The sequence below is a fragment of the Ambystoma mexicanum genome, chromosome 2p, assembly GCF_040938575.1.
Source record: "Ambystoma mexicanum isolate Mex_15411 chromosome 2p, UKY_AmexF1_1, whole genome shotgun sequence".
NCBI classification, from domain to species: Eukaryota; Metazoa; Chordata; class Amphibia; order Caudata; family Ambystomatidae; genus Ambystoma; species Ambystoma mexicanum.
Window position 1 is genome coordinate 1,409,481,212 of NC_090923.1, and position 144,179 is coordinate 1,409,625,390.

A 144,179-nucleotide genomic window follows, 5' to 3' on the forward strand; every position below is an offset into this window, starting at 1 on the left:
GGGTAGGGATGCACACATTGTGACACTTCCAGGTGAACAATCTCAGGCTGACATGGAATTCCCGGTTCATTCTCCACACATTCAGGATCAGTGTCAGGTTGAGTCATCATTGATTGTCAGATGGAATGTGCCAGGGCAGTGTGCACTCCACAGGGGTGTGATTTCTATGTGAAGTAATTAGCCACTAGCTGTGTACGGGCTGCCTCCCCCCGTGCCCTTTCCCCTCCCATGCGCAGCGGCTGTGCATGTGGTTGGGGATGTGGGGCCACCACCATGTCCACGGCCAGGCCCCGGTGTGTTGCAACGTTGTGCAGGACACATGCTGCCACTATGATCCTGCACACTACTGGGGGAGCGTATAACAGCTGCCCGCCAGAACGGTCAAGGGAGCGAAAGCGTGACTTCAGCACTCCGAATGTGCGCTCCACTATGCCCCTGGTTGTAATGTGGGCTGTGTTAAATCTTACCTGGGGTGGCGTGGTGGGGTTCCGAATTGGCGTCATCATGTGGGGGCTGAGAGGGTAGGCACTGTCCCCTGTGGAGGTGGGGATTGGTATCATTGGTGAGGTTGTGACCTTGCTCAGTATCCAACATGCATGCATGTGCAGTGGCATACATACTCACCAAGCAGCCATGTATCGCCATGCCGCCCAGCTTCTAGGTCCCGGCTTAGGGTGGACATTCGGTAAATGAAGCTGTCGTGGGTGGAGCCGGGATAGTTGGCATATACTGAGGTGATGATTCCCTTGGCATTACATGCTACCTGCACGTTGATGGAATGCCAGTGCTTGCGGTTCCTATAGATGTGCTCAGATGCCCTGGGGGGACGTAGAGCCACATGGGTGCAGTCGATGGCACCTAGCACTTTGGGGAATCGTGCCACTGCGTAAAAATCCAGGGCGGCAGCATGCCTTTCTGCAGGTGTTCTGGGCAGGTATATGTGCCTGCGGACTGATGGGCGTGCAGTCATGATGTTCAAGACCTGGTGTAGGCAGCGTGACTGGGTGGCCTGTGACACCCCACCCACTATGGCACTTGTCCGCTGAAATGATCCAGTGGCTAAGAAGTGCAGTACATTGAGGACCTTCTCCAGGGGGCTGAGTGCTTGGGAGCACAGGGTGGGTGATGTGAGGTCATCCTCCCACTCACTCACCAGGTCCAGTATGATGTGTGGTGGAAACCTGTACCTCCCATACACCTGGTCATCAGGCATCCCGAAAAGGCTGGTTCTGGGTGTGAATATTCTGGCCCTGACTATCCTCCTCCTCCTCCTTTGGTAGCCCACTGCCACTGCTGCTAGGAACGGTATGTTCATCCTGGCGTCTGAGCTTGTTATTGTTAAAGTCCGCAATTTATGCTTAGCGCGTGTTCTAGGCGAGCGTGTGACCCGCGCACCCCTGGAATCCTGTTCCCAGTCCAATAGCGTGTGGAAATTCACACGCACCACGGGATACAGCGTGTGACCCGCGCAGCCCTGGAATCCAGTTCCCAGTCCAATAGCGTGTGGAAATTCACACGCACCACGGGATACAGCGTGTGACCCGCGCAGCCCTGGAATCCAGTTCCCAGTCCAATAGCGTGTGGAAATTCACACGCACCACGGGATACAGCGTGTGACCCGCGCAGCCCTGGAATCCAGTTCCCAGTCCAATAGCGTGTGGAAATTCACACGCACCACGGGATACAGCGTGTGACCCGCGCAGCCCTGGAATCCAGTTCCCAGTCCAATAGCGTGTGGAAATTCACACGCACCACGGGATACAGCGTGTGACCCGCGCAGCCCTGGAATCCAGTTCCCAGTCCAATCGCGTGCGGAAATTCACACGCACCACGTGATACAGGTTCGCTGACGTACTTGCGTGTGTAAGTGGCCGCGCACCCATTAAATACACGTACATAGGCCAATCGCGTGTACGCGCACTTTTGTCCAATTACACGCGATGACACTCTGACGTGCAGTATCTCCACGTGTGCCCCGTCATCACGTGCTGAGTGGGGAACACCCATGCGGGTCACGTCACAGACGCGCTTACGCGCTGAGGGACTCTGGTCCAATAGAATCGCGTATGCGTGCTGACGCGCTTACGCGCTAAGGGCCTTTCCTCGGATTTCACGCTGACGTGCAGGATTTTCACGTGCCAAATCACTCCGTATCAAGCTGGCCACGCGAAAACACACGGAAGCCCACGCTCCTGCCCAGAAGGCCGAGTTACTGCCCCCCAGTGCCCCGAGCAGCCTCCCACGTGCCATCTGCTGCTGCCTGCCTGCCTGCCTGCCTGCTGCCACCGTGCCCTGCCATTTGGTGCCTGCACATCAGCCATCTGCAGGGGTCCAGTTGCTGTGTCCACCCCTGCTGGAACTGAAGACTCCCGACTGGTATTACATCGCTCCACAGCCCAGCCCCAGGACCCAGTTGCCCACCCACACCTGCCTCTGGGGTTGCCATGTCGGGCACTTCCACATCTGGCACCAGTGGCAACCCCAGGCCAGAGGGGCAGAGGGGCACCAGCTTCACTGTCACCGAAGTTGGTGTCCTGGTGGAGCATGTCCTGGGGCAGTATGATGCCCTCTTTGGATCGTCCCGCGCCAGCAAGGAAGGACGGCAGAGGATCTGGGCCGACTGTGTGGTTGCCATCAACGCGGAGGGGGTGGCAACCCGCGACGTCCTGAAGATCAAGAAGCGCTGGGAGGACTTGAGGTCCAGGACCCTTGTGAAGGCCCGGCGCCTCGTGGAGGGGGGCCGGGGCCGCATGAGTACCATCCAGATGAGGGTCCTGGAACGCGTACGCCCAGCGCTCCACGCCCAGATCCTTGAGAGGGAGGCCCGTCTGGAGTTGAGCGGTAAGTGTCCATGCATTACTGTGTGAGACAGGGCATGTTGCGGTGTGCTGGTTCTATGATACTTGCCTGTATGTGTGCCATAGGCCATGTATGCATGTATGTGTGCAGGGACATCATGGTAATGCATGTGCGACCAGTGATGTGTGATGCACATGGTTGTTGCATGTGTTGAAATGCCGCCGGGGGATCCCTAATCAGATTATGAACATGAGAGCATGCCAGTCTCTGTACCTGAACATGGGTGGGGGTGAGGGATGGGTGCTGATGCCAGGTACATATATGGTAGCCATGTCTGTGTGCCTGACCTGCGTGTCTGTGACTTGTGCATGCCATGGATGCATGACACATGTGTGTGACAATGCAGAGATTCAGTAAAGCAGCAAAATTACCCTTGTATCCGCTGTGTTTGGTGTGTTTGGGGCCAGATGGATGTGACTGAGGTGAAGTGTGTGCATGTGATGGGCATGAGGCATGATGCATGTGAGTTACATATCATTGAATGTTTCAAGAGTCCATTGGACATGCATGGAAATGTCCATGGCATGCACCATGCCTGTTGCTGTGTGTGTTTTGCCTGGACTGACCCATGTGTTGTGGAGGGACATGATGGAAGTGTACTTTGACAGTGGTGCTCATCTGCTATTGCTTCCTGTCTAGGGGACCATTGTACAGTGCCCTGATGCTTGTGTTCTTTGTCTCCCTCTACGCAGCGGCTAGTGAAGAAGAGGGCGGAGACGGCGCTGTGGAGCAAGGCGGCGGGGATGCCCCCACGGCTGCAGCGGAAGGGGTGGGTGAGCCCCCACAGGGGCCTGCTACGGTGGGAGACGGTGAGGAGCCATCCAGGTTGGTGGTTTGCACAGAGGAGGAGGAGGCCGCCACTGGGGCACACATGGGGCCTGGTGGGGGCATCCCTGCTGGTGCAAGTGGTGCAGTCCAGGGCCAGGGGCAGGAGGCAGCACAGGTCACCGTGGAGGGGCCTGTGCATGTCGCTGTCCCTGACCCTGTGAGTGCACCACCATGCACCAGCAGGGATGCCCCGTCCCAGGCCTGTCCGCAGGTAGAGGGGATGTCCATGTCACCTGACTCCCCTCCACCTGCGGACGTGGGAACCCCTGGCCGTGCGGAGAAGGTCCTGATTGGGGTCGCGTTGCGCACGGCTGTGATTCGTGATGCCGTGCGTGCTTCCCGGGAGGAGCACGCACGTCATCACGAAGTGCACCGTGCCGACGTGGCCCAATTGGGATCGGCCATGTTCGGGGGTTTCCTGCATGTGTTGGCCAATGTGGCGGCCCTCTCCTCCTCTGTGCAGGCTATCCACCAGTCGTTCTCCTTGCCGTCTTCCAGCCCAGATGCCACCAGGGCCCCCTGTGGACCTGCCCCGACCAATGCAGCCAGCTCGGTGGGGATCCCATCCCTGCCACAGTCGGGAGTCAGAGATCCAGCAGGGGTGGACACCAGAGCAACTGGACCCCAGCAGATGGAGGATGTGACGGCATCATCGGGCAGGGCACGTGCACGACGGCGTCGGTGGTTTCCATCAGCCTGGATGCCGTCGTGCTGGCACAGGCAGTTGCGTCGGAGGCAGCAGCAGGCTCAACGTGGGAGGCATCATGGCTCGGGGCCATCAACATCAGGGGTGCAGGCATCGGCCGGAGGGCAGGAGAACCCTGGAATGGGAGTGGCTTCCGTGTGGGAGAGGTTGTGCCAGCGGATAGGTGCGGAGCGGCAGCGGGCAGAGGAGGAACGGCTCACGATGGTCAGGGCGGAGGACTCCATGCGGAGGGCGCTGAGGCGGGCTGAGTGCCTCGAGGGTCTTCGCAGGGAGTTTGAGCTTGACACTGCGTTATCCCTGCGGGACCTCGGGGCCAGGGAACATGCCCGCCTCCAAGCCATTGACCAGGAGTTCGATGATGCCCTGGCCCATGACAACAACCAGTGAGCCGTCCGAATAGCCCGCTGCCTTTGTATATAGTTGTATAGTTAGGGTTAGGTTTCCTTTGTTTTTTAGATTTTTTTTTGGTTGCGATTGGACAATGCACCACTTTTTTGTGTATAGTTCCCTTTTTAGTTAGTAGTCAGTTAGGTTTAATTTGGTAGGGCTCATGGACCCAGGATGATCTTCTTAATTGGCTTATTTTAATTTTTCATAATTTTTTCTTGGACATTCATCTTGTTTTGTTTGATTTGCTTTGTGTTTTTTCTTATTTGCTGTTCAATACATATTATTTTTTTAATCTTCAATGTGTCGTATCATCTCATTGCTTTCAGGCATGTCATGTTGGGTGTTTTGTCATTCACTTGCAGCCATTGTGTGTGACAGACATGTGTTAAATTGCATTATTTACATTGGGGGTGTAACATGTAATTGCCTTTGATATGTGGGTGGGTGTGATAGTTGGTTGGGCCTTTTGGCAGGGGAGGATGGGCATTACGGACATGATTGGGGAATGTTGGGACCCAGGTGCAGGGGGGCATGGATTGGACATGGGTGGGGGCCTGCTGGCAGGTGCCCCACAGTGCTGGGGGGTGGGGGTGGTGGGAGACATGAGTTGGACATGGGTGGGGGCCTGCTGGCAGGTGCCCCACAGTGCTGGGGTGTGGGGGTGGTGGGAGACATGAGTGGGGCCCTGGTGGAGGGTGACCCTGGTGGCTGGGGGGTGGGGGTGGTGGTAGACATGAGTGGGGGCCTGGTGGAGGGTGACCCTGCACTTCTGGGGTGTGGGGGTGGTGGGAGACATGAGTGGGCCCTGGTGGAGGGTGACCCTGCACTGCTGGGGTGTGGGGGTGGTGGGTGACATGAGTGGGGGCCTGGTGGAGGGTGACCCTGGTGGCTGGGGGGTGGGGGTGGTGGGAGACATGAGTTGGACATGGGTGGGGGCCTACTGGCAGGTGCCCCACAGTGCTGGGGGGTGGGGGTGGTGGGGGACATGAGTTAGACATGGGTGGGGGACTGCTGGCAGGTGCCCCACAGTGCTGGGGGGTGGGGGTGGTGGGAGACATGAGTTGGACATGGGTGGGGGCCTGCTGGCAGGTGCCCCACAGTGCTGGGGGGTGGGGGTGGTGGGGGACATGAGTTGGGCATGGGTGGGGGACTGCTGGCAGGTGCCCCACAGTGCTGGGGGGTGGGGGTGGTGGGAGACATGAGTTGGACATGGGTGGGGGCCTGCTGGCAGGTGCCCCACAGTGCTGGGGGGTGGGGGTGGTGGGAGACATGAGTGGGGCCCTGGTGGAGGGTGACCCTGGTGGCTGGGGGGTGGGGGTGGTGGGAGACATGAGTTGGACATGGGTGGGGGCCTACTGGCAGGTGCCCCACAGTGCTGGGGGGTGGGGGTGGTGGGGGACATGAGTTGGACATGGGTGGGGGCCTGCTGGCAGGTGCCCCACAGTGCTGGGGGGTGGGGGTGGTGGGAGACATGAGTGGGGCCCTGGTGGAGGGTGACCCTGGTGGCTGGGGGGTGGGGGTGGTGGGAGACATGAGTTGGACATGGGTGGGGGCCTACTGGCAGGTGCCCCACAGTGCTGGGGGGTGGGGGTGGTGGGGGACATGAGTTGGACATGGGTGGGGGACTGCTGGCAGGTGCCCCACAGTGCTGGGGGGTGGGGGTGGTGGGAGACATGAGTTGGACATGGGTGGGGGCCTGCTGGCAGGTGCCCCACAGTGCTGGGGGGTGGGGGTGGTGGGGGACATGAGTTGGACATGGGTGGGGGACTGCTGGCAGGTGCCCCACAGTGCTGGGGGGTGGGGGTGGTGGGAGACATGAGTTGGACATGGGTGGGGGCCTGCTGGCAGGTGCCCCACAGTGCTGGGGGGTGGGGGTGGTGGGAGACATGAGTGGGGCCCTGGTGGAGGGTGACCCTGGTGGCTGGGGGGTGGGGGTGGTGGGAGACATGAGTTGGACATGGGTGGGGGCCTACTGGCAGGTGCCCCACAGTGCTGGGGGGTGGGGGTGGTGGGGGACATGAGTTGGACATGGGTGGGGGACTGCTGGCATGTGCCCCACAGTGCTGGGGGGTGGGGGTGCAAGGGGACATGTGTTGGTGTTCATTAGTTCAAGGAGACATGTGCCTTTGCTGGGGGGCATGCCCATGTTGGGTGGGCTGCCTGCGGGACATGACCAGGGATGCAGGGTAGTCCCCTGTGGTGTGGGCTGCCTGCAGGGGCCGTGGAGGGTGTACAGGGTACACCTGGGAGGACCCACACTGTCAAATCACATGTGGGACTCCCCGGCACCCCTGAAATACACGTACCGTGCAGAAATCGCGTGTAAAACTTCCCGCGCACCCCTGAAATACACGCGCCCAGGCTATTCGCGTGTGGAACTTCCCGTGCACCCCTGAAATACACGCGCCCAGGCTATTCGCGTGTGGAACTTCCCGCGCACCCCTGAAATACACGCGCCCAGGCTATTCGCGTGTGGAACTTCCCGCGCACCCCTGGAATACACGCGCCCAGGCTATTCGCGTGTGGAACTTCCCGCGAACCCCTGAAATACACGCGCCCAGGCTATTCGCGTGTGGAACTTCCCGCGCACCCCTCAAATTCACGCGCCCAGGCTATTCGCGTGTGGAACTTCCCGCGAACCCCTGAAATACACGCGCCCAGGCTATTCGCGTGTGGAACTTCCCGCGCACCCCTGAAATACACGCGCCCAGGCTATTCGCGTGTGGAACTTCCCGCGCACCCCTCAAATTCACGCGCCCAGGCTATTCGCGTGTGGAACTTCCCGCGAACCCCTGTAATACACGTAGCCCGCTCCCCCAGGCCCGATCGCGTGAGGAACTTCCCGCGCACCCCTCAAATTCACGCGCCCAGGCTATTCGCGTGTGAAACTTCACGCGAACCCCTGAAATACACGTAGCACGCTCCCCCAGGCCCGATCGCGTGAGGAACTTCACGCGAACCCCTGTAATACACGTAGCCCGCTCCCCCAGGCCCGATCGCGTGTGGAACTTCACGCGAACCCCTGAAATACACGTAGCCCGCTCCCCCAGGCCCGATCGCGTGAGGAACTTCACGCGAACCCCTGTAATACACGTAGCCCGCTCCCCCAGGCCCGATCGCGTGTGGAACTTCACGCGAACCCCTGTAATACACGTAGCCCGCTCCCCCAGGCCCGATCGCGTGAGGAACTTCACGCGAACCCCTGTAATACACGTAGCCCGCTCCCCCAGGCCCGATCGCGTGAGGAACTTCACGCGAACCCCTGTAATACACGTAGCCCGCTCCCCCAGGCCCGATCGCGTGAGGAACTTCACGCGAACCCCTGTAATACACGTAGCCCGCTCCCCCAGGCCCGATCGCGTGAGGAACTTCACGCGAACCCCTGTAATACACGTAGCCCGCTCCCCCAGGCCCGATCGCGTGAGGAACTTCACGCGAACCCCTGTAATACACGTAGCCCGCTCCCCCAGGCCCGATCGCGTGAATAACTTCACGCGAACCCCTGTGATGCACGTACCCTGCAAATCGCGTGTGACACTTCTCGCGCACCCCGGTATACATGCACACGTATTTTTTGTCAGCGGGTGTCCGTGTTTGTGGGTACCCCTTTGCACGTCTTTTTTCCTGGAGGGCCACAGTATGGGACATTCATCATGGCAGTATATAGGTGCTATTTGTTGGCGCACCTTTTGGCGCACATTTCTTACAGCCGCAGAGACGCTACCGCCTCCTTTCTTGTGGCGGTCGTGTTTGTGCCTGTGCGCTGGTTTGAGCGTGCGCTTTTTTCCCCTATTCTATTCCATGAATACGTGTTGTAGGCGAGCGTGTGGGCGTTCCGCGCACTTGTGCCCTGTACTTCCCCCGTGACGCCCACGTTTTGGCAAGTTGTTCCCCATTCCGAGTGTTACGCCCGTGTTCCGCCTACTTTTATTGCGTGCGCCGCGCTATGTGCGAATTTCGCTGTGGCCTGTGCGATTTTCGCTGTGACCTGGCGCACGCTGTTAGATGGCCTGTGCGCCAACGTGCGCCAACGTGCGCCGCGCACTTTTTTATCGCACATCCGCTGGTTTTCTCGCGCACGGCCTTCCATGAATCGACGTGCGCTGCTTTTCGTGCGATTTTCGCACTTGCACTGCGATTTTCGCTATTCCACTGCGAAGGAGAGTTTGTGGAAAACACACTATGAGTCACATGGAGCGAGGTGTTAAAATCGCCTCCAAGAATGATTTCAAGCTTGGGATTAAATAATAAAGCATCAATTAAAAGTGCATTAAGTTTGAAAATTATGTTTTGAATGGGGATCGAATATAATGAGATAATTAGAAAAGATCGACACAGAGTCGTAGATAGAGTTAGGTGAATGACCAAGAATTGAGGGGAAGCTGCAAAAACATAAGAAGAACAATCAATGTCATTTTTTATCAAGACTGCCAGACCCCCATAGGGTCTGCCTACAGGTCCTTTTTCAGCCTTGTGAGAATATGCCGTATATCCATCTGATACTATGTCCTTAATGGACATTGTTTCTTGTAGCATAATGATGGATGGCAGATCAGAGGATTTAAGAGAGTGGAACCAAGTGTGATAGCTCTTAAAACCACAACAATTCCATGAGCTGATAGAAAGAATGGAATTTTATGATGTATTGGATGACATGTTAGAGTTTGTGATCGTTTTTAACAACGATTCAAGCCATGCCAAACCTTTTACTATATTGGCAACAGAATCAAGTTGCTCTTTTAGAGCAATAGTAGTAGCCTGTGTGGTGTGCTCCAGGCTGGTTAGGTGTGCAGGCGAGGGAGCCAACTGTGGCTGATGTTCAATAAAGGCGATAGATACATCAATTGTAGTAAACATAAACAATTGGTATCCAAGAGCGAACAAATCAGAGTCATGATCCCAAATAAGCTTTGCTATAATATATGATTGCACTTTGCAAAGCATACGATTATTCTTTACAAAAGGAAGTTTTATCCATTCCACGTCCTCTGAAATCAAACTACTAAGGGCAGGAATTAGATGGAACAGTTTCACTAGTGATGACCTATTAAGACTAGGAGGCCCGTTATTCTTAGTAGTTGAAAACCAGCCCATCAGCAATTTCATTTCTGATGGTAAATGATCAAGCATAGAGATTGAAGACCTGATTTCATTCGGACATTGGGTACCAGTTTACCCATCAGCAACAATATTTGACACAGTTAGAGTAGAGGAAGTAATCACAGCATGTGAGTGTTTGTTCAGTTGGGGTGCAGAGCTGGTCTCTTCAATATCCAAACCACATTCCCTAGACTGATCTGAATTAACATTTGCCTTATTTAAGGATATGGCCTGAACCTTAGTAGGTTGAATAGAAGAACTCTCTTCAACTAAAGCTCTGGTAGCAGTCGCATTCACAGATGGAACCTGACTGGAGGCAGAGCTTTTTTTGTTATCAGTCAACGGAAAGTAGTTAAGCATCTGTGTTTGTGTTGCTGCGGTAATAGCGCTACTAGTTTTCGAAGAGTCTTTGACGCCTCCTGGTTCCATAACTGTAGGAACAGTAATAGACTCTTCAGTTGAGGGAACTGAATCTGCAATTTTTAGATCAAGATGCATCTTACTTTCAATGTCTAATTGATTCCGATCTATAATGACATCTTCATGTGGAAGATTAGCAATTTTTTTGATAGTCGAGTTATGCCCTTTGATTTTTTTTGTTGGTAAGTTTTTTGATTTGGACTCGACAGGACATACAGTTTGTATATTCATTTCGGACCTAGCTTGCGCAGTCCTTCTCCTTTTAATTGCTCTCAGGTACGATTTTTTCACTTTACGTGACATAAACTGAGTGTTTTGTTGATTTGTATGCTGATTAGCAGACTCATCATTTGATTCAGTAGATTCCGTACACTTCAGCTGTCCAGCTTCAATAATTTCAATTAAGGATGAAGGACTATTGGGAGTAATCAAATTGAGAGCTGGATCTATGCTACTAGGCGTAATGAAAACAGGGTGGGATGGATCATTAGGAACAAGGTTAGCCTCCATGAGAATATTTTCAATCACAAGAATTCTTTCATGCTGTAATTTCGTAACCATCATATGATCAATGGAGGGGCATATTTCATCTTTATTCAATGGCGACATTGGTGTTTTTAAGGCATCAGAAAATAACTTTGCATTAGCAACTGGTTCTTCCAGAAGGCCACATGTTTGTGTTTCTAGCGAGTTAAAGTTGGTGACTGGAAGAACCTGAAAGTTCAATTTGCAGAGAGTAGATGTACAAGACTGGTGTATAGAAGGTGTTTGAAAGTGTTCCCATGCTAGCGTAAAACCTTCAATTCTACTCAATTTGATGAGGATATCAGAGGTAGAAGCATTCAATGTGAGAATAGCTGCATGAGTATGTTCATGTCCCTTGTCGCGAAGATTCAATATACGGGTGAGAACAGGACAGTTTTGCAATTCCTGTTCATTAAGATCAATTAAAGATTCTTCCAAGGGAAAGAATGGGAGATTAGCCTGACTGGGCTGAAAGGCTACCCCTTCTGTGTGGTGAGCAGAATAATTGGATAAATCCGCCAGAGAATGTAATGGTTCCAGTAATAGTGCCGCAGCTTCAAGCGTCGGCGAGCTGGCAGTAATTTGTTCTGGCAGATTTTCATTGCTAAACTGCCCTCCTTTGTTGAACTTTGTGCCTGCTGATACTCCTACAGGAGTTTGGTGAAAATGTACCTCTTCCCTCACTCCTTTTGTTTTTGAAACAGGAGTTGAAGGACCATTTGACAGGCATACGCGCTTATGCAGCTCCGCCATAACTACGGCAGCTACAAGAGAGGTGTCAAGATTTGTCGTAGCATATGAAGCAGTTGTAATGCCCAATAGAGAATTACCCATTATAGGAATATTATGCATAATGATTTCCGGGGGACTCGCCACCGTTTGCGGCTGAGAACCACTCATGGCATCGTTCAACAGATCCAACTTAATGTTGAGGATGTCATAAATCCTGTCAGACCCCAAATTGCTATCAATAGAGTCAGCATTATTTAAGTCATGGTGGGCCAGTGGCTTTGCAGTCTCCATTGACAAGTGAAGAGGCACTGATTCAACCAACCCCGACCTATCGGACACGCTCATTCAAGATTTCGTTGGAACAGTAGTTAGACATTTACCGTTTTTCAATGCCATGATCAAGGAAAAGTCAGGAAGAGCGTATGTGTAGTTAACTTAGCGTATTGAGCATGCACGAGAAAATAATAACACTCGTAACTATGGAGCGTGTTGAATGTACTATGCAAGTCAGTGTATAGCTATCACCAGAAACAATTGACTGTTCCAAAATATAACTAAAAACAAGCTGTAACACTGATCTTACCCGCCCACACGCCCGCGCCGCACACCCGAACAGCCAAACAGCCAGACACTTACGGGGCACTTACGAGTGCGCGTGAGCGGGGAAGAAATAGGCTGAACAGGCAACCGTGGGTGGAGCCAAGGGTAGCAACTGAAAAAACAGAAACAAAAAAGGGAGTAAGCAACTTAATTAAAGAAACAAGAGTCTTATCAGGCAGTGGGTGGACACAAGCAGGACACAAGCAGCTATCACATAGACAACCCGGAATGAGAATAACTACTTAAGCAGTCAGCAGTCCAAATGTCACAATGACAATGTTACGGCACAGAGCAGCCGAATGAAACTTCTTGCAGACGGCCGCTTTTCAGGTCAGAAAGCATGAAGCAAAGAGCATCAGCCAAACAGCCAGACAAGATAGGCCTATTCATCAAGCCCTTAAGTCTCACCCAGAACGCCTGAGGAGGCCAAATCGGGACAGTATTAAATATGTACAGAAATGTTGGTAAAATCAGTATCTTAGCCAGCGAGATCCTGGCAGCCTGAGATATGGGAAGGTGAATCCATACATGAACACTGTGCTCCAGGCGTTCCAGGACGCCTATGTAATTATCTTTGTACAGTGAGACTGGGGATGTGGAGGCTTTTACACCCAGGTAGCGAATACCCTGCAGGCACCAGTCAAAGGCCTCCCCGAAGTCTTCCCTGGCGACACAGGGCGTTAGAGGAGGGACCTCCGATTTTGTCCAGTTGATCTGTAGGCCTGCGAGTTCGCCAAAGCTGACTATCTCCTCCACCATAAGTTGTAGGTTTTCTTTAGGATATTTAACGTACAACAGCATGTCGTCAGCGTAGAGGGAGATGACAGAGCTGTATGAGCGGATTTTCACCCCTCTGTGTGTGTGGAACTCCATCAGCATGCATGCAAGGGGTTCTATTGCTAAGGCAAATAGTATGGGGGAGAAGGGACAACCCTGGCGGGTGCCACATGATGGGTAGATTGCCTCTGATTGCATACTATTGGTACACAACAGCCTTGGGGGCTTTATACAGTATACAAGTCCACTGTATGTAGGAGTTGCCCAGGCTGGAGCGTTGCAGGACGTCAAACAGGAACAACCACTCTAGTGAGTCAAATGCCTTCTCGAGTATCGCCGGTGTAAGCAATACTCGCAGGCAAAAGATTAACACTACGCGTGCCGCATAATATAAAAAGGGAATACCTTTACCTGATGTGGTGCAACTGGATGGACAATCTGCTACCTGAGAGACGTGTTTGGTGTATTGAATCCAAAATTCCACGTTTGGCACCGTCCAAGGAACCAGGCAGGTTTCGCTTTGAGCTTCTCTCATATAGCATCTCTCTGGTTATTCAGTGTAATAAACCACTAGAATTTTGTGAAGACTGTCCTGAAGAAAGTGGTTTCACTCACATTACTATTTAATCAAAAAAGAAGGGACATGTCCATATTACTTTAACACAACATGTTACCCACAACAATCTGAAACCTGCTTACATAGCCCATTCACCAAATAAAGGCTATGTTAAGTTTAATGAATGACATGTGTTCAATATTTAAAATATCATATTTAATTCATTTGCTAAACAGCACAAGTATCAAAAAACATTTTCATAAAAAATGCATTATATCACATAAAAAATACACAATGTTATAAAAGTGGTGATAACACAACACATATTCAAGTTATACAACTACTTGAACATTCTCCACAGTAGCTAATTCAACTGTTCTTATTTCCTACTGTGTGCAACAACTTAGCCCGACTTATATAAGTTTCTGTCCTGGATGTTACTATTAACTGGACATTCTTCAGGGGTGGAAAATTGTCTTGTGCTTCTTGTAGACTTCTCTCTATGGTTCCGGTTTCTAAAATTGGGGGTACATACAATACAAAAACATATTACTACATTGACATAATAGGTTATTTTACTTAACCTAGCTCGTCCTAATCACCATTAGGATGCATCAAGTATATATTTTATCAAATACTGGTGCTTAAAACTTGTAGCCATTTAATGTTGTACAGGTTTGATAGACAATCACAATTTTGTCCTTCACTGTTCACAGTGTTAGAGAGAGATATATAGCACCTATCCCACCCTGTTCTCATCCAATCATGCTCACCGATGAATGGTATAGTCATAGAGTACACACATCTATTCCGAACCCTAACTATGGTCCTTACACAGTCTAATAGAGAATAACCTCACCTCCATTCCAATACTGATTTTTCTCTCTGTTGGGCAAAGTACAAGGGTTTTTCTCAAACCCAATTCAGATAAACAGTTCAAGTTCTGTTTAGAAAAATAAGATAAGACACTTATCTTTGAAACACTTTGAAACACTTTGAAGAGAAGGGCCATTCTTTCATGGATTTCAAATGGTGCATCTTGAAGAAAGTAAAAGGGAAGACACAGGAAGATATCAATAGAAAACTGTTAAATTTAGAACAAAAACTGATTTTTTTAACTAACAGGACTTAATGAAAATATTGAGTGGCACAATATTAAATAGACCAATTATTTTCCTGTTTATTCAATCTACATTATAGGACGTGTCATGCATTGACTTTTGGTATTTCCCATCAAGATGCATCTACTGTTAAATAGGAATTTACGTCTAAGAGCTCACGACAGGATATGATGTGGGAGGGTATTCTGTATTACCTATTGGAAATAACTAAATGTTTCTCTAGTATGGTGCGGGTGGCCCGTATAGTGTTTTCATATGATAACACTATATGAACCCGTGAACATTGTATGATTAAACCATAGTGTTGGATCTTCTGTGTATCATGGTAATGTGCCTCTTAAGAACTCTGGCATATTCAACCAGTAGAGACATCTATAAACTTGAGATAGTCCCTGTCTCTGGATATAGGGGCAGGTAGAAACCATCTGTGCACCCCTGGGCCCTAACATTTATGGAGAGAAAATATTTTTGTAAATATTTTCATTTTTCCTCCTTTTTTTAAAAATATATGGTTGCGCCCATTTGAGTTGTGTGAAGCTATTTTCATTGTCATTTTCGTGGATTGCTTTGGCAACCACGTTTGTATGGGCGACGGCATAGCGTTGCACGGAACGTATGACGTCATCGCGTCACGTTTTGACGTGATGACGTCATCAATGTGCGTACAAACGGAGCGCGCAATATAAATGGAAAGGCTCGCTTTGCAAGCAGGTTAGCGGCAAAATAACTACACTCTGCTGATATAATTCGGCTTGAGCAACTTTAAAGGTAAGCTGGGGTACCTATGCTTAGGGAATATATTGGTAATTCTTTATTGAAAAGCACATCCCTGTTTAATTGGCTTACTAAGGTGAGGCTTTGTGTTTGTTACACTCTAGGGAAGACGTTTTCCTCCGATGGAACGCTACTAAGCAAAATAGAATTTTGGCTCTGGAAGTTTTGGATATGACTCCAGACCTCAGAAATTAGTAACACCTTATAACTGAGGGTTTCAAAGGTATGAACCTTCCTTTCTGTTTATTGCTGTGTGGTCTACCTTTTGTACATTCAGGAACTCACAGAGTGTCTTATCTTATTTTTCTAAACAGAACTTGAACTGTTTATCTGAATTGGGTTTGAGAAAAACCCTTGTACTTTGCCCAACAGAGAGAAAAATCAGTATTGGAATGGAGGTGAGGTTATTCTCTATTAGACTGTGTAAGGACCATAGTTAGGGTTCGGAATAGATGTGTGTACTCTATGACTATACCATTCATCGGTGAGCATGATTGGATGAGAACAGGGTGGGATAGGTGCTATATATCTCTCTCTAACACTGTGAACAGTGAAGGACAAAATTGTGATTGTCTATCAAACCTGTACAACATTAAATGGCTACAAGTTTTAAGCACCAGTATTTGATAAAATATATACTTGATGCATCCTAATGGTGATTAGGACGAGCTAGGTTAAGTAAAATAACCTATTATGTCAATGTAGTAATATGTTTTTGTATTGTATGTACCCCCAATTTTAGAAACCGGAACCATAGAGAGAAGTCTACAAGAAGCACAAGACAATTTTCCGCCCCTGAAGAATGTCCAGTTAATAGTAACATCCAGGACAGAAACTTATATAAGTCGGGCTAAGTTGTTGCACACAGTAGGAAATAAGAACAGTTGAATTAGCTACTGTGGAGAATGTTCAAGTAGTTGTATAACTTGAATATGTGTTGTGTTATCACCAATTTTATAACATTGTGTATTTTTTATGTGATATAATGCATTTTTTATGAAAATGTTTTTTGATACTTGTGCTGTTTAGCAAATGAATTAAATATGATATTTTAAATATTGAACACATGTCATTCATTAAACTTAACATAGCCTTTATTTGGTGAATGGGCTATGTAAGCAGGGTTAAGATTGTTGTGGGTAACATGTGTTAAAGTAATATGGACATGTCACTTCTTTTTTGATTAAATAGATATTATATCCCCACTGTGTAGGAGGGATTATCACTTTAGTGTGGGGCAACCCGCGAATGAATTTATGTTCACTCACATTACACCACTGAAAACTGTAGACAGTAGTTGATGCATCTAGGAAGCTAAAAATCCCTTACTAAGTCTGAGCAGCCGTCACTCCCAACTTCCTGTTGATTAACATTCACCATCTACAGCAGGTTGAGAGTTGTTTGTCTTCATTTTCTAATAATTGGTGTCTATTGTTGTACTGTAACCACTCATTATTTAACTAGAGAGATCGTAGGGAAATTCAGTAAGTCTATAGGTTAATAAAATGTTTTTTATCCTAAAATAGACTACGGACCATTTGCCATAGGTATTGCTCATTTAGCTTCTTCGTTTAAATCAATGTGAATGAAAGAAGGTGGTCCAGGAGGGAACAGTTGAAAACCTGTTCACCAGACTAAGCGAAGCTACAGCTACCTAGTTGATAAGCAATACAGATCTTTTTCTTTTTATAATGTCTACTTTTAGATAAGCGGCACATCAGCACTTCCTAGTATTAGCCCACTACTAGGCAGTTTTAGATACAAAATCGCTCTATCCTTGTGTCTTTCTGAATAGCTATTAGTCCCTCCCATGACCACAGTGTGACTGAGAAGTATGTCACAGAGTACCTTTACACAGATGTGTTCTGCTCCTTTGTGTTAGTACACCGATGGGGAGGTATATAATGCTGGGGTTAGTAACATTGCTCCTTTTGCTATTCGAGAGGAGGTTGTAGATACCGATGGGGTGACGTACAATGCCAATGTTTCTAATACTGTTTTAGATGATGTTCAATAGGGGAATGGGTATAACGAAGGGGTGACATACAACGCCGGTGTTTCTAATACTGTTTTAGATGATGTTCCGAGGGGACTGGGTCCAACGATGGGGAGACATACAATGCTGATGTTATTAATATTACAAATGACCAAGCGGTAAGTATTCAACAACAAATACATGTTCCCCCTGAGTTTGATCAACATCGCACAGTAACAGTGGTAGAGCTGTAGAAACACTTCTAATTCTGGATAGTGATAGTGATGCAGACACTCAAAATGGAGCTGGTCGTATTGTGGGCCAGGGCACAGTGTTGACATCATTAACACTTCAAATGACCTCAGCGCTAGTGTTATGATCGTAGATGATGCTGAGGCTGCATGCGGATATACATGTGTTATTCAAAAGAACAAAAAGAGAAAAGACCTCAATAGACTGGGAAAAAGTCATAAAAATTAGACAGGTAAGCCCAAAGACCAGATTTATCAGGCACCCACAAAAAGTTATGACTATAAACTAATGACTCAGTGCAAACCACCCCTATTAGAAAACAAAAAAACACTCAATAACAAGCCCACGCTGCCCGCTGTTCCGGGAGACTGAGTAAAATTAAAAACAGAGCTGCTGGCAAACCCATTGTTACAGACGGGCTTATTGTTCAAAGCAGAGGTGGATATTCGTTTTGCCAGAGCTCTAAAAACAGGAGACAAAACTGAAAATGGCCCAGATCTCGAGCTCAGAGATGTAACCTATTTAAAATCTTAAAAAAGGCCTGATTGGTTATATCTAAATGCGATCAGTCTAGCATGCGGCAGGCACCAACCCCCCAGACACTGGATTCACCCGTTTACTTGGAAAGGGTGAGAACTTATCAAAGAAGTTATAAAACATTCTCGGCCATGAAGCATTATGAGGAGTTAGTATTGTGAACTTAAATCACTTGCGCTCGCTTGGGCTTGGGCCAACAGTCATAACAGATGCTGTGGAAACAATGGCCCGTCAGATATTGGAAACTGTTGGGTCCAATGATTTTGTTCAAATAAGAATGGAGGCTGATGGTTTAAACAGACCACTGTTTACAAGGCGATCACCTTGTGATGTTTTCTGCGTTTTGCAGTTTTTGGAGAATTTCCAGAGGCTTCTGCAAAGTAAGAATGAGCTTTTGTGTTTTGCGCCGCTAAAATGTGTGGCGCTAATTGTCAGGCCACTCTCTGGCGTTGCCTATTAGAAAACCAAAAAACACTCAAGAACAAGCCCACAGAGCCTGCTGTTACGGGAGACCAAGTAAAATTAAAAACGCAGCCGCTGGCAAACCCATTGTTACAGACGGGCTAAATGTTCGAAGCAGAGGTGGATATTCATTTTGACAGAGCTCTAAAAACAGGAGACAAAACTTAAAATGGGCCAGATCTCGAGCTCAGAAGCGTCGCCAATTTAAAATCTTAAAAAAGGCCTGATTGGTTATATCTAAACGCGATTGGCATAGTACACCGCAAGCACAAAGCCCCCAGACACCAGATTCACTGGTTTATTTGAAAAGGGTGGGAACTTTTCAAAGAAGTTATAAAACATTCTCTACCGTGTAGCGTTATGAGGAGTTTAGATTTGTGAACTTGAACCACTTGTGCTCCCTTGGGCATGGGCTAACAGTCATTACGGATGCTGTGGATACAGTGGTCCGTCAGATATTGGAAACTGTTGGGCTCAATGATTTTGTACAAATAAGAATGGAGGCTGACAGTTTAAACAGACCATTGTTTACAAGGCAATCACCTCGTGATACTTTCTGCATTTTGTAGTTTTTGTAGAATTTTCAGAGGCTTCTGCAGAGTAAGAATGACATTTTGTGTTTTGCGCCGCTTATAATTGTGGCGCTAGTTGTCAGGCCATGCTCTGGCGGTGCTTATAAACCTTTAACTAACATTCTGCACAGACACATCATAAAATTCAAAGGCAGATTGTTGTTACATTTTGATCACAGGCCCTTAAATCTCTGCCTGGTGTCTAGTCTCATAGGTTTAATCGAACTGCAGAGTATAACAGACACCGATATACGTGTGAAAGCTCTGCAAGTACACACTGAGTTAGGGCTCCTGACGAACACACCGGTAGGGTTTGGCCAGCTGAATCTCTTTGAAAAGTATTTTGATAGGCCATTCAAGATACTCTATTTTAACAATGGGATGTGGCAGTATTTTTCGCTAACAACTAAAACAGCCAGAAACACTTTGTATGTTTTACGCCTGAAATGAACAAAAATGCATAGAACGGACCTGTCCGCACGGAATTGCGTGACGTACATAATATACTTTGGAATGCAGGGAATACATCATACCACACCCCACGCTTACTCTCTCCCTTACACCACCACTCAACTAGTACACAGAGATACTATGACACCATTCGGTATAACTGTTCTCATATCAACATCTCCCGCTCACTCCCCATCACTCTAATTAAACATTGCTGGTTTCGCACCCCCCAGCCAGGCGTTCTCCTCAGGCCTAACGCAGCCACACTCGATCTGGATAAAGCCGGCCAGAGAGAACACATACTCCTGATCTCTTAACCACCACACCTACCGCTAAGAACCAGCTACCACTTGAATTCCACACCAGCTGCACACATACCTAGTGCGCACACTCACTATTTGGACTCTCTCTACTCTCTCTACTGACCCGAACTTCGGTTCCCAAGGGCGTTCAACCTACCAGCGCCTTCAGACCATACCAATGGTATAAAAGGTGCTATATAAGTGCAAAATAACATAACATAACACCACGATGACCATTTCTATGGTATAATCAATCTAAATGGTTTTCTTGAGGCTAAACATCTATGTCGGCATCTGCCATCACATTTCCAAAAACAAACAGACACAGTTGTCAATACCACTGTCGGCTGTGTTTAAGAGAGGAGTGTCAAACGCTTAAGGAAAAACCTGAAATATGTCCTAAGTGTCACGGATTTGCAAGGTCACAGAGCTGTCTAGTGTGAGAAACCTAAGGGTGATCTCCTGAGTAGGGCCCTGGAATCCCTTATTCAGGTGGCCACAACACGGCGATCACTGTTGCATCCAGTTCCTGAGGGTAGACGGGTGGGGGAGGATCACCTGGGGTAGGGAACCCGGGATCGTGCTTGGGAAAACACCCCAGGTGAGATGCGGTATGACACCAGTGAAGACGAGGAGAAGGACCAAATCTCTGGGATTATTATAGGTAACTCCAGATCAACCTCCCTTACACCCCATGAATCTCCCTTCCCCAAATCCAACAACCCCTCCACATCTGGTAAACCTATTAGGTGGCCAAACACTGCGGCCGTGGGAAACTAGATCTCCCAGAATCACTGTCGTCCTGTTGTATACTCAAGCACTCCCAGTTATTCTTCTCACCGTTCATCTGATTATTTCCGGACTCTCAGTCTGATTTAACCAAACATTACCGTTCCCACAATCCCCCTTGTTCATGTCAAAATAATAATCCTGGTCATTCCCGCTTGTTCCATAAATCCTACCCCGTAGGATGTCTGGAAAGTTTACCACCCCCCTCTTTTGATGCAAACACTTTCTCCCACCATGACAGACAGCGGACTAAAACCAAAAACGTTTACCTTGCATGTCCCGACACAAGGATCAGGCAACGTCAGACAATTGACAATAACCACGCATACCTGACAGCCCTTTACCTTCCCCACAGGGATAAAAGGCAGAACACGAAAGCACAGTCCGAGCAAGGCCAAACGCACAAGGAGACAGCTACACCAAACCCGCAATACAAAGGGAGAAGAAAAGCAGTGAGACCTGGAAGGACGACGAACAGGGAATTGCCCTTGCCCTTTTCAACTCAGCCCTGCAAAGCCTCCAGAAGGGAAATCGTAAGACCGGGAGTTACAGCTGGCGTGCGGAGCAACAGATGTCAAAGGTACACAGGGGCCTCCCGCATTGATAACGCAGGCGGAAAGGCAACCTGGCTACCGTGGTACTATCCTTGACTCCAGAGAACAAAGAAGCCAAAGGGATCAGCACAGCCGGTGAGTCGGAGGAAGCTGCTATCAAACTGAACTGTGTTAAGCCTAAGGTTGCAAGTAGCAACATTTGGAACGCAAGAAGAAAGGACTTGTGTGTATGTTTAAAATTTAAAGAAAGCCCAGTTGAGGTCCGGGTGCAGAGGGGTCAGGTGCCACGTGGGCGCTCATTCGAAAGGAACTGTGATAATTGGCAAATGTGAACCCGACAGAGGGATGCCGAAAGAAAGCTAAAGAGAAAGAAACCATGCTGTTTTCTTATGAAAACAGAGCAATACATGAACGGTACTAGGAATACATGAACTGTGTTGAAGAAAGGCCGTAGTGAACCCGATGGAGGGAGGCCCATTTTTGCAAGGAGGATCCGAGCCCGGCAGAGGGAGATCCTAGGGGTGAAGAGCAATTGCCCAAGATGCAAAATCACAGAGAGAACTTGTGTTTGTTACTTCTAATCAGCAAACCTTCTATGGCAAGAGACTTTTGCAGGAAAGAGACTTAGCCTCTGAAGGGGTTTTGATATTGTTGAACTGAATTGTGAACCTTGTGCTGTCGAGGCCCAGGAGTGTGCTGTGCTCGAGTGTCCCACCTTTTCCCATCCTTCAAATGTGGGGAAGGGAGACCCAGCCATACCTGTTATGTCTCAGCGAGGGTGGCGGATTTGGAACCGCTGGCGCTATGGTCCGTCATAGCTTGTTCCATTACGTTCTCCCTCTTGCGGGTGTTACCGGTCTAGTTTTTGCACGCGCATGTAACCAGAGGTATTTATTCAGCCACTTCAGGGTTACGGGTGCGTTGCAACGTTGCCTGGTTACCCACCCGTGTTGCCGTCGCTCTCGCTGTGTTTTGTTTCTCGTTTCGGACCTCACGTCTGTTATTTACCCGCTCCTCTCCCGTTTTCCTCCGGGAGCCCTCTTACCTTCTCTTCCACCCACTTGCTCCTCCTACCCTTGCTCCTTCTCTCTCTCTCTCTCTCTCTCTCTCTCTCTCTCTCTCTTTCCGCTTCTTTCCTCTTCTCCCTATCAGCCTCCTTGTCCTTGCCCCCTCTCTTGTCTCGTCCTATTTTTCTGCTTTCTTCTTCCTTCTTTCCTTTACCCTTGTCTACCACCTTGTACTCTTCTGCCAGCCCGTGTATCAGACCTCTGCCTGCCTTTTCGGATTGCCTCTGCCACGTACCTTGTACTCATCAGCCAGCCCATGTACCAGACCTCTGCCTGCCCTTTTGGATAGCCTCTGCCACGTACCTTGTACTCACCAGCCAGTCCGTGTACCAGACATCTGCCTGCCTTTTCGCATTGCCTCTGCCGCCTTCATCCTACCGTCGGTTCCACATTCTCCACTTCATCTGCTGGTCCACTCAAGCCTGCTCCACGACCACTGCGTGAAAATCTCTCGAGGGTTTTTTTATGCCGTTGGCTTTTTCCCCTATCTGGACGTTCACAGAGGTTTAACCCCCTTCACACCTGTTACAGTGGCACAGTGGCATCCTTCCGTGGACATCCCCATCTCCTTAAAAAAAAGGAGAGACCCAAAAGCGACGAGAAGAGGAAAACCAAGAAGAAGGACAAAGGTGAGGAGCTTGGGGAGGGTGGTGAGACGGAGTCTTCTTGTGAAGAAGAGGATATTACAGACCCCTGTGACAATACCATCCTGACTTATCATTTTGGGAACACTTCTTTCTTTTCTGGTGAACATTATCCCACACTCTTTTTGTAACTAGTACTAAGGATTGGCAATAGTTTTTTTTTTAGTATAGGCCCTTTTTATTTGACAAGACGCCAGTAGGACTGCCTTATTATTATTTGATGGTTGTAGCATGCTCCCATCTTAGATTTAGGTTTAGATTAGGCATTTATCACACCCATTATATAAAGTTTAATAAACACCCTTGAACTGTGATCCCTTGTGTCTGTCTTTACTGTTGCCACCATGAGTTCCTTACACTAAACACACACATTCAAAAAGTGGCATTGGGGGCGGTCATGTGCGAACTGCGGGTTGACTGACCCACCTGCAAAAAATTTCTTCCCGAGAGTCACAGCTGTACCGTAATAAACTGTAGGGTCTGCAAGGTTTTCATTGTTAACATGGCTGAACATATGTGTTACATGACGGCCGGTAGACCTCAAAATAAAACAGAGAACTACATAGTATATGACATGGAGGCCTGTCAAGAGAATAAAGCCCACCAACCAAACTATATCTATGCCAGACATTGAACAGGAGACGTCTGTTGTGAATTTACAGAAGACTCCTGTGTGGCTGCTTTTGTTAGCACTTTTGTAACAAGCAAATTTACGAGCGACACCTTTCTAGCGCATAATTCCAAATCCTGTGATGGATACTTTGTGCTGTGCGAATTGGTTCGGGAAAAAATGTAAGTGAAAATGATCAGCAGGGTGCCAAGCTTATGGCGATCTTTGGGATAGCTGTACAGATATGCTTTATTGACTCCTTGAACTTTTTGCCCATGAAACTCAGCAAGTTTCCAAAAGCTTTTCATTTCCCGGTTCAAAGGGCTTCTTTCCCCATCTTTTCAACACAGCTGCTAACCAAAACTACATAGGGCCGATTCCAACCTCGGATCAATACGGTGTTGCATACATGATGTCTAGCAAGAAAGACCAGTTTATGGCATGGTATAAGGCGAATAAACACGGTTTGACTTTCGCCAAGGGTTAAGGGCCTACTGTCAAGAAGATGTCAACATTTTAAGACAAGCTTGTAATTTGTTCAGGGATGGAATCATTCAAATGACTCATTGTGAAACACCTATACAGGGTGTGATACACATGTCATACATCGATCCTTTTCAAAATATCACGCTGGCTAGTTATTGTATGCAGATCCACAGACAGCTATATCTAAAACCTGAAACAATCGTGCTGCTGCCCCATGATTCATATCACAGACGGCAAAACGTTATTCTACGCATCTATTCAGTGGCTCCTATGCATCTTACAGACAGACAACATCTCTATACATCACGCCCAAACTTGCGCGGGTGAGAAACGCTACGGACAATATTGGATGGACGGCTACGCAGTGGTTCAAGGAGTGGAAACAGACTATGAATTTAACGGCTGCTTTTATCAGGGATGGCCCGATTGTTATCTCGCCAGGTGTTTCAACACTTTGACGGGCACTACTTATGACCAGTTATATAGACGCACTGTGTTAAAACAGACTTTTCTAGCCAGTCGTGGGGGGGGGTTCACATCGTCACTATCTGGGAACACGAGTGGCGCTCGATGGTGCAGAATAATCCTGATGTGTGCAGTTTTCTTAAAAAGATGAATTTGCCAACCTCTTAAGCCCCCGAGACACGCTATACGGTGCTTTAAAGTTACACCACCGCTTCTCAGAGGTTGAGCAAATACATGATCTAGATTTTACCATTCTATACCCCTCTATAAATAATGACAAACCCTACCCTGTGGGACATCCCAAGATCATCTGTAACAATTTTGGCGCTATAGACCAATATTTAAGTCTAATCAGATATGCAGTCTATCCACCCTGAGGTCTTTACATACCCATGTTTCCCTATAGATGCAACAGCAAACTAATGTTTCCACTTTGCCACACATGCGTTGAGACAAAACAGGCCTGTTGCAAGCACACGGATGGGGAGTGACGCCTGACTGGGACTTGGTGTACAATCGAGCTACAGGCGGCTCTGAAACAGGGCTATCGTTGGGCGCATACACAAAATATGGCATTTTAAAACCCCAACCTTCAAACCCTTCTGTGATTATGTTTGCATGTTCCTACAACAAAAACAGGAAGCATATGGCTTTCCTGTTGGCTGTGTGGACAATGCCGCTAAACAGGCTTATATTGTTGATTATTATAAAGACTAGGGCATACGCTTGCGTATGCAACACATTGACGACAACCCAGCTCGGCAGCTATTGGCAAAATCATGCCTTAATTAGTTATGGGGTAAGTTTGTGCAAGAGTTAATTTGCCCAACACATCCATCATCACAAACCCTGATGTGCTTCACGTCTATCTATTTGATAATTCTTCTGACGTGAGCAGCTGCATGTTCATAGATGATGAAATGGCTTGTCTGTGCTCACACTACACCATGGAATATCCAACAATTTCAGAGAACACAAACATATTCATAGCAGCGCTCATAACCGTTCACACCCGCTTAAAACTGTTTGCTTGATGGATTAATTACAAGAATGAGTTTTATATCACAATACCGATAGCATTATTTTTGTCAGCCGCACTGGGGATGTCAACCCGCCCACAGGGAGGGTCCATAGGGGATCTAACTTCTTAGCTCACTCCTGAAGAATACATTGTGGAGTTTGCATCCACTGGCCCCAAAACATACGCCTATCGTACATCTCTGGGAGCCGTCAGCATGAAAGTAAAAGGTATAACGTTAAATGTTAACAACATGGCTGCAGTACATTTTAACAGTTTAAAAGAGCTGGTACAATCCTTTGTACAAATATATGCGTGTAACACCCCAGAGTCTATCATCGTTACACATCCGGGTATAGTGCGCAATAAAAAACAGTGGGATATTAGCAGTGTCACTCTACAACAGACGCTCACTGTTGTGTTTGATAAAAGAACATTTGTACCAGGCGGGGTGTGCCACCCCTATGGCTATTAAATATTTTAATGTTAATCTTTACCAGCCCCTTCATTATTCCACAGCGCACCTGCCATTTCTTGACCTCTAAAGCAACTACGGCACATAAGTGACATGTCCTTCTACCTGTTTGTCTGTATATAAACAAATATTTTTACTATTAAAATGGTCTGACTCTTTATTATGCGGTCCTCTTTATTAAGTATAATAACACACATCACTTGTTGATTTTTAAAGTTTATTTTGTTCATATGTATAATGCTGGGCTGTGACTGGGGCAACAATATTTAAAGAAACTGTTTTTAATCCCATGGTGTAAGTTGAGAACTCTCTCCTTGTTTCAAATGTTGGATATTTTATGTTCACAGATGATGCTACAAGCTCTTAACACCCATTTGTCGTAATATATTTATGCCAGATTTATGAAGGGCATGTTCACCCCAGAACAACATAAAGACAAAACCAGGTTTTATAAAACATATATATTCATCGTTTGTATAGCCCACAATGGTTTGGGCATGCATTGTTCTGTCCCTAGACCGACCCTTTGCTGTCTCAGCGCCTGTATCGAACGCATCATTTCTACAATGCATTTTGGGGTCAGCATGTGGCATATTTAACGTAGCGAATTATCAGTGTAAGCTTTTTCCAAACATTTCTGACTATCCTGTTGGGGGTCATCAATTTTGTGCTTTGAGCACCACCTGTGAAAGTGTTGTTTTAAACACCTTTTCAGAACAATGGCCATAAAATCCTTGCTGGCCAGAGCATCGACCCAGGTCACAGCCGGTATGCCTGTATCATTTTTAAGGCTATAGGTTTCCATTAGCAAAACACAAGCCTTACACATGATATTTTCAGAATCCCCTGAGTTTTCAAGTTGATTCGAACAGCAAACACAGTAAATATTGACAGTATCTTCTAAAGCCTGGTTCTCCTCAGCGCCATCCACTTTATTGGTTAGATGCTGTAGACAAATGAAATATGCATATGAAATACACATGCTCGCATTAAAATATACTCACCGGATAACAGGCCGTCCGATAGCCGGGGCACAACCCCCCCTGTTTTTGCTGCTGGCGCAATGGAGCATAACCAGTCTCTGGTGTCATGCCCACATCTGTCTGCAAAACCATAGATTGATATCCTCTGTCCTCAGAACCCCTATAGGTTGCAGATGGTTTCTCCAAACCACGTCATCGCCATTCCAGGTCGCCATTTTCAGATTAGCAAGTGTTATGGGCACGTGCTCCTTAATGTTTTGAACGCAATCTCCAACAGACTCTCCCATAACCGTACAAGTAAGCACCGGTTTGCTGCCGATAGAGATTGTGGACATGTTCTTGCAGAGCTCACCGTTCTCGCAATCCGCCAACAAGTCCTGGGCAAACTCCAGTTCATCATTCTCCATAAAACAATAAGGGGTATAACTATCAATGGAACCCCCTGGGCTTCCTCTGGGTGTTTTCCCCTTGTTGTAACTGTAGCTGTTCATAATTGCTGTTTCCTGAATAGCCCCTGTAAAGCTCAAAAAGCGCAGTTTTTTCCAACCCACCGCAAAAGCTCTATATCCAGGTTGTAAAGCCCACCCCTGATGCCATCACAGCCTTAAATATATCAAACCTTCTTGAAATTCTTAAACTATATCCAATTTATATCAAATTTATTAAAGGTTGTATCAAATGCATCCCCACTTTATATAAAAGTAATATAAAGTTCATATAAACATTATTCAAAGTCTTATCAAATGTACGCGACTTTATATAAAAATATGAAACATATATAACGTTTGTATACAATTAAAGTTCTTATCAAATGTACTCCAACTTTTTATAAAATCAGCTATTGCACCTAGAATTATATTACATCTAAATAAAAACTCTCATAAAATCATGACATCGGCTACTGTGCCTAAACTTATATTAAATCTATATGAAAAGTATTATAAAATCATGGCATCAGCTATATATTTAAAAACCAAACACACTCCTGCGTCACCAACACGTCACCACGACAAAACCCTAACATTCACAGTCTCTCTCTTCACAACTCACTTCGCCCTCCACAGGCAACAGCGCCCACGCGATCTCCCAGAAACATTTTTATATTAACTTTATATTCACTCTATATCATACTGATATAAATGATATCCTTTTTAATATCAAACTACTAAAACACTTTATGTCAAGAAATATACATATGATATAAAAGAAATATCATCTTTGACATCAATTTTATATTAAATTGATATCAAGTTTATATCAAACCCATATCATGGGAGGGCGGGACTAAGGACACCAATGGGGCATTTCCACCTATCAAAAATTTAACATTGCAAAAAAGGGGTCCCGTATACTACTTGGCTGCAGAGGCGTGGATCAAGCCAGCAGCAACAATATGAGCAGCCGATGCGTTTAAGGTGAAAATGGAGCTTGGTTTGAGGTGAGGTTACCTCTCACTGTTAGAATCCCTTTATGACTGTCCGTCACCATTATAAATGTTTCTTTTCAATAGATGTGGGAAAATAATAGTTGCAGCTTCCACTTTTGCAGATCAAAATATAAATGTTAATAAATGCAGCAAAAATGACAAAAACATAAATATGTATAGGTACAGGGGAAAATGTCTTCAAAACAAAAACCATAAAACTAGGAGCACTAGCTATAATTACATGCTGGCAGACTCTGATCTTGCTTGGTGGGATCTCCTCCCTAACCCAATGCTCTACTCTCAGCTTCTACCCTAGGTCACCTCTACTCCCTCCAATGCAGAGAAGAACTTACAAGCCCTCATGGACTTCGATTGGCCAATGCTTCTTCAAACTAACTCTTTTGTTTAAAATCCTGAGATGCATCTTCACTCAGAGAGTGGCCACAGTGATGGCCATAATCCTGCCTCACTTGGATTACAGGATGAAACTCTGCCTCTGCTCGCCGATTTACATTCTGGCCAAACTGCAAAGGGAACAGGACACAACCACAAGGCTCATACTCCACGTTGGCCCTTGGGATCCCATCACCTGGTCTTTACATGTTCTGCATTGGTTTCCAGTGAGCCTCCCTGCCACCTCCAAAGATCACTGCTTCACCTGGTGGATGATCCACTGGAAGGATCTACACTCTAAGAGAGCAGACTGCTGCCATACATCCCATACATAGTGGTTGTACTACACTCTACACAAAGCACATACAAAAAACACACCTCACCCCTTTCACTCAGCCAACCACCCTCTCCTGTCCTATTTGCAAACATCCACCCACACCTCATCCCAAGCCAGCACTCTCTCAGACTCCGCAGAGCTCTGCCTCCCAGGGTTCCCCCGAGCAGCCCAGCTCTATCAACAGAGAAACTCAGTTGTGTGGTCCCAACACAACTTTCCCGCCATTCCACTTAGATGCCTGGCCTAGATGAGCTGACTGCTGATGTCCAAGCACAGCAGCTGTGAACAGACCACAATCGCTTATTGGGCCCATTGCCTGGGTGCAGGTACTATCGACCATGCCTGCCTGTTTCATGATTGTGTAGGGTCAGATAGACCCAGGCCTAGCCACACATTAACAAAGCCGGGTGGACGACCCACAGTGAAGCTTAAAGACTCTCCACTATTGTGAGAGGGTTGTAACAAATCAGTACAAGATCACAGTTTATTAATCAGCCCTTTAATCCCACTCAAGATCTTGCTTGGCTTTAAAAGCCTTGCATGTCCTTAAAGCCGCCGATGCCTAAATTCCTCCTTATGCATTAGATGCCCCAGCATACCTGCTCTGCCGTGAGGCCACTCAAGCCTCATCTTAATTCCTACAAGAAGCTATTGCAGTCCAGGGAATGAAAGGCTTAAATCATTAACTGTCCTTTAACTTTTCGCTGCCTTCCAGACCGGTTAATGCCTCCCTATTCCGTTCATTTCTAATGTTGAGAATGCCTTTCGGGTCTTTTCAGTGCCTTACTCGGCTTTTGCCATCTCCTATGCCTTTAAAGCCGTCCATGACTTCTGATATGTGTATGTCCCTTACTGCCATCTGTGCCTCCCCTGCCGGTCAATGATCTTTGCCTTGAGTATCTTTAAACATTTTTGTATTAAGATGGGGCCAGAAGGAATACGTTCAATTTTCATTTAATTTACTTAACATTTTTTTCTTTTTTTTAAATGTGCATTTATCTGGAATCATGATGCCAGTAGTACTTCAGTGCAGAAGTTATAGGCAGTGGTGGGCTATACAGAAATGCTCATCAGAATTTTCTGACCTTTACCGGTTTGGGTGTTTGGATCCGTTTATTCAAATAAAAAACAGTGAATAGAAACTAGAATGCATTCATCAATTGCATACTGTGGTTTCCATGGAAACAAGTGGGTTCCAATTAGCCACAACATAGTATTAAAAGGGATACGAGCTGATTTAGATTTTGTTTGTTTTGTGTTTGTCTTCACAAATGAATTGTTGGAGCAAATTGATTATTAGATTGCTGGTAAATGTTATTTTGGATATAAAATGGATTAACAATCGTTTATGTTAACCCTGATGAAGATAGAAGAGGAGTGAGAAGCTACCTCCATTTTCTGAAACATTTATTCAACACTGTCCTTATATCCCAGGCTGGCGAAAGACTTTAGAAGAATTTGTGAACTTGTGTTGTATACAATCATTATATTATCATCCGGGTTACATGTCTTTATACCGAAAACGTATATATTGAATGAACATATATCGATGATTTTATAACGAAAACCTTTATATTAAATGCAATTTCATTTTTTGGGGGGGGTCCCACCAAGCCCCCGTTTTCCACTCCTAAAAACCCCCCACCAAATGTTTTAAAAAAATGTAACCATTTACCTCACACCTAAATGCATTCACAATAAAGTTTTTCGTTATAAAATATACGATATATGGGCATTCTATTTACAAGATTCGATATAAACACTGTATACCGGTTATCCGGCTTCCAGGGGGTTATCATCTTTGAAATAATTTTTTATGTTCTTGCCATGATGTCTACTTATGTATTATCAATTTGGATATTTGTCGACACACGTTTGGTTTGAAATCATTAGCTATTTTGAACAAACTATAATATATTTTTCCCGGAATGTGCTCTCGTATTGGTGGGAGTTTCAGTAATGTTTCCCCTTCTCTGAATCCCCAATGTATTAATGTTAGATATCACAAGTCGCGGCTATGCAGGCATTTCTGAACTATTGAATGCATGCTCCCTTAATCTTTCCTGTTAATGCTTTCCATGCCCTTAATGCCTTTCAGTACTTTGCAGGCCCTCTTTGCTTTTTTATGCTTTCTAGGTCTTTTTACGCCTTTGGTGCCTTTTGTACGTGCCTCATAAAACATGGAATTCCTTGCATATCACCCAGTACCTTTCATGTCTTCCAATTCTCCCCTATGCCTGTACAGGCATGCCAGTCTTCTTTAGTCCCTGTTCTTGTCCTGTATGCCTTCTACCCCTTTAATGCATCTTTTATGCCTCTCATTTTCTTTAATGCACCTTGATGTCTTAATACACCCTCTAGCCCAGTGATTCCCAATGTGTAGCTCGCAAGCAACATGCTGCTCAACGTACCCTAACATTTTGCTTGCCAGTTGCTCTGAGACATGGTGTGGAAGCCAAGACGAAAGAGGCACTGCATGCATGAAAGCAATGGGAGTGGCGCATGAGCCAGGACTGTGCGAAAGAGCTATCCAATCAGCCTGCTTCGGCAGACAGGCATGCTATGCTGTTATTTGTAAAGGCATCAGTAAAGTGGGATAAAGCATGGAGAGGGTTCGGACAGGTTTGAAGAGAACAAAGAGCTTGGAGGAGGCTGACAAGAGATTATTAAGGCTGCAAATTAGATGAGTGCCATGGTTACCACACTAATGCTGTTGAAATCAGAAGTAACATTCTACTTGTACCCAGATATTGCTTGGCCCATGTGGGCAAATAATACAAAAAGTCTGAGCAAGGCAGCGAGTGATGAGTACCTGATGTCCAGAAATTGGAGCTTTCTGACTATCCCAAAGAAATAAATGTGATTGCTGCTTTAATTAGCATTGAGAACTACCCACCAATGGATCCAAACATAGCAGGTCAGACTCACTCTATAGTTGCAGCACCACTAGGAGCTCAATCTCACCAGGGGGTGAGCTGCTTCATGCAACAGGTACGCAATCTGTAGCAACTGTTGCAATCAACCACGCATTACCCGATTGCTCTCAAATTAGTTTCAACTGACTTTTCACAAAGGGTTAGTAAGCAAGTGCAAAAGGGGAAAATAGTTACAAGAATGCCCAATTATCCACAATTACAAAGTTCCAATTTTTGTACATGCAAAACTTGCATGAACGTTATTTGTTAGAAATGTTTCATGCTCATTGCATCGCCCTTGCGAATAAACTCCCATTTTCTGATACTTTGACAAGTACACGCTAATTGAACCAGATGCCTGTGTTTGTGGCCTGGTAAAAATTGGCATTTTTTTTGTACGTTGCACACTCGGCTAGTGCATATTGGGCAAAAAGGGTCATGAATGCTCAACTTTTCTTTATTAGTAATTTGCATATGCACATTTTTTAACCATTTTTGTTTTAAGGCCGCCCTGCATAATTGTCATAAATGTTACATACTCATTACAATGTGGAGAAATGTAACTGCCGGATACTTTGTCACCTGGCACACGGATAATGGACACATGCATGCTCAATAGTCAATCATAAAGTAATTTGCAGGAGTTCTGATTCAATCCAGTGAATTAGTAAATAATATGTCATTAACAGGACCATACGTTCTGCCAAACATCAGAGCAAAACCCCAACCATTTCTCTAAAGTGATCTTCAAATGCTCTAAGTTGTGACCAATGATAATCACCTCGTGTGCTTAAAAATGCACAATTTCCCCACTACATTTACCAGAGGATAGCTCAGAAGATGAGCCTCCGAATCCTTTATTAAAACTTGTTTTTATGCCCAACCCCATTTTGACCAGTGTAACAGTCCCTGTGTGCTTTAAAAAGCATGATTTGCCATTAAATTGCATAGAAATTCATAGGAGGATAACACCCAAAATGCTACTTAATTTCATCATTATTCTTTATGAACACCAATTTAGGGTCAATGCAGTTAACGGGCGTTAAAAATTGCCTAGACTAGAATTTCACTTGGTCTTTATTACTGTCATTAATGCACATTCTTAAGATGTATTTCCAAGAGGCCAAACTATTGTGGCGAACAGGGAGATCCTGAGATCTAGCCAAACCCATTCAAGGTAAGGTAGCAGAGTGGCACGGCTGAGCCCCAGGAAGGCTATGAGAGTGGTATAGGGCTACAATTAGTCCACACAGAACATCTAAAATAATTCCAGTTAAACAGGTAAGTACAAACATATATTATTTGGTCTTTAAAATACAAACCAAGCAAGTAAAACCTCTAAGCAAATATAGTCACATACTTACTATAAAACAGATTTGGTGTCAAAAATCTTTCTGATGCAAAAAGCACTTTCGTTTCCACTCACTTGGGGAGCTGAGCTCAGGCAATCTCTGATCCTCCACCATCTCTGAAGGCCGATATTGGTCAGCAAACAAGGCCAAAACCAGTAACCTTTGGGGATGCCGTTACCTCAAAGGGAGGAATGTTCCAACCTGTTAGTAGTCTTCCCCCAGTCACAAATCTAACATTCCCTCCTCCGAAAGCCCCTCACTGTTCCTCTGGCGTGTTGAAGAATCACTAAGTGTGATAAAAGAGATATGCACACTGCACCAAGTATGCCTAAACATTGTGAAGCAATGGTGCAAACAGATAGGGTGCGGGCTTCTGAGAGTGCAGTCAGTGGACCAGGCAGACTTCATTATCTGCCCATGCACACACATTTGAGCTGCATTCCTAATCCTATTGTTATGAAACCCACATCTCTCGATCAGAATGCTTCCCTGGTACCCACTATACCCACGTCGTTTCAATGTAATAGCGACAAGGGGCAAATGAATGCTGCACTAAACGGGTCTTCAAAATGCGAGGGGGGGCTGTACAACCTGAATGGGCGAGGGATTACGAGTATGATGCTGGTGTGGCCAGTTATTCTGGTCAGCTATCCATAACCAATCCGGCTCCAAATCCCCCACCAGGTGCTCAATGAGGAAATCAAAATCTGAATCTGTGGGGATTTTTAAATAATCTGTATGTTCCGAGAGGTGGGGGCCTCGACCCTTTGACTGACATACCCACTCATTCAGACCTTTGTCCCCCCTCTTCTGACATGGCTTATCATACTAGAGCTTCTGGGCAAGAGTGCACTGCTACGCCCATTCTGCAAATTATCAAGAGAGATAGATATGTTTGGTATAATGCTCTTGCTCAAGGAAAAAAGCTCTCTAGTACCTCCAATTGGAGCAACCCTAAAACGCTGATGTTGTCTTCAAATCTGTTTAAACCTCCACTGAAGGCGAATCCCCAATTCTATGAGCATACATCACATGCGGGGAACATATTGGTGATCTCTAGTTTATTGGGGGATAATTTCCCCATTTTCCTAAATCGCACCAATGTGCTGGTGATATTTTCAGAAATCCCTTCTTTGAGTTCTCTTTCCTCTGCTAACATTCAAAGAGTGCTTTTTCCAATTAGACAAAATACAATGCCGTCTCCCCTTTACTTCCAATCGAGATTGGCATTAAATCTGATTCTTTCAGCAGGTGCACATTTAAATAGCATGGGCGTTTCAATTGCTTGTTTGTCTGAATGCCAGCCAACTACTCACACCCCAGGGTTGCGAGGCAGCTCGTTTACACCTAAACTTAGAAAAGCCCAGTATAACACTGACGTGGCTCGTAACCAAAGCAGAACACCTAATTTTAGAGTTCAAGGTCCTGATTGGCACAACCATTTCAGATTTAATCCTAAACGGTAATGTACCTAGTTCACCCATAATCCTAACTCGTAAAGAGGTGCTGAAGCTACTTTCCTGGAACTCTAGAGGCAATATACATCTGTTGACAAATCTTGACATCTTGACATAATTGCCCTCTTACGAAGCAATAATTGCCTAATGCTCCAGGAAACTTGGATAACTTCAACTCCTTCCTTAGAAGGTTTTGAAGTATTTCATCAGCTTGCAAAACCGAGTTGTGGAGGCAGACCCTCAGGTAGCTTTATCATTGCTCTTCGCAATGATCTTTGCATGTCTGGTAAACAGATCCAAAACCTCCCATATGGTATGGTAGCTATAGAAGTGTCAGTACAGACCCACCATTTTTATGCCTGGCTAATCAATGTATATTGGCATAAGGTTGTTGGGGTCCTAGAAGAATTCCTATCTATTATCACTGACCTAGTCTCCACCTGGAGATCTAGGACTGGTTATGGACATGTTCCCATGGCAGGTGATCTTAAGTGAAGATCTGATTGTTAATCCATTAAAGGTCAAACGCTCTTTATATGATAAAGACTTGATCGATACAGTAGAGAAATTTCATAGCTACCCATCAATGAGTCATCTCTGCAATGAGCATAAGAAAATAGGCACATTGCTGTTGTATTTGATAAGACTCCCTAATATTGCGTATAGAAGAATTTTTCTCACATTCCGTTGGAACATTCTATCTACCAACGAAATCTCTTTGAGGAGAGGTCTCGTCATGGCAGCTCAATCTAGTTGTAGGTTCTGCAAGAACACAGACATAAAAGAAACCACCCGACATTTGATTTTAAACTGTCCAGCATTGAAAGAGATGAGGAAGTGTTATTTGGGAGACTGGTTTTTATCTACTCATTGGTGTACAGAAGAATATCTCTGGGAGAGAAGTTTGTATGGGGATAATGTTCATGACATGATAGCAGTAGCAGCCTTTTTTAAATCCATTGAATTGCAATCAATTGTCAACTCTTTTTAATCTTTCGTCCATTTGGGATGTATGAACTCGGAATATTTTATTGATGATATTTAGAAACCATTTTGTGACAATTTAATTGTTTTCATATTTCTTTTTGGTTTTCTTGTACCACATGCCATTTTCAGTTCTGAATTTATTTTAATGTTTTAAAAATGAACAAATAAAAAAAACAGATATATACATTCACCTTTAGGAGGATAAGAGAGCATACAATTTAACAACCAGTGTAACACAGCTAAGTACTCCGATGCATGACATTCCGTAAAATACACTTTAGAGTAACCATAGAACAGTTTAGCTAACACTTAGTAAGTCCAGCCCTACTATGGTTCGGGGCTTTGTGCCTTAAAGGCATCCGTTCCATAGTTATACATTTCAGGTAGGGTTACTAAGAGATTGGATGATGCAAGTAGTTATGATACAAAAGTCAAAAAGGTAAGTAAAGTTTAGGTAAGTAAATTCACTCAATTCCACACACTAAATTAGGCCTAGGAATGGATCCTTCACCAGGCCTCCACCGACCAAAGTCAGGAAAGAGCGATTTTGGGACAGGACTTTACATCCATGCAACCATATGAGGAACGTGGGGGAGGGAGGTTGGGAGGGGGGTGAACAGGTATTTTAACTTACTCCTCTTACACTGAATTTGCCATAGACCACTGTTGAGGCTCCGGAAACTCTTGGGGATACAGTCTTTTGTGCTCTGTCCAGGACCAGGAACTGCGGGTGCAGAGGTCACTTTTAGCGTCAGGAATTAGTTTCAGTCAGTTGGGGTCCTTTAATTTCAGTATCAGACACATTCTAGCTGAACTCCCAAATGAAGATAAAATGAAGACTTTTGTGGTGCAGGCAACCTCTGTGATTCCCAAAAAGATGGAATGCAAAGGGAATACCATGGTCAGGCGACGACAGGCATTCTTCCTGGGATGAACAAAGGAGCAACTCATGCACAGCTTCCATTGATTCAAGAGGGCTAAAAATGCAGGAGCAGCCGTCTTGTTGTACAAGTTGAAATTCCTCCCAGTTCCAATGATGCACTTGCAACGGTGACGGCAGCAGTGAGGTAGCCCCGGAGAGAGCTGGCCAGTCCACTGGTTGGTCCAGGGTTACTGCTGAAGGCTTAGAAGCACGAATCCTCAAGCAGGTGTTGGAACTGGTTGTTCCCACTGGTCCAGGGGTTGAAGTAGCAACAAGAGTCTTCTTGAGTTCAGGCAGAAGAGCAGGGGTTCAATGGGACTCCACTGGAGTCAGTGCTGGTCAGCTGCAGGAGTCTGGCTCACGTCGTAAATGGGCTGCTCTTCTTCATAGAGGTCTTTGCTCCAACGATGATCTGTTGAATGATTGCAGGAGTCATCCTTTTTTCCAAGATCTGGAATGGAAACATGTCCATGTCCACCAATGGTAATGATCTGCACCATTCAAATTGGCTGTGGTTATCTAATCATGGATAAATAGCACCTCGCTACAACATCTTCTCAGCAACAGACATTGAGGTGCCGGGATGTCTACTAGGAGCAGTCAGTCCCAGCCCCCACATTCAGGCTCACCCACAAACCACCTCTTTGCACACAAAAGCAGCAGTTTTCTCTGGGAAAGGAGATTACATATATGGCCTTTCATGGCCTGAAAAGGCATAAAGAATGCCAAAGACAATATGGACAAAGGAAGAGCAAAACACTTGTGGTACAGCCATCTTAGAATGCTAGCCACCTTTAGTAGCCATTTCAGGTAAAAGCAAACGTTCATGAGTAAAACACAGTAGAAATAGATCACCTGCCATCAGCCCATCCTGGTTACATTGTAAATGTAACCAAAAACCATTGGAGAAAAAGTTATAAAGATACACAGTATCCTAACTGCACTTCAATTTAAGGTGATGCGTGCAATTGTGACAATACAGGAGGCTTACTAAGAGAGACATGGGACCATGGGGGCTCATTATGTGTTTGCCGGTCAGGAAATAAGGTGTTGGTTACAACGTGTACCAGTGCCTTTCTGGACCCGCTAACTTCAAGTATGCCAGGCGGGGCTGTGATCGGTAGCTCAGGCCCCTACTGGCAGACAATTGCTGCAATCACTGGCAATGGTATTACCGGTGGCAGTGATTGCGGCATCTCTATCCCATGGAGTCCTATGGAACTCCATGGGAATGGGGATTTATTGGCATCTCTGCCACCCATAATATCCAAGTAATTTCTTTATTTTGGTAATACAGGGATATGGACTGATCAGTTCCCCATCAGAATGAGCAAAAATAGAAGGGAAGTGAAGCAGAATGTGTTACTTACCTCCAAAAAGTCAGGTCATGAGTCAAAACAAAGCAAAAAGAAAGGGTGTCCATAGAAATCTATGGGAGGAAAGCAGCAAAAAAGAAAATGCTTCCTAACATCAACATATCCTTTAAGCAATATTAAGTTTCTTTTATGTTGACATTTTTTTTTTCACCAACCAAACGCCAATATGTTACATCGAAGTATGGATGTTGCTCACCGTTATATTTGATGCACATATTTTCCTCATTGCCCTCAAAAGGTTGGGACCCCAGAGTCTAGCCTTTCTGTACCTGCCATGCCTTTAACGTACCTATACCTGTGTATTTGTATTTTTTGTATTTTATTTATTTCTATAGCGCACCAGGCCCAGGGGCAACCGTTGTGCCATCTAATTCACATGAATGCCTTTATGTCTTCCGTGCCTTTCAATGAACTTGGATGCACCTGCATGTCACCCATGCTGTTGCACGCAGTCAATGCATTAATCCATTTGATGTGCTTTCGCCTTCCTTTCTTTGTTTTAAATGCTTAAATTAATATGTTTCTTATCTCTGTATTTTTTATATATTTGTTTTAAGTTTTTGAAAGGTTTCTACATGGTTTGTGTGTGGAAATTATGACTGTGAACGTACCCCCTGCCTTCATTGCCCTATATCATTTTACGTCAAGACTCCATAAATCCATAACCATGCAAACTGGCATTCACCCAGATTGGCAGAGGCACTGAACGGAAAAGGTGTATTTTATTGTATTGCACGCATTTCATTTATTGTGTGCACCGTTCATTCTTCTCCCCACCTTGCCCTCCTTCCTCTCGGAGCATACTTCTGTAGTGTGTGTGCGTCACCGAATGTCTTCCCCCCTGTTCACCAACCTGAACAGCCAAGATCCCTGGGAACCGAAGACAACGGTCCTCTCAATGGAATTAAGAGCAAATCTGCGCTGTAGAGCCATGACAGTCGGGGGAATCCTGACAAGTAATCGCCCCCGCCCTATTTCATCTACAAAGAAAGCTTGGTGACCCTATATGAGCTTCGCGAAATGGTATGTTGTTGGCAGAGTGATTTTTAGTTCTGAGACCCGCGGAATACCCTGTGTCATGCTCTCTGTGAAACCCGCGGGCAACCGTGTGAAGAACTAGAACACCCTTTCCTGGAGAGACTGCAAACAGCTGGAAACCGGTAAACAAATGGCAAATACTGTTGACCTGGTGATTTGAGGAGAGCGGTCCCAGTTCTGCACCAAGTAGACAGTGGCAATGGCTGGACAGACCATTGCACAGGTGAGATTCGGGGGCATTTATCTTGGAGTCGACTCTTTCCTTACCCGCGTTTGTTTCGAAAATAATGACCCGATTTGTGAAGTGGTTTGGGTGGGTGGGGCTTGGCCAAGCATTTCTTTGCGTTCCGTTCAAGGGTAAACTCAAGGCTGGCATTTTAGGAAGAGGGTGGTGCTGGAAGCGCGCAAGTCGCGAGGAGGGTGGCACGAAAATGGCAACAGGTGTGTTAGGAGTTTATTGAGGGGGACAGGTAGGCGGGCGAGGGGTTGAGGACAAAAAAACAGTCGCCCCTCTTTTCATCTTATACGTACTAGAACGGATTTGCGGCATTCTTCTCTTAAAATTCCAGAAATATGTCACAAATGAGGGTCAATCTGAATTTAATTTCTTTGTCAACACTAATAACACTTTATATTGTTTCACAACAGCACCACACTCTTTATTGTAATAATAGTTTACGCATGAAGAAAACTAGTGGTACAGTGACCAGTATGGTTTCCAAAAACCTAAATGGAGTCTGGGAAGGGTAGGCAAGTGCTGACCTTTTTGCAGCACAGTCTTTTTCTTAATTTGACCCCTCTTATTCTGTACAGGATCATAAAAATAATCTCAGAGGTGGTCATAATGCCCTTAAAAAAAGTTTGGGAGTAGTTGTACTTTTGTGATGAATAAGTTAACTGTGCACGCCTTCCAATAACAAAATATGAAAAAGGAAGGGACCAAAGGTATGCATAGATTTACTAACTAAAATATGGCTTTTAAGATGCATATTATGATCAATATGTTTCCCAACTTGTACATCACACTTCCCAACGTGTGTCTTTAAACAGAGCAAAGGATCCTTCCAGAACCGACATTTCCTTCCTATGACAGGGCACAGGTATCCATCAGACTCTTGTACATCTTTTCAATCCACTATTACATGCTTAATGATAGGAGTCAGGGTGATCTACTGAATCTCTTCAATTCACCACCTATAATACATTCCTTCCTGTACCAGGGCACCTGATATGGCGATCTGCCGTACCCATCCCAATATTCTATCCTACAATCTCCCTTTGCTCCTTGGCATGACACAGTGCATACTCCCAACTCTATCTTATGATCCCACCATAGTGTGGGTATTCACCGCTTGCTCTCAGACTCTGTAATATAAACGCTATGGCACTAAGATACGTGACATGGGTAGCTACTGGTGGCCTTCTGATTTCTTTTGTTCTTGTACCAAGACACATGTCATGGCGCTCCACTGAGTCTCTTCTGGCTATCCAAATATCATTCCCTCCTGCATTGTGATGTATGGCATGTCAATTGATATGATATGATGGGCTATTTATAACGTGCTTAATACCCACAGGTTTCTAAGCACTGACCCGGGGATCGAACCTGTGTTGCTCTGCGTCGTCTTGCTTCCAAGACAAGCACGTTGCCCCTGAGCTATCCTCCTGAGACAATTCATGGGTCCTAGACAGTTCTATGTCCTACAAACCTCTTTCCTGCCCGGATCATCGGACAGGGGCCTGCAACCTGTGGCTCTCTAGATGTTTGGACTATGACTCCTCAGCATCAACCATGCTGGCTAATGCTGACTGGATTCACAAGCCAAAACATCTGGCGAGCCAAAGGTTGTCAGAGGATATGGTGAGCCGCTGTAGTCCTTTGGACACAATCTCATAATATACCTGTAGAAGGGCATTTGGATGGATAATTCACTGATGTCTTCTCACTCATATTCAGTAGATTCTGCATCTGATATTGTAATGCTGTGGAATCTTGATCACTCTATATCCTATAATCCGTTTCATCTTGTGTAACATCCAATTATTTCTATGTCACTGTCTTATTTCCTGAGTTTGCTCTGGTAAATGTAGTGTAGTAGCCTAGGGGATGGCAGCGTCTGTCCTATACATGATTTCTTCCCGTACCACAGGACAGTACAATGTATATACCTCCTTGCGCAAGTAATCCATTTGTTTCAGGACAAATGGCATCGTGATCCAATAGCTGCCTCCCGATTCTCATTTTAAAGTCTATTCCTTTTTAAACCAAGGTGTGCGGCATGATGATTTATTGCATCCTGATAATGTGTTTGCTGTGCTATGGAAGTAACATTGTATTGTGTATCCTGTAACCGATTCCTCAATTTGAATGGACATGTGGTTGTGTGATCCCCTTCCCCTTCCTTTTATTTCTGTATCCTGTAATCAGCTTCTTCCTGTGCCATGACATATGCCATGTTGAGTAACAAACTAATTTCTTTCTCTTTCTACTAGGGATCAAAATTGATGAGTAGGTTTCAGGCATCACTCTTTGAGCAGAGCTACCCCAGGGAACGTGAAGTTAGTACATAACGTGCAACACATTTAATTCCACATTAGATACAAATAATACCTATTTTTCAACCTCTGCTTGGCCCCTTTGGCCCACCTGATCTCTACCTTCTCCTCTAACTTTCAGTTTAATGCGGATGACACTCCGCTCTCCTTCAGGCTTTGCTCAGCATCCTCTCCTCTCTCGCTCATTCCTGACTGTCTATCCACAATTCAGGATTGGTGCGCCTCCAACTATCTCTGCCTTAATGCCAGTAAGACGCAGAGGAGATCCTTCTCATTGGGACCACTGCTCCCGCTTTCCCTCTCTCACTCTGGCCGCCCTCCTTGGGCCCTCTTCCTTCACCTTCCTGTGAGGCAAAAAACCTTTGTGTCATCTTCGACTCCACTCACTCTTTCACTCATCACATCTCGGACGTCGCCAAGAGGTCTCACTACCAGCTGCACCTCTTCAAAGGTACTCTTCCTTTTCTCACCTTTCCCCAGAAGCTCACTGTCTCCAGAGCCCTCGTTTTTTCTAGGCTGGACTACTGAAACTGCCTCTTTCTCAATCTGCCTTACGCTACTCTCCTCCCTTTTCAACTGATTCAGAACAAGACTTGCAAGACTTATCCTTGGCCTCAAGCCGAGGGACCGTATCTCTCCAGCCCTGAAATCTCACCACTGGCTCCCAGTGGCTACAAGGATCAAGTTCAAGACAGACCCTTTACATTGTCCACAAGGCTTTCTGGGGCCGGGGCGCGCACTACATCCAACGTTCTCTTCCAAAATACCTTCTTTCCCGAGCCCTTCGCTCAGCCATCTCAACTCTCTAAGGGTCAGATGCTTCTACAGGCAGAGAGTAGGGGGTAGATCTCTCTTCTCTGCAGGTGCCTCTCTCTGGAATGGCCTCCCTGCCCCTCTCAAACTTGAGCCGGACCACCTGAAGTTCCGGAAGCAGCTCAAAACGTTAATCTTCTCTGCTTTCTCCCTCTCCCTCCCCTGCTGACCTACCTGACCTACCCGTCTGCTGCACCAACTGGTTGCTTGGCTACCCTCAGAAGTCTCACTTGGTACCAGGTTCTTCTTGATCAGTCACCCCTGCACTGCCTCTGGGCATACCATGCACATAGGGGCTGTAACACTGATCTCTACAGTCCCTTGTCTACTTGCACTTACCCAGAGCCTGCGCTGCCCTGGCTGCACTTACTCAGAGCAATGCTGCTCCGTTCCCATTCCCTCTCCCTGGCACTTTCCCTCCCCCCTTCCCCTTGCACCTCTCATTCTCGCACTATCTGAATGATACAAGGCCTAGTAAGGTCGTTTGTCTTGTCCTCCCTCTGTCTTCCTTCCCTTGTCTTGTCGCACCTGGAAACACTTGTGCACAGGCGCGTTATAAATGACATATCATACCTTTTTGTCCATTACATATGACCCCTTATGCTTTGAATGTCTTGCATATGCTTCCTAATGCACCTTTATACTAATTCTCAAACACATAGAGGTAATGTGACATAGGTATATTTGTATGCAGTGCTCCAGATAAGATCTGTGAAGAATTATTTTTTGTACTGGAAAAAAGAAATATTTTTGTTATGATTATTTCATTGCACCAAAACAATACATGTTTACCTCTTCTGAATAGGTAGTAACAATACCAGTTTCTTCCGGTGTCACTACGTGTACCACTGGTCCAAACAAATCCATGGAGCTGTGTGGGTGAAAGCAGGGGCACAGTATTCTACGTGTCTGTTTCCTATTTTTTGCCGGGAGTATTTTTACTCCTCGTTTTTATATTTTGGGAGTATTTGCCTATTTCTGGGGAGTAAAAGTGGCTGATACACCACTTATCTGAAGGGCTGCTTGTATGGACTCACTGGCCTTAAAAGTGAAAAGTATCTTCTGCTAGTAGATGGTGTCATGCTAAACAGGCTTTTCTAGGCTAAGCACAAGAGCCAAATAGCTGCCAGCAATTCTGGTACCTGATCTTGGAGCAATTCTTTTCCTGCCTCAGTTATGTGAAATGGTGATCGTTCTGATCCCATAGGACTTTTCCTGACATCCATTTCTTCTTGCACAGAAACATAGTTGAGGGTGATCACTGAATTGCTTCCAACTCTGTATCCTGTAATCCATTGAATCCAATTCTGTACCATTGCACAAAGTGGAGATCTGACTCCCTTCTGACCTCCGCGCAGTCATCCCTTGTGTATACTAGGGCATGTATCCTGTGGAAACCCTTTGATACACTTTACTATTCCCTTTATACTGAAATGACCCAGCCTGGTGGAGGATGAGTGCCCGCTCATCATGCCTATCATTGCAGGTGACGTTCACGTTTGACGACGTCGCTGTGTACTTCTCTCGGGAAGAGTGGAGCGGTCTCGACCATTGGCAGAAGGAGCTGTACAAGAACGTGATGCTGGACAACTACGAAGCCCTGATCTCCATGGGTAAATGGTTCTCTCACACCACATGTTAGTTCTCATGTTCACGATCTGATGTCATAATCTCATGGTAATTCTTCTGTGACACACAAGACCCTTCTTGCCCCTTGCTCTGTTTTTTTTGTTATCATGCTTTGATACTCGCCTGTGTGTGTGCCAGGATATGTTGATTCCCGTTGTTGATGTTATCCCCACCACACCTGCTTTAATGCAGCTCATGTACGTACTCCTCTTCCTCAAGGTCATGCTCGAAGTCCCCCTCCCACCGCTCACTCTTGAGCAGTCTCATCTCATGACCTCTTGATGCAGAAACGTAATTGTGCTGCAGTTTGTTCATCTATCTATTAACCCACCGACCTACGTATCCATCTTGAACCCTTGTATCTCCTTTTGTAACACAAATCAGAGCCATCCCCAAATTATACAGTTCTGCTTACCGAATATAATTTATAATTATAGCAATTATTTTCAAATTGACAAAATACGCTTCAAATAGCATGTCTACTTATATATGTATAAAATGCTTAGAATTTCCCCAGGACGTGTGTTGATCCACTCCTAGTTAAATGACAATAAATATTTTCACTATTCTTAATTCCATTGTAAACCAAAAAAAAGCATAGCAGTACTTCGGTAGTTGAGTCTCAAGTACAGACCACGGGCACCAAGAACATAAGCCTACTGCAAATAGCAATGCCTCGGCGCTTTGTGCTATCTTCTAGCTAAAATAGCAAATAAAAGAGCCTAAACATAAGCAATTAAGAGGAATGAGCCAGGCTTACTCAAGAAATCCTAATGTTGCATGATGTCCAGACACATACACGTTACAGTTGCTCATTGTAATGCTGCCCCACAACAGTGACAATTGCTAGGGCTCTCCAACATCTATTAAACAAATATACATCCTTTTCTCTGTTGGGCCTTCCCGGGTTCAGTTCCTTTCAGTTAATGTGAATGGTTGGTCTGTCTAAGGTTGCTCTCATTCTGGCTTGGGGTTGGGGGTAACTTGGGTTATGAAAGTTCTTCAGTCCTGGTCGTTCCACTGGCCTCCCGCTGGTTTTCCCATGTGTCCAGGTAAGAAGAGCCAACAGGGTATCTTCTTTGTTTTAGTTACAGGGCTTTTGCCGTTTCCCATCGTGTCACATGTTCGAGGCTATGAGTCTCGCTCTTGGTTACTGAACGCAGATCTGCCCCAGCCCTGGGACTCGCAGGACTTCTTGAATGCCCAGGCATTCTATAGTTGCGACGTGGGTTGGCGCAATTCATGCTGGAGGCTTTCAGTAAGCGTTAGTCTGGAGTTTGGGTATCCCACAAATTGTTACAATGTTTTTTTGGATCTGGGTACTAGGCTCCCTTTTCTGGCAGTGCTTGGAGGACCGGGGTTCCCTCCATTCATAGGCTTCCATGGTGTTCCTTCCCTCTGTCACTTTGGCTCTAGTCAGAATGTCAATTTTTAAACACGGTTGCTTTCAGCCCAGACAAACTTCCCAATGACAGCTTTGCATTTGTTGAGAATAACGTTGGGCAACACCAAGTTAAACAAACATGTACAGCAGCCTGGGTAAGATGATCCTTTTGGAGATCATTCGGCCAGCTATGGAGATTGGTAATTTCACCCATTTATCAATTGTAACATTCAATTTTATCAGGCACTCTGTTATGCAGAATGTTTTTTTACGGCGTCTTTTATACCTTAATCCCCAGATATTTAATACAGCCAGATTGCATTGTCCGTTCTGTGATATCCACTCCTTCCGGATCCCCCAGCTGGAGTACCATCTATTTGTTGCAGTTGATTTGCAGTCCTGATACCTCCTCACTCTGATAGGTTATGTCAGGGGTTTCCTGTAGCCCATCTGTTCACTTTAGGCACAAAAGAATGTAGTTAACTACATAAATTGCTCTACCTTTGACAAACGCATCTCCCCTCAAAGTCTGTGCATAGGGACCAAGCAAGGAGCCCCATTAATAAAGTGAACACCATGGGGGAGGAGGGAAGTGTATACACCTAGCAAGTACCTCTCTTTAAATGGATATTAGCCAAGAGATCCCCATTCTCTATGATCATTGCATGTGGTTTGTCTTAACAATTTAATCAGGGCAGTTAGGCGGAGGCCAAATCCCAGCTTGTGCAGCAGTATATATATCACAGAATCAAAGGCTTTTTCTGCATCTAACATAGCAACCACTGCCCGCGACTCTGTGCTTTCTCCACACATTCGGTGCAGGGACCCGCTCTAGGGTCGACCCAGAATTAACCCTGCCATGGCTTGTATCAAGAAGGATAGCAACGACCAGCTCACAAACTGAGAAGATATAACAGGGCTGCTCGGCATTGTGTGAATTGTCTGTCTGCAAAGACTTGATACCATTTACCACTACGCTTGTGTCTATCGCAACAGTTTCTAACTCGAGGCGTGCAGGGGAGAGGCCCTGAGAGTATGGGCTCGTCTGACTCCACCCAATGGCGCCACTCCTCGGTCCCCTTTTCCGCACCGATGGGAACAGCCCAAATTCACCAGTGCTCCTGGGTTTGGCTTTGGCCATGTAATACCACGCACTCTTCCCCCGGATATTCTTCCATCTTTTTCTTTTCAATTAGGTATTTGGTCCTGCGATGCCACGATCCTCCCCGGTGCATGTCGACTTCAGCGGGCTTCAGCAAGTGTCAAGCCTGCAAGGGGCTCTTCCCTACTTCCGACCCCCATGCCCTTTGCCTCTGCTGCCTTGGCTCCGACCACAGCTGGCAAGTTTGTTCCGCATGTGACGCACTGACTCCATGTGCACTGAAGAACAGGCTATCTAGGTGGAGGAAGCTCTTCCAGAAGTCACCCCTGGAGGACCTAAAGGACTTTGTCAAACATTGCTCGAGGCCAAAGGTAAGGCCTCTATTCAACATCGCACCCTGCAAGGGTGACTCCTTCCCAAAGAAGCGCCTGACCGGCAGGAACCCTTTGGGTTCTAGCACCAGCACACCACGTACCGAGGCCAGTCCGGCTACCGGCCTCACAGCCGAGGGGTCTCCGGATCCTTCCAGTGTCAGTGCTTAGGGACAGCATGCTTCTTTTACTGGGATTACTCCTGAGGGGCAGTGCCCTAGTACAGGCATCATGTCCGAGGGGGCGCCTTCACGCAGCACTACCGGCAGCTCCCTGAACTTGAATCAGGCCCTTCAGGCCTCTCCCTCAGTAGAAAAGCTGTGAGCGGTGGTACGTGGTGATACTGCTCCTGTGAATTATGGAAGATAAGCTCTCCGTCCTGCTACTTCTGGTAGGGGCGCGTCGAATGGGATCTAGTTCCTTCACTGATTCCTGATAAGGATTAGTCCAGTCCAGCTGCGACTATGCTTCTCCTTATGATTGATAAGTCTTTCTTGAGCTCTTGTGATGCTGTTTGTTCTGTTTAATGTCTCCTATTTATGCCTGCAATAATGTCTCTCTTCTGTTTTCTTCCCTTAGATGGAAATGCGGCCTCAATGCAGCTGTGAGACTAGGCCGGATGGAAGATGGATGCTACCACAATGTTCGACAGCAGGTAAGTGATGGTTTAAGGAAAAGCGCGAAGTATGGCGAAGCGCACCCTTAAAGTGACTGTTTTTTCGATGTCTAACCTTGTCTTTTATTTTTCCTTGCAGGCGCTGCTGTCGAAGATGGAGCATGTCGTGCTGCGGTGCCAAGATGAAGATTTCGACGTTCCGGAAATTGTAAAGATGAATACTTGATTCGCCGAAGAGATGTACAGGTAAGAACAGCTTCCCTCAGTTAGTAAGTATGCTGTCAGGAAGCAGGATGTCCAGGAAGCAGGATCTTCAAAGGTAAGTCTGACCTCAGGCGAAGGTGAGCGTTACGCTGCTTGCAAGTGCAGAATAACGCGAAGCGTCTGTCCTGAGGATCGGGGCAGCTTATATAGCCGAGATCGTGGGCACGCCCATTAGGCCCGGCTTACCAGCCACACCCTGTCACTCCTAGAGAGCGCGCACGTGCCAAAGCAATCCATTAGCAGCCACACCCAAGAATACACTTGGGCTGCATAATGGATGGAATGTCCAAGGTTAATGCATCCTGCTTAATTCATGGAATGTTCAAGGTTAATGCTTCTGAAGTGCTATGTCCATAATGAAAGCTTTTTGGTGTTAAATGGATGTTCTTGTTTACTTTTGTTCATGAGCCTGGCACCAGGGCAGTGTCCACCCAGGTCTCCTGTGCATGCGATCCCCGCATGCCTGTGCCCCTGACTTCATGACCATGACAGCACTCCCCCTCAAGGCCTCTCTCAAGGGTGGTTCTCCTCCCGGTCCTGGTTTGGTGGGATTATTGTGATGGAACTGTCTGATTAAACGCGGAGCATGGACGTGTTCACTGGGTTCCCAAGTTCGGTCTTGAGGTCCATAACCTTTCCAGCCAATTAGGTAATACAATTTTGATCGAACCACCTTGGAGTCCAGGATGGATTTGACTTCATATTCTGGTTCTCCATTTATTACTTCGGGCTCTGGCGGAGAAATAAGCTGTGTATTGGATTTCATTGGTTAGAAGCGAGAGACATGAAATACGGGGTGAATTTTCATGTTAGATGGTAACTCCAATTTCATGGCGACGGGATTGATTATGAACTTTATAGTATAGGGGCCCAGGTATCTTGGGCGGAAAGCTCTTGGCCCCTTCAAGGAATATACTTGGATGCTAACCACACCTTTTCTCCTATTTGGTAGGCGGGAGCTTCCTTCCAATGTCGATCAGCAAACAGTGTTCGTCTTTCCTTAGCCTTGGTCAGATGCTCTGTCGCCTCCTTAAGAACGTGCGTGATGGTTTTATGCTCGTTTTTTATGGATGGCATTTGCAGGGTAATGTCTGTGCCCCTGACTTCATGACCATGACATGCGAACTCCACAGATGGGGTAGGCCATCCTCCGTGATGCTATCAGGGATATGCTCCCCCAGGTCACACCACCGGCACCCATAGTCATTCCTCCTATGGCTCTGGTGCCTCAGGCCCCATCACAATCCGCGCTGCCCCTGCTGGTTGCTCCGATTCCAGCTCCCCTGCCTCCCACAGTACAGGTGGTCCCACACCAGCCTCCGCAGCAGCCTCCGGGTCCGGTCTCCACACCACAGCCCACGGCGCCCAGTACTCCTCCACCAGTTCCAGATCCTCCGGGCAACCAGGTGGACACAGACGAGGACCAGGACCCCGACACGCAGTCTTCAGTCAAGGCCTTCCACAAACGTCTTGCAGCTCTGGCAGAATATTTGGGCCTTCCCCAGCCTGAGGTCGAGTAGCCCGAGGAGCGGGTCCTGGCGTAAGTCCTCACCATAAGACCCTCTACCAGGACAGGGATTCCGATGCAGAAGGACATCGTTGCCCTGGCCAAAAAGGGGTGGCTCAAGCTGCACTCAGCCCAACCTGTCAATCGGCGCCTCGATGCCAAGTACAGGCAGATTGAGGGGGATACACTCTTGCTTTCGGCGCATCCTCAGCCGCACTCTTCAGTGCTCACTGTGGCGTCACTCTACTCTAAGCCTCAGTCGTCCTCGGCTACCTCGTCCTCGATGTTGCTAGGCGAGGAGAAGATCTTGGAGGCATACGGGAAAAAGCTGTACTCCAACGCCTCCTTGCACCTGCGTCAAGCCAACGCTGATGCCATGCTGGCAGCTGTTAACCAAAGTCTCTGGCGAGAGATTGCGGACCGGAACTTCGGCACAGAGCCAGGCTCGCTTCAAGGCGGGACTAGGAGAAGCCAGTATGGTAGCGTAGGACATCATGGAGTCCTCAGTGGCCCACATCAATACCTCTGGCCGGACCATCAGCATTGCCACGGACATGAGAAAGACTGCCTGGCTCCGGGCTACCAAGTTTAACCCGGACGTCCAGGAACGCATATTAGACCTTCCATTCGAGGGTAGTGACCTATTCCACTCCACCACGGATGAAGAATTAAATAAAAGAACAGCATGCAAACCGCAAAATCTTTATCTATTCTTACGAAGGCCACGCAAGGGGCGGGAGTCTGGCAGGTTGCAGGGCTTCCAAGAACGGAGGTCCAGACAACCTGACCGTTCTCAGTCTCAGCACCAGAGGAAACAACAAAAGGGGGGGGAAAGGGCTTTTTCCAATCCCCCTCTTCCCCAACAACCTCAGAGGGTAAGAAGACATGACACGCCTCTTTGGGTCCACGTGTCTCCGGTGGGGGGGAAGGCTTGCCTTCCATGTGCAATATTGATGCTAGATCTTTTCGGGCCCCTGGATGCTCTCCGTAGTCTCCACGGGGTACCGCCTACCGGTCCCTTACTCTCCACCCTCCTCCCCTCCTCTCCCATAGATTGGGACAGCAACTCTGTTGGCGGAGATCTGGTCGCTCGTCCAGAGCCAGGCAGTGGAAGAAGTCCCAGCCTCCCCGCGAGGTTTGGGCTTCTATTCCAGGATTTTCGCCATACAGAAGAAGAACCAGGCTGGCCTGAGAGGTGTGTTGGATATTTCCACCCTCAACCTCCCCCTCCCTCTGCAAAAATTCAAGGTGGTTACGCCAGCACTCATTGCATAGACACTGGACATGGGAGACTGGACGTGTACCTACACATCCCGATTTGGCAGCCACATCATTCCTTGCCGAGGTTCAGGATCATGGGCTGCCATTTCCAATACAAGGTTCTACCCTTTGGCCTGAACTCAGCCCCAGGGTATTTACCAGGTTAATGAACTCAGTGGCAGCCCTCTTCAGGGCCACCACGTCTACCCATACCTGGATGACTGGCTCATCCGGTCCGCATCTCTGGAGGTGGTTCACCACACCTCCTCTGCGCTTATGAACACACTCCACGACCTGGGGTTTACTATCAATCGCAAGAAGTCTCCGCTGCAACCCACGCAGAGCCTTACCTTCCTGGGCCTCATCTGGGACATCACCGCCGAGAGAGTCTTTCCCTCGGAGGACTAGATCATGGCCATCAAGAGAGCCACTGCTCACTTCCTCTCAAGGACAGTGACATCAGCCTGGTGGTACCAACACCTGCTGGGTATTATGGCAGCGGTCCTGTTGGCAGTACCCCACCCAAGACGAGGAGACTGCAGCTGCAGTTCGCAGCCTCATGGAATCAGGAGAAGGGCTCCCAAGCAGAGCCAGTCCACATTCCTACATTTCTCCACCCCGGACCTCAAGTGGTGGTCTACGGATGGCAAACTGCATCAGGGCAAGTCCTTCCGGCAGGCAATCCCTCAGATCACTGTTACCATGGACTCCTTCCTAGAGGGTTGGGGAGCCACACTGGACATTCACAGCGTCCATGGAGCCTGGACTTGGCAAAAGCAGGAGTCCCACATCACCCGGCTGGAATTGAAGGCCATGTGGCTGGCCCTACAGGCCTGCCTCCCTCTTATAAAGGGCAAGACAGTTCTTATCCAGACAGACAAACTCCACCAGCATGTACTATGTCAACAAGCAGGGGGTTACCAGATCCCCTTCACTGTGCAACCTAGTGGTCAGCATGTGGGAATGGGCTCTGGAGACCAACATCTACCTCACGGCCGTCCATCTCCTGGGGGAGTCCAACCTGGAGGCGGACAGGCTCAGCACAGCAGGCTAGGGGCAGACAATTACGAGTGGCAATTTGACAACCTGGTACTGAAGGAGATCTTCCTCAGGTGGGGACACACCCAAGCGGATCTGTTTGCCTCTCGGACAATAGGAAATGCCAGCAGTTCGCCTCCTGGCAGGGCTCCTGCTCCCTGGGCGACGCATTCCAGATACAGTGGAACGACATGACGGCCTAAGCCTTCCCGCCCACACCTATAGTTCACAGCATGATCTGCAGGATAAATTAATCATCCCACCTCAGCATCATTCTGATAGCTCCCTGGTGGCCGGCGAGACTGTAGTTCTCCGAGCTGCTCAGCCTAGCAGACAGGCGTCCCATTCACCTAGCTCTGGGCACAGCTCCCCTCCGGACCCAGCAGGGGGGCAGGGTACTCCACCCCGTTCCTCAATAACTAGCCCTTGCAGTGTGTTCCTGAGCAGGTCGTGCTGAAGCATCTGAGCCTATCTCAGGCTAACCTAGAAATAATCCAGGGCGCGAGAAGCAAGGCTAATAGTAGCCAATATAAGAGTAAATGTCTAGATTCTGTCATTGAGCCGACTCTGGGCAGATCAACCCTCTTAAGTGCACATTGGATGACGTGTTCTCCTTCTCGGCACACTTCGCCCACTCCGGAGTACAGGTGGACACATGCCGCACCTATCTGGCAGCCATAGGGGCTTACAGGAATTCAGAGGAGGGCCTTTTCTCCTCCTCCAACCCGGTGGTCAAGCGACATCTGGCGGGCCTCCACAGGCTCTACCCGCCTATAAAGAAACCACACCCTGTGTGGGACCTCAATGTAGTGTTGGGCGACTTGGCGCACAGACCGTTCGAATCAATGGCATCCGCGGACATCTGGTTGGTCACCATAATGACAGCTCTGCTCGTGGGCCTCACCTCAGCGCGCAGAGTCAGCGAGTTCCAGGCCCTGGTGGCATCAGAGCCCCACAGAAGCTTTCACAAGGATAAGGTGGTCCTGCGAAAGTACCCTGCATTCCTACCCAAGGTGACCTCCTCCTTCCATCTCAACGAGGAGATAGTCTTACCCACCTTCTTCGCCAACCCCAAGGATGAGCCTCAGAGGGTTTTGCACTGTCTGGACATCAGATGCGCTCTGAAATACTACCTGGGACTTCCGCAGGTCGGACGATCTGTTTGTCACTTTCGGGGGTCAAGGCCTGGTTATCAGGCTTCCAAGGCCTCCATGGCAAGGTGGATGGTCGTGGCCATCAAGGAGGCCTATTGTCAGGTAATTGCAGGAATGTACTACCCTCCTCCTCACCTGGACCTTTAGACGAACTGTCCTTGGACTCGGTTAGTCTTCTTCCTTGATTTCTTGAGTTCAGTGGGCACACCTTCCTTGGACTTCTTCTTCTTCTTGTCGTGTAAGTAGGGTCTAGCTTCCCCAGAGGCCACCTTGACAGGGATAGGAACCTGTCTAAGGGGAACCCCGGGGAGCTAGACCCCAAGAATAGGGAAAAAGCCTCTGGGCAATAAAAAACCGTGGAAGAAGTGGCAGAGGTGGGTTCCTCGATTTGGTGCTCATGTGGTTTGATAAGATGAGTTGCAGTTCCCAATAAAGTCTATAGGAGTCCTGAACTGGAGGATGAGCTGGACTAAGAACCGATGATGAGGAAATGGATTCTCTGGTTGAAACGGTCCTAATGATGAAAATATCTGAATGGAGTTAGAGGACAGAAGAGTACTTCTCCGTATCGATAACAGAGATCTAGGAAGATGAGGAGTACTGGGTTGAGATCTCTGAAACTACACACCCCAGAATGCAGTTGGAAGAGTAAAGAATTATAGCCAGGGGAGGTGCGGAAAGCCGCCGCAAGAGGAGTCCACTTACCGGAGATGAAGGAGTAACACTGCAAGTGAAATATACTCAGCGAAGATGCGGGAAGCCGCCACAAGAGGAGTTCACTTACCGGCGATGAAGGAGCAACACCGCGAGTGACTGGTAAGTAAAGGATGTGTGAAAGAAAAGGAAAGTAGGAATGCTACGTACCGAAAGAACGGTGCGGGCGGAGGTTGAGAGCAAGAGAAAGATCAGAGTAGCAGGAGACCGCACCGAGAAGGGAAGATTAGGCGGGAAGGATAGTAGGACAGAAGTGAGTCGTGCAAAGAAAAGAACGGGAAACCATAGGTATGAAGAACGGGAAAGCAAGCTATAGAAAGTCGTGAGAAGGAACAACCGGGAAGGCCGGAATTAGAAGGATCAGGGAAATCAAAAGGGCTGCAGAACGTGAGGCAAAGTATCGAAGCGCTGAAGTAGATAACCACGAACAACAGATACAACGCCATGAAACGTGGGCGTGATTATCCTTTATAGTCTCAGCCGCCATGTTGGATGAGGACTAGGCCGGGGAGTCTATCGCTTGGAGTTCTGTATGCGCCAGGCATTCCACAGCTTCCACGGACGATGAATCCTGACAGTGTACCCCCTTCCCCTTGGGGGTGCCCCAGGTTTCCCCGGGTGTAGAAGATGGAATCTTCTAATCAGTCGGGGGGGCGTGTATATGACACTTGGGTTCCCATGTCCTTTCTTCAGCAGAATACCCCTTGCAATTTACCAAATATTGCACCCTTCCTCTTCTGTAACAAGAGTCCACGAGATAAACGACTTCGTACTCTTCTTGCAAGGGAGGATCAAGGGACCTTAGGCTTTAGGACTTTCGTTGATATTGTTTGATATTGGTCTTCCTTGTGTTCTTTCAATAAGGATGCATGGAAGACTGGATGGATCTGTCTCAGACTTTGCGGGAGGGTGAGTTTAAACGCTACAGGATTCATTTTGGAGTCTATTGGGAAAGGTCCCATAAAGCGAGGGGCAAACTTGCCTGCATGAACCCATTTAGGTAGAAATTTTGTGGATAGCCACACCAATTGCCTAGACTTCCAGGCTCGATCCGCTCTTCTGGAATGATCTGCCCACTTCTTGTGGGTTTGTCTACTGGAGACCAATGCCTTTTGGGCAGTTTTATGTATGTCAATAAGGTCAGTTAAGAGACTGTCTATAGCGGGTGAGCTTGTGGCAGACACACCTTTCCAAGGTAAAGTTTGGGGATGGTATCCATACGTACAATAAAACGGACTCATCTGAATTGAGGTATGGAGAGAGTTATTGTACGCAAATTCTGCCTGCTGGAGATAGGAGGCCCATTCTTCCTGCTTGTTGCTACAAAAACATCGAAGGTACTCTTCAAGACTGGTATTGAGTGTTTTGGTCTGGCCATTACTCTGTGGATGGTGTCCCAAGGACAGGGCCTGGTTGATCCCTAACTGTTGACATAAAGTTGACCAGAATTTAGAGGTAAACTGCGATCCTCTGTCTGATATGATTGTCCTGGGTAGCCCAGTTAAACGGATGATATCCCGTAAAAAGACAGCCGCTGTCTCCGGGGCAGAAGGAAGATACGACAGAGCAGAGAAGTGCGTCATCTTACTGAATGAATCCACTGTTACCATTACAGTGTTCATTCCATGCGAAAGTGGCAAGTCTACGATGAAGTCTGTAGAAATCTGCTCCCAAGGGTGCCCAGGGAGCAACGGTTGATGAAGACGACCAAGGGGCTTACCTGTGGCATATTTATTACAGGCACAGATCAGACAAGTGGAGACATAGTTCTTGACATCCTGCGATATGGTGGGCCACCAGAATCTGCAGCAGATCAATTCCTGGGTCTTTCTTCTACCAGGATGTTCCGCCAAGGGTGTATCGTGACACCAATTGAGGATCTGATCTTGCAGTATCTTAGAGGGAATGTATAGGGCGGTCTTATGATAATAAAGTCTGTCTTTACCCAATGAGACTGAGTCAGGAATCATAGTTTTCTGCTTATACTGCTCCAGTAAATCCCGTAAAAATGGTGCTACTGCGGCAATGGTTCGCAGCCCTGGTAACACAAGGTCATGACCTTGATATGTGCCGGCCTCTTCACCGTGACATCTGGATAAGGCATCTGCTACCTGGTTTTCTGTACCAGGAATGTAGGTTATGCAGAAATCAAATTGCAAAAGAAAATATGCCCATCTGGCATGACGAGCATTGGTGCACTCCATTTGTTGCAGTTCTCAGAGGTTTCTGTGGTCTGTACATATAAGGAAGCTATGTTTGGCTCCTTGTAGGAGGTGTTGCCATTCCTGACAAGCCAGTTTAATGGCCAACAGTTCCTTTTCAAGGACGGAGTAGTTTTGTTCACTGCTCGTCAGGGTCTTGCAGTAATAGGCTACCGGATGTTCTAAACTGTCTTCAGCCTTCTGCAGGAGAACAGCCCCAACCGCTCCTGCCGAGGCATCAGTTTTGAGGATGAATGCTTTGTCCTGATTTGGTTGCACAAGAACTGGGGCAGATGTAAACCTTTCCTTCAATTGGCGAAAGGCTTCCTTCTTTTCTTGATTAAAGGCAAATACTACCCCCTTCTTTAGAAGAGCTGTGATGGGTTGGACCAGCATGGAGAAATTTGGGAGGAATTGTCTGTAAAAATGTGCTAATCCAAGGAATTTCTGTATGTCTTTAATGTTTTGTGGTTCCTTCCAGTTGAGTACTGCCTGGATCTTGCTGGGGTCCATCTGTAGACCCTCTTTGGAGAGGATGAAATCCAGGTACGACACGGACTCGGCTTCAAAAGTACACTTTTCGCGTTTCACTAGGAGTTGGTTTATCTGGAGCCTGTGTAATACCTTTCTAACTTCTCTACGGTGTTCCTGAGTGTGCGAGAGAAGACCAGGATGTCATCCGAATATACCACTACAGAAATAAATAGTAGTTCTGAAAATATCTTTTCCATAAACCTTTGAAAAACAGCCAGGGCTTTGACCAGCCCAAATGGCATCACCCTAAATTCAAAAAGTCCTAAGGGTGTTCTAAAAGCCGTCTTCCACTCATCGCCCTTGCAAATCCCCCATAGATGGTAGGCTCCTCGGAGGTCTAGTTTGGTGAAAATTCTTGATCCTTGTAATGCCTCTAATATGTCTCTGATCAAGGGCATGTGATACCTTTCTTTAATGGTGATCTGATTGAGACCTCGGTAGTCGATACAGGGTCTCAATTCAGAGGAATCCTTCTTGGGGATGAAAAATAAGGATGCACCACATAAGGATCTAGATTCTTAGATAAGCCCGTTCCGTAAGTTGGCATCTAGGTACTCTCTCAATGCTTTCCTTTCGGGCAAAGATAAAGGGTACATGCGACCATAAGGCACTGGGGCTTCTGGGATCAAGTCGATGGCACAATCCTCTGCCCGGTGCGGTGGTAAGTATCTTGGTAATATGTCTTCGAACACCTCTATGTAGTCCTGATACTGAATGGCAACTGAGGAGACAGTCTTCTTCTTGCTGGGTATCAATGATTCCTCCCACTGATTCCTACAACAGGATTCTTCCATACAGTAGGTTTGGCAGCAGGAAGAGTTGAAGCTTACTCTGTTGGATACCCAGTCAATGAGAGGGTTGCGTTTCCTCAACCATGGAATGCCAATAACCACTGGGAAGTGTGCAGCTCTAATGAAGTCAAAAACTATTTGTTCCTGATGTCTTCCCAATTGCATCCTTAAGGGAATGGATTCCTTAGTAATGGGACCAGAAGAAAGAGGATGGCCATCCACTCCTTCGACAGGAATTGGCCTTGGTTTGAGTCGTTCTGGGATTTGTTGTTCTCAAGCCCATTAAACATCAAGGAAGTTGCCTGCAGCTCCGCAATCTAACATCGCCAATACCTCAATTGGTTCAGATTCCGACAGCCACAATTTGATCTTCAACACCATGAGACGATTGTCTTCCTCCTCATCTATTGATCTTGTAACGTAGCAAGGGCTACTGGGAGTTCCCCTGACACTTCCCTTGCATAAGTTCGGGGGCAAGAGTTTTCCTTCCGTCGAGGCGAGACTTCTGGGCAATTTTGAAGGAGATGATGAGCCACAATACATGCACAGTCCGAATTCTCTGTGTCTCTTTCGTTCCTGTGGTGTCAGTGGACCACGGGTAATACCTATCTGCATAGGTTCTTAATTAACAGGTACTTCTTTGGGAGGAGGGTGAGTGAAACCTGAAGGAAGGATTGGTCTGGGTCTTCTCTTGACGTCTCTCCAATAATCGAAACTCGATCTGTAGTGCCAAAGCCATGAAATCTTGGAACGAAGCTGGTCTAGCCACCTTAGCCAACTCGTCCTTTAAATCTTTGTGTAATCCCCTCCTAAAGATAGTCTGTTTGGCTGAGTCTGGCCAGTCCACCTTTGTAGCCAGTCAAAAATCGAGAAATTGAGAAATGTAGGTTTGGACATCTGTAGTACCCTGTCTGACATCCATTATGGCTTCAAATGAGGTGTACAACACCTCTGGGCGATCAAACCGCTCTTTTAATAGTCCTGTAAAGCGGTCAAAATCATTCAAAGCTGGATCATTGCTGGTCACCAGTGGAGTGGCCCAAGCTAGCGCATTTCCCATTAAATTCGCAAAGATGAAACCCACTCTGGATCCGGACGTGTCATAAGTGTGTGGTCGGAAGGCAAAATGAACTTGACAGGCGTCTAGGAAGTCTTTCAATCCTCCTGGATGGCCATCATATTTTCCGTAGGACAGGGCCATAGGTGGGAGATCTCCTCTGTAATCTCTGTGCAATACCACCTGTTGGCGCAGTGCCACATTTTCAGTCTTGAGCGCTTGTACCTCGACAGTAAGATTCTGCATTGCTGCTACCAGCTCCTGGTACTGTTCCAAGGACGCCATTGGATTTGTAGGGCGTTGTATTCTGTCAGGCAATTGCAGGAATTTACTACCCTCCTCCTCACCTGGACCTTCAGACGAACTGTCCTTGGACTCAGTTGGAGTCTTCTTCCTTGATTTCTTGAGTTCAGTGGGCACACCTTCCTTGGATGACTTCTTCTTCTTGTGGTGTAAGTAGGGTCTAGCTTCCCCAGAGGCCACCTTGACAGGGATAGGAACCTGTTTTAGGGGAACCCTGGGGAGCTAGACCCCAAGAACAGGGAAAAAGCCTCTGGGCAATAAAAAACCCTGGAAGAAGTGGCAGGGGTGGGTTCCTCGATTTGGTGCTCCTGTGGTTTTATAAGATGAGTTGCAGTTCCCAATAAAGTCTATAGGACTCCTGAACTGGAGGATGAGCTGGACCAAGAATTGATGATGAGGAAATGGATTCTCTGGTTGAAACGGTCTCAATGATGAGAATATCTGAATGGAGTTAGAGGACAGAAGAGTACTTCCCTGTACCGATAACAGAGATCCAGGGAGAGGAGTACTGGGTTGAGATCTCTGAAACTACAGAACCCAGAATGCAGTTGGAAGAGGAAAGAATTAATGCCAGCAGACGTGAGGAAAGCCCGCCGCAAGAGGAGTCCACTTACCGGAGATGAAGGAGTAACACTGCGGGTGAAATATAGTCAGCGAAGATGCGGGAAGCCGCCACAAGAGGAGTTCACTTACCGGAGATGAAGGAACAACACCGCCAGTGACTGGTAAGTAAAGGATGTGTGAAAGAAAAGGAAAGTAGGAATGCTACGTACCGAAAAAACGGTGCGGGCAGAGGTTGAGAGCAAGAGAAAGATCAGAGTAGCAGGAGAACCGCACTGAGAAGGGAAGATTAGGCAGAAAGGATAGTAGGACAAAAGTGAGTCGCGCAAAGAAAAGAACGGGAAACCATAGGTATGAAGAACGGGAAAGCAAGCTATAGAAAATCGTGAGAAGGAACAACCGGGAAGGCCGGAATTAGAAGGATCAGGGAAATCAAAAGGGCTGCAGAACGTGAGGCAAAGTATTGAAGCGCTGAAGTAGATTACCACGAACAACAAATACAACGCCATGAAACGTGGGCATGGTTATCCTTTATAGTCTCAGCCGCCATGTTGGATGAGGACTAGACCGGGGAGTCTATTCCTTGGAGTTCTGTATGCAACAGGCATTCCACAGCTTCCACGGACGATGAATCCTGACACATATGAAGGGCAGCACAAGCCAGTACCAGCTAACTTGCATGCCCATGCCATCAGAGCCAAGGCCACGGCCATCGCGTTCCAACGGCATGTGCCGTGGCAGGTCATCAGCAGGGTGGCTACCTGGGCCACCCCTTCGGCTTTCTGTAAGCACTACTTTTTGGACACTGCCTCTAGGTCAGACGCAGCCTCCTCTCCACCCTGGGGCTACATTCAGTTGTAATCGCCCATAAAGTATGGAGGAAAGGGGACGGGACATAAGAGTAATTAATAGTTACTCACCGTAGTGACTAACATACTCTTAGTCCATAGTCCGCTTTCCTCCATACGTCCCACTATCCTCCCCCAATAATACTGGTGTCATTAGGCAATGCTGAATATTGTGGACGCATCATTGGGGACTGAGGAGTGGCGCCTGTGGGCGGAGTCAGGCTAGCGCCTCTAAATTTAAAGGGGAAGAAGATTTTTCTGGTGAAAAAGGTTCTTTCTCCCATCCCTTGCAAGGGCCGTCCATAAGGTATGGAGGAAAGGGGACTACGGACTAAGAGTATGTTAGTCACTACGGTAAGTAACTATTAATATATACAATATAGTCTGTGTATAAAAGGTGCAAAAGCTTCCCAGACAGTACCATTCAAACATCAAATGTCAAAGTATTGCTTAATTTCACTCTTTAGAGATGTTGTGCAAGCCATGTCATCTACTTTAAACATCTAGTGTCTTACATGTGAGGCATTGTTCCTGTTCAGTGTTACTAATACTGGACCGGGGGGTAATGATGATGGAGGTAGTATTTTACACAACACCATTCTACGTGCTATGCCCTCGGAAACAAGATTCCCGTCTATCCGAGACGAGTCATGCACTCCTTAGTAGAGCAATGTATTGTCTTACGTCAGGGTGGAATGTCCCCTAAATATCTCTTAATGGAGTGAAGCCCCATCGCTGCTTTTATGTTGTCCGCAACCTTCGATAGTGAGCATCACCTAGTTGACGACAATCCTTACTTATGGCAATACTTGTGGTGTTGTCACCACCTATCACCCATTACACTTCCAGATCTTTGTAGCCTAATGAAAAATTTAAAAAATCTGTCCAGTCTTAATTTGGGCCATAGTTGTTAATTACTATGATGTTGCGTAAGTCTAGCAGCCCTTTGACCAAGGACCACCAGCACTTTCAGCTTTGGGGTTTAGTAGCTTGAATTTGACTGATTCATAAATAAGAGTAATAACTTCACTAGAATTTGTAGTAGGGACAAACAATGTATGTCGGCACCAGTTGGTCGCAAATTTGAAAAATATCTTAATAGATGGGATACTTCTTGCCTATTGGCATACGTCATTACCTTACACTGCATACTTCATCGCTGGAGGCCTGTACTATTTCTAATCATACAGGTCACAGTCAAGCCCCTGCCACAATACACAAAGTATACCCCTTTTAAACAAGACTCAATCTAATGCACCAGAATGAGGTGGTTTACCCAAATAAAAAATTGAAAATCCTTATACTTACCTGCACGCATTCTCCTGATAGGTGTTTACCGTGCCCAGAAACCTCGCAGCAAACCATCTCTTGTTTTTTCTCATAATCTGCAGACTTTCCATTGAGCAGGTTTTGAGTTTGTACATTTTAAAATCTTGATGTGACAATCTCTGCTTCATCTCCCATTGAACAGGTTGCCCAGTTCGCAAACCAGACATTTTATGCAAGATTGAACAAGGGGCAGAGCCTTATGTCCGAGAGGTTCACCAAAGAGCTCATACTTGCACCGAACTGATAAATGCAGGTGAGTAATGCTGACTGCACCAAGCTGTGCGAACGTAGTAGGCTAGGCAAGAAATACAGGAATGTAGAGGGCTCCCGTATTTAAAGGGGAACCCCAGTCTACATATTTACATTACTCTTGCGGGGTTGTAGAATAACGGTGGGCAGTGGGCCCACTTGTTTAAAGGGCAACATCATTTAATGATATTCCTATTGATGCAAAATAACTGATGGGTCATTTGGGTGAGTTAGGGTGGGGGCAGGCAAGCACCTTTTTGAAAGCCCTCTGTTTCTTTTCGATTGCTGTCGTACGTGTCAAGGTGGGCTTTGGCTAAGACATAAAAGTGGTGTTCCGCCCCTCCTCTCCGTCATACAAATGAATGCAAATGGGAGGGTAACGTGAATGGAAGGCATACAAGTCTTACATTTTGCTTTTATGACATAGAACATGAGCTCCAGGATGTTTTGCAGATGTCCGGTCTTTTGGAACTCCTCTAACCGAGTCGGAAAGCTGATTCTTTACAAACCTGCTCGTCCATGTCTAGCCCATGACCCACCTTACAAGAAAAGGTGATCTGAAGGTTTTTTTTAAATTGAGTATTGTTTTCCGGGAGCCTAAAATTCATAAACTTAGTCAAGGAAAATCAAAACAAAGCACATGCTGACAGAAGCGAGGTATCACTTGATGTACATGGATCCAAGCAGTATGTTTTCTACAATACGATGGAATCCATATTATTAAATGGAAATGCCCACAAACCCACATTGTTTGGGGCTGGCATTGTTCCCTCTCTCTCCCCACCTCCATTTTGAGGGGCCTTAGATGTAGAAGGTATCTGTTGGGGTGATGCAGCCTCATTCAGAATATATCGGCAGTTATGTAGCTTGTCCCACTTTTGAAAAGACAGGGCTGAATAGCTTTATGAGCTGAGCGTTAGGCACTGTCTTCTACCAACAGCTGTCCACTCCAAGTAAGAATAGAATACAGTGTTGGACCGATAAACAAAAACTAGCAGCAATCTCATCTGAAACTACGTAGATGCACTACTACAGGATCCTAGGCATGAACCCAAAAATTACTTCTACATACAAAACTTTGTTTAAAAAATAAGCTCAGTAAAAGCTTTCAGAAAAGCAAATGGTCCATGATGACTTGATGCGATGAATCTGGTGTATATTCTATGAAGTAAAGAAAGTTAGTTCTAGCGATCTTATCATAGGGAGTTTTGAAGTGTTCATTTTCTTTAAAAAAAAAAAAAAGAAATAATAGTTTTATGATTGAAATGTTCTAATTGAAAGTCCTGATGTCTTAAATTAGTACTTTTGTAAAGGTTTGTCTAAACCATATACAAACAAAAAAAAATAAAGAAAAATCTCAGTAATTCAATCCTTGTTGTCGGTGGGCTATTATATTCATAATAAGTTAAGAAGAGGAATTATATTTGATCTGTTAATTGCAGAATACAAAAGAAAACTGAGGCAGGAGATGAGGAAAGTATGGAATACCTGGGCTTTCACAATCACAGTATAGCTAAGCAATATCCCAAAACCTGGATAGAACCACCGACTAATTTCTTACAAAACACACGGGCGAACAAAGCAATGTCTAGAAACAAAAGAACGACTCGGAAATGTTTTGGAAATAAATAGACTGAGACAATGTAATTAGGGAAACCTCTCGGTGATTGGGATAAATACATCACCGAAAATGTACATCTGCAATCATAAAGTACAGATATTGACTCTGGTCTGAAATCATTGTGGATGTATTATTTTACCATGAGAGAAATCCAGACTGTCATAGAAGATATTAAACCCTCTCCTGCTCCGTGCCAGGAAGGCTTATGTAATGCACTCTTAAAAGCAGCCCGTAGCAATTAGTTGTTTTAATGTTTGATTTAACAATATTTATGGCACAAATAGCGTTAATACTGACCTCCTGGCAGGGCAATACATCAATGCCAATCTATAAGAAAGGCACATGAGATGGTCCCAAAAATTATCGATTGATTGTGCTGCTGGATGCCTTAGTGAAGGACTTAGTGAAAATATTGTTGCAACACTTAACTCCCCTCGCCCCCCACCGACCTCTTAAGGAGCCCTACATTTGAAGAGAACCTCCTGGTCAGCAGTGTTGGGCAGAATCCTGCGCAGTTCCCTTAGGGAACACTGCAAGAAGATTAAGACTACAGGAGCAGCAGTAAACCCAATTGGTAGCAGTCTGCACAACCCAGATTTATCTGGTAGCTGTGGCTGAGCAGTCAGACTTCTCTCAAGATGAGTAGGGCAGTATACAGAGGATACACAATAGGGCTAACAACACAGTAGAGCAAGCAAACACTGACCAGAGCTTGGTACAAAAATATATAATTATTTATTTAAAACACACTTTAGGAAATACACCAATCACTCTAAATCAAAGCAAGTTGAAACACAGTCAGATAAAGTATACACACCTCCCTTAATAATTATTAGACAAGTCTAGGTCAAAACACCACTATTTGTAAAAACAGATGTGAGCGCGTAACTTAGATGGCACTCCAATAATTAGGTTAAAGGGAGAGAAAAAGGCAGATCATGAAAATAAAACAGTTCCCAACACTTTTCTAAGACCACAGCAAGTTAGTGAAGGTGGAGTCTACTGTAGAGCCAAAGTTCATAGGCCAGGCCCACTTTAAATGGAGCAAGGCGAAATGTGCCCAAGATCACACAGTTTAAAAAGCACTCAAGTCTTTGCAGAAATGTTCAAAGGAGGTTTGATGTGAAAGATAAAGTTGGAAGGTCTGGGACAAACCCAGTTGGACAGCCAAGGATTTAAGGGTCACCTTTAGCAATCCGCAGAAAGGGAGGCCAGGCGGAACACAGTACCTTAAAGAGTGAGGAAGCTCCAGCGGTGGCGCTTGTTCCTGGCAGCGGGTGCAGTTTGTGGTTTCGACCAGGGGAAGAGAAGATCTCGTTGGAGGAAACTTGGAGTCGCTGCACTGCCCAGGGAAGAGACCAGCCGCGGAGTTCGTCGGTTAAAAGGTGCGTTCCTTTTATTATTCGCGGTCACAGTGGTGAAACTTGGCTATCCGGCAGCCGGGGTGCTTCGCACGGGCGATTCGACCAAGGGACGTCCTGGAAGGCGAATGGCAAACTGGTTGTCCCCACCAGCTCAAAGGGAGAAGACTCTTACAGCAGAAGATCTTCTCTTGTTGTCAGGAAAGTGGTGAGGTTGTTGCAGCAGGGCTCCATCGGTGGTGTCGTCGTTGCAGATGGCTCAGCTTCTCCCCTCTTCGGATTTCTTAGGTCCTGTGGCGACTTCTCAAGTTCCAGTCCCAAAAGCCCTGCTTCTATGCAGAAAACCCCCATTCAACAGCCTAGCTGCCACTGGGCCAATCGGAACAGAGTGCGACTTGAGTTGCTAAGGCAACGCAGTCCAGGGTGCCAATTCCCCCACCCACACATACTGTGGAACCCAGACAGAGTGGCACCAGTAGGAGGGTTTCTGTGGAGAAGCCCGCCAAAAAGTGGAACAAAGGGCCCGACCTTGGTTGGAGTTACAGAGACGGACACAAACGCCATTTTGGAAAAGAGTTCTGGCGAAGACCCAACCAATGATTTTATATTAAATAAATAAACCAGCGGTATCTTTAACATTGCACCAAAAAAGTGGTGCATTTAAAAGCAATGAGAAAATCCCATAGGAAATATTCCGGTGGAATATTTCGCGTGGTAACCACTGCCACCAGCCACAAACTCGACAAGGGGGGACTGGACAGTGCCCCCTTGGAAACAGACCCAGGGGGAATCTCATTAACCCCTTCCAGTACTTCCACATTATGGTGGTTTGTACTGGTTCTGTTCACAATTTTGGACTAGTAAAGTCAATGGTGACTTTACATGCCCTGGGAGACAGTGTTCAGTCCCAGAGTATGGGGTCTATGTTTGGGGGTCACTATGACACCCCTGTGTTACTGCACTGATGGTGCTGTGTAACACATACACTAAAACAGACGATACCCAATGGAGTAAAAGACCCCATAGCCCATAAGCACACAATAAGTCAAAGACATATCTCAAATCATGCCTAAGAGTGGGAGGAAAAGAGTCTCACTCTTAGCAGGAGAAAAAACAAACCCCAAAAATCCAGCAAAGCTGCTGGGGGACTCACTAGGTTTGGGAAATTAGTCTTATAAGCGAATTCTCCCTAACAAGCAGCATCCTCTTTCAGAACATTTCTGCAGTCATATATTAAGTGTACCTTTTATAGTAATTATATCGGACACATATGGCTTTTGACACAATAAAACCTCTCGGCTTGGCAGCATGTTTTGAGTAGGTATCTACTCACATAGTTCTTGCAATGATTTTCTTAACTTTAAGAAAAAGGATAATCTTGGTGATTTGAAGGGTGGAAAAGAAATGCCTGAGTACCCAGCAGAAAACTATTTTAAAAGCGTGCTGCCCACATGCATGCATCCCCTTCTGACAGCACAACACCAAAAATTGTCCACCACGTCAATTTAAATCAATTACAAACTTTTACTACAAACACAAACACAATATTCTACTGTACCAGTAAAGCACATTAATGCATGTTCTTCATAAATTGAGAACGCATTCATATATACTGTAAGGGATCAAGAGTAAGACTTGGGCACAGTGGCATGATAAGTGTAGGTTATAACTTTTATTGTCAAAATCAAAAAAGGGGTTGGGGAAATCCTACCTGTCCCAAGGTCTATGCAGGGTTTCCCTGCCTCAACCAAACTATTGAACATCTGTCAATGTGTGGGCAAGGCCTAGACTGTTGGATGCATGCGCGTAGGCCGTAGGCCATGCACCAACAGCCTAGGCCTTCATCACAGCCACCACAACATAATGCAGCCATGCAGTTGTCACTCTGCATGCATTTGAAGTTGGTGACTTTTACACAATGGTTATGGAGGATATTGTAGACTTGGTAAAACAGCAGACGTGAGCTGCTATGCGTACATTAGCATATGGTGTACATCATTGCCACTGTTGCATAATAGGGAGCTACATGTCACCATTGTCACCATTTGCGTTTGCTATGGTTGGGCCCTTATAAGACCCTTGCTTTAGGAAGTGCTTTAAGATATTGCAGCATGAAAGGACATGCTCAGTAGCACACATGTAAAATATGGCCAATGTACACAGCCTCCTACATACCATTCAGCACACCCAACGCAACGTTATGCAGGCATGCATGCAGATTTGTGGCCAGGTTGAAAGCTGGCAGGCTCAATTGCAGATGGGGAGTGCAGTGCACATCACATGAGCATTTAAACATAGTATGTACTATGGTGTGCTCTCTGTGGTGAGGGCCTAGCGCCTTGCATGCATGGCTGGAGTGGAAAGGGAAAAAAGGACTGTCCCTGCTTCAATGGGGTGCAGCCCTCACTGTAGCTGGAAGCGTGCACGTGCCACAGCCTGCCCTTTTAAGGATGGTGGAAATGGAACTGTGGGAATTACCCAATCAGGTGCTCAAGGTGTGCGTCACAGGAAAGGGTGGCAACAGGAAGAAGGACTCCTCCTGCTTTACTGGGGCATGGCCCTCGCGGTATTTGGGGAAGCACACGTGCCACATTCTGCGCTTCTCACCATGCTGGCCAATGGAAATGGGACTGTGGGGATTGTCCAATCAGATGTTCAATGTGTGCGTCACAAGAAAGGGCGGCAATAGTTTTTTTCATTACTTTGTGTAGTGCAGCTGGCAGACATGGAAAGACGCACAGTTTTCGTAGTGGGTGATGCCTTTGTGGAAGATCTGTTCCTGTATGCCCCCAAAAAGGCATTTGTGTCAATTTCAATTTGGAGGGAGTGGAGGCTTTGTGGTGCAGTGTCGATGCATGCTGTTTCGGCGGTGTGCTTTCAGAATGTCGACGCATGGCCACTTCCGCAACTGTACATGTTGTGGTCGTGCACTACATAGCCTTGTTTTTGGGTTCCATGCCTTGTTCACGTGTGTACCGTCAGCTGAAGAAGTTGATTAAAGCAGTGAAGCGCATTTTTCCCACCGCCAAGGTGCTTTTCTCATGTATACCACCAAGAATAGTATGGGACTATTCTAATGAATGTTGTTGCCAGCCAGAGGTCGGAAGGGGTCTTATCAACAGAAGCATGTGTGACTTCTTGAGTGCTGCTGCTGGGATGCTCAACATTGGTTCTCAATATATACACCTTTTCAAGGCAAATGGCATGTTTTTGTCGACCAGTGGCAATGATATTTTGTTTATCCAATCTACAGGCTGCACTGAAGACCCTATTCTAAGAATATGAGCTGAACTACAAAATACAAAAATACTTCTAAAAAAACCAAAAATAAGTTGTTTCTATGGAAGTACCTTTATTTACAAAAAAAAAATTATATTTTCAGAGCCACCTCTACTAACGAAGTCCCCCTACCCCGATTGCAATTTATTCCCCCACTCCCGCACACGCACAGCATGAAAAGTCTGCGGACATCACGAGACTTGCAGGGTTGCATGTGTCACATACACCCCTTTTGCAGATGGTGGCCATAGAAATGGGGCTGTGGACGCTACAGGATTGCTCAATAAGGTTTCTGGGTTGGGTTTGTACACACAGACTGTGGTACACACTGTTTTTTTCGACAAAAATGCAGAAGGTGCGGTTATGCCTATGTGCTTCAGGAGCCACAGCATATGCTTTTTGGGGGAGTTCTGAATACATTGATTGAAAGTGAACGGAAAACACTGTGCAGTGGTTGCTCATTTTGCATTGTATCATGTGGATTTGTACTGCTATGGAGTACCTACAATGAAGTGACTGATTTTGGTTTATCATTGTGAGACTTTGGTGACGCGCAATCATGTCGACTTTACTGTTCTTCATTGCGGAGGGAAAATTACACAACATGTTACAAGACTTTCAGTGCCGTTTGCGATGAAGGCGGCACTTGCCCAGGTCATGCGTCTGTTTCCGATCTCCTGCATAATTGTCTATCGCATTACGCAGAGACAGATGTGGCTGCGTTATTTTTCATTTGCTCCGGAACTGCAGAAAGACCAGTACATAGTGAAGAAGTCTATTTCTGCCTTTTTACGCCATGTGCCAATGTCGTACTTCACAAATTGGGAATATGGCGTTTCACAGCACGAGGAGATTTTCCCACATGTAGCGTTTCTCCTACTATTCCCGCCTTTCCGGTTTCTGCACGCAGTATCCAAAATGCCTTGCTGCCCTTCTTGGAAGTACATAAAGAATGTTTGTACTAGGTCTTGCGCACTTAAACTCTTCAAAACGCACTGCAACATGTAAAAATCTCTTTTTACAGCGAGCCCTTTCTACCCCATTTCACTACAGTGTTTTGCACAGTGCACATTCTGTGGAGAGTATACGGTGCGCGGTGCCCTGCATCCATCCATTGGCAATTCCATTGGTGAACTCTGAAAGGAGCTTTCTTTCCTTAACGATTCTCATTTTCCAGTTGATTTCAATTTATTTTGGTCTTGTAACACACAACAGAGAAGGAATGGAAGGTAAGGGCCGGTACGGAAGGGGCAGCACCTACAGGGATAACATAGGGGCCGTGCAGAGAGAAGGAAATATTGGGTGGCCCTTACTTAAATAGGCGCCAGTCATCATCATGCTCCCGGATGGACCCTCTCAAGCACTTCCAAGTAGCTTCCCTCTGTAGAGTAGCGCATCACAGTACATGCACAATACGTTGCCCTTTGTCTGGTAAGAGGCTGTAGCACAGCATATGGTGTGCAAGGATGTTTTAAAGCTCTGCTGCCCTACAGGAGTGTCCCTGTTGTTGGGCGCGGCAAATGTGGAGAATGCTGTACATGGAATTACCCTACTGCATTGTTGGAAGGGCAGTACCTTGCACACTGGTCCCTAGTGCTTCAATTTCAGTTCTCGTCACATTCAGTACGGACAATTCATGGTACGGCATTAGCCGGTGGACCAGCATTCGCAGAGATGATTACATTCTGAAATACAAGATTGCTTACAACAACGAGAAATGCAGCTTCATTATGTGGGGCAGGAAGATAATTATTCTGCGAGACCCATACGGCTTCTAACCACCACTGACATTCTTTGCGCCCCAAGGAATCTGCTGTTTCCTTACTTCTCTTTACATGCACTAGTATCTGAGTGTCCAAGCCGCACCACTTTTGCCATTTTGCAGACTCACTACAAACTGTGACACCTGTAGTGAAATGTTTTCTCCAACTCTATGACCCGCAGGCGAACCCTTGACACTTTTCGTCACAGTGCTCTGTGCAGAGACGGTGTGTCTGTTTCACGGTTCATGGAAAGACTAGCAGCAGATCAATCAAATTAATGCAACATTTAACACGCCCACTGTACACTGGAGGTTACTGTTCCTTGTTTTCCAGTGGGCCTTATACAGCCTGGTGAGCTGCAGCCATATATTGGTAGGTTTGCACAGCTACTCACTTAGTCGCCAGGACTGCTTCAAATGCGTTAGCCTACTGTATGAATCCGTAGGGCTGGCGACAGGGGCGGTGTTACCAGCACACAGAGGATTCCCTATGCATACGCATAGCTGTGCAACGGACAGACGTGCGCTCCCACACCTGATTAAAAGTGAATTAGAAGATGCAGCCTTGCCGCCAGTACTGGAGTCCTACGGATACCTGCATTGTGATTGCACATACGCCGCCCAGGTGCAGTCTCCCTAGGAAACAGTCATCTCGGACAGTAACGTGCAGCACAGATTCACCATGCATGGTTACCAAAAAAGAGAAACCACTCATACACTCACCAACACTTCACATGTACACCTTCAATTTCTAAGATACACCAACACTATTAGGAATGGGAAGGGGTAGCACAAATGGATACATACACAGTGGAAATTGGGCTTTCACCAACTTCGTCATGAGGGCAGCGAAGGATTCTGTGACAAAACGTTATGGTTCAATTGCGGTACCAAAAACCTATCACCTTTACACAAAACACTATGCTAAAGCAACATTCCGGTTACAGTGCCCTACTAAAAACCTATGAAATTCACCAACAAAAAAAATTGTTAAAGGGACGTTATGGTTAAGTTGCGCTACTAAAAACCTATACCCTTTACTGAAAAAACTATGCTGAAGGAAGGTTCTGGTTACAGTGCCCTACTAAAAACCTATCAAATGCAGTGGAAAAACATTGGTAAACGTTATGCCTCAGTTGCCGTAAAGAACAACCAAGCAAATTCAGTGCAAAAACATTTTTTACAGGGACGTTACAGTTACTTTGAACTACCAACACCCTATCCACACTATGGTTACAAGTAAAACCGAAAACCCCCAGAATTCGCCAGTTATGGGAAGCTAAGCAACCATAACTCGCACCACCCCTGTGCACTGCTAAAACTTTTATTTTTTTATTGAAAAGCTACAGTTTCTTCTCCTTTCTCTTTCCAACACCAAGGTGGAAATAAGAAAAGAAAAGAAGACTTTTGTTTCAAATCGTCTAAACTTCCAATACATATTATTGTTATCAACATCATCATTATGTCTTATTATGCTTTCCACAAAGTTCTTCTACGCAACATTGTAACATATAAGGCACTTAATAGTCAAGCAAACAGACAGACAAAGTCAATTAAACATTCGACTTATCAGTTAAACAGTTACACACTTTGAGCATCAACCTAGCACCCCTCTTGATTACGGGGGACATCTCAAGAGAGCGTTCATAAAATTTACAACCGCACAGACATGTTTGATGTTTTGGCCTGAGGATATCAGGCACCACCAGGTGTTCATATCATCATTTAGCGGGGCATATTCGCCTAGGTGGACAGAGCGTAAATTAGCAATTGCTGGACAGCTTATAATCAGGTGTTTCAATGATTCAATCGATTCCTCACAGAAACGGCATAGATTGTTGTTTATAGCAGGCTGCCTTCTTTGGAAAAGAATTTCTTTCATAGTCAACGTATTTAAGCGGAAACGAAGAAATTGTTCCCGATAATGGCAATTGTAGCACTGCAGGAGGTAAGGTTGTTGACAGTTTAATTTTTTTTTAACATTACCTAACTTATTGGAGAGATCAAGATTTGAGTATCTTTCCACATTTATGATCCATGCCCAGGATTCAAATTTTCTTTTTGCCACTTTTGGGCGTGAGAACAGGTCGAAATAATTAATGTCGGCTGCTACAATCCACTCTTGCACTCTTGAGCTCCATTGTGCCAACAGGTTACTAATTTTCGAATCATCGGAGGCGGTAAATATTCTATATGCTGGCGCACCACCTACTTCTCTCATCTTACGCCAAAGTGAGATGGACTTCCAAACCACATTTGAGAAAAGAGAATTTAACGAAAGTTCGTGGCGTATTGCAATAATTGGAATACAATTTGGGAGATTAAAAACCGGTTTCCAAAAAAGACCCTCTACAGTATTCCAATTTTGTTCACTGATGTTCCATCCCGCCTCTGCAACAAACGTTAAAATAGGAACAACCTTTTGACGGTAGAACATTATCACCGGGGATAATGAAAATTTACCAAAGTTTTTATTAATCAAGGCTGCTTGCAGTGCCAGTCTTACTGCTTTCAGTTTCAGCGCATTTAGCCATTGGACTTCCCCGATTGAACTGTTGAATTCGATGCCTAGATAGCGAATCGAATTAACGGACATTAACTGTTGACCACCTACCGCCCATTTAAATGCACGATCTCTTCTACTCGTTAATGAACCAATCGACACAATTTTAGTTTTGTCTGTGTTAATGGCCAATTCATTTGCAACTATGTATTCATACAGGCAATTTAGCAGACGTTGAAGGCCGATTTGTGTTATGTCAATCAGAACGAGATCGTCAGCATACGCGATATACCGAACTGGAGTTCCGTTTAGACGTGGAGGGAAACAGTGTGCTTGCTCCAAGAATAATGGGAGATCTGCCAAAATTAGTTTGAACAAATCCGCGGCCAATGGGCAGCCTTGCTTAACACCCCTTGTCGTTGGAATGCTGTCAGATAATATGCCTTGTTTGTTAAGGCGTACTCTAAAAGAGGTCTCCGTATGTAGTGCCATTATTGGGTTGAGAAGGGCCATAGGACATTTCCATTTCATTAGTTTGGCCCATAGCATCTGCCGGTTGACTCCATCAAAAGCTTGCCTCATGTCTATAAAGGCTAAATGCAATTTGGTTTTACTCTGTAATGCATGATATTTAAAAGCTGTCAAAATCGAAAGGTTGACTTCCACACCTGTACCCTTTGAAAATCCAGTTTGCCGGATGTCAAGGATTCCCGCCTTTTTAGCCCAACTCACCAATTTACATCTCAAATTGGAACCAAAGAGTTTTCCAATAGTGTCTAATAGGGCAATAGGACGATAATTTTCAGGTGCGTCCCAACAGCCTTTCTTATGAATTGGAATTACGATTGCTGTTAGCCACGATTTAGGCAAGCACTTGGATTTTGCGATTTTGTGGAACAAACACTCAATGAAAGGTGCCCAGATCTCTGGATTTTTTTTTAGTCTGACGTTACTTATCATATCCGGACCAGCAGCACGAGAATTTTTTAATGCCTTAATAGCGTCAATGATGTCTGACAGCGACATCTGGACGTCCCAGGAACCCAATCTAGCCACTGATTTCCATTTAGGAACCTTCAGCTCGCTATTGAACACTGACCCAAAGTGTTTACACCAGGTATCCCCTGAAATTGTGTTCTGCGTAGAATTGGAACCGTTGAAGGGGCCCTTATTTAATATTCGCCAGATGTTGCGTGTGTTCTTAGAAACCATCAGTTTCATCATAATCTCGGCGGAATCCTGTTCTACAATCGCTTTGTGGGATTTCAACCAGTTTCTATAGATAGCTCGTCTGGCCTTCACTTTCTCCAACATTGTCTTGGGTGATACATTTTTTTGCATTTTTATTTTACGGACATCTTTTCTTAGAACTTTCTTATTATCATCCAGCAATTTACTAAAAGGGTGGGTGTGCAGCTTATATTGCTGAGCGCTGTCTTTGATCGAGGTGATATGATTCTGTAGCAGTGGAATATATTCCACAGCGTCAGTCAAATCACTTAGATTAGCCGTTAGAGCACGGATCTCATTTGTGCTCAGTCTCAATCGATTTCCACCCATGTTTACTTCAACTGCTGCTGGGCATGGGGACAAAGTATCAGACACCGCCAGAAGACATTTCACTTTCAACAGCGAATGATTGCTCTTAGTCGTTGTCAGTGATTGCAGTGTCAGAATCTTTGACCCCAGGTTACTAGACACCCAGAAATAATCAATTATACTGTGCGTAGATTCACGATGCCAAGTGGCCTGAGCTGGAATATCGCCACGCACATTGCCGTTCAACAAAACGCAGTCAAACGTCTCCATAATATCTGACCAACGTTGTTCTTTCTCGCCTAAGTCTACATATGGAATCTGGCTATAAACTTGATTGGGGAGATCGTAATTAAACCACGAGCCATTGAGGTCACCACAGCATATAATGCTTAAGTTATTGTGTTGTATAGCTGCCTCTTCCATTAGATAGCTGATTGCTGTGGTAAACTGACATTTATTTTGGCCGGATTCCAGTAACAATTTATGATCAACAGAGTTGCAACTGTATTTAGAGTATCTAAACATGCTTGCATAATTAAACCTTGGACGTAGGGATTAGGATTACGACAGATAGGAGTAGACCATACTCGTGAGATTCGAACCATTGTTAAGAGTCCTGCCGAGGGTCGGCCCTGAGTATTTTGTATTGCAGGATTGATAAAAATATTGGAACCATCTCTGATTGGCGCATCAACTAACCAGGTCTCCTGCAGACAAATTACAAACACATCGTCCAATGGAATGTCAAAGTCCCGAAACAAATGTTGAGAGCCACCAGTATTCCATGATAGGATCGAGCAGATTGATTCCTGCGAATCCAATCATGGCTATTCCTGCTTCGACTGTCTCTGCCGCCCCAGCTGTTTCTCGAACCGACGAGAGTCTTCTTGACGTATTTCAGAAGTCATACTGTGGCGAACAGATGTCACAACTGTTTGTTTTTTCGATTTTGAACCAGAAGTTGTCTGCACCGGATTTGAGCTTCTCCTGGCCACGTCTGGTTCAACTGAGATGTCAAAGCCGAATAGCAGAAAATCTTCAGCTGCCTTGAGAAGAGTGTTACGTACCCCAACAGCATCAATATGAAGGAGCACCGCATCAGAGGCGCTTTCTGTCACATACTCGACTATTTTAATGTCATCTGATTCAATCAGTCGAAGAGGTGGAATATGCTTAAATAACCGCAGAACATTTGCACGGTTGAGATTCAAATCATTGTCATCCTTAAGTATGTTTTGCAGTCTCAACTTACATCTGTTATCCTTTGTGCGGTGCAGCAGCTGGTCCTGTGACCTCGGTGGGGAGCAGCGCTGTTTGCTACGTTGATTAGTTGTGAATTTTGGGTTCAGTTTTGAAGAAATAACCTTTGAAGGCAGAACTTCCTTTTTCATAGTGGAGGCACGGCGACCTTGGACTGCTTGCCACTCTGAGGGCGGGCAGCTTAGTCTTCTATTGTCAGATTTCATAGGCAGATTTAAATCCAGTGGCTGTTCTTCAATAGAGTGTTGCAATGACTCCTCGTCGCTACGATGGGAATATATAGTAATGTCGCACAAATCATGAACGTCAGCTGCCACCATACTGGCTAACGTGCTGTCACTCGAATTTAAACGTCTACGCTTGACACCATGGTTCAAAGATATAGATGGTTCAGTATGCTGTGATGAGGGGGGCACCTTTGCTCCATTCGATGGGCGCTTGAACAGCCCCGGCCTTGGTGGAGTCGACAGGTTTCTTATAAAGCTCTTTGTTACAGCATGAGTTGCTAATTTTGTTTTCTTGGTTGTAGACGTCGTTTTGGTGGGCTTCACTTTCTCCTTCAACTTGGCCGTACCATTCGGTGCAAAAGATTTTGCCGTGCCTACAAAGATGCCAAATGTGGACGGCGCACCATCCTGAGAAAGAGCTTGTGATGTTGCTTTGTGTGCCTGAGTAACATCAGCTGAGGGTACCATTGCGGCACCTATTGGGATGTCTATGTCAGAGGAGACATGTAAGAGGACGCAATCAGATGAATTGGCATCACAGACCACAGACGATGGTTTGGCGCTGTGACAGCTCGTCGATTTATGTGTTGCGCCAACCGTTTGGCCTGTAGTTGCGTCCAATTGTTCGATAGTCTGCATCGTAGGCCTGGACCCTTGCTCAGAATTTTGTAATGGGGCGAAACATTGTACATCAGATTTGGGCCGGTTAGGACTATGACCTGACTTTAACAGAGGTACTAGTTCGGACAGTACCTCTAAAAGACATTTTAGCTGTAAGTCATGTTGCTCTTGTTGCAGGGTCACTAGATCATTAAGACGAGATTGCCAAAATGAACTTGTGTCTTTACCAGCTTGAACATCAAGTTGGATGAGCTTGGTAAAAGACTCTATTTGATCCAATTTCGTCGAAAGATTCAGAATGAGAGCGCCTTGGTCTCTTATAGTCTCATTTAAAGTCTCGTAGAGGTTTACGAATGGAATCATCGCCTGAGATGATGCAGCGAGAACGTTATTGTGTAGTTGAATGGCTGCACCTGCAGACAAGTTTATTTTTGAGGTCGGTGTTTTCAAAGAGTCTTTGCCCGGAGTTTGAATAAGTAAGGACTCATTCACAGAAGTTGTGCTTTTTGCAGGAGTGACTGGCGCTATTGATGGGGCATTTTTTTTTAGCAGGATATCAATTGCGTTATGCCTTTTTGTGATGCTGTTGTCTTCAGATAAGTTCACCGTTCCTAGAGAGTGAAGAACTAACCCTTGGTCCTGCGCTCCAGAGAGTTCCAGTCGTGATTTTGGTGATGGCGGCGCTGACATGATGGAAGACAAAAGCACCTGCTTTTTCTGCGGCGGGCAGGACGGACTGGCACTGCACTTCAGACGGTCATTGATCGAAAGCTGCAGCAAAGAAGTATCTTGTGCTATCTTGTTTTGGGCGATAGCGCAAGCAAACTTATCATTAGGGGACCGTGTTGAAGTAGTGCAGGAATCGCTAGAAGACGTTAGATTCAAGTCTACATCGGTCATTTTTAGCCCTTCAGGGGCTTTGCTCAAAGCACTACCAACCCGTGTCGTCAGAGTTGACTTTTGTGAAATTAAGGGGGCATTGAGCATGAGTCCAGAGTGACCGACACCTTCTTTGTTTATTGGGCATGACACTAAACTTTCTGGAGACACCCCAGATTGCTCCAGCGAGGCCGTTCCACTTTCCTGATGTTCACTAGGGACACTGAAAACTCCAGTGCTTGCAGCACTAGGGACAGAGTCAGTCGAAGAAAGGCCTCCCATGGAGTTGGCGATCTTCTGCATTGGAAGGACAGCGTGTCCAGTAGTCTTTAGTTGCATAGTTGAAGTGTGCGCTCGAACCGGCATTGAGCTTTTCCTGTGTGGCAGAAATCGCACTTATTATTTCAGCATCCGTCAAATCAAATGGCGAAAACATTTTGAAAGGATGAGAATGCGTGGCTGGAGCCACTTTTGATAACACGTGCTCCGTTGACGGCGACTTCAGCAGCGGGAGTGGCATCGGCACAAGGTCAGCAAGAGAAAGCATAGATAGTGGTTTTACCAAGGGCTTATGTATAGTCGCGCTAAGCCTATTGTGGTCCAGACTAGTGCTTGCAGACGCCGCTGCATCAATGACATTGACCGCACAGCTTTCAACCAGAGAGGCAACGTCATGATGGACCTGTGCCGTTGTTTGTATCAATTGGACAGGCGCTGCCGAAGGATCCGGAAGCGCTGGGGGGGGCCTCCTTCGAGCAAGTAGCCGGCTTACCTTGTGACTTCTGGCCGACCGCTGCATTGTTTGGCAGGGGAGTCCATGGATTAAGCATCCGACGCTGTAGCAAAGTCTTATGACGTGTCTGAGGCCCCCCCAACGCAGGGGCCTTCTGCATTGCAGCCATCGGCCCTTGAATATAAAGTTGGCCCCGGCCCTCGGACGCACTCAGGCGAACTGGGACTCAGCCGGGACTCCGCGCCGCGCTCCGCACGGCTATGCAGTCTTTATGCAAATCCACTAGTAAAAGCAGAAAAGGGACTCACAAGTCACTGCAGCTCCTCACAGTGTTACACACACAGAGTCTCTGGGCAAACTGGGACTCAGCCGGGACTCCGCGCCGCGCTCCGCGCGGCAATGCAGTCTTTATGCAAATCCACTAGTAAAAGCAGAAAAGGGACTCACAAGTCGCTGCAGCTCCTCACAGTGTTACACACACAGAGTCTCTGGGCAAACTGGGACTCAGCCGGGACTCCGCGCCGCGCTCCGCGCGGCAATGCAGTCTTTATGCAAATCCACTAGTAAAAGCAGAAAAGGGACTCACAAGTCGCTGCAGCTCCTCACAGTGTTACACACACAGAGTCTCTGGGCAAACTGGGACTCAGACGGGACTCCGCGCCGCGCTCCGCGCGGCAATGCAGTCTTTATGCAAATCCACTAGTAAAAGCAGAAAAGGGACTCACAAGTCGCTGCAGCTCCTCACAGTGTTACACACACAGAGTCTCTGGGCAAACTGGGACTCTGCCGGGATTCCGCGCTAAAACTGCCATGGGTGTTAGTTTCTGCTAAAACTAACACCCATGGCATCAAAGATGACATCACTGTGCTTAGAGAGGCACATCTTCACCTCACTGATGAGGCCCAACCAGGCCAAAACACGTGTCTGGGGTTGCTGTTGGTAATCTTGTTCAGAGGAGAATTGCCTAGCATTTCTGTGCTGGACTATCCTTGTGGGTGGGACAAAGACTGATTTGCAAATGGATATTTCCCCTCGTTGTAAGGTACAGTGAGCTAAAACGTAGTTGTAGACCCTCCCGAGTGGTCTCATTCCCATAGAACAGGTTGTTTGGCCATGTTCGTTCTCGGTAGAGGGGCTTCCAGACCTTTTTGTGCACTTTTCCAATATGCACTATTCGGTTCCTTAAAGTAACCAAGTACCCATATCCTTCAGCTGCACCCATTACCCTCCACATCATTGTAGCTGTAAAATTCCTCTTTTTTTGTATTCTCTTTTTTTAAAAAAAAATTCCCCATTACAGCAGTTATATTTGCAATGTACTACAAATAAATCTGATTACAAGTAACCATCAGCAAATAGAAGTTATATTTGTGTGACACACTTTCAAACCCGATCTCGTTTTGGACTAGAACCACGGTTATCCCCAGTATAACCGGGGTTATGTGAAAGGGTTTGAGGTTTGATCTTGCTCCAAGGGGCACCCCCTTCTCTGTCATATATTTTAATAACTACTGGACAGGATAACCGCAGACCCCTCCCAGAAATCGAGTCAACGCTTCATGCACAAGTTTTTTCGTACCGGTCCAATTCCGTCCAGTGGTTTTTGCTGTTCACTCCGCAGAAATGTGGCCTTTCTTTATGGAGAAATGAATGGCAGTAGGCTGAAAATGGGAATTTTTGCGTTAGTAACATTCCCATTTTCTAACGAATTTTCCCCAGAATTTCCAGTCCAGAAGGGGGCCGAGGGGAAGAGGGGAGCCATGACAAACGTTTTGTTTGGAAAATATCAGCCAAATCCATCATGCAAGTAAAGTAATTAGCAATTACATTTTCGGATATCCTATGCAACTGCCGCACTACAATATATATATTTATACCCATACATATATATCTGAGTATGTATGTGTGCTGAAACACCGTAGTGAAAGTTACGTGACACAGGAAAGTGAACACGCATTGACAAAGCCAATAGTGTTAGCTGTTGTGTAGTTAAAATTTCTACTGAATTCATGCACTCAGGTACTTGAGCAGATGGGGATTTGTCGAGGGGAAAGCAGGTAGAGAGCGGAGAGGGCCTAGAAGAGGGGTGGATTAATGAACAATCATGAGGGAAGATGTGTACATGAATGATTTTAAGAATAAATGAATGAGCACAGGTTTGGTGTTTTAAGGATAAAGGAAAGCTTCAGAAGATGAATGGATGAATCGGTGACATTTTAAAGGCATGTGATTGTGTAGGGAGAGGATGTATGAACTGATACATTCATAGGTGTGTGATATGGATGAATGGATTACTGATTAAGTAGGTTGAAATGGATAAATGATTGTGAAGGGCAAATTAATTCGAATTTGAGGACCAATGAAGGAGTGCAAGGTCTGCAGTGTGATGCACTGTTAACCATATAGGGGCCAGAAAATTTGAGCATGCATGATAGTGTGCAAGCGCGCAAGAGTAAGTGCACATGTGGTGATATCTAAACAAATGCAGAGAGCAAGACAGTTCTGTAAGCCAAGGCTCTCGTGCCTGTTTCTGCAGTTTGAATTTGTGGTGATGGGTGTGCTTCAGCTACTCATTTTATCAGCAGCTCTGTCCCTGGATGTATGTAGTTTACACCTCGGTCTCGTACCCACACAGTGGCAGAGAACGCTTTTGGTGCTTCTGTCGGGGCACCAGCATTCTAAATGATTCAAAGTCAGTGGTGGCTGGTGAATATTTTCAGTGGGGCATTTAATAGCGCTTTAATAGCACCATGGACTGAGCGGGAGACCCCTGAATAATGTAGGAAGGTTTCAGGGGCATCCCCTTGAGAAATTGTATATGAGTGGAAATGGTGCATTCTACTGTACAATTTGTGACAAAATAGGTTTTAAAAAACAATTTATAATGGGTTCTGTAGGGTTGCACAATACATCCAGTAGATCCCCTGCCACTAACAGTGCACAGGATAATTTTAATACATTTTTTGTATCGACAATATATGCCAGTATTGTCATTGTAAATATTTTTTATGATACAGCACCCACGGTATATGTAGGCATTGCCACTGTAAATCACTGAACCACTTTGATATTTTGCCCACAACATACAGCAGCATTCCCACTAAAAAACGTTTTTGCGATGCTGCACCTACAAAATATGTTTCAATTGCCCTGTATGTCTTTTTTTAATGATGCAATGGATGAAAGATATGCAAGAATTGCCACTGTAAATAAGTATATCATCAAAGGTTCCCTTGGGCGCCCTTCCTCAGGCCTCGTTACGGCAATCCGGCGCGGCTCAGGACTACAACACCTAAAAATCTTACATTCATCTACTTACTTGCTGGCCACAGAAGTCAGCTGGATAACTGGAAAGAAGGACGGGGGCAACTTCAAAACACAGCCCCTAATTATTATAAACATCTACTGGAATCCCGCAGCCTTGAGCGATGTCTCTTTTATTGCCCTGTCTAGAGAGACCATTAACGAAGTCCTGGTGAACAATCCGGAAGCACTGTTGGTTATCTGTGGAGACTTAAATGCTACTTGGGTGCCGCTCGAAGTAGTAGAGCATCCCCCTCTCTTTTCATCCCTCAGAAACAAACGAGGGGACAAATGGTTGTCTTTGATGTCAGCGTGCGACCTGCTGAGTGCAGGTGATCTTTTCTCTAGACAAGGGAGACCCTTTACTTGGGGAAGAGGAAATTTGCACGCGGACATTGACCATATCTTCATTAGTAGACATTTGTCTACTCTTACAACATCATTCGAAGTACTAAAAACCAAGGAGAGTGATCACAACTTGTTGGTGTTAAAGTGGAAGACAAACCCAACTTACAGTTTGGTTATGCCTGCTCCTGTCGAGGCGAACAGTCAACAAACACGTCTAAAACTGACAGCAGCTGCTATTTCTGCAATAAAGTCTCAGTACGAGAACACAGGCAAAGAACAAAAAGAACAGGAGTTTCTGCGATTACCAGATTACCAACCACTTTTGTTACCTTACAGGTCAGACTTCAAGGGTCAGGGACGACAAAACAAAGTTATCTCACACGAGTACAGTAAAGAACTGGTTTTGAAAAGGCGCCAATTAAGACAAGCAAAAAGAAGGGTGAAAGCATTCCCTACGCCAGAAAATCAGGCGCTCTTTATGCAAGTGCAGAAAACCTATAGAACATGGATTAAACAACAACGGTGTAATCTTTACCAAAAAGACGTGGAAGCCATGCTAAAATTGGTCAGTGGTCATTATCCAAGAGAATTTTGGGCTTTAATTAGATCTACGAACTCGCCTTTCGGCGAACCACTAACAAACCCAATTGGTGAAACTGCTTGGATAAAATTCTACTCAAACCTTTTTCAGGCACCCACACACTTGGGGCCTCCATTGGAAAATACAAACTTGGAACCGTGGGTTGATCTGAGCAATAAAGAAGAGATCATTAAAATACTTCATAGGCTTAAACCGTCCAGAGCCCCTGGCCCGAACGGTGTTACAAACCTGGACCTAAAACAATTTCCAACAGAATGGTCTGCATTGATCAGTGGCATCTTCAGACGATGCAAAAAGGCCAGACAAATCCCGCTCTCATGGACAACCTCAATAGTCGTCCCTATCTTCAAAAAGGGGCTAAAAGACGATCCCAAGAACTATCGTCCTATAGCTCTCTTGGACACGATTGGAAAGGTGTTTGGTTCCTTACTACTCCAGCAATTTCATCGATGGTTTGATAACACAGATCGCTTAGACCCATTTCAAACGGGTTTTACCAAGAAAAATGGCACATCCACAAATATTATGTTTCTCAGTGCGCTAAAAAGTAAGGTGCTAGCAGGTGCTCCAAGAGTGTTCCTGGCCTTTATCGATTTGGCGCAAGCCTTTGATCAAGTCAATCGAGCAAACTTGTGGAGGAAACTGTCCAAGTGGAATTGTCCAGCAGAAATACTCCAACCAATTCAGGCATTACACAAGAACACCAAGCTTCGCGTTAGGTTAAATCAAGCAGGCTTGTTATCATCTGAAATTTTGGTTGACAGAGGAGTAAAGCACTTTTTATCGCTTACCTCAGTGATTTCAAAGATTCAGAGCAATTAATTTGCTCCTTTCCACCGTTATTGGGAGACTGCAAAACTACAAGGTTACTTTACGCAGACGATCTAATCCTAATGGACTTGACCCCAATCGGTCTACAGCGTCAGCTTAATAACCTTGCTGCTTATGTCTGCGAGAACAACTTAACCATCAACGTGGCAAAGACCAAAATCTTGACGATGGAAACATTCAAACGGCGACAAGAAAAATTATCCTGGTACTTGGAAGGCAAGGTTCTCGAGAAAGTGTCAACTATAAAATACTTAGGAGTCACCCTGGACAGTTCTAGAACAAATGTAGCATTCCAGATGTGTCTGACAGATAAGGCTAAGAAACTGGCAGCACAGGCGCGAGCATTAGACAGAAAGTACGGGCGTTTTTCTCTGCTTCCAGTGATCAAATTTTACCGTACAAAGGTAGTTCCATCAATCACCTATGCAGCGGACGCTCTCCCTCATGTGCCTTTCCATTTATGGCTGAAATTAGAGGGGTACTTTTGGCGCACGGTTCTGGGGTTGCCAAAATCCACATCGGCACCCTTAATCAGAAGGGAAATAGGTTTACTTTCACTGCAAGGATCTGTGGAGATTAAATCTATGATGCTCTACAGGAAAATGCTGTTACCCGATTGCCCTCGCGTGTTAGCGATGATTCACGCTGAGGTCAAAAGGACGCGATGCCTGGAGCTAAAATCTTGGGAAACAGCAAGAAAAGCAAAACTACTGGAACTCCATTTCTCGGAACAAGAGCTGGTGCGAAATCCTTCAAAAATAAAAAATAAAATGGCAGAGTGTGATTGGATAAAGACTCTGGACTTTGCAGAAAAAGCGAAATCAGTTCAACATCTCCCGCCCTATAACAGCAAATTAAATACGGTCCCTAACTATCTGAGTAGGTTCCCAAACAAAGCCGCCAGAAACCTTTTTTTGAGAGCATGTTTAAATCTACTGCAGACAAATGAGATTCTGAAACGAAGAGGACTGAGTGATTCAGATACATGTCGTTTTTGTAAAGATAGCTCAAAAGTCGAAACTATTCGGCATTTGCTTCTCAACTGTCCAGGTACCCAAGATATTGGTGAAAAGTATCTGCAACAACATCTCCAGGCATCCCACATCAGGGAGGAAGAATTCTGGTGGGGTCGCCTAATGAGCGGAGAACGAAATACCTGGACAATCGCGACCACTCAAACCCTAAAGTCCATTTTGTCTTTATGAATTTCCTTTGTTAAGAGTCTTCTACTTTGACTGTAAATGTTTCCTCATCTCAACTTTTCTACTGATTTCTTCAACTATGTTAAATCATTAATTTGATTAAATCAACGAAATAAATAAATAAATAAGTATATCAATTTGATATTGCACTCACAATATATGGCACTACTCTCACAAAAAATTACTTAATGATGCTGTGGTCACAATATATGCTGGCACGGACGCTGTACATACTTTGACATTGCGCTCGCAATATGTGACAGTGTTCCCATTATACCTATTTTCATGAAGCTGTGCCAACAATATATGCAAATGTTGCCCCACTAAATCACTTTCATGATGCTGCACCCACAATATAGGCCAGCATTCATACCGTAAATCACATTGATGGTGTCATGTCCACAATATAACAAAGCATTGCCAGTGTACATCTTTCACGGTGCTGTGTGCACAATGTATTCCAGCATTTTCAAAGTAAATCACTTTCATGAAACCACGCCAACAAATGTAGGCTTTGCTACTGTAAATTACTATTATCATGCCTCACTCACAATATATCCCAGCACTAATTATGTAAATCTCTTTCATGATGCTGCCTGCCCATTGTATGCAGGTATTGCCCCTGTAAATCACTTTGATTCTGCACCCACAAAATATGGTAGCATTCCCACTGTAAAGTTTCTTTCATGATGGCGTCTTCATTATATGCCACTGTATATCACCTGCTGGTGTGGCCCCCCTGCCCAGCAAAACACATTCACCCATCACACATACGATTAAACTCAGACAGTCATACTCAAACACGCATACTCGCAAACACACATACAAATACAATCACATCAGCATGCACACAGACTCATTCAAAATCTAGAGCGCAGTTACACAAACACTCACAGAAACATATACTAGCGTGACATTCGAAACACACATGCATGCACGCATACAAACACATTTAAATTGACCTTCTCTAACGTCCATAGCTGCCTTAGGGGTTTCCTCAGGGTTCATCACAGGCAGTTTACAGGATGTGGAAGGGGGATTGGGGGAACATATGGGACTTGGCAAATGCAGCTGTGGGAGGAATATAAGGTTGGTTGTCTATCAATGGCAACACAATGGCTGCAGAGAGTGATGCCACTCAGAATCTCCTTTTGCAAATGTTTTCAATGTGGATAATCACATTCAGCCCAACAGGCAGCACACCAGTAGATAACAGCAACTTCATTCCTTGCACAAGTAGTTTGAGAGGGGTAGCTGCCAAATAAGCTGTAATGTTTCCAAGGTATGGGCTGGGACACGAAGGAGGAACCAGAGAGATTGTAATGATTGTGTGACAGAAGCATTCATCCAATCAGTCATGAGAAATGCTAGCCTCACAGACTGCGCTCATACAAACATGATGTACAACACAGTTCTATCAATTGTTAAAAAATGTTATTGAAAAATAAAGATGAGAGACAATTTATAAGTATTTAAAGGAAAGTTCCTGTATTTAAATACAAAAGTAGACACTTGTATTAATTCCATACACTATTGTCTTCATACACTTGTGTATTAATTTCATACACTATTGTCTTTATACGTTCATATGAGAAACTTTGTCATGCCAAAGGTTATACAATTGTCTGAAATAACCTATGCATTCATATGAGAAACGGTGTCACGCCAACACGTGTTTCAACCTAACTAGGCCGTCTTCAGGGCGTAATGACAGTGATAATTAACACAACCAGCATTTTTGTTGCATTTGTTAGCAATTCTTGTTTCAAAAAAGGCCTGGGGAAGAGGCAAACACAGCGAGAAAGCAAAGGGAAAAGACAGGGGAGAAATAAAAACAGAAGAAAGTAAGTATAAATGTGAGCATAACTTCTAAATATTTGTTACAAGCATTGCAGTTTTACCACGTTATTAGTTTGCATATTACCCATGTGTGGTTTTTGTTTATAAATCATGAGAACAGATCATTCACCTTGATAACTCTTGAAAATAGTTAAATGTGGAATAGCTGTTTTGCCAACACTTTGAGTTGTTTTTAGTCACTTGGCGCATTCGTGAGTCTAAAGACCAATGGAGTTACGATTGGGAACCAAAATAAATTATTAGCCTGTCTCAACTTTACTCATGCGGGCAAGTTACTATGCATTGGGCCAATTGATACAATCCTAACGGACACATAACATTTTGGCATTAGAATCCCTCTGTAAGTCACGTATACGAATTAAAAGTTTTCAAAAATGCTCAGTGACAGATGGGGTTAAGGTACCTTGAATATATGTTGGGCTATCGGTGTGACTGGGTAATCCTACTCCTGGATTAATTGTCGAAAATCTCATAGCCAGAGCGGCATTAGTGGATTGCATTTTAGCTGGTTGTCTATGGAGACATAACATAAAAGAATGCAATCATTAACTTACTGTGGGGAATCGGCGCATTCGTGTTAGAAAATAGGTAAAACGTTTCTTATTTCATAAATAAATTCACACTTTTTACCTGATAAATATATTGATTTTCGGTTATATGTAATCCGCCATCATTGGGCAGCTGCATATATTCACGCCGTAATCTAAAAGAAATGTGAATATATATAAATTTGCGTATAATATGTGTTTGGGTCTTTGAAAAGACTGGTCATTATTGGTTGGCAGAGGGTTGTTGTTGTCTATTAGTGGGCTGACAATCCAAGTGAGGCTTACCGGCTCAGTTACAATACACAGACTGGTGTCAGGCGCTGTCGGCCAGATTCTGATGCATCGGCAAGGAGCTTTTGTTACCATGGTGCCAAGTAGTTCTGTTCCGGTCACATGATTGGTTATGTGACCCGGATACGCGAAGAGGCAACAAGTATGCTGTTATACGCGTTCCGAATACTTTACTTGAGTGTTGTTATAAAAATGTGTTATAGGAAAGTTTATATGGGACGATTCCATATTGTGTGTTGTATATAACGAACGTGTGTCTATGCTGGTGCATCGCGGTCAGAGGGATTACAGAGGGATTCTAATGCCAAAATGTTATGTGTCCGTTAGCATTGTATCAATTGGCCCAATGCATAGTAACTTGCCCGCATGAGTAAAGTTGAGACAGGCTAATCATTTATTTTGGTTCCCAATTGTAACTCCATTGGTCTTTAGACTCACAAATGCACCAAGTGGCTAAAAACAACTCAAAGTGTTGGCAAAACAGCTATTCCACATTTAACTATTTTCAAGAGTTATCAAGGTGAATGTTCTGTTCTCTTGATTTATAAACAAAAACCACACATGGGTGATATGCACATTAACAACATGGTAAAACTGCAATGCTTGTAACAAATATTTAGAAGTTATGCTCACATTTATACTAACTGTCTTCTGTTTTTATTTCTCCCCTGTCTTTTCCCTTTGCTTTCTCGCTGTGTTTGCCTCTTCCCCAGGCCTTTTTTGCAACAAGAATTGCTAACAAATGCAACAAAAATGCTGGTTGTGTTAATTATCACTGTCATTACGCCCTGAAGACGGACTAGTTAGGATGAAACACGAGTTGGCGTGACACAGTTTCTCATATGAATGTATAGGTTATTTCAGACAATTGTATAACCTTTGGCGTGACAAAGTTTCTCATATGAACGTATAAAGACAATAGTGTATGAAATTAATACACACGTGTATGAAGACAATAGTGTATGGAATTAATACAATTGTCTACTTTTGTATTTAAATACAGGAACTTTCCTTTAAATACTTATAAATTGTCTCTCATCTTTATTTTTCAATCAAAAATGTTAACAATTGATAGAACTTTGTTGTACATCATGTTTCTATGAGCGCAGTCTGTGAGGCTAGCATTTCTCATGATATATTTTCCATATAGCGGATAGTGGAAAATCACCAGCCTAACCACACGGCTGCAGACGCCCATACACTCTATTCACTAACAAGGCTACTTTCTACTTCAGTGGTGCGCACCTACAACCTCTCCAGGGCCATATTTTCCACAAAACGTAGTTTTCCATTCATCCAATCGTTGTGTGCGTTTCAGTATGTTATAAGGGCCAGGCACAAACCTGATTAGATGAATGCTCTATAGGGAAGAAAACAAACCAAAGTACTTTATATCCTTACAGGCAAAAGTAAACACTAACTTTAACCTTGTCCATGAAACTTCACTAAACTGGGATAACATTTGTGTTTGACAGATTTGATTGTACATAGCCTTCTGAAGCTGAAGCCTGGCAGAGCCTGGAGACCCTGAGAAGTAGGAGAAGGGCCTATTGCAGGCTCAACTGACGCATAGCTGTGGAGCAAACAATAACCGCAGATTTAAAAATACGCAGGCAGTGGGTGTGGGACAAAACACTACCAAATCCAGTTGACCCCAGATCTAAGCGAGGTAAGCATTAGGTCTTGCCTCAGAAGGAGAGTGTTAGTTCTGCAGCTTCAAACTCCATGAGATTGAATGCACCTGCAGAATACATGCCAAGGGCAGAAAAGTAGCATGCTGGGGTGCTTTACAACCCCGAGACTGTGAGTGAACTGAAGGATGCTTTCAGGGTGTGATGAGCTTTTGTTTGTTAGAGTAGGGGATCAAACATTGGCTAAGGCTACTGAATACTCATAGATAAGAGCAGTATACCAGATTAATGTTTGCTCCTTCAGCTTAACACTGGTACAAGTTAGTTTTCCCTCTTTATTTTCTAGTGAACCTCTACAAGTCCTTTAGATGTTTTTCTTCCCTGGCACGCATCCCTAAAACCAGGGTCGAGTGAGCCACAGGATCAAACTCAGGAAGAGGTCCAAGAAAAAGCAAGGCAAGCTCTTGGAAAATAATCAAGTGGGAGGAACCCCTATAACTCTGGGTCTTCCTCTTGGAACAACACTATATCACAAGCTGTTTTGTAGGCTATCCTTTGTTTAACTTGAGCCCCTTTTACGCCAAACCTTGTCAAGTAGAACACAAGCCTCATTACAAGTTTGGTGGTATTTCAGCAGTAAATCCACTGAAATACCACCAAATGGATTTACCATTACCGACACTTAGTCTGGCGGAATTACCTCCAAGTTGTGGAGCTAGGTGGTGTTAGTCACCACTTATTCGAGTGCATAAGGATTTCGGCTGAATTGCCGCCTTTGGTAATGCCACTGATTTGGCTGTTTTTTAGTGGTAAGGCTGTGGAATTACCTCAAGCAGTCTGCTGGAGGTTTTTCCACCACCTTACCTCAAACCCATAGTTCGGCGGTGTGATAATGCAGCGGTAAAGCAGATGTAAGTCTATTACTACTGCATTACCACTGTTTTTGTCCAGACTGCCAAACTCGTAATGAGGCCCTAATGTCAGGGCTCCCAAAACACAAAAAAATCTCCTAGCCCACTTGCATTGCATATTTGAAACCTTTATTTGACAAATGTCAAATCAAAGTTTCACTTTGCAAGGCTGGCCTTTGTGTGGCAGGATTGCACCAAATATGAGATGTGCTTATGGTGATATGCACCATTTTACAGAAAGTGCTGGAAAATATTTTGTCAACTGTCACCATGGGGCGAGTACATTTCTCTTAGGTTGAGTTTGTAAACTAAGGAACTGCAGGTCTAGTGGGAATTTTAAGGATTTGAGAGACTGGTATGTGTACAGTCAATAGCTTTTTGGTTTATCCTATCAACATCCAATCTCGGTTCGAGAATAAAGAATATAACCCAGTTGGTACTTGTGTCAAGTGTTCTCTGCCGCCTCCCTCATGACAGGCAGCACATCAAAAATGCAGTTGGAGTTTTCATAGAGACTTTGGTAAAAGTCCTACCGATAACAAGTCAGGACACCAAAAATACAGCCTAAACTCTAGACGGCATTACAAAGTCCTTGCATGGTTATGAGGATATCTAGTGAGTTGGCCATGGCAGCACCCTCCCCAAACTAGAGGATGAGGGGCTCAGTGTTGCTATGGGCATGATCACCTGGTCACCTCCACTTAGCTCCATCAGTGTACAGTAAACAGTCACAGGGAAATCTCCCATTACACTAGCCTTTTTAGAATCATCAGCGAGACACCATGACTCACGAAATATCCCCAACCCACTAATTGTTCCCTCCATTTCATGAAGTACCATACTAACAACACCATCCCTTTAAGAGACCAGGAGGCCTAACGATCACAGAAAAACAAAGAAAATACTGTGCAAGAAATCACTGCCCTATGCCTGAGCCCGCTCAGCCATCAGGGACCCTTTATCAATATGTACTTGGGCTCACACACAGGCCCACAGGTGCTTCAAGAGCTAGTGGAAATATCTAGCGTGGCACGCCAAGCCAGCTCACATGAGACTGTGCTGACACTGCCAACAGCATTTGCTCCGTGAGCGGAGCAAACACTGGAGAAATTGGGCGTTTTAGACCACTTACCCACACTAACTGCCATTTTCAAATACCAACCGTATTACTATAGCACATTACCACTCACATAGCCCCTGCATCTCATAGCAAAGACATATATGAAATCCAAGATGGTGGACCAGTTGATTAATGTCTTTTTTCCCATCACCTATCCATCGGTGATCCCAGGTGTACCTATGGACTGCAGTCAATCGTAGCCCCTAACACATTTGCCACCACAGGTGCAGACCATCACAGGGAGATTGGTCCAGGGTGTGGTTTCAGAGCTATATAAACTCTGAATCTTAGTGAGGTGGCAAGAGTTTCTACACAGAAGAGAAGAAGGTGTCTGCAGAAGTGGAGGGGGTAGTGGGGGCAGTAGGGCGAGGTTGGGGCAAAGGAGAACCTCAGAGAGGAGACTGGAATGTAGAGGGGTCGAGGAAGTGGTAGAAGGAACTGAGGAGGTGATGGAAGAAGGAATTGGGTAGGAGATGGTAAACAACAGGAGGAGTTGGACGAAGAAATTGAGGAAGCGGTTGGGGAATACCATGAGGCTGTGAGAGACGAAGGTGGTAAATATAAGGAGGAGGTGGCAAAAAGAACCAAGGAGGAGGTTGGTGAACATCTGAAGGTAGTGATGAAAGAGTATCGGGAGACAGGCGGCCAACATCGAGAGGAGATATAGGTGAGACAGGGTGGAGGTTGGAGAAGAATGGAAGGATAAATAGACAGCTCAGGGAGGTTTTGAGGTGTCCAGTTGGACTCAAGGCAGCCTGGTCCAAAGGGGATAGACCTATGGTGGTAGGAGGAGCGAGACTGTGGTTCAGTGACAAGTAGAGCCAGGACCAGAACAGAGACGTCCAGAAGAGGAGGCCCTCTGATTGCCGGAAATCAGAGACCGCCCCAACCATAGGGTGCTGGAAAGGGTGCAGTTACTCTGGGCTCCTCCTCTCTACTTCACCCTTCTCCATATTCCTTAGAATTTTGGGATGGCACCCTGGCACTGGTGAGAATCCCTTAGAGCTGACGAGGGAACCGAAAGTTGAAGACTGAGAAGTGGAGAAAGAAGAAGAGTGCAGGGAATAAATATGCCTGATAGTAAGAGAGGAAATAATGTTTTCGGGAAACCCTTAAGCCTGGGACTGGCAGAGAACAAATGGTGCAGAGTAACTCTTAAACTCATGACTAGCGGAGAGAAAAGTGTGGGCAATCCTCAAACCTGCGTTAGGTTGGCCAAGCAGGCTTTGTTGAGGCTGGCAGAGAACAAATGGTGCGGAGTAACTCTTAAACTCAAGACTAGCGGAGAGAACAGTGTGAGCAACCCTCAAACCTCCCTTAGGTTGGCCAAGCAGGCTTTGTTGAGGATACTTCTGACAGTACAGGCACCCAAAGTGTTTTGTTGGGAATCCAAAACACTTTCCCATTTTGTTATTGTGGCCGATTCTGTGTCACTTCTTTTAATGAAAGTTTTGTTTTTGGAAATCTGGTCTTTGGTATCCCCTGTTATGAGGGTGATAGGAATCAGAAACCAAACAATGTTGGAAAAAGAAAAAAACTAAAACCAATTTGTGTTGTTACACCTCCCCTTATTCAGTTTAGCTGGGGATGGGCGTATGGGCACACACTGAAGCCTCCACAACATTTTGGACTGCACTGTTCTCAATCTTAACCAGTAAACAATGTGTTCTCATATGTCGGAAGAGACATTCACGCCTAATGCTCCCATATGGCGGTGCAGCCAATCTCTCAGCTACATAGGGGCAGAGCACGACACATTTTTCAAAGCTGCGTCCAGTACCACTGTCGGTGGGGTGACCTCATCTTGTTGCCTCTCAACATCGGCTTCCAGCTGCAACATCTGTTAACTTGCTGATGCTACCTCCCGCTGCCTTACAACCACCCTCTCTTCCATGTGAAACTCAGAATCTTTCGCCACCTCCTACCACATCACTTAAGGGCCCTCCCCCAAGGACTGCATGCTACTACACCCTTTGCACAGCCTCCCACAATTAAATGTGAAAAAGACTTATAAAATGCTTACAGTGGCTATTCGCACACAATCTCATAGTCTCCTCTAATATGGGCCAGTCATTGGTCACCCCCTCTAGCAGCCAAAGACAACCAACAGATAACCAAGGACTAAGATGGTTCTTTTATTATGGTGACCAAACTGCCGTAGATATTCTAGGGCTCTGTTGGGCCCACCTAATCTCTCTAAAAGGTTTGGCTGTCCTGATTGGGCCACCTGCTGAATTCACACACGTTTGTTGAGACTATGGCCTGTCGCCGAAACGCACTAGATCTGGAAAGTCTGCCAAATCCATACTACAGGATTTGGTTCGAATCCCAAGTTTGGCAGGCGGGATGTTCATCTAGCCAAATTCTGGCTAGTGACAAAAACAAATTAATTCAGATCTATAACTGCAGGCAAATATAGGTCAATATGTGATTGGCTAAGATTCTTCCCATCTAAATGAATTTAGCCTGTATGTCTACAGGGCGACACTGTTAGGGGCTTTCTTGGGAGAATCCCCATCCTTCCAGATAACATCAGCAACCCCTTTCTTTTTTCCTCACCAATTAGCAATGCTCTGAACCTCTCCTCTTGTCTTTCCCTCCTCTCGCCATCAAACTCTGTGCCATGGCCGTCTTTCACCGCCTTCGGCTCCTGCCTGCTGTCTTTATCTCTTCCTTGCTTCCTTCTTCATGATCTCTTCTCATTCTCTCCAACACCTCCTTTCCACATCTGGATTTCAGTACCACGTTCTCACATGTTGTCACCTTTACACCAACTTTCCCATTATTTTTATTTTTTACTGCTTTTTAATTGTTTTGCATAGAAAGGAAGTAGAAACTGCACAAAATAAAAGAATCAAACATAATACTGGAACACAATTGGATAACACTGCTAGGCTCAAGCAAACAATAGACCAGGGAATTGCAGTCAATGAAAAAGAAAACTTCACGCAAAGAGTTCCTGTTTAAAAGGGGTAGGCACCCACTGCTCTATACTCACCCTCCCACGTCCCCCAAATCTCTCATTTACTAGGGCAGCAGCTTGCAATATATATTCTCTTCTCCAGGGCCATACAACATTCCATTTCAGTGGTTCCATGTCATTTCATTGCGGGATGTTTTTTCGTAGGGTTTTTTACCGCATTTTTTTAAACAAAAAATCTCATCAAATTTTTAAAAAATTATTTTTGGGGGTTCCCCCCAATCCCCACCATTCTCTTTAATTGTGTATGTATTCCATAACACCCACACCCCATATATATAATTTTCTAACCCTCCCTAAAAGGACGTCGTGCCATTTCAGCGGCCCATTTTGTCAACCTTGGTGTTATGTCTTGACCGTCGTGTAGAACGAGGATACCTCCGTCCACAAGTGCCGCACAGGGAGACTACAAATGTCACTCTCTGTGCAGCCCTTGAGGCCACAGGTGGGAGATGATCTTCCGGGGCCACGTACTTCTGGGAACCCCTGGGCCACTGCAAATAAACACCGGTTAAGTAACAAGCCACAACAATAATCACAAACCAAACAACAAGAAAGGAACGGTTTTACCAATGGCTGATAGATGCGGTACAGTTAAACCTAGTGAGGGATTCCGGGACCCACCAGTGTCTTGCCTTCGATGCATATTGTTCCTCCCAAAAAGGTAGGTAAAGTTCTTGTAGGGCACCGGGCCCACCTGTTAATGGCGTCCACCAAGAAGTCCAGAAAAACAAAACCAAGGCGAATATCAGAATGGAAGACCAAAGGCAGTCCGTGATTCGTAACCAGAGTTCCAATATCCAAGAGCCAGAACACAGGGCAATCCAAGAAACAGTCCGTGAAACAATCCAAAGGTCGAATTCCAAATAAGCCAAATATGAACGTAGCGCCAAACAGTAGTCACGAGAACAGCTGTGAAGCACTGAACACTCGTATGCAAGCGTTTAAATAGTGGCGCTACGTTTGTCTTCTGGTCATGTGGTCCGCACCCGCATCACGTGATCGCGTTGTTGTTACACGTGAGTGGGAGGTGTCGGCCATGTGACGCGGAAGCAGGAAACGGGACCGATCCCGCAACCGCAACAGAATACGCCAATGGAGCGGGCGTTCACGGTGGTGGGCTGGCCGTTGGCGCTGCCGCCCTGGAACACGGGAAGAAGGCAGCGATGGGGCATAGTGGAGGTATGGGTTTTGGGGGGCGACATCGGGAACAACGGGAACTCCTAGGGACGTGACACTTGGGCAGTCTGGCGCCCCCCACTGTGCAGCAATAGTTGGTTTCATCAGTCCTACGGCTGTAGACACAAACAGTTTGTCAAACCTGGTAATCCTGTTTCCCCCCACTCCCCAAGAGCAGTAATCATGGGTCCCCAGGTATTACCACTCCCGCAACTGAGTGGACCTTTATCCAAACACGTGCGCCAAAAGCAGCAAACCTGTGGGCATTCCCAGAGAATATGAAAAAAGGTGCCCTCAACCACCCACATCTGATACATTCAACGTGATCTGTCCGATCCCACTTGAATAAGCAGTGCGAGAATAATAAACTCTATGTAAGCCTTATTAAGAGCCAAGATACCAAGTTCCCTCTGGAGCATTGGGGCCTCTACCCAGTCCTCCGGTTCCAGCGGTCCCAGAACCCTTTCCCATCGTACCTTAAAGCTAGCCAAATCTTTGGTTGATAAGGCGGTGAGCACCTGCTGAAGGGTGGAGATAACCGTTGAACTTATGCGCTGTGGGAGAAGATTCGCCTCTATCGGGAGCAGGTCAGAACATCCTGAAGTGTCTGGAACTGAGCAGATAGCGCCTTTGACATTTGTAGATAGTGGTATCTTTCATTCGCCGGCAAGCCAAACTTGTCCAACAGCTCAGGAAAAGGGATCACACCCTCTCTCTAACTACATCCTGCCACGCCTCACATCTCTCCCAAACCCGGAGTCTACCGATCTTACCCAATTCCGGGACATAGGCGTTATGCCATAGATGCTGAGCAAGAGTAGCTCTGCGCCCCCAGCCCTCATGTCGATGAGTCCCTCCATACCTTCCGAGTTTGCTGCATCATGGGCCAGAGCGGCTGCTTGTTCCGACTGCTGTAAAGAATCTGGGAGGTGGAGTTCTGCCACCACCCCAGCGGCAGTCAGCACACCCTTGGAGGTGCCCCAGACGTCTCCCAAGGGCAAAGCTCTAACGCCTTGAGCCAATGCCCTGGGGGCCCCAGTCTGCTGCAACCCATTTCCCCCCGGCCATGTGCGCACAGCTGCCGACGTGGGCGACTGGGTCACCCGTCCTACCTGCCAAGATTCCCAGTTCCATGCGCGACACCTCGAGCTAGTCCTGGTTCTTGTGTCGAATTTCATGATGGAACTTGTAGTTTCCCTTTTCCCATTGTAAAGATGGGCCTACAAGTCCCAGAATGAAGTGGGAGAAAGAAAAAAAAGGATTGGCTCAAGAAATTCCGCAAGGAACTGGGGAACTTGGCACCTAGGAAAAGAAGAGAGATAGAGAGTGAGTGAGTGCTAAGAGGGGAATAAGAATGATGGGGCACAGTGGGGTTGTAGGAAAAGGTTATGATTGGCAAGTGGTTTGCTTGTTGCAACCTGGTTGTAGGGGATGGGAGGACAGGTGGTCTTCTGGATTCAGAAACCATAAATAATGTAGTGAATTAGCATTTCTCCATTTGCAAAGCACCACAGCTGCCACAAAAATTTTAAATGCCCGAGTAGTAAAAGATACTAAACCAGACGTTAACATTTTACACATCTTTTGTACTTGGAAAATCCCCTCCCCATTGTCTCTACCACGCCCAGGGCTCCAGCGAGGTGGCATGCCTCACTGTTTTACTCCCTAAAATCAGGCCAATAATGCCAACCTGCGAGCAACAGATACGTACATGACTGATCCTTTGTGCCACCTGCACAGCTCAGATGATATGTTCAGACCCATGGGCCTGAGAAGTGCTGCCCACAAAGAGAATCGCTGCTGTAGCCCTGCCTGCTGTGAAGGCAGCCTCTTTGAGATAACTACTTCTTTTCATCTACATGAAGGAATTAATAGCTACAAATCAGTTTTGGGATTGCACGAAAAATGTATAATTTCTTAAATTTAAAAGGTGTTCTTACATACCTAAAACATGCCAATGTTTTTACTGCCGAAAACCAATTGTATTACTTCCAAAAATAGGGAGTAACATACTCGCACCTCAATTTCTTATCTGATGCTCTAACCACTGCACTACCACTATGCTGACATTATTAGGTGCACATTATGTGTTCTCATCATAGTGTGGTCAGAAAGAAGACGTGCATCCACCCCTAGATAAGCTGTTCTGATGATGCCGCTTCAGGCAGACGTATGGACTTCATACTCTAGTATTGTGTGCAGAATGCAACACTGACAAAGGCAATTGAGACACAGTCTGACTGGATTCTTTTCGGTACAAATACCAGGCAAACATTATGCAAACAGAACTATTATCCACCAATGCTCTATGATTGATATTTGCACTGAATTAGTGTGCACTTAGAGACCGGTTGACACAAACCCTGATTCATGAAACTTTGCAACGTGTACTTTGGCAGTGCAAAGTCATTTTGTACTGCAAAAATGACCACTTGCACTGATTTAGCCCTGCAAAAATACACTTTGCACAGTTCCATGAATCGGGGTTTGTCGGTATTGCAAAGTCACTTTGAATCGTGCAAAAATGCCATGAATTGGGCCCGTAAAGTGCATCCTGAACTGAATCAGCTTATTCATGCAGTTTGTGGGAGACTATTTTATGCTTGTCGAACAGACGTATATATTTAAAAAGTGGAATGATTTTTGTGGGTCTGGCTTTGTTGTTTTTTTTGCGTTGTACAATCAAATCTGCATCTGTTTAACTCCAACAGGTGAGACGTTTCTGTGTCGTCCAGTGAAGCAAGAGTGTCAGGAGGAAGCGATAGAAACACCAAAGACATTCCCTGGCATGCCTGGAAGGTATCTTCTGAAGCGTCCTATCAAAAAGGAAGGACCGTGCATGCCTTCATGGCCGAAAAGAAAGTCATTGACAAATGTATGGCTTGCTGAAACCAGTGGCAAATTTAGAACAGTGACGGCCCAGCGCAAAAATGGCCAAGGCCTAAGACGGCATAGATGCATGGACTGTGGAAAAACCTTCTGTAAGAAATCATGGCTGATCCGGCACCAGAGAACTCATACTGGTGAGAAGCCTTACCAGTGCAGTGGCTGCGAGAAGTGCTTCAGTCAGAGTTCTTCTCTTGTGCAGCACCAGAGAATCCACACAGGAGAGAGGCCCTTTAAGTGCCCGGGCTGCGAGAAACGGTTTAGCCACAGCTCGGCACGCACCAAGCACTACAGGATACACACGGGAGAAAGACCATATACATGCACTGAATGCAATAAATCGTTTGCTCTTCGGTCAACCCTTAAATTACACCAGAGAAGTCACACTGGAGAAAAGCCCTATGCCTGTCCCATCTGTGAGAAGACCTTCAGGAACAACTCAAAAGTGAATAGACACCTGAGAACACATACGGGGGAAAGGCCACACAAATGCACAGAATGCAATAAATGCTTCACGCAGAGATCCACCCTTGTTCAGCACCTAAGGACGCATGCCACAGAGAGACCCTATCACTGCAATGAATGTGATAAGAGCTACTGCCAGAACTCTGACCTCACAAAACACCTGCGCCTTCACACTGGGGAGAAACCATACCAGTGCCCTGAATGTGACCGCAGTTTCAGCCAGAGCTCTGCCTTTACCAAGCACCGGAGGACACACACGGGGGAGAGACCCTACAAGTGCACCAACTGCCCAAAGGCCTTCACACGAAGTTCCGCCCTCATCAAACATCTGCGCTCCCACACGGGGGAGAGGCCCTACAAGTGCGTAGATTGCAACAAAAACTTTAGTCACATGGAGACTCTTAAAGTCCACCGGCGGGTTCATACTGGGGAGCGACCGTATGTCTGCACTGAATGTAGGACATGTTTCATGCATCGCACATCCCTCCTCAAACACTTTCGTATCCATGCGAGGGAAGGGTCGACTGAAGGTGCTGGTGGTGAGGAAACCTCAAGTCCCAGCTTCAGGGACACCAAAGACCATACGCACATGAGCAAGAGCACATCACCGAACTGTGACCAAGGTCATGAGGAGGAACCATCACGTTCTGATCATAATTAACCCTAAAATAATCTCCATATTAGAAAGTGTAAATATCCATGAATTTACAATAAATATGCTGTCAGTGCTTGATTGTCTTAACTTGTAATGCTAGCAGTGTCCCAGAAATTGCATCAATTTCCAATTTTCGTTTTGTGTATTTTTTCATTTTGTGTTATTGTCCTCATGCTGCATCTTCCCTCATAGGTATTGTATGTGAGATGGTTTTGAGGCTTCCGCATCGGGCACAAGATGTACTTGCACCAGAGAATTCCTTTCTGTCTTTATATTCTGGCCACAAGGTCCTTGACACCTCCTGTCCCCACACATGTTCCCCACTGTCTTTGTGCCTCAGCTACTCCTTATTTAATGCAACTATCACTGTCTTAATCAAAGCAAAGAATGTTGGCCTGAGATTAGAAGTTGCTATGCACAAAGAACCAGACTTATCAGTAACACTTTCTAAAAGTGGATCTACTGTTAAGGACAACTATCCAAGTAATCTTGACTTTCAGAGTTAGGATTTGTATGACATGTGAATGGATATTAAAGTCATACCGAAGAAAGTGATTTCTAGGGGTCTCCAAGAATAAGCCTAAAATAAATTGCAATTATGAAAGACAGAGTTTACTGAAATTCATTGATAGAGATTAACACCCAAGCCTGATCAAGTTTGTTATAGCTGGGTTCTGATCTCCCCAATGTAGTCAGGGCAATACTAGAGTCAGTAATGCAAAAAGACATGTCTAATTCAGAAGATACAACTGGAAAGGAAGGGACATGGAATAATAATAAGTAGCAGCTGTGAACTAGCTTGCATGGTTATAGAACAGCAGACACTTCTGGAGTAGCCCCATAAGCGCTGTATGCGCGGGTGCCTCATCTTATTCGGGGCACCGCTTTTAGGGGAAAAGAAACCAATATCTCAAATACGCTGAACTCTCTCCTGTAGAAGACATACACCTACAAGCTAACAAAACCTGAAGCGGAACATAAATACATCCTAGAGGCAAACATTGGAAGGGGCTCCCATCCTGAGGATGATAAAGGTAGGGGTTGCAAGGTGCATGCAAGAGAAGAAAGGAATAGTGAAAAGAAAAAAAATAAAGATACAACAGCTTTCACAATCTGCTGCATTGTAACAAAACCCTCTAAGAGAATAAAAGTGAGTAGCTCTTATGGTGTAGGGAGGATATCAGAGAATAACTAGTCGACGAAGGATCAACCGAACACAAATAAGACATATGTAGAGTCCAACACACGTTAACAGAACAGGATGGGTTGGGATCATCGCTGCACAGCTAGGGCAATCAACGATACTTGCACCAACTCAATATGACTCAAGGATCTATTTGTGGGAATGCTGATCTTCCACAGCACTCAATAACTACTAGTCTCGGGGTTATATCGCAGAGCACACATCTTGGCTCAGACTTACAGTCCCATGGATACAGCACCCAGCTCACTTCTTGACATAACCACCAGCAAGTACTTCTCACCCTCCTGAATTAGTAGCAATACCATTAGATACACCCATAAAGACAAATATTTTGTTCTCCATGCCTATGCTTTTGGTCAAGGTGAAACATTGTAACCCACCGACCACAGGTTACTTTCCTGAGCCAGACTCCTCTGTTCTACTCGTTTGCCCTCTAGTCGTTCCCAGGGTCTGGCTCGCTCCTTGGCTCAATTCCTACTGCTTCCATGTCTGTAGCCTGGTCTGTTAATCGGATAGCTGAGCCCTGTGTTCTTTAATAGGGTTCCTTCCTGCTTGGATCATGTAACATAACTTCTGCTAGGTGGTTTTTCTTTCTCTCATATCCTCCGTCATGGTTTTTTCCTGCTTTTATAACTCACTCTCTTTGATGTTCTCTCTTATCTAAAAAGACTTCATGGGAATTGTTCAATGATCTTTTGGTAATTATGGTTCATGAGGAGTTGCACATCATTACAAGAGGCTTTAAGGTGTTGTGCCGCCATTTTGAAGCGTGGTAGGAGTCACCTTCTGGACACAGATCTCTGTTGTGTGAGTCAGAGTCTTCCCAGTGTATCTGTTTGCGCTGCCAACTTCTTGCACATACTGAAAGTGTGTTTCCGCCTGTGTGGGGAAACGTGCAGCTGGGAGCTGGCTCTCAAGTGTGGTCCCTGCAAACGATATCCTTTTCTAAAGGAAAGCCTCTGCAGCAATGTTTTATGTCGTGTATTCTTGGGGCCACAAGAAAAGATCTGGGAGATGGTTGGGGTGCCACATGGTGGGTGAACGCATCAGAAGGGGGGCAGATATACTTATCTTGTCCAACGTATAGTTGAGGTGTAGAGGCCGGGGGTGGACTGGGAGCCAAAAGAGGCCTCGGAAATCATTTTCAAAGTGGCCCCATATTACACATTTTCAGCAAGCCCAACCCTTTTCCTATAGGAATATATTGGAATTACCACACAAAAGAGGTCCAGAGTGCAGAGGCCTACCGGGAAATCTCCAGAGTTCCCAATGGGACAGTCCACCCCTGGTAGAGGCAGCACAGCCTACCAAGGAGTTGTAGAGGTTTGGAAAACTAGGCAGAGGCCCATAACACTCGATGACTGGAGTGCAGAGAAGGGGCATGGCCTGGCAGAAGTGGGATGAACAGAATAACCACCATCCCACGCCCGTTTGTTGATTGATGTTATACCAAGTGGGATGAGGAATGTAATCCATCCCTTCCTTATCTGGGTGCATGATATCGGGGAAGGACAAAGGAGTGTAGCTCTTGGTGTGCAACCCTGATCCTCAGGGCCACTTTGGGCCAAAAATAAGTGCATGCATGTGTCATTGCCTCATACAAACTGTGTCGATGGGATTTAAGAACCAGCCCTGTGAGTCATTGGGCCTGTGCGCAAGCGGCAGACTGTCAATGAGGGTAGACACAAGGGCCTTATCCATTTCAGAACAGGCTGCATGCAGTGGCTCGCGCAAGGGTAGCAGAGTGAAGACCCCCAGTCAAATCTGTCAGCATCAGACCCGCGTGCATTGCCACAGGCTTGACCGTGGGAGGGCAGTGCCAACCTGAACATTCATTTTGCGTTAAAAGGGCGTGCAGTGTACTGACCATGCAGCAATCTGAAATGAAGGTGATGTACATTAGATGAGTTGTGAGCACGTGCAAAGGAGTAGTTGAGCTGCCACCATCCAGTGCTCTGCGCATCCTTAGCATTTCAATACTCTTGCAACAGGGTGAAAGCACCATACTCCTGCGGTGGCTCACCTCAAGTAAAAGAAACACAGGGTTTATTCCAGCATGGCCATAAAACCAGATACACAAAAGAATTCATTATTTTGAAAAAAGAAATCGCCTGTAAAAAGATAAAACCATATGAGAAGAATGTTTGCAATTCAAAAAGCCTGTCATTGTAGCTGTGAGTAACAGGAACAAAACCCAAACTGTTCTAATTAAAAATATGGTCTTCATTCATATAGTGCCCCATTGGCAAAGGCACTGAATACGAGTCATTCATTTGGGCATAATTGCAAATAAATGGAAGTTTTAAATGAAATCCAACTAAGTGCAATTGTGAGTAATCTATAAGGCGCTCCTCTTGTGCTACTCGGTGGGTGAAAACAGGCAAAATCAGCCATCATTTTTAATAGGAGCATTGCAAAGACAAACACCCATTGGCCTTGACAGGGCACTGACTGGGCCTGCGAGCTTAACAAACAGCACAACTCTGCACTAGATGAAACCAACATGTTCCAAGTACCTTCTCAGAAATTCCCGTCTATGGCAAAAGGAATAAAATGCATAAAGTCATCCTGCTTGCTATCTCTCCTGCACATAGGCCCAGCCCAGTCCCCTTTGCTGCCCTGTTTGATAACAGTCTTGTATCTAGGTGAGCAGATCTGGTCTTCTTGATCAGTCTTCTAATGGAAACCAAAGTGATATATTCCAAATGTGGTTCGCATCCTAAGTTGGTTTTATCAGGAAGATGCAGTCTAGTCTTTAGGAGCCCTCTGGCGGGGTCATGTATTCTGTAAGAAAGCTTATAATGTTGCCAGTTTCTCCCCTGTCTTTCTGTTATTCCAACCCTGGAGCATGTCTTGTCCTAGATGGCCCCAAACCGTTTGCGGTCCAATGGCCGCAAGGGTGAAGCCTGAGAAAGAGCGTCCCGCTTCACTGTGGTGGCTGCTGTAGCACAAACGTGAGATACAGGTTAGTGGTGCTGCAAGGGGATGCGGTCGGTGTGGGGGAGTGGAGGGAGACCCCCCAAAAATGTAGCGCTGGCAGAAAGTGGCCTTGGGGGAGGGGAGAGTGGACTTCCACAACGTCGCTCTCATGCCAGCAGCCTTTGGACTTGGATGCCGTAGATCAGCCATGGGACACCATGGCACACCTCTCTGCGCAAAACGTCATCAATAGGGTTAGTGCATTCGGATGTCCACAAAGCAGTGGGGCTAAAGTCATTCACTGCTTGCCCGAATTCAGACCTACTTCTAGAAAAGTGAATTCATATTTGTTTGATTTTGAGGCCATTATTGAATGTTTTAGGAAGCAGTGTTCCTTTTAATCTCCCGGCATTGGTCCCAACCCCACATGCCGGAGGCATAGTTGATGTGGGTATACAGTGTTAATAACGAATTAATTTATAACGAAACATAAATAACAAATTCTTTAAAGAAACTATGTGTGGTGGTGGGTAAAGTGTTAAATCTTGTGGGGAGGGGGTTGGGCTGGGTTGTTAGCAAGGTTAGAACGAGGTTTTGGGAGAGCCCCCCCCCAGAAGAGAGGGGAACAAAATGTCATCATTTTTTTCGTTCTTTTTGTGTCGTTATAAATGTATTCGTTATTAATTTATTTGTTAGAACAAGATTCTTTGGCACATCAACGGTCCATGTGTTTCTATGTACATCCAAAATCTTCCACTGGCTTGTCTCCTATACAAAAGTAAAATTGCCTCATTTGTTTGGGCTGCCCGTAACCTCACGTACCTCACTTTTGTATTTAAGGGTCTAAAACAAAAAACCCCATTGAACCTGCGTGATGGTGATAACTAAGTGGGTTCACTTAATTTTACTTACAATACGAATTGCAATACGGGACTCGAAGCCTGGCTGTCTCAGACTAGCCTTGCCATTTCCAGATCTTCCCGAAGGCAAGCGTTTTACAAAGTCTTTGACTTACTACTACGTCTTCATCTGCAGCCCTCCGTTCCCTAATGTCAGCTAGATGTGTCCTTAGATCTTTGATCTGGTCTAGGAGATCTGCCTTACATGGCAGGGTTCTTCTGGATCCCCTCCGTTTCCTGGCCTGTTTTTTTCTCACATGGTGTTGCCATGTGGGGATTACAGAAGCCCATCTCACCAATGATTAAACACCCTTTAACATCATTATCATCATTGTCCAAGAACACTAATACCTCAGCCCTCGTTGTACTGATCCGCTTTGCTCTACTCTGGACCACTTCCGGACTGTCCCAAGCTATGCTCCAGAGATTGGTGCTTGTGCTCACATTCGTTACTTTCTCAGATTTTCACACAGGCTCTCTAATGCAAGGGCACTTGAGACTGTGAATCAGTGGGTCATGGCCACTCGTTTTCTAGAATCGATGGCCGTATTTACAACGTGGGCCCAGTGCTCCATGCTTATCAATATATAATCACTGACAGTAATTGCCTGTATGTGTTTATAAAATGGCATGGTCAGTGTATCCAATCTAATTCTTTGGTTTCCTATGCTTAGAGAAAATTGAGATTCTAATCCCAATAAACAGTGCCCTCCACCAGCAACCTTGTTTCCAGCCTTACATTGTGAATAGAGGAACTCCCATGGCTCCTTCCCTCTAGTGGCTCATGGCAAGCTAATCATTGTCCTTAACCTACTTTAGCATTAAGTCTCCAAACATTTCTAATATGAACCCCACCCTCGGGGTAAAAATCACCGTAATCCCATGTTAAAGGGTTTGGTGCCCTAGCTAGGCATCCCTAGGACCTCTCAGTCCTTCCTGCGACACTGTCTGGTACAGGGTTGTGGGTAAGGATGTTTGGGACCAGCGTCCCAGGCGGGACATCTGTGCACTTCAAGAAGCTCAGAGTGACCTGCCAGACAAACAGTTTCCTGCATAAGATGCAACAGACAAACTTCTAAATGTAAAAGAGTGTTTGATTCAAAGAAAGGCAAAGTTGCTCTGATGCAATGCGAGGTATTTCTTGAGTGATGTGGGGAAGCTTCTAAATGGCTCGTGAGCTTTGAGTTAGGGGTCTAAAAGGTTTTAACGCAAAACTAAAAAATGAGGTTAAGAAATTAAAAATAGGGGGCGTGGCCAAGCAGTAGATTGGCAAGATGTGTCTCCTGTCGCTGTGGGCCTGATATTCGCCCAGGAAATTATAAAATTTGCCCAGATAGGCAACCCTAACTTTCATGATTGCTTGCCCCAATGGTCCATCGAGGCAAAAGTGAAATTTTGGCATGCACAGGCGGGATGCAAGCTCTGAAGAAGAAACAGCGGCTTGAATCAAGATGGCAGCCACTGAATGAAGGGCGCAAAGAGGCAGCGTTTTGTAAGCTGTCCAACGTGAACCCATTCCACCGGCAGCAACATCAAGCTGCGGGGGCGCAGAGACACTGAACATGATCCCTCACCGGTCAAACGCTGAAGCGAGGAGCAAGAGCGGTGAGACTGACCATCTCTATACGTTAATGCTCGGTCCCCCTGAGCAGGCGTCCATGCAGAAGATCTTAACTAGTGCTCTTCCAGGCAGACACTAATCTCCGCACTCTGTGAGGGAGTTGGCATGTAAAGCATACCCACCAGCAATGACCAGCAGCGCAACACCCCTATAAGTCTCCTCGACCCTGCGTTAGATCCCCTGCTGAGTTCAGCAGAGTGCCTCGGCCCTCATAGCCCATAGTACCATACCCATAGCTCTCTCCCCCTCCCCCTGAACAACCACTTCCCGATGCTAATGCCTCAGTGAATCTGAAGGACAGGAGGGGTGTGGGGGATCAACTTGCAAACACCACTTTGGGACACAGATCCTGAGATCAGCAGCAAGAGACGGCGGGGGTGGATGGAGGTGATCATGCATACCCCCAAGAGACCGATTTGCCCTAGAATCTTATAGCCTCAGGAAAAGAGTGCCTTCACAGCTTGACCTGAGGGTTCTCCACCAGACCCACTGGCCCTTCTTGGACAGTAACTCCCTGGGACTGCAATGTGAAGCACGCAGGCGCCCAAACCCACTAGCACACTAATCTATCCCTCTCCGTCAACCCAATCTGCCGTTTACACTGTTCAAATGTTCTTATGCACGCTCCCGCAGCCATGTCACCCAATTTCTTACAACCCACTTTGTACCACTGTTTAAACAAACCTCGCACCAGCCCCAGAGAGGATTGCAGGTTCCCGAACAGCAAGGTGAAGGGGGACGGCCACGTGGTTATACCACCCTGATCTACTAGAAGGTCCCAGATGTCACAGGTTACGGCTAGAACTTGGCTAAGGTGGGTGTTCTGGGGTCTATCGCCTCTATGCAACCATAAGATCCCTTCTAGTGGGGTTCCTGCCACTGCTTTGTCCATTCTTGCCCAAGGTTTGGTCGTGTTCTCGGAATGCCATTCACAAACTACCCTTGGTTGTGCAGCTACATAATATTTGGAGAGGTTCGGGAGGGCTACTCCCACTTTATGTTTGGGTGCCATCAATGTCTCCAGGGTGACCATAGGTTGGTTGTTTTGCCAAATAAATCACGACACCACCCTGAAGAGCTCTTTAAAGAAAATCTGCGAGACCCGGGAGGGAGCGCTTGGAAATGGTAGAGCACCCATGGGAAGCGTCACCATCTTTATCGTGGTGATCTTACCCAGCCACGAAATCCCTAGAGGCGACCATTTCCCCAGTTAAGCCTTAACTTGGGCGAGCAACGCAGGATAATTTTCCCCATACAATTTGGGCAGTGTGTTGGCTATGTTAACCTTATGCTGTCACTAGCAGTTGTAAATGGGGAATACTTGGGTAAACCATCTACCTGTGCCTCGGATAGTTTGAGGCTCAGCAGCTCCTACTTGGCCACATTTATTTTAAGTCCCACTACCTTTTCAATATCGGCGAGTTCCGTTACTAAAGCAGGGATCTATTTTTCGACTGCTGTCAGGTACAGCATCATGTCGTCAGCAAACGCAGCTATTTTTTGCTCCTCTCCTCCGAATAGTATGCCCTGAATGAGAGGGTTTTGCTGTATTTTAATGAGTAGCGGCTCCAGGTATACCACGTACAAAAGTAGGGAGAGGGGCCACCCTTTTCTGGTACCCCTCGTGATGTTTATACTTTGGGATACCAGTTTCTTTTTTTTATAGTTTGCCTTAACCATGTGTAGGAATTTGGAGCCCATCCCCATATGTTCCATCATTGCAAATAAGAAAGGCCATTCTACACGGTCAAAGGCCTTCTTGGCATCAAGCAATATTAGCACTGAGGGGACCTGTTGAATGGCCATTAATTATACGTCTCATGTTGTCCCACGTCTGTCGTCACTTGATGATTCCGGACTGATCCATCCCGATTAGGGTCGGCAGCAGGAGGCTCAGTCTCACCACTAGGACACTGTATACAATTTAGCGTCAATATTCAATGGGGCAATGGGCCGATACGACCCGCATTGAGTTGGGTCATTTTTGGGCTTCTCAAAGATTACAACGTTTGCCTCCGCCATTGTTGGTGTTACACACCCCCTTTCGTCCCATCGAGTTGAAAAGGGTCACAAGCTTTGGACTCAATTTCTGACTATATATTTTGTAGACTCTCGCCAGGTATCCACCCGGCCCGGTGATTATTTCACTGATAGGACTTTAATTATCGCCTCAACCTCTTCCTCCCTAATGTCCTCCTCTAACCGCTCCCTGTCCATGGGTGATAGTTTTGGGAGGGGCACCTGGAAAAGATATTGTTCGACTGCGCGTTGGTCCGGGCCGTCGGATGTGTAAAGGGTCTCATAGAACTCAGCGAAGGCTGCGGCTATAGCCTCAGAGTCTGTCCCATTGTCCCATCCGACTGGCTGACGTGTTCAATGGTGCAATTAGCCTCCTTCCTTCTCATTTGTCTAGTCAACAGCCTATCTGCTTTGAGGGCTTGGATATAATATCTGTTTCGTCCCCAGCAGGGCTCTTTCCGCTCTTCCGGTTCGCAACAGGTCTAGCACACTCCTGATCGCTTTCAATCTCTTGTACAATGCCCTGCTCTTCTTCCCCGCCTTCTCCGCTATGGCCCGCATTACCCCACACAGCTGGGACTCTAGTTCTTTTTCCATGGTCTCTCTCTGCTTAATTTTCTGAGCCCTGGTTTCTATAAGTTCCCCCTGTATCACTGTGTTAAAGAGACCTGCTTGTGGCACTCCAGGCTAGCATTCGTTCAAAAGTATTCATGTATATCCTAACGCCCCCCCCCAACCTCGCTCCCCTCCCTCCCCTACTCTCCTCTGGTGGGCTTTCAGCTTCACCCCCCCCTTCTGCCCCCCTGACCACTCCCATGGTTTGTCCCCACCCAAGGAGGAAGGGCCATGCCGGCGCTCTGGTTCTGATTCCTCGTCCTCCATGTGAAAGAGTGACAAACCTTCTGTACATGTTGTAGCTCTATGTACGCCTTCCACTGCAAACAGGAGTCCAAAAGGGAAAGTCCACTTATAGGGGATTCGCCTGGTTATTAGAGACTTCATCACAAGACCCATCCCTCTCCTTTTTTGTAGGGTGGATAGTGCCAAGTCCTGAAAGAGTTGGACCTGCCAACCCATTATCGTCAATTTCGTTGGCCCTCTGCCGCCCTCACAATACTACTCTCCTTCATTTCATACAAGGTTAGTGCAGCAAGGACATCTCACGGTTTTGCTCGTGGTCCCGTCCTTTTGGGGCCCACTCTATGTATACGGTCGATCCTTATGTCTTCCAGCTGGGTATCTATCAACAGGGACCTAAAACATTGCTGAAGCGTCCCCTTTAGCTCCGCATCCAGCACTGATTCATTGAGGCACTTCACCCGGATGTTTGACCTAAGTGAGCGATTTTCCAGGTTTTCTGCCTGTAGCTCCAGATTGTGCATAGCTCTGGCCGCCTGTTTGAGGAGCTCTCTGCTTTCATTTCCTCAGAGACCTCCGATAGCCCCTGCTCCGTGACGTCCACCCTGTCACCAAGTTCCTTCACTTCACCCCTCACTTTTTTCAGGGAGCTTCACAGTGCTTGCCTCAAAGTTGCAAATTGATCCTGGAAAGTGGACACCATTCTCCCCTCCATTTCTTTGAGGCAATCTCTCAGATCCTCTTTTCTGGGAGTCTCGCTCTTTCTCTTCCTCCCTATGATTCCCCATAGCAGCCAGAGGACCTTCTTCTACTTGCTGTCTCCAGCAGCGCTCCAGCTGCCCCCCCTGGGGTTCTGAGGGTGTCTTCAGTCTGACATCTGGAGTGGTCCCCGCCTGCCCTCGGATTCCAAGCCTGACAGTCGCTCCCACAGCTCTGCTTCTTTATCACTTTCCCCGACAGCATGTCGTCTGTGGCCCTCCTCATGGGGCCGCTATCGGTCCTAACTGTGGAGGCTGCCAGGTCTACATCCACTCAGGGCCTACCTTGATCTCAATCTGTGTCTCACTGTCCTGATCTCCTCCCCTGGAGTTTTTGGGGGAGCTCCGAGCAGCTGTTTGTTGCCTCCCGCCGTTGCCAGGTGCTTCTTGCCGCCTCCTCCAGTGTCCGCTGTGCTTCCCCCAGGGTTATTTGCCCGATCAGGAGCTGTGTCCCTCCGACCGGCCTCACCTCTCTATTCTCCCCAGAGGCCTGTTGAGGGAGGGGGGGGGGGGTTGGGTGCTTATCCTTTTGGCTTCACCCCAGCTTCTAGAGCAGCTGGGTCCCCTGCCAGCACTCAAGCAACCTGATCAGCCCTCTGCGTCAGCACGGCAGCCTTTGTATGCTGTGGTCTTTGTCACCTTTTCAATGTGGGTGCGATCTGCTCCTCCTCCACCCACCCCCTCCAGACAACTCTCAACTGTGTGCTTGTCCAGGGGGTTCCCCAGCCCTTCTTTACAGCTTCTACCTTAGGGTCCCTGCGCCCCAGTCCTCACTCTCGGGTGGGGCATCCTCTGCTCTGGGGCCCCTCTGGTCCCCCTCTCCGGTATCCGGCGTCGGCTTCTCCTTTTACTGTGGTGCACCTCCCGATGCTGTGTCAGCAGAGGCCATGGAGCTCTCCTCCACACTCCCGCTCAGGAGGGGTGGCCGCCGTGACACCCTCTGCCGGCTGGAGTGCCACATCCCCGGGCCCGCTCCTGGGTTGCACACATAGCCTGCACTTTTTGTCCCCCATGGGCTTCTTGTTCTCACCTGGCAGGCCAGGCCCCCGCCCCCGATGTCACTGGGGCATCAGTGCTACTGGGCCTCCATGGGCACGCCACTCACACTTCTGTTCCTCATGGGTCCTCAGGATTGGCGGAAGGGGTCCCACCACACGTGTATTGCCAACGTCGGGCTAGTCTCTTCAGCTTCCCATGTGCCTCTCACCGGGTGCTCCAAACCCTCCTCACGGGAGACTACAACTACCTTCTCCTCACCCTCTGGGGAGGTGCTTCAGGTCTAAATGCGCCGCGCAGGTCGCCGCCGCCGCCCGTTACGTCAGCCTGGGTCGTAGCACAGGACTACAGCTCCTCACCCTCCGGCGGCCATCTTAGCATAACCTTCCCCTTTGATATTCCTCTCCTGCTCCGCTTCTGGAGTGTGTTCCTTGGACTATGAAAATATCCAATCTAGCCTTTGTAAATTCTCAAGCTACCAGTGACCTCTTGAGAGGCGAGTTGAGGCCCTTAACATTTAAAGTGGCTATCCACCCCCCAGCCCCCCCTCATGTTTCTGCCTGTTATGTCTGCTGGGCGCATCACCTGTCCACCCCAGCCCCACTTTCATGTTTCTTTTTACTTATTTTGTCTCTCAATTTTCTTATTTCTTCTACATCCTCAGTGAATTGAGGTTTCTTAATGCGAAGACTCTGCCAAATCTGCCCTCTGCTTTCCTTGGAACCCCCTGTCTTATGTGAAACTGCCTCAGACACCCCAACCCTTCTTCTCCCATTATCAACTAGAATTTCTTTCCCACCACCACAAGTTTTTGTCCCCAACCTTTCTGCCAAATTAACCGTGACGGTTGAAGATAGGACAGCACTAGATCTTTGTCCCCCAGGATTCGAACACTTGTAATACACCCCCGCCCCCTTACTGACTCCTTACTTCTCACTCCCTTTTCTTCTTCTTCCTGGACGCAATTTAACCCCCCTCCCCTTTAGCCCCTCTGTCAAAACCCTTGTTCTCATAAACCCATAGTCATTCTGTGGAGCATCTCTCCAGGTTTTACCCAACACTCTTCAATTGCTCCAAACGTGCAGTCCTTTCAGGCTGTTAATTCCACCTCGACCTTTGAGGGGTATTAAAATGCTGGAATGTTCTAGTGCAGTGAGCCTCATTCATCTTTGTTGAGGGCTTCTCCACCCTGCTGTGCCTTCAGTGCTCATCTCTAGGCTCTAACCCTCTTTTTCCAACTGTTTTCCCACCAATGCCTGTGTTATTTCTTCTATCACTTCTTGTAATACATATGCCTCCTGTTGTATTTTGAAACCTAAGGTGAAGGGGCAGACCCATCAAAATGTGACACCCTCGGCCTCACAGTCAGGAGGTAAGTGTCCTACATTCCCTCTGCATACTGTGTGTCCATGCTGACAGGTCTGGTATTATTCTGATTCTCTGCCCTTTAAAATCCATCCCTTGTTTTACTCTGGCAGCATTTACAATCTGCACTTGATCGTCATAGTAGTGACATCAGACCACAAAAGATCAAGGCCCTGGACCTCGCAATCCGCCTCAATGAGCTCTGTCCATTTTCAGAGGGAGCCTTCTCTCTTCTGGGAACAGGAAGTTCACAATGTCATGGGCCCTCATTACGACCCTGGCGGAAAGTGACTGACCGGAGCGCCACAGCGTAAATAGCGTTTCCGCCATTGCACGAAGGAGCAAAGTGCGGCCCATTCCGACCCATCGGGCACGAGCACCACGCCACGGCGGAAGTGCAAAGTCCGCGATGGCGGAAATGACCCCAAAACGGCCCACACCGCCGCCGTACGGCGCCCTAGGTGCTATACCGCCACCCCTCTTAGCGGTCACCGCAGTGTGCGCCTACCGGAAAGTACGGTGACCGGAAATATACGGAAACAGAAGTAAAAACATGGGCCCGGAACGGGAAACATCCCGCCGTACACCTATAAAACCACTAAAACCACACAACCACTAAAATCACTACCCTGAAACACACCCCAACCCGTCACCCACCCTAGCGAAACCAAGAAAAATGGGAAAAGTAGCGAAGAAAGCGTGCGACCGCAAGCGGCAGGTCCACTTCTCCCGTGAGGAACTCACCGTGCTAACAGAGACCCTCCAGGAGAATGCTGCCGTCGTCTTCTCCACGCAAATGACCAGAACGGCACTTGCAAACAAGAAGACCATATGGGCTCTGGTGGCACAGCGGGTAAGTGCGGTGGGGACCGCACCCCGCACCCCACAGCAATGCCGCAAGCGATGGGACGACCTGCGGATACGCGTCCGCAGCATACTCTCTGCCAACCGCAACATTGCCACAGCCACCGGGGGAGGTCCTGAATCACCCATCAAGTTGACCCCCTGGGAAGAAATCTGTGCCTCCACCATCGGAATGGAGAGCATAGAGGGAGTCGGAGGGATGTAGAAAGGAGTGCAGACATCCGAAGATTCAGGTAGGTGGGCCCGATAAAACAATGCCAAATCCACACAGTCCATCCATGTGAAGTACCATGCGTCCACATAGTGCAACAGAAACACATGTCCAGGAGAACGTCCACACACATCGGCCTGATAGCGCACGTTAAAACCCACAATAAATACATAAATAATTAAAAACCCCTAATACACGCACTACACGTGCAGCAGGCACACCCTAACTGCAGGCTGCCAAACAACTGCACCCTCACTCCACACACAAATTAAAGCACCTCCAAGGCCCCGACCCAAATCACCCTCAGGTACCACCCCAAAGCATGTGATACAATGCCATTCCAATTCCCACAGACCCATCAATAACCCTCGCCCTCCTTTACTCCACCACAGGGTCCGATCCAAACGACGAGCTACAGGACACCCCTACCAGCACACCTGCAAAGAGGGCCAAGACCAACGGCCAGAGACCCTCCACCTCAGCTGCACGCATCAAGACACGGCAGCAGCACAAATCAGGTGGCAGCACAGAGGAGGGAACATCAACAGGCACCCCAACAGCCAGCATGCCCACAACACCACCACCACAGGTCCCCCCAATGGATGCCACAGAAGGCACTGCCTCTGGTGGCAGCAGCACCATAGGTGACACCCCATTGATGGCAGCATGCTCGGACACAGAAAACGGGGATGTCGAAGTCAGATCCATCCATGACCTGTCCCAATCCCCCGGTCTGTCCCATCCCGTACAACATGAGGATACCACGCAGGGGCACCCACAAGACGACGACTGGCCATCCCCCACAAGCCCTGTGGCAAGGCAACATGAGGACAACAGCCCCTCTGTGGCACCCCCGCAAATGGCCATGGCCCAGCAGAGGCAACAGTCCCTCGACCAGTTAATCGTACAACAGCAGCAACTGGCCACACTCCTCAAGGACCATGCCGATGAATGTGGGGGCACTAAGGCAGACATAGAAACATCAACTGAGACACTTAGGGCAGAAATGGAGAGAGGTACAGAGACGCTAAGGGCACAAATGGAGAGTAGCACCGAGAGCCTGAGAGTCCAAATGGAGAGTAGCACCGAGAGCCTGAGAGTCCAAATGGAGAGAAGCACCGAGAGCCTGAGGGGGGAACTGCATGCGACGTCCAAAGACGTATGTGCCGAACTTGCCGCAGTGCGCCGTGTGCTCACTGAGCTCTCGCAAACCCTTAGGGACATGCATGGACGTGAGCAGGCAGACACATCATCCGTTGCAAGTTCCGTCCAGGGCAGCCCCCAACGTAGATCTGGAAGGAACCTGCGCTCCACAGGCAGGGGTGCCCCCTGATACCCGCAGAGGGGGCTTGCAATAGCGACAGCCCACTGACAATGAGCATCTTTGGACACTGGTGTTCGGGGGGGAGGTAGGAGGGGGGAGGGGGTGTGTTGGGCTCACTTGGGTGGCGGGTCGATAGGGTGTTCAACATGACATCACATATGCCATAAAAAGTGCACGATCAACCAATGAGATGTGTGGACATTGATCTTTGTGTACTAGGCCATCATAGGCGTACAGTCCATATTGTGCATGTCCCAGACACACGCAGTGCCACGAGTCCCGTGTCCATGTATCAGCCACCAGGCGTGAGTGCTAGAAGCATACATCAATGAGATGCTGACGAATGTCACGGGCCTCCGGTGCCTCGCAGACTCCATGAGGTGCTGCCACATCCCCACCCTCATCATGACCATCATCAGGTGCTTGCAGTTCTGCGTCAGGGGGCATGGGCACATTTCTACGTACGCACATGTTGTGGAGCATGACACATGCCATGACCATCTTTGCAACCTTCTCATGGCGGTACAGGAGTGCCCCGCCAGACCTGCTGAGGCAGCGGAAACGAGTCTTCAGTAGGCCGAATGCCTGTTCAATGACTACACGGGTACGTGAGTGGGCATGGTTGTAGTCCTCCTCATGCTGGTCCCGTGGGTTCCGGACTGGTGTGAGGAGCCATCTCTTCAGTGGATATCCAGCATCACCTGTATGTGGACGAGAAACGTATGATGTGGAATGCCATTGATACGTACGCACACCCCCCCCCCTTCCTGCCAGGTCATTGCCAATTCACATACCCCACATAATCATGCATGTAATGAGACTCACCGAGTAGCCAGGATCTGTTCCCTGCGTGTCGCTCCATGTAGCGTGGTATTGTAGAGTTCCTCAAGACCATAGAATCATGGGTTGATCCAGGGAATCGGGCACAACAATGTGTAATGATCCTGTTGGAGTCACACACCATTTGTACATTCAGGGAATGAAATTGTTTTCGGTTGCGGTACTGGGCCTCCATGGCATGTGGGACGACCAATTCCACATGGGTGCAGTCGATGGCACCAATGCAACCCGGTATGCCGGCAAGTGCATGGAATCCCACTTTTGTGTTGGTAATTTCCTGCTCCGAGCGTGGTAGAGAGATGTAGTCGTCTGCGTGCTGCAGGAGGGCATCGAGCACTTGAAATAGTGTCCGTGAGAACAGTGGCTGAGAAATGCCATGCAACTGTCCGACTGTGTGCTGGTAGGTGCCTGTGGCCAGGAAGTGGAGTACAGACACCACCTTCAGTAGGGGTGGGATGGCGGTTGGGCTATCTATCATGCTGACAAGGTCATCCTGTGTCATGTCCACAATGGCGGCTATGGTGTCCCGGTCCAGACGGTAGAGGGTGTGGATCTGCTCATCAGTGAGGTTGAACGGATGTGCTCGGAGGCGTGGGATTGCGGGCTGCCTGCGTGGTGGTAGTGGCTGTGCTGGTGGGCCTTGCTGGCCCTGCCTTGGCCTCCTCCTCCTCCTGCGTCTCCTCCGTGCGGCTGGTTGTAGTTGGTGTTCGTCTTCTTCTTGGAGTTGGAGCACTTGCAGTGCTATCAGGTCCCCCAGGGCCAACATCGCGAGTCCTGCCGGTAGCATTTCGGTGTGGTTGTGGGAGGAGACTGGCTGTGCAATTTATGTGTTTTCAGGCTGTATGGCCTCCACCTGTGGTGATTAATTCCACCTGTGCAAACTGCTCTCCCCTTTGGCCGAGCACGTCCCGCGCACAACGCTGCAATTCGGGGAATGGCATCTTGCTATTGCAATCATGTATTTGTACCCGATGGCCGTGTAAGATTGGTTGATATGTTCATTCTGCTGTGGTCCCATTGTTTCACATACTATCTGTGCAGTCGCGAACAGACTTGTGAAGGGTCAGTGGAACGTAGTACTCGAGTAACGGTGGGCCCTCACATCACTGTACCGAGTTGCAACGACGGGCGGGGCGTCCCATTTGTGGGTGAAGGCAGTTGCCATTTTCACACACAGCCGCACTCGATGGAATAATTAGTGATTTCAAACGGCCACAGATGCCTTTTCGACGTGATGTTGCAAATGAGGAATTCGAAGGGCGGCGCTTTCGGTTTCCAGCTAGCGGCGAGGAGATGCCCACAGGTCTGACTGCAAATATAACGTTCTATTGTTCAATGTCCTTGAGACAGGGCCCATGGCGAGGAAGCAATGATTGATATGAATAGTTTGGGATGCGCAATAGTTACGTGGGCGATGAGGCCGGCCGTTCCCAAATACATGTTACTTCACAACACTGGAATTACGGGCTGGGGCACTGTGGATTTTGCAGGCTGCATAACGCACAGACTCAATGGATGTTTCTAATGTTATGTGAGTAATTATTCAGGCGTTTTGATCCCGGGATGAGGGAATGATGAATGGATGCATGGGCAGGTGATTTGATACAGAGTTTGCCATGTACAGGGCTTCTTGGGATCTATCCGCCTCCCCTACGCTATGTGATGCAGGGCTGCCATAGTGGGACCATCGTCTATCTGGCCTTGTTGAGCCCTCCCTGTCTCGACGCGCCCTCAGACACTTGTGTCCATGCACGTTAACATTCCCATCTGATGGATTCTGTTTTGACAGACGCATGCACAGGTACACTCGTTTGTGATGGTGTTTGCACCTCGATATAGATGGTTATGAGTCGCAAGTGGTTTTGGGGTGGTGATGATCCTTTGGAGTGGGCTAGCATGCATATGGCTGTGGATTTCGTGTGATCATTGAAGTGAGTTGTTGGAATGTAGTTCTGATGGCCATTCTGTTCTTTTTCTTTTCTTTTGGTTGACAGGTATCTCCTCCCCTTTTGCCACTGCCATCTGTATGCCACTCCTGCAGATGGGTTTTACTCCCGACACCTGCTGCTTCGTGTTAATCAGTGGAGCAGCATTACGATCTTATGGGACGATCGCCAATGGCCCACATGCCCTTACGCAGTACTGGTGGCTCGGAGCAACATTTCGGCCTTTCAGCTGGACTAGTGCCTCCCCATTGGGACGGCCCTGCGGTTCTGTGCGCTTCCATGTTGCCTTTTCGTACGTGAATGTGGCTCTGTGTACCATGGGGGAACAGGGCGACACACAAGTAGTGGCTGGTCATTTCTTGCGGATGCAGCCCACAATGGTGATTAGTGTTTTGGAGTTCATGGCCTGATGGCTGTATGGGCTTGGTGACTTTGATGTGCATAAAATTTCTATTCTGATTTGGCCCGTGTAGCGTTTTTCTTTGCAAGTGATGTGGCATATGCCTATTTGGGGGGCGATGTATTGTGAGGAGATCTGCATTGGGTTCCAGCTTCGGAGTTTAGTTGCGTGGTACTGTACTGGGCGCGTTTGCCTACTAAGCCCGTGAGGTCAGGGATGGGGGCTGCCAATATGACAGTTTGAATGTTGTCATGCTCAGGGGCGGGGGATTGGGTTTTGTGTAACAGATGCCGGTCAGCCAGGTGGACTGGTGGAATGATGTGATTCTCGGAATATTGCTGGTCACAGGTGCCTGTGTTTGCGTGCGTTTCTTGGTAGGGGACTGTGGTCATGTCCATTGGGATGGCTTCTGTATTCGTGCCATCTGTGCCCTGCAGCTCCCATTGGCCCCTCTTGTGTTTCTTTTGTTCGTTGCCATGCATGGGTGACTTGTACATTTCAATGGTTGCATTGTGACTTCATTGCACCTACGGGGAGTTGTACTTTGTGGGCAGGGAGCGGTGTACAAGCGATGCCGTACTTCTCACCATGGCGGAATGGTACATTACGCCATGCCTGATGGCGTTAGGTACATGTCCGCTAGGGTCGGAATTGGCGTACCCTTGCGCCATGGTGGTGTTTGCGGTTTCGCATGGCGCGCGCGCGCGTGCTTGGTGCAGTTAGCGTTGGCGTTCACTACGGTGTCGCTAATGGCTTCGTACTTTGCGGTGACGGGTCATAGTCGCACCGAGCGCTATTCGATGGCGGTATTGCATTTCCGCCATCGTTTTCCGATTTCCGCAAGGGTCGTAATGAGGGCCATGGACTGTGTTCTCCACCTGCTTCGAGGATTCTGCCTCTGCTTCCGGCATCGCAAAGATTCTTAGTTTGCACCTTAATTCTCTGTTTCCGACATCGTCCACCTTTCTTTTGAGCTCTTTGGTCTGTTTTTCTTGGACTATGAATCTGGAATCATATTTCAACTCAATAATGTCTGCAGTCCCTGTTTATTCTTCACCGCCTCCATTCTATCTTCAAACTTCTCAATCCTCCCTTTAAGCTCTACCAGAGCCACCTCCCCATTTTTGCACATCGCTCTGATTACAGAGCGAATGCACAGTACATTCTTTTTGGTTAATGCTTCATTTATACTCGCCGGGACAAACCTCTCCTTTCTCTTTGGATGTCTCCATCCTGTCCTCTCCTCTTTCCAACTTGTAGGCATATGTGTGCTCTCCCACTTAGATGGCCCCTCTCTCTCTGGCATCGGAGACTGTCTTGTTTAAATCAGACAACACACTTGAGCAGGGGGCCTTCTTTTCTTTTTCTCTGCTCTACGCAATAAAACTGCCTCCTAAAGCTTAACTCCAGCAGCTCCTGTCTTCTTGTCTGAGGTCCTGGTTCACCTGCTTACCCTCCTTCCAGGCCGGGATCTTTGTTGATAAGGCTGCAGTGCAAAGCCCCAACTTCATTAGTGTCTACTCTTGGGGCACACCTCTCCCTCCTTCCCACATTGCAGCACCAGGTCCTCCTCTTCCTACCGCTATTGTCTTCAAAGGTCCTCTATTGGCAGCCTACAGGGCCCCCCTCTCTTTCTGCTTTTCAACCTTCAGTCCTTTTCTCCGTCTGAGAGCCATCTCTGTCTTCTCCCCTGGCACCCCTGCAGCTCAGGAAGACTCTTCCTGTGGATCACGTGCGTTTCAATACACCCTATGGGGCTCCCCTGCTTCCACACCGGAAGTTTTCTCATGCCTTTCATACCCGTTTGGTTTGAGGACAACCCGGCTGCACCTCTGGTGTGGCTCCTTTGGCTGCAGAAGTCACATACCTCCACCGCGTTTCACCAATGGGCTGCTCCTCTGCCAAGTCTCCTGTTCCTGCCCATTCAGCTCCCCACTCTGTCCTTCTGATGTGGTTCCTGACCGGGGCTCTCAGCGGTATCCTATGGCCCTTTCAAGAGTTTGGCACGCCTGTGGCTTCTGAAGACTCTCCCTGTGGGTTGCGCCCTTTCACAATGGCTCACAAGGTGCTCCTCTGCTTTTGTGCCGGTAGCCGTCTTGCAGCCTGCTCATTTGTCTTCCCCTCCGGTGTGGGGATGACCAGGCCGCACCTCCTTTGGCACACCTCCTTTTGCTGCTGATGTCGCTCCTCTTCACCGTACCTCAGCATGAGGCAGCTCTTCTGTCAGGCTGCCTGCTCCTATCATCTCGATTCCCAGAGGCTACCCTCGCCCTACTGATCACTTCTGTAACTAGCGGGTGGGGGGAGAGAATTTTGGAAGGGCAGTCTGATGGTCTAATATGTTCCATGTGAGCTTGGGCTCACAGTTCTGTTAACAAGCCGTCATTTCCTATGTGCCCCCTTTGTGGTCTCCCTAAGGTGAACAAGTTACTTTCTTACCTGGTAACGTTATTTCGATGGGATGGTCCGACGACGTATTCCATATCTATGACATGTAATCACCACAGCTGTGCTGCTTCGGAAATTCTTCGGTGTCTGCGTTCTGCGTCAATGGCGTTGATACGCCGCCCTCGAGGACCTCCTCCGACAGTTGACGTCACTGGATGTTAGAAGTAGGACGCACGACGCCCGTAGCCTCACTTGTAGTTTTTTCCAAGAACGTGTGCCACCAGTTTTCTGCCAGTCAGACGCACAAGGCCTTGCGGAACGCAAGCTGCAATCGCAAAAGAAATTCTGCAGAGGGGAAGGCAGGGAGGGAGCGATATGGAATACGTCGTCGGACCATCCCATCAAAAGAACGTTACCAGGTAAGAAAATAACTTGTTCTTCGAGGGGATTGGGTCCTCCGACGTATTCCATATCTATGACAGACTCCCAAAGCAGTACCAAGCAAGGAGGTGGGAAAGAATTTAGAATACAAATTTAGCATGCCCAATCAAATTGCGGAATAGAGAACTGCCTTGCCAAAGGCCAGATCTTGCCCTCTTATGGAATCGAGGGAATAGCGACGTACAAAAGTATGTACTGAAGCCCAGGTGGCTGCATTACAGATGTGACGAATAGGAACTCCCCTCTGCAGGGCAGTAGACGCAGCCCCTCCTCTGGTAGAATGGGCCCGCAAGCCAGCCAGAGGGTCCTTACCCGCCAAGCGGTAACACTCAGAGATAGCTAAAATAATCCAACGAGACAAAGTCTGTTTCGTCACAGCTTGTCCCAAACGCTTCCCAGCGTAACCAATGAAAAGTTGATCGTCCACTCTGACCCAGGACATGCGCGAGATATAAAAGCTCAACGCTCTCCTAGGATCAAGCCTATGGAGCCTCTCCTCTTCCTTACCAGGATGTGGAGGAGGATAGAACGTCGGAAGAACAACCTTCTGGCTCAAATGAAATTCCGAAACCACCTTCGGAAGAAAAGAAGGACAAACTCTAAGGACAACCCTGTCCTTGTGAAACACAGTGAAGGGTGGCTTAACTGAAAGTGCCTGTAACTCACTCACTCTGCGAGCGGAAGTAACCGCAACTAAAAACACAGTTTTCAGAGTTAACAGCCTCAAAGGGCAACAATGTAAAGGCTCAAACGGAGCACCCATAAGAAACTTAAGAACAAGGTTCAAATCCCAACCTGGCACCAAAAAAGGTGACGTAGGGAACACATTAGTGAGCCCTTTCAAAAACTGCGAAATTAAAGGAATCCTAAAATAGGAACACTCTTCAGACGAGCGCTTAAATATGGACAGCGCCGCCAGGTAACCTTTAATGGTCCCCACTTGCAAGCCCCTGTGGGCCAAAGAAAGCAAAAAAGACAAAACCATGGGAATGTCGCATTCAAAAGGATCCACATTCTGAACTCTGCACCAGTCGCAGAACTTTCTCCAACGGCAACGGTACAGAGACTTTGTTGCCGGCCGCCTGGCCGAGAGCAACACCTCCATCACGTCTTCAGGGAGGTCCCAATCCTTATACCTCAACCTTTCAGAAGCCAAGCGTGAAGATTGAGGGATCTGACCTCTGGATGGAGAACCTGACCCCCCTCCCGTGAGAGCAGATCGTCTCGGTAGGGAAGACGACGTGGAGGGCAGATGGACAAGTCTAGAAGGTCCGGGTACCACGTCCTCCGGAGCAATGAGGATCATCCGGGAACCGAACATCCGTAACCTCCGCAACACTTGCGGGATGACGGGGACTGGAGGAAACGCATACAGCAGTAGGAATGACCACTCCACCACGAATGCGTCTCCTAAGGCTCCTTTTGGAGGAAATTCCTGTGAGCAAAACCTTTCGCACTTCCGGTTGACACTGGAGGCGAAGAGATCCATTTGAGGGAGAAGATCTCCAGGAGAATCTCCTGAGCAAGCTCCCACTCGTGATAGATCGTGCTCTGCCTGCTCAGAGCGTCCGCCGTCTCGTTGTCGTCTCCGGCCAGATGAACTGCCGAGATCGAAATTTCCTGCTGGATGGCCCAGAACTCGAGCTGCATCGCATCCCTGCACAGCAGAAGTGACCCTGCCCCTCCCTTTTTGTTGAGGTAGTGCATGGCCACCGGGTTGTCCGTCAGAATCAGGACACTCTTCCCGCGCACTGTTGGCAGAAAAGCCTTCAGGGCAAGCCTGACGGCCCTCAGCTCCAACAGATTGATATGGAGTCTGGACTCCGACGGAGACCAACGACCGCTGACTGTCAGCTCGTTGGCATGAGCTACCCATCCCATGAGGGATGCGTCTGTCACGATCGTCACCTCCGGCAAGGGCAGCCAAAATGGGGCACCCTTCATCAGATTGCCCTCGACGGCCCACCACAGAAGGTCCCGGGCTACCGAGGGCGGCACCTGAACAGGGTCCGACAGCCTGCCGGAGGACTGAGACCACTGGAGCTTGAGTGCCCACTGCAAAGATCTCATCCGCAGACGAGCCTCTGGCACCAGAAGAATGCAGGATGCCATGTGGCCGAGCAGTCTCAAGAACTCGAACGCTGGGAGAGTCTGGGCAAACTGAAACTTGTGCACCATCTGCTGAATGTGAAGAGCAGGCTCGGACTGGCAGCCTCGGCCCATAGGCCACTGGCCGATACGATCTGAGGACCTGGGCTGGTTTTTTGAGCCGGACCTGGGCCGGTTTTTTGAGCCCTGGGGCGTTGTTTTTTTTTTATTTAATTTTTTATTAATGTAATTATTAAATACTCTGAGCGAGTCAGCGAGAGCTCAGAGCAGGGCCCTGGGCCTCTCCCTGCTGTTTCTGCGAGTCGCCTCGCCTCTGGCGGCTGCCTCACAGCTGTCAGAGGAAGCACCATGGCGCACTCTGCAACAGGGGGGCGGGCAGGGCTGTCACCCTGTGCCTGTACAGCATTGCATAATTATTCATCAAAGCAAGGTAACACTTGTTACCTTGCTTTGATAAATCATTTGCATGCATGAATGCATCTGCATTCATCATGCATTATGTGCATGATTAGAGGCTCAGAGCTGCTGCTCAGCCCGCCCTTAGCTCAGAGGGCCGCGCCGCCGTGGCGGCCGTGCAGCCACTACACTGGTGCTGAGTGCTCGCCTCGGGCCCGGGCCGCCCCCGGCTCGCTCTGAAGTGCCTCCCGGCACCTTATCAAAACATGTTGCTTTCAACTTTGCAGGAAGTAGCAGCAACAAATGTGCTGCCCTCCTTTGTAAAGTTGAAAGCAACTTGTTACTTATGCCTGGGGGGCTGGGCAGGGCCCTGGGAATGGGGGTGCAGCTCAGGCCGCGCGCGCAGACTCAGCGTCGCCACAGTGACATGACTCTCTGAGAGAGAGGATAGAGTTGGGCCTCCTCCAAACCCTGTGCATGATGATTTTGGGCTTGGCCACAGTGACACCGGCAGCAGGCAGCAAGCAGCAGCCAGCCCAGTCACGGTCAGTGGGTCACGGACTAACAACACAACACAGCAGCAGCAGCAGCAGCAGACTGACCACCTGTCCTGAGAGCTGACAGGCTCAGAGTAAGACTCGACTGGAGACCGAAGTTCTTCTAACTGGACACACACACTGGACCCGAGGTAAGACATGCCATGCCAGATGCAGCCAGCCACAAATGCCTCTACTACTGTCATGTTTAACCCGTGTTACTCAGTACGTTTCCCTACGGGAGGAGTATAGAGAGAGAGAGTGGATTGATCAGCGTTTGTAGAGGGAGATAAGGGTGTAATGCAGAGTGTTCATATGGGGCCTTGTAGAGGCGTATTGCAATGGGTCTACAGGAGGCCTCGTATAGAGGTCTGAATGGGGGATAGTGCAGGACATGTGTTTAAAGGTTGCTGCTGATACAAAGGACTTCCATGCCAGGGGTGGGGGGGCTTCAGGGCACTAACCTTCTGCTAATGGAGGAGGGAACACAACATCCCCAGAGATGAAATATGTTATCTGAGTGGAGCAGAGCGGAGGTAATTTACCATTGTAAATTGTGCCTCCACCTGCAATGTAAGGGGCTTGCAGGCGCCCTGTAATTACTAAGAGAGAGGCAATTACTTTATTTGCAACCAAACTACACAGAGATAATAAGCTGGTGTACTGTGAGTGAGTATTCAGTTGGTTTTATTTATAAATATGCAATATGGGTCTCTTGGGTCCCCCGGCACACAGTCTTGTTTTGGGCCTGTGCCTGCTTGACTCTTACCCTCTTTCCCCACCCACGATACTTCCGAATGTGAATATGACAAGACTGTGAACATCTGTTCCATCCATCTCCACTTTATTACTTCTGTAGTTGTGCCACAGAGTGATGGCCTCAGGTTTACTATAAATCAATCTGTACCGGTGTAGCATTTCTTTTTCTCAGCATTTATAAACAATGTACCCTTATACCTCCAGTGTGCATAATGTGGGAGTACTAGGTTGTTTTTCCTCCACACCTTATCTGTCTTTCCCAAGGGATTGCTGTGGGGCTCGGGGAGTCCGGACCCTGCTGCTGAAGGGCTCTGCAGGGCAAGCGCTCTCTACCCCCAGTATGGTGCTGGTGAAGTAATGTGAGGAGGTAGGAGTCTGGTGGCAAATGCATGCTGAGCGGGAAGCCGCTCGGCCCTTTATTGAAGTGTTCACATGGTGGCGCACTCTGTGACATTGCACGAGCCCTGGGCACAGGGCCGGGCTCACGTCACGTTACAACGTGGATGAAAACCATAACATTTTGGTTCTGCACCCTATACGCTGCTAAACTACGCCAGGCAAGAGACCTATAGGGCACTCCTCTGTATGCGCCATTGCAGTGCCTATATTGCAGCATAACACTTGTCGAGGGTGCATATGGGGGACACCTATATGTGCAGCACTACTGCACTCACTTCACAGCTTAGTCAGCCCTTCTTACACGGCACACTCTAAAATATGCGGCATTACGACGCTCAAATTGCAGCACAATATTGTTTTGGCGCAAGCACTGTGGCACTCTTGAATGTGTTATTGAAGTGCCCACCTGCATCACAGTCCTTACAAGTGCTGTTTCACTGGTTCAGCACCTGTGGGGCACTCAAGCAGCATGTTGTTAGAATAGCCTCCTGTTTCGGGGCGATTTGCACAAGTAGCGTAACGTTCGTTCGATTATGGAGTCACTCGTGGGTGGTGGAAGCCGGATTTGATGCCAGTCAATAAGAGTTTTTTTTTGCAAGGTATGGGCTGGCATTCAGGGAGTTATGTACTGGGATGCATTACAGTGCAGTGCAGTCTTGTGATCCTCATCCTGGGCTGGGCAAATAATTGCACAGAGAGCCTGGTTGGTACTAGTTGGGTGTAACCTAGGAGACTGCGAGACAGCTCTGCTCCCCAGTGACTAGGTTTGCGGATGTGTGCTCTGACTGCTTTTGATTTCCACATGACATTCATACAGTAGTAATACACAGTACGGACTCACGAGGGCCTGCAGTCTTAGATTGCTGCCCAACTGCCACTGATAAAACATGCCGATTTTTCAGAAATTCTTCATGCCATGTATATTAGCTAACAAAAAAAAGTTCCATCCCAGACCCAGTGAGTGTGGGGGATGGGAACAGTAGCAGATCATATGTGCTATTTAGAATAATGCACAGTGAGGTGCATATACATACTATTCCCAGAGGAAGTGAAGCCCAGTCCTACATCCGTGGCACCCAGAGGCAGGGGGTTGTAACCTGTGGCTCCCCAGATATTTTTGACAATGGCTCCCATAATCCCTCACCATTTTCTAAATTGCCTTTGGGTGATGGGAGTTGCAGTCCAAAACCACTGGAGAGCCAAAGGTAGGGTTGCTGACACTGACAGGGACTGATTACTGATGGAGTCTCAACATGATATGATGATAACACATGATATGGCATTTATAAGTGTTTCTAGGTGCGACAAGACAAGGAGGGGGAAACTGAGGGAGGACAAAACAATGATGTTAATAGGCCCTGTGATATTCAGATCGCGCAAGTGCAGGGAGGTGGAAGGGTAGAAGTTCTGAGCAAGGGGTGGAGGGAGAAGTGCAGGTAACTCAAAAGTGCAGCCAGCGGGTGGCTCAGTGCACGTAAATCAAGTGCGTGCAGCCAACAAGAATTCCGAACAGGTCCAGTTCCCATTTGATGGCACAGTACCAGCATTAGTAATTTCAGCTAGCTTCATTCGCTTTTCTTAGTCTGGTCTTGTCACATTATGCATGAGCAACGGGAATGAACCCTTCACACTGGGGATGTTAAGAAAGGTCAATGTTTTATTACATACAAGATAGGAGTTGTTCCAGTACATAGTACTGCTTATTAAATGCAACTCTATTTTCATTACTGGTGGCAATGAGTAGACATGCTTTGAGTTTGGTTCTGCAAAATAAGTATTAAGCTTTGTGATGATGATGTTTTTTAAAAAAAGAACAAAAGGAATGTTATCACTTTTTCAAGTGTTTACACAAAACATAACATGCAACAGTCACATGAACCCTCCATAAGTAGCATTTTCTATAAAGTCGTGAATTGACGCGATTCACGGATGATGGTTTGAGGGCTACTTTTGATTAGGCGAGGGGTGGGCCACTTTTTGAGGCGAGGGGTGGGCCACTTTTTTTTGGGTGTCCGGGCCTATCTCTTGTCCCAGTCCGACCCTGGTGAAGAGCCCTCCCCTGAGGAGGAAAACACTGCCCAGGGACGTGTTGAGCACTGCTCCGATGTACTGGAGCCGCTGCGTTGGTGTCAAATGGGACTTCTTTAAATTGAGGGAGAAGCCCAGCCTGTGAAGGGAGTGGCAGGTGACAGACAGATGATCCAGGACTTGCTCGGGAGAGCTCCCCCTGATCAACCAACCGTCCGGGTAGGGGTAGACGTGAATCCCCCCTTTCCTGAGATGCGCTGCCACCACCACCATGAGCTTGGTGAAAACCCTCGGGGCGGAGGTCAATCTGAACGGCAGGACCCGAAACTGAAAGTGCAAGTCGCTAACCGCGAACCTCAGGTACTTCTTGTGCTTGGGATGGATCGGCACATGGAAGTAAGCATCCTTGAGGTCGAGAGACACCTACCAGTCCTGAAGTTGAAGGGCCTGGAGGACTTGAGAAAGAGTCACCATCTTGAACTTGTCCTTCCGATGGGTCTCAATCCCCCGTCTATCTTTGAAATCCAAAAATAAGGGGAATACCATCCCTTGTTCCTCTCCGCTACAGGCACCAGTTCTATGGTGCCTTTCTCCAGCAGGGCTTGAATTTCCTGCGCAAGGAGCGGATCCGGACTATTCAAAGAGAGGTTCCCTGGTGGATTGTCGTGAGGCCTCTGCCGAAAAGGAAGACAGTAGCCGTGGGTTATGATCTCCAGAACACACACATCCGAAGTAATGGCTTGCTACTCTACAAGATGCTGCGCCAGCCTTCCCCCAACCGGCGAACCATGGGACCTGGCCTCATGACTGAATGGTAGCGGCTGCGGCGTTGCCTGAGGGCAAAGAGGCAACTGCCCGAGCGGCACTGGCACCTCGAGTACCTTTGTTTCCACCTCTGGCACTCTTACGAGGGCCTCTTTGACTGCTAGCTCCTCTCGCTTTACTGAAGGACGAGTAATGGCGAAAGGAACCTCCCCTCCATTGCTGTCCCCTAGGAAGAAAAGGCAGAGGTTGGCGAACTGCAGCGACTTCACTGCAGCTTTGGAGGTCTGCAACCTCTAAAGGCTCTCGTCAGCCTTGCTGCCAAAAAGGTGTTCACCGTCAAAGGGCATGTTGAGGAGACGGGACTGCACATCAGGAGCGAACCCAGACTTCCTCAACCACACAAACCTGCGCATTACGGTGCTCGCCGCCATGGACCGGCTGACACAATCCGCCAAGTCGAAACCCGACTGAATGGCCTCACACATGGCATCCTTGCCATCCTGAACCATAGCAAGGAAACCATCCCGTTCGTCCCCTTCGGGAATACGATCAGCCGCTAATGCAACACAGTTCCACAGAGTGTGTGTGAAACGAGACAAGGCACATATGGAGTTGGCCGCCTGAAGCGCCATACCCCCAGAAGAAAACACTTTATTCGCCCAGCCGTCAAAACGTTTGTCGTCCCTATCCGGAGGGATGGTAGGATACGACGCCTGCTTTGCCGGGGCCGTAGCCGCCTGCACCACCAAACTCTCCGGGGTGGGGTGCCTAAACAAGTAGCAGGGGTTGCTACTGGCTGGACGGTATTTTCGCAACAAAGACTTGCCCACTGCCGGGAGACTCTCCAGAGCAGTCCAAGCCGCCGCCACCCTTCTCTGCAAAGCCATATGAAAAGGCAAAACCGGGTCAGTGGGTGGACCGAGATCAAGGATGTCCGTGAGATCATCCTAAACGAACTCCCCTGGGGGAGCTGACCAACCCAAGTACTCGGTAACCCGAGACATAAGGCGCTGATATGATGAATCGGAATGAGTGCCAGGCTCCGGCCGACAAAACTCCACCTCCGGAGAGGTGTCCAGTCCACTGGCATCATGCAGGGACTGCCTCAGGTCATCAAACTGACTATGGCCCGAGATAAGGTCATCCGGAACCGGAACCGGAACCAGGCCGCCATCAGAGCCTTCACATCACCCTCTGAAATGTACTCCAGGCGGGGAGAGGAAGACCTCTGCGGACCAAAGCAGTGCCGGACCTTAGACATAGCCTTTTTGCCACGGGGCCCCTCCGACACCTCCGCCTCGAAAGGCGTCGAGGGCGTCGAGCGAGTCGGCGCCGGCGTCGACAGAAAAGGCGTCGACATCGAGCAAATCGGCGTCGACCTCAGCTGCAACGCCTCTAGCATCTGCGGCATCGACACAGTCCTCGAAGCCGGAGCTCCGAGCGTGTCTCAACAACCTGGGCACCGACGGCGTCGATGACCCCCTCGAAGACGGAACCTCGAGAGAAATCGTCAACTACCTCGGCGCCACAGGCGTCAATGTCTTCTTCGAAGGCGGCACAGGATCACGCGGTCTTGAGCGCGTCGAGGACCGGGAACGGGCATGGCGAGAACGGCTACCCTTGTCCGAGCGGGACCTCTCCCGCAAGCCGTGCCGACCACCCGAGCCCGAAGGCGTACGGGCGGTATCTCTCGACCGGTGCCGACCGACCCCACTCGGAGGCGCAGCGGACCGGTGCGCTGCGATTCCAGAATCGCTAGCATCTGCTTCCCGAAGGAAGCCCATTCCTCCGGTGTCGCTTGCATGGAGGGATAAGCGACCCGCCGACGGGCGGAGTCCTCAGAAGAGGACGGGGAAGGCGACCTATGCCGGCGCTTCCTGGAATGCCTAGAAGAGGCGGAGGAGTGGCGAGACCGACTCCTAGAAGGAGACCCACCGGACTTCGACGACGACGTGGAGAGTCACCCCTCGAGTCATCGGTCGAAAGCCCCGCAGACCTCGACTTCCGGGGCTTAGACACCCGACCTACCGACAGTTTCTTCTTGCGTTCTCGCAAGGCCTTCGCAGTGAGCGACTGGCAGTCGACACAGTCGTCCGTATTGTGGGCCTCCCCGAGGCACCAGAGGCAGGTGTTGTGCGAGTCCGTGACCGACATCTTGGACCCACAGTCCCCACAGTTCTTGAAGCCCGGACGCGGGGTCGAAGATGAGAAAGACATCGCCACGAACAGGTCTTCACACCAACCGAACAGGTTCAAGGAACCGAGAAAGAAAACAGCAACTCCAACGAGTCAAGGCGTACCGAGATTCACGAAGCGAACACGTTCGCGGAAAAAACGGAACTGAGGCTATGGGCGTTGTGCGTCCTACTTATCACATCGGGTGACGTCGGCCGTCGGAGGAGGCCCTCGGGGACGGCGCATCGACGTCATCGACGCAGGAGCCAAAGATTTTCCGAAGCAGCACAGCTGTGGACATTACCTGTCATAGATATGGAATACGTCGGAGGACCCAATCCCCTCGAAATGTGTTTTTGATAGAATTTGTTGTCAGCGCCATCCCGAATTTGATCAAATCGACCAAGCAGGCTTTGCGAGGAGCAGGAGGAGGAGGAAGAGGAGGAGGAGGAGGAAAATGCAAAGTTTGAGCTTTCCCAAACAGAGCAGCTGTTGCCACAATGGTGAAATGCACCAGAGGCTCACTCATTAAGCAGAGTTTCTCTCCTGGGAGGGAACGGTAGTGAATGTCCATCTTCTTGGCTACTGGTGTAACTAATGATGGTATTTGCCACAGATCAATAGCCTCACATGCCACATCTGGCTGAAAGTATATACCAGATTTCTCTGCCGACTTCAATGGCAGCACAGAGGATAGAACCGCATCATCCCATTCAATTGGGTTGTCCAATTACTACATCAGGCCTTGAATCCGGTCATGGAAAGCCTTCACAGACATGGGTATCTTCTTTTGCGTCATCTGCAGAGACAACCAGGCCGCCCAGGTCATCTCCTGGCAACCCAGGGGGTAATGGTGGGGGGAGGGGCACTTCTGCAGTGGAGGCTGTGCCTCTGCCTATCATCAGATCCAATTGCACGCCAGCTCAAGGGAATATACCACTTTTGAATTCTTTTTTTTTAACAACTTTAAGTTTTGGAGCATTATAAACATATAAACGTCGGAGAACAATTAAGACAGATATGTATTACTTCATACACGTCGGTTCCTCCTTACCCGTTAATGGGTCTTCAGTACTGTTCAATGTTAATGCTCAAATATAATAATATAACAAAGGAAAGAAGAAAAAAAACAAAAAAAACAACCCAATTTCCCCACCCCCCCCTGCATCTTTTAAATTCAAAGGTGAAGAAGTGTGCTCTTCTGTTCCATAATTTCAGTCAAGAGGATCCTTTCATATTGGTCCTTGGGTTCCTCAGATGATGGGTATTGCACAGAGTAATCTGGGCTTAAAGTACACCTGTTCCTTGTCTTTCATGAATTCGTTTAGTGGTAGCAAAATGTTCAGGTATTTTGAGTAGGAGCTGAGGGCTATTGCGGTCACCTTTTCCATGGCCATTACCTCCCATAGCCATACCCACCACATAGCCACTACTCGGCCATCTTTATTCTTCCATGCCTGAGTAATAGTGATTCTCGCAGCACTCAACTTATGTGTGATTAGAGTGGCTGTCGGTCCCGAGTTTGCATAGCATCCCTCTATTACTTCCCCCAAAAGCACCACCAACGGATCAAAGGGAAGATCTACACCAGATATATCTTTAATGTGACTCAAAATTTCTTTCCAGTAAGTCTCTGTTAATGGGCAGGACCACCACATATGAATAAGGTTCCCGGGTTGTCCGCAATTCCACTAGCACATAGCCGGATATTCTGGGTTGATGGCATGGATGCGTATTGGAGTCATGTACCATCGGAGACAGAGCTTGTATGCCGCTTCTTTAATCAAGAAGCCCTGAGCCAGATGCGGCCCCATGTGTCCCCATCAATTGGTCTCCCCAGATCAGCCTCCCATTTCTGCATATAGTTAAGTTTTTCCTCCGGATCGCATTCCCCCACCAGGCGGTATAGTCTAGTTATTCCCTTGTCCAACTGGCCTTCCTGTATCGTTAGTTCCACTCCTGTGGGGTTTCTGTTTGCCCCCTCTCGCTCCTTCGTATTTGAGACCCAATGTCTAAGTTGAGCATAGTGGTAGCGTTCACGCTCTGGTATATTAAATTTAGGTTTATATTCCTGAAACAAGGGTGCCCCATTCACGTAAAGGTCCCTTAGGGCCATACCATTTTCTCTAGCCCCCAGTTTGTCCAGAAGTTTGCGTGTCCCAGGGGAAAATTCTGGGTTGTAGGCTATTGGCGTGAGAGGTCCCTCCCCCCTTTGACCTTTTTGTTTCTCAAGATCTTGTCCCAATACCATAAGGTAGCTCTAGTGGATCTTTCTGCAGTGTTTGGACAGCCGGACCTGGGATTCTTATTGGAAGGGCACCGACTACGTATAGGAATTTAGGGAGCAAAGTCATTTTGACCGCTGTAATACGTGCCAGCCAAGACAACTCTTGCAGTTGCCAGCGTTTTAGTTCTTTAGCTAGTGATTTCAGAAGTTCTGGGATATTAGCTCCGTATAATCTGTCATATTTAGGGGTTAATTGTATCCCAAGGTATTTAACTGCCTTTCGTTCCCATTTCAGAGGATATTGGTTTTCCTAAATAGGGATTTGCTCCAGTTCTTCTGTAATGTTGAGAGCTTTAGATTTGGGATAATTAATGTGAAATCCCGAGACCCTGGCGAAATCTCCCAATAGTTGTATCGCTGTTGGTAAAGTATTTACGGTATTTTTAAGGAAGAGGAGAATATCATCCGCATAGAGCGCTATTTTCTGTGGACCTGCGGTGCACCCTTCAACCCCTTGAATTCCTGGATGGTTACGAACCCTGCACGTGAACGGCTCCATGGCCATGGCGAAGATCAGGAGTGACAGTGGGCACCCTTGTCTCGTGCCTCTTTGGATGGGGATACTCTCTGTGAGCTTTCCATTAACCATTAAGCTAGTAGACGAGTTTGTGAAGTTGGCCATTACCATGCGTGTGAATGTTGGGCCACATCTGAACCTTTCAAGGGTCAAGCGTAAGAAACCCCAGTGCAAGCTATCAAACGCTCTGGAGGCGGCAAGGCTGCTACCGAGAATTTCTGCCCCCCCCCCCCCCCCCCATGTCCCCAGTTTATCATATCTATGGCTCTACGAATATTATCTTAAGTGTGCCGCCCCTTCACAAAACTCGCTTGATCTGAGGGAATTATTTCGGGGAGTATCAATGCTAGTCTCCGAGCCAGTACCATAGAGTAAAGCTTTGCATCTCCGTTTAGCAGAGATATCGGCTGATAGCTTGCACAATCTAGTGGGTCCCTATTCGGTTTCAACAATATCGTGGTTGCCTGGCCCATATCCCCAGATGTACATCCCTTATCTCTAATGAAGTTGAATAGACAGGTTAGGGCGGCCATTAGGATGCTTCTAAAGGTTTTATAATATGCATTACTTAGCCCATCCGGGCCCGGAGTTTTGTGTCCCTTTAATGCTTCTATAGCCTCCCCCACTTCCGCTTCTGTTATGGGACCTTCTAGTCGTTGCCTATCCAGTTCATTCATTTGCGGTAACTGTATCTGATTTAGAAACGCAATTTGCTCCTCCCTATCTAGGTATTCCCGTTTTAGATTGTTGGTATAGTATGAGATCAGCACCTCCTCCAACTCTCTCTCTCCCCTCTGTACTTCCCCTTTGTCATTACGGAGTTGGGTTATTCGATTCCGTAGTTTCTGGTGTCGTAATTTAGCAGCAAGGAATCGATTAGCTTTGCGCCCGTGTATATAGTAAAATTGTTTTGTTTGTACCAGGAGCTGTGCTGCATCATCTGCTATGTGAGTTTCTAGGGCTGCTCTGGCCTTTTTGAGTTCCCGCCAAGCTTTCTGTGAACCTTTGTCTTTATATATTACTTCCGCTTTTTGTATGTTGGCCTCCATACTACATCTCACCCTCTCTCTGCTTTTAATGTAATTTGAAGCTTGTGCAATAAATTCCACCCGAACCACCGTTTTATTTGCGTCCCAAATAGTTGACAAATACATCCCCGGTGTCTTATTTTCCCGGAAGTAATTCTGCAGTGTTTGTTCAATGCTCATCCGGACTACCTGGTCTTTCAGTATTACCTCGTTCAGTCACCAGGGTCTGCGGGATTGTTGTTTTGGGCAGGTTAGCTCTATTTTTAGAAGCACCGGAGCATGGTCTGAGAGGCAACGTACCCCAATTTCCAAACCTGTAACTTATGGGACAATTGTTTCAGAAATCAGTATCATATCGATACGAGAGTATCCCCTATGTACTGCTGAGTAGTGAGTGTATGTTTTCTTTTGTGGGTTAAACAAGCGCCAGGATTCTAGCAGCCGCAGGTCCCTTAGAAATGTTGCCAGAGCTTGTCTAAATGTGTGGTCGTTGGAAGTAGCCGGGAGTGTTTTATCCATGGTTGCATCCATCACTCTATTAAAATCACCCCCAAGGAGGATTTTCCCTATACCCCATTTCGCAACTTTGGGTAACAAATTCATTAGAAAATGGTCCTGCTTCGAATTAGGGGCATAAAGTGAAATCAAGGTCACAAGTTGGCCCAGCAGTTTCCCTCCTAATATCAGGTAGCGATCTTCCGGATCCTTTTTAACAAAACGTTTCTCAAAGTTGACGTTTTTCCCCATTAGAATGCCTACTCCCCGTTTTTTAGTCCCACTAGATGCCAGATATTGTATAGGGAAAGCTCTATGTTTCAGCCTCAATTCATCCTCTGGGAGTAAGTGTGCTTCCTGCAACCATAACACCGATGCATGAATGTCAGACAACCTGGTTAACATGGATTTCCGCTTGACTGGAGAATTAAGTCCCTGCACATTCAGTGAAACAAATGTTAACTCAGCCATTGTTATTTTTTAGCCATAACCTCCTTTCATTATGATCCAGTTTAGAGATATCGTAGATGTAATGTGTAAATCGCACACTTCTTCACTAAAAAGTAACACAGTAAAATTCCCCCCTCCCCCTCAACTTTCAAACTAAAATCCTTAAACAACTTTCCAAACATAGTAAGTTCACAAAAACAGTAAATCACCGGGTTCTACTCACCTGGGAAATTTGGGTTCTGGACTTCTTGTTCTGGACTTCTTATTATCCCCTTCCCCCCCTCCCCTTTTCCTCCCCCCTCCCCTTGCCTTTCCGCTCATTATGTGATATCCATACTGCTTGTACTATATCATACCAAATATAAGCCGCCTCAGGTACGAGGCCCCTCCTTCTCGAGAATTGATGTCTCAATTTTAAACTTTGAGTGCATAAACCCATTCCTCCAATAACCGATGATCATTCAGGTGTGCTCCAGAAGCTTGGGCTCCTTGTTGTGTCCCCGCGGGCGGGGTCGACCTAGTTTCTTTTGGTCCCCCCCAGATCCATTCCCCGTCTCCCCGGTCCGGGACGTGGATTCCTCAGTATCGGTGATATTGCCCCCTTCATCCTCTTGCATAAGATTTGTCGCTTCTTCTTCTTTGGAGATTGTGAAGCACTTGCCTTGCTATTCGAACCAAAGGCATGTTGGGTGACCCCATCGGTATCGCACATCCTTAGTTCTCAACCAGTCCGTGACCACCCTCAGTCTTTTCCTCTTGGCAAGCGTTGCTTGAGATAGGTCCTGGAATAGCTGAATTGGGGTTCAGCAAAACTTAATAGGTTCTTTTCTCCGGGCTGCCCGCATAATGTCCTCTTTCAGTGGGTACAGATGTACCCGGGTTAACACATCAGGGGTCAAATTCCTGGTCAGTTGGTAAGTTCAGTAGACCCTGTGTGTCCGGTCGAGCATTATGTCTTTATTCTCTCCTGCATTCAGGATGTGGCGGAACAGCTCAATCACATATTGTTGTAGGTCCGAATCAAGTACTGATTTTGGAATTCCATGGATGCGTATATTGTTTCATCTGGATCTATTCTCCACCTCCTCCTGCTTGCTCTGCACCCACTCCATATTTTGTTCCAGCTCCAAGACTCTACTTGCCAGGATATCATGGTCGTGACTGTGCTCGGTTATCGCTGTTTCAACCTCATCAATTCTTTTTTCCACCGCCAAGACTCCTTTATTGAGGTCTGCAATGGACTCTGCTAAACCAGATGCACTTTCTTGTATGTTCTTCTTGAGTTCTAGAGCATTTCCAGCAGGTCCGATTTCCGAATAGGTGGGTCTTCGTCGGATATTGCCCCTTCAGGAGAGGGATTATGCATTTGGACTACTGCTTGCACTTGATTGCGTCTCTGGGAGTCAGCTGTCTGTAGCATGGTTTTAATAATCACCAGAGCCTTGATTTTTAGCTTTGGTAGTTAGTTTGGACATGTTATACGTATTATTCTGTTCTGACTGCGGCACTAGGTTAGGTCTGGAAAGCTGGGTTGATTATAGCATCTGTCTCGTGGTCTTCGGATGGGCATACAGCCTCTCGCCTCCTTGGAAGCACCACTAAGCCGGGTGTTCAATTGTGTTCATGCGACGTTCAAATTGTAGGTTGGGTGTCTGCTAGCTTCTTACAATTGAAGGCGGGCACCGTTGACCTCACATGCCCCCAGTGTATCTCAGATCTCCCCCGACCTCAAGAACCATAATGTAGTTTACTGTCCTCATTCGCCTCTCTATAGGCTGGGGCCCAGCTGCATTACAAGTCACACAAATGTATTTAAAGCGGACGCCACTCGGATCCTTTTATGAGTGCAGCCTTGATTCCTTGCTTAATGCGGGGTTGCCCGAAATATGTCTGGGCAAATTGGGACTTCTCATAACAGTTCAAGGGCTGGGCCCGGCACACCGTGGCTTTAATTTCGCCGTCCACTAGTTGGCTCGCCTCCTGTTCCCGCTGCGTCTGATGCTGCTGACCCTCAACACGGGCGCCAGATGAGCGGGCAACCTCATCCCGGCCAGCCCGCTTGCCTCCGGATGCGACGGCAGTCCATGCGGGCTAGGCAGGGTCCCCAACCCGCGATCCCTTTAGCTGCGAGGATCCGCGGGCGCAGCCAACCCATCCAACCAGCCTATCCGGTCCCAGGGCCAGCCGACTCCCCCCACTGTGGCTCAAGACTATGGCCCCCACTGTGTGTTCCGGGGAAAGACAGAAAGGGACATCCAGTGGGTCCCAACCTTCGCACACGACTCCACCCGTCAGGACTTCGATCCGTGCTAGGAGGTGGCCGCAAGCGCAACAGATCTTGTGAAGGTCTGCATTAGCCGCTCATAACCACACATCCACAGCCGAGCACCATGGGAATCACAGCCGCCCTGAAGAGTGGACATTTGTTGCCTCCCTTAATGTCTCCCGTCAGCCCACTCACCTCCGGTCAGCACTGGCCCGCCGGTATGCAGGATCCCCCGCTCCATGGCAAGACGCTGCTTTCTTGTGAGAAATCAGCGTTGACATCTACATCAGCCGTGCCTTCGGTCCGGGTATGTGCTGTCTATCCGCCGCAACCTAGCTTCACTCTCCGAAATACCCGGTACGTATTAGGAGGGCGAGGGAGGTCGGCACGCTCACTCCCCCGTCCGTATCGAACCGCTGGGCATCCAAACAGAGCCGAGAATCGAACGCAGGTAGGGCACAGTGTTCCGGGTCCCGCTCTCCAGGATCTCTGCCGCCTTTTCCGTCATATGAGGTTTTTGGCGGTCGCCATTTTAGCTGCAAGCCGCTGCATGGTCCAGCCCAGAATCGCCTTCAATCTCCAAAAATGCTGTCTGAGATCGAACGATCTCCAGTCCCCCAGATGCACAAGGGGTTTGGGCTCTATATAGTAATTTATCACAACGTATGACACATTATATAAGAGGTAGGGGTTCCGGGGCCGATAGAAGTCACAGAGCACGCCGAGGAGCCATCCGCTCGGGTCCTCGGCTAGCCACACCCCCTCATATACCCCTTTTATAATACCAGAAGAGACATACATTCAGGAGGATGCCATTTGGGTTAGTTTCGGCAGTTGCATTCTTTCAGCAGGTAATATATGCACTGTTAAAGGGGATGGAAGGTGTTTTGTGTTTCCAGGATGATGTTTTGGTCACCAGGCTGACAGAGAAGGAACATCATCAGAGGTTGGGTGAGGTGCTAAGAACTCTACAGGATGCTGGGTTTGCTTTGCAGAAGGAAAAGAGCAAGTTCAGAGTAACCTCTATTGAATATTTTGGGCATACATTGAGGCAGACATGGAGCACAAGAAATATCTTGTTTCAGGAATGGTGAAGCTGGTGAAGCTCAGAAATAGTCAAGCAGTTATGTCTTTTTAGGAATGGTAGAATATTACACCAAATTTGTTCTTCACTTTGCAGATAAGTGGTAACATATTTTACAATTCTACAAGAAAGACATGGAATTTGCATGATCAAGTGAGTGTGATATGAATGTTGAAGTGGCGAACAAAGCAAAAGTGCTCCAGCAATTACTAATTTTGATACGTAATGTAAACCTGAGGTGGCCAAGGATGCCAGCGAGGCTAGATTAGGTTCTGTCCTTTTGCAGAATCTGAGGTGGGCCATGGGGTGAAGAGAGTGGTCACATTAGCGTCACTCACCTTGAGAGGAGTTTAAGTTAGGTACTCTGCTATTGATAAGGAGGCTCTAGCTGTAGTTTGAGCAGTAATTAAGTACCCTGCATTTCTGTGAAGGGACAGGGAAGATTTGGGATTCATACAGACCATAAACCTCTGATGGGGGTATTCATGACCAAGGGGCTGGAAGTAGTCTCACACAGTATTATGTCGTGGGTCACCTGCAAGGTCATGATTTGGTTGTGGAGCATGTACAAAAAGAGCATATCGTGGCTGATTTTCTGTCTCGAGCTGAGGCGCAGGAATAAGAACATGACATTGGGGGGAGGTGAGATGCCCGGAAGAGGAAGAACAGCTGTTAAGCATGTGATGGTGTAAATCTCAGGGGGGATTGGGAGAATGCTACAGAGAAAAATGCCATCTTTAAAGATATCACTAGATGTTTGGACATGGGTTGGCATTATGCTGTGGAAGGGGAAGCTTTGAGACTGTTTCGAAAAGTGAAGGAAGAACTAAGAATTGACAATGGGTATCTTAGTAAGAGAGGCAAAGGCATACCGCCTGTTGGAGTGCACAAAAAGGTATAAGAGGAGAGACAGGAGGGCCATTTAGTAATGAGGAAGACCAAAGGGAGACTCAGAGCAGATTACTGGTGGCCAGGGGCTGAGGGGGACAGAGGAGATGGTAAATGTATGTGCAATGTCTAGTGAGGAGGATACGTTTCTGAGGAATCAGGTTCAACCTTTGAGGCCCTTAGAGCTTCCTTTGGGAATATGTTGTGCTTGGTGTTTTGGGACCCATAGATGGAGCAAGGGGAAGGAAAAAGTGCATTCTGGTATTATTAGATTTGTACTCCAAATGGGCGGAAGCAAAGTGGTATTTGAGGCTGACTATAGGGCAGTATGAGTTTTTGGACAATGTGTACCAAAGAGGGGTTTTCAAGCAAATTACCGATAACTGTGTTGTAAGGAAGGCATGGTATCAACAGTAAAACAGACATAAGTGACCACAGTTCAAGGGTGTTTATTGAAATTGCACAAGGTTGTGATAAACGCCTATCTAAAGCCTAATCTACAGATGGGAGCAAGTTACGACCATCAAATAATAATAATGCAGTCCTAGTGGAGTCTTGTTAAAGTAAAAGGGCCTATACTAAAAAACATATTGCCAATCCTTACCACTAATTTACAAATATTGTGGGGTAATGTTCATGAAAAAGAAAGAAGTGTTCACAAAATAATATGTCAGGATGTTCGGGCCGTTGGCCTCCCTTCCCCACATTTTCAGCACAGGGCAAGGCGGGTCACTTCTGTGTCCAAGTCTCTTTACTTCTTGCAAGTCTCTTGACGCAGAGGGCCTGCTGTACCATAACAACACACAAATGTTCTTTTCCTTTCTACAGTATTCAACTTGGGTGTTCACCCTTGATCCCCCTCAGCTGGGCTCAGATCCATTTCAAAACAAAAGTTCAACTATGGATCCCCATCTTCTCGGGCTTCGATCCCTTTCAAAACAGATCAATATTTGACCGGTGACTCGTGGTTCACCCCAGATCTCCCTCTGCTGGGCTCAGATCCCTTTCGTTCAATTAGTCTCCCTCAGCCGGGCTTGGACCAATTGTGATGTACATTAAACTATCGAAGACTTTCGAATGTGCACAGGGTTTAGCTTGACCCGATGCATGACCACTTTGATCTCAATATTTCTTTCTCTCATACTCAGCATCAGTTGGATACCTAACAGGGACTTTCAAATGAGCACCCACGTGACGCCGGACCACTCTGTGTATGGTATCTTTTCTTGTCCTCCCACAGTTCAATTATAAAGTTCAACTACTTCCTTTGGCTTCCAATTGTATTAGCATCACTCATCCCAAATGCCTCACACACTGTTCTCTTTATACAATGTTGCCGCCTGCAACCTTGGTTCAAAACACAAGCTGGTTTGGTATCAGTCTCTCCGACTCACTGGCTGTGCTGTCTTTTCTTTTTTTTTAACTTGTTTATTTTAAACCAGCACACAGATGATAGATTACAAACATTAGACTTCGAATCAACTTCAGTTCTATCCTCAAGTGTCCCCCTGATCCCTCACTCCACCTCCTCCCATTTAGCTGCTGTCAGGGTCTGGAGCCCCCAGAGCCAGGACTGGTTCCCTGCCCTCAGCCTGAAGGGCCCTTGACACTAGGTGTGGTTTATAAGTCAATGCTGGGAAGTTCTGGTTGTAATCCAGCATGGGTGACCAAATGTTTGCGAAGCAGTGAAGGAGGCCCCTGTTAGCTGCTGTGATTTTCTCTGCTATTAAGATGTCTCAGAGTTTTAGCCACCATAGGATATTTAGGGGGCCCTCTGGGGATTTCCAGGTGCATGCCACTGTGATCTTAGCGGCGAGTAGAAGTTGTGTTAAGAGGGCCGCCTTCCTGCCAGATCTCGGGTAAATACCTGGGATTGGGACTCCCAGTAAAATAGCTTCTGGCTCCAATTGTATCTCTACCTGAGTGATGTCTGCTATAGTGGCCGTGCATTGGGACCAAAACATCTGTATTACTGAGCATGACCACCACATATGCTGGTAGGAACCCGGGAGGCCACAGCAGCCCCAACAGAAGGGGTCCAGAGCTTGGTTGAAGTGGTGTAGTCGCAGCGGAGGGTAGTACCATTGTAGTAGTAGTTTATGTGCGCACTCCCGGTTGGTGATGCAGAAGGAGGACGAGTGTGTCCTTGACCAAATATCTATCCAAGTCTGGTCTTCTATCGGGTTCCCCAGGTCCGCATCCCATTGTGGCATATAGGAGGCTCTAGAGGCGAGAAAGTCTACCTGTAATAACTTATAGAAGGCCGAGATTCTTCCCCGGGCCAGCGGGTCTGCTACTGTGAGCTCAAGGGGGTTAAGGGCTTGTGTAGCCGCCAAGCAGGTCAGAGGGTGGGAGCACCAATGTCTCAGTTGTGAGTAGGACACTGTATCCGTTTCCGCTAGTCGGAATTCACTCTTGCATTGCTCGAAGGTGAGCGGTTGGTTCTCCGCGGAGAGCTGACCCAGGGAGCTGAGACCACCCGCAATCCAGTTCTTTAAGTTCATGGGGTAAGCTCCCGGAGTGAAGGCTGGGTAGTGAAACACTGGGGCAGACGGGCTCAGATCTCTCAGGATGTCTCTACACTTACGAGCCCAGTCGCACGCTCTTAAGGTAGGTTTAGTGGAGGACAGGATGCCTGGCCATGTCCTTCGCAGGGGAGCAGGGAGGTGTAGCAGGAAACGCAGGGGAAGGAGCAAGCGAGACTGTTCAATCTCTGTCCATTTCGGGCGTCTTGGGCTGATGGCCTAGGGTGGGCTATCTGTGCTGCTATCTGGTACATCTGAAGGTCGGGGACTCCTAAGCCTCCCAGTTTAGGACTGTTCATCATTGTTCTCTGGGGGATCCGTGACTTTTTACCCCTCCAGATAAAGCGAAATACTTTACCGCGGAATTGTGATGGGAAGGGATGTGCAAGCGTTAAGGAATCTTGGGAGGAGATTCATTTTGCAAGCCTTGATATGACCTACAAGCGATATCTCTTGCGAGAGCCACCGGTCGAGGTCCTTCTCTAAATCCTTACAGAGTGAGGGGAAGTTTGCCCGATAGTTGTCTTCCGGGCAGGAAGGGATCTGGACCCCCAGGTAAGGAATACATTTCTCGCTCAATTGAATCGAGCATCGATATTTTAAGGACTCTCCATCCCCTGGTTCCAGTCCGGTCCCCAGAGCTGTCAATTTCTCAAAGTTGATGGTAAACCCCGATACACTCCCAAACCTATGAATCTCTGCCAGGCCTCCCCCCCACCCCCACAGTGAAGCAGAAGTGTCCGTTATGGATAGCAACACGTCATCCGCATAAAGTGCAATCTTGTGTTGGGAGGGGCCTACTTGGAGGCCTTTGACCCAAGGGTTAAGGCGGACTCGCTGGGCTAGGGGTTCCATGACTAGAGCGAAGAGTAGAGGGGAGAGGAGGCATCCCTGTCTGGTTTCACAGGTCAGTGGGATTGGATCAGATAAAAGGCCATTGACCTGCAGAAGGGTTTTCGGGGCTTGGTAGTTAGCTAATATTAGTCTTTGGAGGGTGGGCCCAAAGTGGAAGGACACAAGGGTGAGTCAAAGGAATGCCCAGTCCACTTTATCAAATGCCTTGGTTGCGTCCAGGGCCAGCAAGACTAACTTCTGCAAATCCATATTCCCGACGTCAATCAATTTGAGGACCCTGCGGATGTTATCTGCGGTCGATCTATGCATTATGAATCCCGTCTGGTCCGAGTCTATGATGTCCGGGAGTACTCCCGCCAGTCTGTTTGCTAGGACCTTCGAGTATATGTTAGCGTTGAGGTTCAGCAACGAAATGGGCCTATATGAGGTGTTATCTCTGGGGTCTTTTCCCGGTTTGAGGGCGAGGACTGTGATCGATTCCCGCATCGAGGGGGTGATAGTCCCAGAGATAGCTAAGGAGTTAAAAAGAGTTGTCAAGGGGGTCATCAGTTGGGGGCGAACAATTTTATAGAATCGGGATGTGTACCCGTGTACCCTGGGTTTAAGACTCTTGATTGCTGTGTCAACCTCTTCACTTGTGATAGAGGGCTCCAGTTCCTCTTTCATTGTCTCTGTAAGGCGAGGGAGGGCAGCACCCCGTAGGTAGCTTTGTTGTTCCTCGATCGACCTCAGGGATGCTGACATGGTGTCTGTGAGGTGGCCGGCTGCTAGTTGTAGCTTGTCCCAATCAGCAAATTAGACTCTGCCTTGGGGGTCACGCAGGCCCAGAATGGTATTTCGTTTCTTAGACTTGGCGAGTTTTCCACCAGGAGTTTGTTCGCCTTATTGCTTTTGGCATAGTAGCCTTGCTTCGTTTTTAGCTAGTAGCTGGGCCGTGTCCTCAGCATAGTGCGCCACGAGGCTCTTTCGGGCCGCCTTTGGACACGGTGGGTTCTCGGGGACCAGCTTTTGTCCTTGCAACTGCTTCCGCCTCTTCAACTTCCTCCTCCAGAGTCTGGCGGGCCTGTCGCCTGCGTTTGTGAAAGGCAGCTCCTTGAGAAATGAGGGCACCCTCATTGCGTCTCAAGAATTAGCCAGGGAGGTATCCTCGTTCCTGTTTTCCAAAAAGAAATTCTTGATTGACTTCGCTATGGAGTCCCTCAATGACATATCCCCAAGAATAGGGTCGTATAGGGTCCATCTACGTCTTGGCGAAGGGTCAGGGTCAAGGGCACTTGAGCATCAAGGTGACAGGGGCGTGATCTGAGAGCACCCTAGGACCTATGGATACATCGTCCGTGAAGAGCAAGACTTGGGGGGGAAGCCAGTAGGAGGTTGATGCAAAAGTAAGTTCTGTGAACATATGAGTAGAAAGAATAGTCTTGCTCAACGGAATGTAGGACCCTCCACGCGTCCACCACATCAAGGGTTCTGAACAGTTGGAGTAGGCTTGCTGCCTACTTAAAGTCTCTGTGAGCGGAAGAGTGTGATTTGTCTTTGAGCGGGTCGGGGACTCCATTGAAATCTCCTCCAATAATAGTTTGGCCCTCGATGAAATGCAGGAGGGCTCCCTCTAGGGTTGCGTAGAACTCTTCTTGGTTGTCATTCGGCACATAGATCGAGAGGAGTGAGTAAAGCTGACCATAGATCAAGCATTTGATTGCCACAAAATGGCCCTCGGGGCAAAGCATTGTGTCTAAGATTTGCAGCCTGAGGCCCTTTGCGAAGTGAACAGCAGTTCAACCTTTCTTAGTACCATTCAACGCCAGGAATTGCAGTGGGAAATATCTGTCGCGGAGCCTGGTAAAGTCTGCAGGAATCAAAAGTGTCTCTTGGAGGAAAACCACTGAGGCTTCCTCATTCTGCAAGCACCGCAACTTGGATTTCCTTTTAGGGGGGCGGGTCCCTGATGTTCAGCGCCAGGAATTTCAATTTTCGGTGTGGAGGGGGATTCTCCTGGACTTCTGCAGGCTCCCGGGACGGAGCTTGGGGGGGGGGGGGGTGAGGGGTGGGGATGTTGCTCAGCCATCATCTGGAGGCTACGTGAAGATGCAGTCATGTGACTGGGTTTTGTACCATTTCCAAAGGGAGGGTAAACTTGTGGTGGTTCGGGAGGCCGATTTATTTTAACTCGTTAACTCCCATGGCCAACAGGCCATACCTGTCCTTTCGGCCAATGGGGCCAGGACACTAACAAACTGAATTCACCTCTAAGGCAAATTTGATGGCATGCGCCTTGGAGGAGGGCATGGGCCGCTCTTGGCCCGCATCATTCTTGTGTTGGTTTCTGTTAGGCAGAAACCTGTGCAGTTCCCTTAGGGAACACTGCAAAAGATTTAAGACTACAGGTGTTGGCAGTAAACCCTCTTGGTAGCAGTCTGTACCACCCAGATTTACCTGGTAGCTGTGGCTGAGCAGTCAGACTTCTCTCAAGAAGAGTTAGGCAGTATGCAAAGTATACACAATAGGCACTCAGACACAATAATACAAGCAAACACTGACCAGAGCTTTGGTATCAAAGTATATAATTATTTATTTAAAAACACACGGTTTGAAACACTCCAGCACTCTTGTTGTAAAATATTCTAAACACAGTTACTGTTGTAATATATACACCCCTTTTTCCTTATCAGATAAGTCACAGTAAAACCCCACTTATTTTCATACAGAGGTGAGCGCTTAACTAGATGGCACTCCAATAAGTTTGTGAGAAAGGGAGGGAAAAAGACAGAATATGGAAAGGTACACCACTCTAAGATTCAGGAACACAGTTAGCAAGGCCGAAGAGCAAAAGTCACTGGTGAGCCAAAGTCCAAAAGCTGGGCCCACTCTTAGAGAGGGGAGAGCACAAATGCGCCCAAGATCACACAGTTCCACTAGGCTTTGAAAGTCTTGCAGAGGGTACAAAAAGAGTTTAGAGAGGCTTAGGAAAGTTTAGCCAGGGTGTCCCAGGGGGCTAAATCTACCCCGTACAGTCGGTATCAAGGGAAGCCGGGTGGACCAGGTATCTCAAGTGGGAAGGATCCTCCAGCGGTGGCAGTTGTTCCTGGCAGTGGGTGCAAGTTGCGTCGTCGTCCAGGGGAAGAGAAGATCTCAACTTGGAGGAAAGATGAAGGTCGTTGCACTACCAGGGAAGAAACCAGCCGCAGAGTTTTCCGGTTAAAGGTGGTACCTTTGTTCGCGGTAAAACGTGGTATCCCGGTTGCCGGGGTGCTTGGCACAGGCAAGGCGGCCACGAGGTACGTCGGGAAGGCGAAAAGACGGTGAAACTGGTTATCCCCACCAGTCAAAGGAAGAAGACTCTCCGGCGGGAGATCTCCTCTGTCGTTGGGAAAAGTGGTGAGACGGTCCAGCAGGGATCCACCGGTGGTGGTGTCATGGCAGGTCGGCTCAGCTTCTCCCTCGTCGGATTCTT

At 47.2% G+C, this 144,179-nt stretch overlaps 1 protein-coding gene across 1 annotated transcript; it reads left to right on the plus strand.

Moving 5' to 3' along the window:
• The first annotated feature begins 39,014 nt into the window (after positions 1-39,014).
• On the plus strand, positions 39,015-98,186 carry LOC138567560 (zinc finger protein 436-like). The gene is made up of 4 exons (XM_069645898.1): positions 39,015-39,455; positions 44,088-44,214; positions 61,407-61,517; positions 96,816-98,186. Exons 1-4 carry the CDS (start codon positions 39,432-39,434, stop codon positions 98,114-98,116), a joined length of 1,563 nt encoding a protein of 520 aa, XP_069501999.1. The 5' UTR covers positions 39,015-39,431; the 3' UTR covers positions 98,117-98,186.
• Positions 98,187-144,179: the final 45,993 nt, after the last annotated feature.

Coding starts and splice junctions, on each gene's coding strand:
- LOC138567560 (XM_069645898.1), top strand. CDS start 39,432: ATGGCTGGACAGACCATTGCACAG. Junction 44,215..61,406: donor CGAAGCCCTGATCTCCATGG/GTAAATGGTTCT, acceptor CCCATTGAACAG/GTTGCCCAGTTCGCAAACCA. Junction 61,518..96,815: donor CACCGAACTGATAAATGCAG/GTGAGTAATGCT, acceptor TAACTCCAACAG/GTGAGACGTTTCTGTGTCGT.